The sequence below is a fragment of the Myxine glutinosa genome, chromosome 5 (assembly GCF_964187855.1).
Source record: "Myxine glutinosa chromosome 5, kmMyxGlut1.1, whole genome shotgun sequence".
In the NCBI taxonomy this organism is placed as follows: domain Eukaryota; kingdom Metazoa; phylum Chordata; class Myxini; order Myxiniformes; family Myxinidae; genus Myxine; species Myxine glutinosa.
Genome location: NC_136265.1, coordinates 8344042 through 8488220, shown reverse-complemented (window position 1 = coordinate 8488220; position 144179 = coordinate 8344042). Strand labels below are relative to the sequence as shown.

At 45.4% G+C, this 144179-nt stretch overlaps 4 protein-coding genes across 16 annotated transcripts in view; 2 read left to right on the top strand and 2 right to left on the bottom strand.

Moving 5' to 3' along the window:
- The window catches only part of LOC137427982 (ATP-sensitive inward rectifier potassium channel 11-like), a 54108-nt gene extending 44249 nt beyond the window's left edge, over positions 1-9859 (top strand). The window contains exons 5-7 of the mRNA XM_078777551.1: positions 5195-5277; positions 9130-9170; positions 9304-9859. Of these exons, the coding sequence (XP_078633677.1) occupies positions 5195-5277; positions 9130-9170; positions 9304-9416 (237 nt within the window). The 3' untranslated portion in view covers positions 9417-9859. The remainder of the gene's footprint in view (positions 1-5194; positions 5278-9129; positions 9171-9303) is intronic.
- A 17387-nt stretch (positions 9860-27246) lies between these two features.
- HPS5 (HPS5 biogenesis of lysosomal organelles complex 2 subunit 2) lies at positions 27247-52708 on the bottom strand. 7 transcript variants are annotated; one of them, XM_068117855.2, is made up of 14 exons: positions 52470-52708; positions 50997-51426; positions 50797-50907; positions 50466-50530; positions 46726-46903; positions 46421-46536; positions 40776-40979; positions 31657-31728; positions 31483-31571; positions 31115-31299; positions 30759-30971; positions 28849-28955; positions 28020-28439; positions 27247-27744 (listed from the first exon to the last, which is right to left on the bottom strand). In XM_068117855.2, the coding sequence occupies exons 2-14, from the start codon at positions 51360-51362 to the stop codon at positions 27675-27677; spliced, it is 2196 nt and encodes a 731-aa protein (XP_067973956.2). In that variant the 5' UTR covers positions 51363-51426; positions 52470-52708; the 3' UTR covers positions 27247-27674. The 7 variants fall into 7 exon arrangements, with proteins under 7 accessions (XP_067973956.2, XP_078633683.1, XP_078633685.1 ...); XM_078777557.1 differs by having other exon boundaries at positions 46726-46900; positions 52470-52673; XM_078777559.1 differs by lacking the exon at positions 30759-30971 and having other exon boundaries at positions 46726-46900; positions 52470-52572.
- Positions 52709-52968: 260 nt separating this feature from the next.
- On the top strand, positions 52969-82805 carry GTF2H1 (general transcription factor IIH subunit 1). Of its 6 annotated transcripts, none has more exons than XR_010984623.2 (16): positions 53000-53268; positions 55908-55922; positions 60148-60303; positions 60960-61155; positions 61345-61507; positions 61661-61754; positions 61996-62145; positions 62243-62322; positions 65681-65808; positions 65891-65957; positions 66453-66544; positions 68338-68455; positions 68562-68695; positions 68842-68957; positions 82202-82294; positions 82413-82805. XR_010984623.2 is itself a non-coding variant. In XM_068117860.2 (16 exons), exons 3-16 carry the CDS (start codon positions 60256-60258, stop codon positions 82497-82499), a joined length of 1518 nt encoding a protein of 505 aa, XP_067973961.1. In that variant the 5' UTR covers positions 53000-53268; positions 55908-55922; positions 60148-60255; the 3' UTR covers positions 82500-82805. The 6 variants fall into 6 exon arrangements, 3 of the variants coding, with proteins under 3 accessions (XP_078633686.1, XP_067973961.1, XP_067973960.1); XM_068117860.2 differs by having other exon boundaries at positions 60965-61155; positions 68562-68652; XM_068117859.2 differs by having other exon boundaries at positions 68562-68652.
- On the bottom strand, positions 82708-141626 carry LOC137427977 (anoctamin-9). 2 transcript variants are annotated; one of them, XM_078777556.1, is made up of 25 exons: positions 141524-141626; positions 136660-137033; positions 136498-136571; positions 134089-134124; positions 132615-132701; positions 131533-131591; positions 114196-114248; positions 112702-112781; positions 110878-111012; positions 110416-110512; positions 108939-108999; positions 108616-108698; positions 101929-102114; positions 101628-101789; positions 100842-100878; positions 100433-100538; positions 98752-98809; positions 96831-96928; positions 96605-96705; positions 95071-95223; positions 94467-94599; positions 88928-89047; positions 85239-85344; positions 84821-84977; positions 82708-83320 (listed from the first exon to the last, which is right to left on the bottom strand). In XM_078777556.1, exons 1-25 carry the CDS (start codon positions 141564-141566, stop codon positions 83250-83252), a joined length of 2670 nt encoding a protein of 889 aa, XP_078633682.1. In that variant the 5' UTR covers positions 141567-141626; the 3' UTR covers positions 82708-83249. The 2 variants fall into 2 exon arrangements, with proteins under 2 accessions (XP_078633682.1, XP_078633681.1); XM_078777555.1 differs by having other exon boundaries at positions 132609-132701; positions 141524-141614.
- Between the last annotated feature and the right edge of the window lie 2553 nt (positions 141627-144179).

Genomic DNA, 144179 nt, shown 5'->3' with positions numbered 1-144179 from the left:
GAAGCTATATAAGAAATTGATAGATTTTATGGTGTAGAATGTAGATGATTAAATGTGACAAACAGTTTAAAAACCTGTGAAATGCTGCCAAGGTTTTGGAGACCAGAAAGGTGATTTTACAATTGAAGATTATTGAGACAACTGTGCCGATGTACTCGGGTAGTAGTAGTTTTTTGGGTGTCTGAGATGATCGAGTAGTAGAGATCTTGTAGTTGAAGTCAAGAAAACCATCATGGTACGGACTCGACATTGGGACCCAAAGTAACTTTTCAGAATCCAAGAAGGGAGATGAGAAAATAAGGGGTTTTGTCATTACCAAAGACAGCTATAAACTATTTTGGCGAAACAAAAATATTGGGTTCAATAACACAAAATCCATCGAATGGGTTATACACCGATAGAAAGTCACTGAAGAGTCGCCACAGTATACTTGTAAAGAATAATAAAAAATATTTCTGACATTGACAACGATTCACATATCTTTTTACATTTATACAGTATAGTCGGACCCCACTGTTCACGGGGTCCGCTATTCACGGGGTCCGCTATTCGTGGGTTCCGCTATTCGTGGGGTCACTATTCGCAGGGCCCGCTATTCGCTGGTTTCCACTATTCGCGGGTTCCGCTATTCATGGGGTTCGCTATTCGCGGGGTTCGCTATTCGCGGGGTTCGCTATTCGTGGGGTTCGCTATTCACGGGGTTCGCTATTCACGGGGTTCGCTATTCGCGGGGTTCGCTATTCGCGGGGTTCGCTATTCGCGGGGTTCGCTATTCGCGGGGTTCGCTATTCGCAGTGTTCGCTATTCGCGGGATCCACGTATTTGCGGTTGATAAATACACGGGACACTTTTCCGCGAATAGAGGAGCAGGTCGCTTCTCTATTCGTGGAAAAGTGTCCCGTGTACGGGCACAAAAAAAAAATAATTTCACGAACCGTGAGCATGCCACGTTTATTAAAAACCCCATCTTTCACCAGCCACACACAAAGCAGCTGGACATACGCAAAAACCTTCTTCTACGAGCTTCTATGGAGCTGATTTGTTGATTTGTAATACTCAGTTCCAGAAAGAGGATAATAAGCTTGTTACATACACGTCAGGTGGGTCGACGACAACCGTTGACTACCTGATGGTGCGTAGGCGAGATAGGGGGCACCTCCGAGACACAAAGGTGATCCCGGGGGAGGAGGCTGTTTCACAGCACCACTTGGTTGTCTGCGACGTAAGGGTGAAAGGTACGAGGAGAGCTCGGCGGGTGAAGTACCAACCGAGAATGAAGGTGTGGAGGTTGAAAGAGGTGACAGTAAGGGAGGCATTAAAAGAGAGGCTGAGTCGGGTCGAGGATGATGTGGTTGAGCTTGAAAGTGGTTGGATGTCAATGAAAGCTAGTCTGATGGGAGCCGTTGGTGAGGTATGTGGATGGACAAAAGGACCACCGAGGCACTCGGAAACATGGTGGTGGGATGATGAAGTTGGAAAGAGGATTGACGAGAAGAGGAAGAAGTTCAAGGAGTGGCAGAAGGCGAAGGGTACGGGAGCAGAAACAGCAGAGCATGAAAGTTATAAGGCAGCCAGGAAGGCTGCAAAGAAAGAGGTAGCAAAGGCGCAGGAGGCATGTAGGAAAATGTTCGGAGAACGCTTGGATTCGGAAGAGGGTCAGAAAGCAGTATTCAGGATTGCAAAGCAGATAGCGAAAGAGAGGTGTGATGTGATGGGGGTGAGCTGCTTGAAGGATGAAGTGGGACAAATCGTTGTCGACCCAGATGGAATTAAAGGAAGATGGAAAAGATATATGGAAATGCTGTTGAATACAGAGAATGAATGGGATGGCAACATAGAGAGTAACCCAGTTTTAGGACCGGCAGAGAAGATAACTGAGAAGGAAGTTGAGGAAGCGATAAAAGCAATGAAGGGTAGAAAAGCGGGAAGGCCGACGGGAGTTGTGGGAGATATGTTGAAGGCAGCAGGAAGTTGGGGTGTGAAGAGAATGACAGATCTGTAATCTGGTGGTGAAAGAAGGCCGCATTCCAGTGGATTGGGAACTGAGTACCCTCGTCCCTCTATACAAGGGGAAAGGTGACCCTCTGGAGTGTGGCTCGTACCAAGCGATAAAGTTATTGGAGCATGGAATGAAGGTATTGGAAAGGGTGTTGGAGAGGAGGATAAGGAAGAAAGTGAAGATCGACGAAATCCAGTTTGGATTTATGCCAGGAAGAGGAACGACAGACGCGCTTTTCATTGTGAGGCAGTTGCAGGAGAAGTACATGGAGAAGAGGAAGAAGTTGTTTCTTGGGTTTGTTGATCTGGAGAAAGCATTCGATCGGGTTCCACGCAAAGTATTGACATGGGCATTGAGGAAGTTAGGAGTGGAGGAATGGTTGATCAGAGTAGTGATGGCAATGTACAAAAGAGCGCGCACAGCTGTAAGGACGAAGGACGGGAACAGTGGTGAGTTTGAGGTGAAGGTGGGAATGCATCAGGGGTCGGTACTAAGTCCACTACTATTTGTAGCTGTGATGGAGGTGCTGGCTCAGAACGTAAAGGAGGGTTTACCGTGGGAGTTGTTGTATGCAGATGATCTGGTGTTGATTGCGGAAAGTATGGATGGACTGAAGGAAAAGATGAACACGTGGAAGGAATGTATGGAGACAAAAGGTCTGAAGGTGAATATCGGAAAGACGAAGGTGATGGCAAGTGGTAAAGCATGTGGTGAGGTGGAAAGAACTGGGAAGTGGCCCTGTGCTGTGTGTAGGAAGGGTGTCGGAGTGAACTCCATTCAGTGTACAATGTGCACTGAGTGGGTTCATCAAAAATGTAGTGGTCTGAGAGGGTCATTAACCAGTGTGGCAGCTACATTCAAATGTAAGGTGTGCACAGAGGGAGCTGCAGATGGAGGAAATGTTGAGTTGGATCTTGGAGATGGCGTGAAGCTGGAAGGTGTGAAAACATTTTGCTACCTCGGAGACATGCTGAATGGAGAAGGTGGATCAGACTCGGCAACGGTTGCTCGAGTGAGATGTGCATGGAAGAAGTTTCGGGAATTGAGTGGCGTGCTGATGATGAGGGGAGTGTCGTTGAAGCTGAAGGGAAAGGTGTATGCTGCATGTGTGAGAAGTGTTATGATTTATGGGAGCGAGACATGGGTAATGAACGTAGAGCAGCAACGAAGGTTGGAAAGGGTGGAAATGCGAATGGTTCGACGGATGTGCGGAGTATCGTTGAGAGAGAGGAAGACAAATGATGAATTGCGAAAGATGATGGGAATAGAGCCTGTGATTGATGCTGTGAAGAGGAACAGGTTGAGATGGTTTGGTCATGTGTTGAGGAAGGATGAAAGTGACTGGTTGAGAAGAGTGATGGAAATGAATGCAGAAGGAAGTAGAGGATGGGGAAGACCGAGAAAGACTTGGCTAAAGATGGTGGAAGAAGAAATGCGGGCAAGGGGGTTAACAAGGAGAGATGCAGAAAATAGGGCAAAATGGAGAAGATTGTCATGGGGACCGCGAGGCTAACCCCCGCTCTCGCAGGGAAAATGGCCTTAAAATGCATGTCGTTGTGTTGTTTGTACGAGCAGCGAGCATGACCTGCTTCTACATTTGCAGCGCTGTGCTTTGCGTTTTCACGGCTTTCGTGGGATATCCAGCCGTTCACAATGTGAACAGCTTCATGTGATATTCCACCAGCTGCACAACACGTCATCCCTGCGAGTTACTGTACAGAATGAAAACACTTGATAGTATCTATTAGTGCCATTAGCTGTCTCCTTTTTCCCCATTGAAACAACTAGGGCATGCCCGTACTATATCTATATCTAAAATTATATCCCCCCCTCTATTTACATGAAATGGTTTGGTTCATGAAATGTTTTGGTCCATTCGCAACGCCAAAGCGAACGGCGAACGCTTTACATGAAATGGTTTGGTCCATGAAATGTGTTGGTCCATTCGCAACGCCAAAGCGAACGGCGAACGGCTTGCGAGTACAGTGACAATCCCCCCCCCCCCCCCCCTCTATTTAGATGAAATGGTTTTTATTAGTTTTAAAACATAGTTTAACGCCAACATAGCGGCAACATAGTTTGCAAACGTGAAATAAATGAATACGCTCTCAAATGTGCCATCCGAGGCAGAGTGTGTCCGCCACGTTCGGCACACGCGATAGCTCGCTGCTCTCTGATTGGTTGAATCGTTTTTTGGACATAGCTCGGTAAGTAATTGTCCGATTAATATGAAACCTTGAAAAGGCACATCCTCGGGTCCCCAGCAATATACCTGGCAAGTTTAAAGTATATCGGACCCGTGGTTGTCGAGAAACAGCGGTCACAGACAAACAAACGTACAAACGTACAAACAAACAAACACACAGAGATTACTGGAATTATAGATAGATGGCACGGCATTCATTCGCGGATTTTCATCGACATTCGCGGATTATTGTTGACATCCGCGGGAATCGACTGTCTAGATTTCGCCCTCATTATCGACATCACTGCCTTTGTCTATTTGTGACCATAGAGCTTTAATCTCAGTCTGCAAAGACTTGAGTACCACGCGGATGCCTCCTAGTTTGGAGGTGATGTGTTGGTATAATTGATGCACATGATGTCAGCATCATGTCATTGGGTTAGTATGCTTCCTCAGTTAAATATATATATATATTTTTTGTTCACATTTTTTCCGTTCAGATTTTTTTGTTACATTTTTTAATTACACTTTCTTTTTACTTTTGTTCAGATTTTTAGTTACACTTTTTTCCTATGCACATGTTATATACCATTGAATTAAGTCCTTAAAGACGCTTTTAATTGTCCCCCGTTCCAAAAAGCCTCATGACCACTCATCACAACCTCGCCTTGACTACCCAGGTACCTCATCGTTACCTCCTTCATCACAGTCCGACCTCCTTCACAAACCCACATCACTGTGCCCATTACTGGATAAGTCTGAGGGGAACCGAGGATACCCCCCCTCTTAGTAGACCCGAAACCCGGGGCCGTAACAATATGTATGTTGTGAACCATGGTGTCTGCATGCATTTGTTTGTGTGTCTCCCCTTTATGGCTGCCACTTCCCGCTCTGCGTTTGAAATGCCGCACATGCTGGAAAAGCTCAACATGCACTTATGAGTAGATATATTACAAATCGTCATGGTGTAACACACATTCTATAATAGCTATATTTTGCCCTCTTTTTAGACAAATGAAACCTCTGCTACCCGATGTTGCACCACCATTTTGGGGATAGGTACTTTGTTGCTTTTCCCATCACTGGGGATCAGGTACTTTCTTTATAAATAAATAACTTATCATGGTTAAAAGTATCCTTTGATAAGTAAGATGATGCCCTGAGTGCAAGAAAACAGAGAATGATGGAATATCTTAAGTACGGTAAGAGTGTTTCGCCGAACTGGGGCAGTGTGAGCAGCAGGAACCAGGGATGGAGCAGTTGGCTGGGCAGGAAAGGTCTTGGCATGAAATGACACCTCCCTGTAAGAACCCACAATAAAGATCGGGAATGTCGGTATATACAGGTACTTGCAAGCACACAAGCACCCTTTTCATCCTCCTCATTCCCAACATTCCCACACCACCCAAAACCCCCAACATACCTTGCAGATACATTTTCTACAGTTAGTCGAGTTGAAAGGAGATCCTTCTGGGTAAAAGGATTCCTCAATCCAGCAGCCAGGAGGACCAATGTATGAGGAGGTTGGCATTGCAGGGGATAAGTGCATCGAAGGGGCAAAGACAGCAGAGGGGATCCGATGGGTAGGATGGGGCTGAAGGGAGGGGGCGATGAGGGGGGTTGAGGAAGCTGGTTGTACAAGTGAAGCAAAATAAAGCCCTGAGAATGAGATGGAAGGTGTGTATCAACACAAATGGATGGTTACAAATCGTTAAAAATTAGGTTGGAGGAATTCCATATTACATCCTCCGTCACCCTTCACCGGCAAAGGGCATTGTAATAATTTCTACTATTCATGCAAACATGAGTCGCTTATCAATCCGCACCGCATTCTCTCAGCCAATCAGAATTGTGTGCATGTGTTCCTGCCATCTGCCATCTTCAACCCTCCATGAGCCTTGATGTGGCTGGCTCACCCTGACAAGAAGTGCGGTGTGGTAGGCAGGGACAAATAGAACCTCGACCGCTGGGCAACTGTGAGGTGCACGGTCTGAGGCAGCGTGGGCCGCATGGCATCAATTCTGAAACAGCAATGCACCGCCACTACTGGTTATACACCTCACAAACTAATCCCTTCACCAATTCATTCAACCCACTCAACCATTCATTTACTCACTCAACCACCTCCAACAGCTAACCAACCACCAGGCAACTATCAGGGACGCCTCTTCACGGTGGTTGTACCCTCAACGCAAGTCCCATTGTTATTTGCTCTCCAGATTCACCGAACAGTCCCCATGGACTGGCCATCTTGTCTCTTATCTTCTCTTTTAGTTTTTTATTTTTTATTTCTCTGTCTCTGTCTCTCTCTCTGTCTCTGTCCCTCTCTCTCTGTCTCTGTCTCTCTCTCTCTCGGCCCTGATTTTGTGATGGTGTGGCCTGTGGGGAATCTCTGAGTCACTCCTGGAAGATCGATCAGCTGTCTCTGTGCAGTGGGCTTGTTAAAGAGAACTGTCCGGGGCTATACAACAATAACAACAACAACAACAACAACAAACTACCAGCCTCGGCAGGGTAATGGTGAGAGCATCTGCCCCGAGTCTGAGAGGTCGGTGGTTCGAAATCCAGCCGAATCATACCAAAGACTAACAATGGTATGTGCTGCTTCCTTGCTTGACGCTCAGCACAAATAAATGGCCAAGCATGGACAAACAACCATAAGTTGGTAATAATAGTGCAGGCTTTGATCAGGCTAATGACCTCCTCCTGCATCGAAGTTCCTTGAAAAGAACTCACAGTAAAGAGGGACAGGATAGCCGGAGGGTGCAGGGGGTAGGGGGAGGGGGAGAATCAGGGGGCGGGGGCGGGGGGCGGGGGGGAGGAGCAGGAAAGCCAACGGGCCGGGGGCAGAGGGTTGCAGGTGAGGCTGAGGGGGAGGGGGGGGGCAGGAGAGCCGGCGTGCGGGGGCGGAGGACTGCAGGAGAGACGACGGTCCAGGGGAGGGGCAGGAGAGCCGGCGGGCAGGGCGGAGGGTTGCAGCAGAGCCGGCGTGCGGGGGCGGAGGATTACAGAAGAGACGACGGTCCAGGGGAGGGGCAGGAGAGCCGGCGGTCTGGGGGGGGGGGGGCAGGAAAGCCGGCGTGCGGGGGCGGAGGATTGCAGGAGAGACGACGGTCCGGAGGGGCAGGAGAGCCGGCGGAGGGTTGCAGGAGAGACGACGGTCCAGGGGAGGGGCAGGAGAGCCGGCGGGCGGGGTGGAGGGTTGCAGCAGAGCCGGCGTGCGGGGGCGGAGGATTACAGAAGAGACGACGGTCCAGGGGAGGGGCAGGAGAGCCGGCGGTCCAGGGGGGGGGGCAGGAAAGCCGGCGTGCGGGGGCGGAGGATTGCAGGAGAGACGACGGTCCGGAGGGGCAGGAGAGCCGGCGGAGGGTTGCAGGAGAGACGACGGTCCAGGGGAGGGGCAGGAGAGCCGGCGTGTGGGGGCGGAGGATTGCAGGAGAGACGACGGTCCAGGGGAGGGGCAGGAGAGCCGGCGGGCGGGGGCGGAGGATTGCAGGAGAGACGACAGTCCAGGGGGGGGGGGGCAGGAAAGCCAGCGTGCGGGGGTGGAGGATTGCAGGAGAGACGACGGTCCGGAGTGGCAGGAGAGCCGGCGGGCAGGGGCGGAGGGTTGCAGGAGAGACGACGGTCCATGGGGGGGGCAGGAAAGCCAGCGTGCGGGGGCGGAGGATTGCAGGAGAGACGACGGTCCGGAGGGGCAGGAGAGCCGGCGGGCGGGGGTGGAGGGTTGCAGGAGACACGACGATCCCGGGGGGCAGGAAAGCCAGCGGGCAGGGGCGGGGGATTGCAGGAAAGACGACAGTCCAGGGGGGGGGGGCAGGGGAGCCGGCGGGCGGGGGCGGAGGATTGCAGCAGAGACCACAGTCCGGGTGGGGGGCCGGAGAGCCGGTGGGCGGGGGCGGAGGATTGCAGCAGAGATGACGATCCGGGGGGGGTGGGGGGTGGACAGGAGAGCCGGCGGGTAGGGGCGGAGGATTGCAGGAGAAACGACGGGTCCGGGCGGGGGGGGGGGGCAGGAGAGCCAGCGGGCGGGGGCGGAGGGTTGCAGCAGAGACGACAGTGGGGGCAGGGGAGCCGGCGTGCGGGGGCGGAGGATTGCAGGAGACACGACGGTCCAGGGGAGGGGCAGGAGAGCCGGCGGGCAGGGGCAGAGGATTGCAGGAGAGACGACAGTCCGGGGGGGGAGCAGGGGAGCCGGTGTGCGGGGGCGGAGGATTGCAGGAGAGACGACGGTCCAGGGGATGGGCAGGAGAGCCGGCAGGCAGGGGCGGAGGATTGCAGGAGAGACGACGGTCCGGGAGGGGGCAGGAGAGCCGGCGGGCGGGGGCGGAGGATTGCAGGAGAGACCACGGTCCAGGGGGGGCAGGAGAGCCGGGGGGCGGAGGATTGCAGGAAAGCCGACGGGCTGGCAGGGGGATCAGGAGGACGTCCAGTACACCCCAATGGGCCTTCACAAAATTATCCAAAAAAGGCATCACGCCACCTCCAAAGCATGGTCCAAGTTGGAGGGAAGGGGGGAGGTTAGGGCCACTATCTGCAGAAAATGTTTGAACAAACTCCCCCCCCCCCCCACCCCCCAGAGAATACTAAAGCAGACTCCTCCCTTTATCCAAAACACGGAAACGTGAGGTGGGAGGGGGAAGGAATGGGTGACGTCGAGGCCACACCCACCTGAATATAATTTAGAATTGAATTAGGCAATATAATCATTAGCCATGGTCACAAAAGAAAAAACAAGTGGCCTATGTTCTACAGGAGGTCCAAGTTGGTCTGTGTGTCAAGTTTAGTGTCAATTGGTCCAGTAGTTTTGGCGTGATTGGTGTTTCACACACAGACACAGACGTACAGAAAATGACTTTTATTTATAAGATTATTATTATAACTACGATTATACTGCAATGTTTAATGGTGCATGTATTGTTTGTTTGTACAATTTCTTTTTCAGAGGTATGTTTATTCAACAGGAGGCAACATTACCTGTGAGTGGTGAGTTTAACCTGCCAGTACCTGTCCCTATTAAAATTGTCTTGTCTATGTGTCCCGTCTCTGTTGCAACTACATTGGCTGGAACTATTTTGCAACTCTTCCCCTACCCCACCCCACAAACTCACCAAGGCAGCGAACACCCCCTGGTGCTGGGAGGAGCTGGTAACCAGGAGGACAGACCCTGGCAGCTGGTCTACAACCACCCACATTGCACCTGACTTCACAGCCATACAACCCACAGCCTAAGAACAGAGAAGAGGAGGAAATTGAGGTACATGAAGAGGTATCAAAGGAAAAAGTAGAACTGCACTCGGTTCAGCGCATACCTCCATCAGGCTGAACAGTTCACGTTTTGTATCCCAGGTATAGGGCAGATCAGCATCCAGACCTCAAAATCGAATCGCCATGTTCTTGTCACCTCCTCAAATCATCCACCTCGTTTTCTCATAATCCAACCTCAGATCAAATTCCCAGATCTTCACCAAAATTGAATCAATTCTTCCTTGTTACACACCTTGTTAAATTGAATTAAATATTCCTTGTTACACACCTTGTTAAAATGAATCAATTCTTCCTTGTTAAACACCTTGTTAAATTGAATAAATTCTTCCTTGTTACACACACCTTGTTAAATTGAATCAATTCTTCCTTGTTAAACACCTTTTTTAATTGAATCAATTCTTCCTTGTTAAACACCTTGTTAAATTGAATCAATTCTTCCTTGTTGAACACCTTGTTAATTTGAATCAATTCTTCCTTGTTACACACCTTGTTAAATTGAATCAATTCTTCCTTGTTAAACACCTTGTTAAATTGAATCAATTATTCCTTGTTAAACACCTTGTTAAATTGAATCAATTCTTCCTTGTTAAATTGAATCAATTCTTCCTTGTTACACACCTTGTTAAATTGAATCAATTCTTCCTTGTTAAATTGAATCAATTCTTCCTTGTTACACACCTTGTTAAATTGAATCAATTCTTCCTTGTTACACACCTTGTTAAATTGAATCAATTCTTCCTTGTTACACACCTTGTTAAATTGAATCAATTCTTCCTTGTTACACACCTTGTTAAATTGAATCAATTCTTCCTTGTTAAACACCTTGTTAAATTGAATCAATTCTTCCTTGTGACACACCTTGTTAAATTGAATCAATTATTCCTTGTTACACACCTTGTTAAACTGAATCAATTCTTCCTCGTTACACACCTTGTTAAATTGAATCAATTCTTCCTTGTTACACACCTTTTTTAATTGAATCAATTCTTCCTTGTTAAACACCTTGTTAAATTGAATCAATTCTTCCTTGTTAAATTGAATCAATTCTTCCTTGTTAAACACCTTGTTAAATTGAATCAATTCTTCCTTGTTACACACACCCTGTAAAATTGAATCAATTCTTCCTTGTTACACACCTTGTTAAATTGAATCAATTCTTCCTTGTTACACACCTTGTTAAATTGAATCAATTCTTCCTTGTTAAACACCTTGTTAATTTGAATCAATTCTTCCTTGTTACACACCTTGTTAAATTGAATCAATTCTTCCTTGTTAAACACCTTGTTAAATTGAATCAATTCTTCCTTGTTGAACACCTTGTTAAATTGAATCAATTCTTCCTTGTTACACACACCTTGTTAAATTGAATCAATTATTCCTTGTTACAAACACCTTGTTGAATTGAATCAATTGTTCCTTGTTGCACACACCTTGTTAAATTGAATCAATTCTTCCTTGTTACATACACCTTGTTAAATTGAATCAATTCTTCCTTGTTAAACACCTTGTTAAATTGAATCAATTATTCCTTGTTAAACACCTTGTTAAATTGAATCAATTCTTCCTTGTTAAACACATTGTTAATTTGAATCAATTCTTCCTTGTTACACACCTTGTTAAATTGAATCAATTCTTCCTTGTTAAATTGAATCAATTCTTCCTTGTTAAACACCTTGTTAAATTGAATCAATTCTTCTTTGTTACACACCTTGTTAAATTGAATCAATTCTTCCTTGTTAAACACCTTGTTAAATTCAAATCAATTCTTCCTTGTTAAATTGAATCAATTCTTCCTTGTTAAACACCTTGTTAAATTGAATCAATTCTTCCTTGTTAAACACCTTGTTAAATTGAATCAATTCTTCCTTGCTCTCCACCAAGTTTCATCCGAATCTGTTCACAACTTTTTGAGATATCCTGCTATATATCATTTTTAGCCCGATCTCTCAAAGGTGAAGAATCACTTTTTAAAAATTAAATAATTCTCATATCCGAATCCATATTCAGATTTTCGCCAAAATCGAATCTATTTGTCCTTGTCGGACACCCAAGCTGTCCACCAAGTTTCATCCAAATCCGTTTGAGATATCCTGCTCACAGACAACTTTTTTGAGACATGCTGTTCACAGACAGAGGTAAAAACACAACATCCGTCCATCTTTAGTGGTGGAGATAAACAAGTTGGGATCGGTGTTACCTTGTAATAATGTGTTATGGGAACGAAGCTTACAAAAACACGGGAACTCACCATAATTACCATATACTGTACCACAGCATTTACTATAATGTGCCATAGTCAATAATTATTGACTATAATAGTGCCTATAATTACTATAATTGTGCCTATAATTACTATTATTATTATAATTACTATATAATTGTGCCTATAACTTACCTATAGTGCCTATAATTACTATAATTACTATTATTGACTATAATTACTATAATGTGCCTTTAATTAATTATAATTAAAGCTTTTTTTCTTTTAGGTTCTTTTAAAAGGACTTTGGCTTTGCTTGTTTTTAGCCTCAGAGGGTATTAGAATGAGTTACCACATATGTGGTTTCATTTAACCACCTGAAGACAAAACTCCATACAGATTTCCCACACAAGTATACCATAGTGAAATGAAATTTGGTAAACTTTAGTGCTTGACAAAAACTTTACACGAGTAAACGCTAGTAAACTTTCACAAGTTTGAATGACTTAACGGATTGTTTTATGATGAAAACATCACAAGCATAAAGCTGAATTGCGAATGTACAAGATAAAAACAAGTGTTAATCATAACACCAAAAACATATGAACATAATCACAACAACACAATAACATCGATATATAATGGAGAAATCTATAAATGTCGAGCCTCAAACAGCATATTTTATGATGTAATAAATAAACAGAGTTTATCCCTTTTGTTTGTGTTCATATTAGAACAGAATAAAACCAGAACAACACTCGGTAGAGAGCACACCTCCACCTGGCTGAACAGTTTACGTCTTGTGTCCACTGATAGGTCACATCTGGATTTGGACCTGAACCAAAATCGAATTGGCTTGTTCTTATCGTTTACCCAACTCAACCCCCAAGTTTTGTCATAAGTCGTCCACAACTTTTTCAAATATCATGTTAGTTATCGTTTTTAGCCCAATGACTCAATGGGTGAAGAATAACTTGTACATTTTAAAAATTGTGAACGAGGTGGGTTTGAGATGGGTAATGGTGAACGAGGTGGTTGTGAGATGGGTAATGGTGAACGAGGTGGGTTTGAGATGGGTAATGGTGAACGAGGTGGGTTTGAGATGGGTAATGGTGAACGAGGTGGGTTTGAGATGGATAATGGTGAACGAGGTGGGTTTGAGATGGGTAATGGTGAACGAGGTGGGTTTGAGATGGATAATGGTGAACGAGGTGGGTTTGAGATGGATAATGATGAATGAGGTGGTTGTGAGATGGGTAATGGTGAACGAGGTGGGTTTGAGATGGGTAATGGTGAACGAGGTGGGTTTGAAATGGGTAATGGTGAACGAGGTGGGTTTGAGATGGATAATGGTGAACGAGGTGGGTTTGAGATGGATAATGGTGAACGAGGTGGGTTTGTGATGGATAATGGTGAACGAGGTGGGTTTGAGATGGGTAATGGTGAACGAGGTGGGTTTGAGATGGGTAATGGTGAACGAGGTGGGTTTGAGATGGGTAATGGTGAACGAGGTGGGTTTGAGATGGGTAATGGTGAACGAGGTGGGTTTGAGATGGGTAATGGTGAACGAGGTGGGTTTGAGATGGGTAATGGTGAACGAGGTGGGTTTGAGATGGATAATGGTGAACGAGGTGGGTTTGAGATGGGTAATGGTGAACGAGGTGGGTTTGAGATGGGTAATGGTGAACGAGGTGGGTTTGAGATGGGTAATGGTGAACGAGGTGGGTTTGAGATGGGTAATGGTGAACGAGGTGGTTGTGATTATTATAATATAATGCAAAAATATGATAATGCAGAAAGATCTTAACCATAGTCAGTAAATGAAAAGATGAAGTGGATATCACATTGTAACTAATTTAATTTGAGGTGTGCAGAGTTATGAGGTTTACCTCCATGTGTTGTGCTGCTTACCTGAATCAATGTCGTTTGGAAATCTGAATGCAAGCTTCCCATATCTTTGCACCCTAACAGGCACATGGTGTCAACGCAAGAGGGTCACAAGGATATCAGAAGGAAACATTACAAGGTTGCATTGGGTCACAAGCACATCAGAAGGTTACATTGGGTCACAAGCACATCAGAAGGTTTACATTGGGTCACAAGCACATCAGAAGGTTACATTGGGTCACAAGGACATCAGAAGGGAACATGGGGTCACAAGGACGTCAGAAGGTTACATTGGGTCACAAGGACATCAGAAGGTTACATTGCGTCACAAGCACATCAGAAGGAAACATTGGGTCACAAGGACACCAGAAGGGTATATCATGTTAAAGACACCAGAAGGGTATATCAGGTCACAAAGACACTAGATGGGTATATCGGGTCACAAAGACACCAGAAGGGTATATCGGGTTACAAGGACCCCAGAAGGGTATATCGGGTCACAAGACACCAGAAGGGTATATCGGGTCACAAAGACACCAGAAGGGTATATCGGGTCACAAAGACACCAGAAGCATATATCGGGTCACAAAGACACCAGAAGGGTATATCGGGTCACAAGGATACCAGAAGCATATATCGGGTCACAAGGACACCAGAAGGGTATATCGGGTCACAGGGACACCAGAAGGGTATATCGGGTCACAAAGACACCAGAAGGGTATATCGGGTCACAAGGACACCAGAAGCATATATCGGGTCACAAGGACACCAGAAGGGTATATCGGGTCACAGGGACACCACAAGGGTATATCGGGTCACAAGGATACCAGAAGCATATATCGGGTCACAAGGACACCAGAAGCATATATCGGGTCACAAGGACACCAGAAGGGTATATCGGGTCACAAGGATACCAGAAGCATATATCGGGTCACAAGGACACCAGAAGGGTATATCGGGTCACAAGGACACCAGAAGGGTATATCGGGTCACAGGGACACCACAAGGGTATATCGGGTCACAGGGACACCACAAGGGTATATCGGGTCACAAGGATACCAGAAGGGTATATCGGGTCACAAGGACACCAGAAGGGTATATCGGGTCACAGGGACACCACAAGGGTATATCGGGTCACAGGGACACCACAAGGGTATATCGGGTCACAAGGACACCAGAAGGGTATATCGGGTCACAAGGATACCAGAAGCATATATCGGGTCACAAGGACACCAGAAGCATATATCGGGTCACAAGGACACCAGAAGGGTATATCGGGTCACAGGGACACCACAAGGGTATATCGGGTCACAAGGATACCAGAAGCATATATCGGGTCACAAGGACACCAGAAGGGTATATCGGGTCACAAGGATACCAGAAGGGGACAATTTATATGCTTCACTGATATCAGAACAGCTCATACTTTTCTAGCAGATGGGACTAGTCTAACAGCGAATGGACTTCTCAGCTTGAAACAGGTTTGCAGGTTTACAGTATACTCAATAATTTAGTAAAAGTTCTAGGTTTGCTTGCACCTTTTTGGTTTGCTTACAGTGTATTTTGTTGAGCTGAGAGGTCCATGTGGCTGCCATTTGTGTCCATTTGGCTTATATATATATATATATATATACATTCACGTTTCGTTGGAGTTTGTAACATCGACAATGTGCAAGGTTATTTAAAAGTTAATGACGTGCTCAATGTGTTTCATACGACATTGAGACGACTCCATCTGAATATCAGACACAGAGAGAGTGAGACATCGACATTGTCCAGGATGAACATCAACAAAAAGAACCCCTTCAAGATGTCCTCACGGCACCAATGATTTATTACCTTTACACCTTCAGCCTAAAAATCAATTCTGCCATCCTGCCAATTGTAAATAAAAGAATTCCCTGCACTTATCAGATTATCTTCACTTGTGGAATATTGTAATAATGTTTATTATATAATAAACAAGGCTAATGTACACCATGCACACAATGTATTACCAAGGTACTCGTCCTATATATCCCACATGTGACATGCATGACTTGCTTATCTAGATGTTATCACCGACTGCTTCCTCCAGGATTTGTTACCTGTGCAGGCGTCTATGGAGCACAAGTTCTTGGCTCCATGCAGAGACCGACGTCCCTATTGACAGCATCACCAGCAGGTACAGGGTGCGGACGGACATGATGGTGGGGGACAGACAGAGCGCAAGAGAGTTGGGACGACGCATGGTCTCGAGAAGCAACAAAACAGAAGTGGAAAAGGAAGACTGGAACAGACAGAAAACCTGAAGTGTTTCAACCGGGAGAGAGCAGAGGGGGAGAGAGAGAGAGAGAGAGAGAGAGAGAGAGAGAGAGAGAGAGAGAGAGAGAGAGAGAGAGGGAGAGAGAGAGAGAGAGAGGGGGGGGGGGGGGGAGAACCGGCATAATTGTCGAGGTCACAACCCAAGGGAGATGGAGAAATTAGAGAATGAATTCCATGTGCTTCGCACAACGAGAGGGAAAGAGAGAATGCAAGTTAGAAAAGGACAAAGATTGATGTTTGCTGTAGTGAGAAAACATTCTTCACTGATCGGGGGGGAAAAAAAGCCATAAAACTCAGTGACGAGGGCCAGAAAGAGGGATCGAAGTGCTGAGAATGGTTTTTTGGAGGTGAAAATGCGTGTACTTATTGTACGCCTTCCCAAGAAGAGGACAGGAATTTACACCGACACCAAGAGCCAGGTACCCACAGGAGCTTCCATGAATGCAACGATTGCAACACACGTGGCACCTATGGGAGGAAAACCGAGCAGTTCCAAGGAAATACGACCTTTCTGCAAAACATCCGGAAGCTACTGGGAAATTAGAAACACTTATCATGAGGCAGAATCAGCAAGGCCAGAAAAAAAAGACAATAATTAACAAAACCACGTTAACTTTATGAATGAATCATGTGGTTTCATGGGAAAAAAATGACCAAATCAATGCTTTTAATGAGCTTGCCCAATGAGAAACCCAAATCATGTTACCTGATTATGAAATTACAACATTTAACAGCGGAGATAAAGCTGCTTCAAGTATCACTTCATGTGCAACTTCACTTCCAAAACACGAGTGTTTGTATAGTAGATCGCCTTTGGAGCTGCGATCCAGGCCCAATCCTGAACTTTAACCCTTCGAACTGTGACCTCGTGATTCATGCATTTCCACTCTTGCCTCCACATCGACAGGATTGCTCGAAGTTATCATAATCTCACTTTGTAAATGTAAAAAACAACAGGTATTGTGACACTGGCGACATCACGAAGAAAGTTTTTAAAGTAAGCGAGGACCATTACGCTATCTTTAGCACTCAAGAGAGACTTGTGCAAGAGTGATGTTTGCAACATTAAGTGCATTTCTCTTCTTCTTGGCAATAACCAAATTTTACCATTCCATCTATTTCAAAGTATTACCCGACTCGACCCTGAAAGGCGGTTTTGAGATTTTAAAAAGAGAGCTTGAAATACACATAGTATTATGGATTACATAAAGGCTCCTTCGTTCACCGCTGTTATGTCTGGGAGTGTGGCGTATATAAAGCCTCGTGCCTCTGAAAATGCCATAAACCTAAAAAAGTAGCAGATCCCTCCTTCTCCATATTCAGCGAAGCAATGGGTGGACCATTTCGTTGAAGTGATTGCTCGAGTGCTTAAACCACAAGCTTCGATCTTTACAAGCTTCCAAGGCGATACCGCGGCTCAGAGACATCCCCGGAGTTAGGAAGGCAAAATAAATCTGACAAATATATTTGTTTATATATATATATATTATTTTTTTATTATTATTTAAATACATATATACAGACTTGGCATTTAATATGGAATATTTTTTTTGTGGGGGTGAACTTACTTTTCAAGATGACTTAGAACCAAAAGTTCATTGGAATTATGTTGAAATTATTCTAGATTTTGTTAATGTGACCTTTAAATGAAACAAAGACCACATTTGACATTTCGAAGCAAATAAATTGATCCTTGAAAGTGATGTAAACTGATATCAAACTCAATTCACGGACAGTACTGTGTTAAACTTCTGTACGTTTTCCAGAAGTATCTCTTTATTTTGCACATTAGCCAAAAAAAATTTCAACAAAAACAAAAGCTAAATTATGACTGGGATTACGGACAGTAAAATTACAGTTCAGTACTTCGTGTAACCCCCACGAGCATTCAGGAGAGCACGTACACGTCGAGGCATGCTGTTCACAAGATTTGCCAAGGTTTGGACAGGAATCGCTTGCCATGCAGTGACAATAGTCTGCTGCAATTCACGCACAGAGGCAGGCTGCTGGTCCAAGTTGTTGATTTGACGCGTTAATTCTGCCCACAAGTTCTCTATCGGATTCATATCCGGGGACATGGCAGGCCACTCCATATGCTCTACACCACGGTCAGCAAGAAAGTGTTGGATCATGCGAGCACGATGAGGCCGTGCATTGTCATCTTGGAAAACAAAGTTTCCTCAAAAGGCTGCACGAGCAAATGGAAGCAATGTTTCTTCCAGAATGACCCTGTACTTGAACTGGTTCAGGTTTCCATTCAGAACAACCAGGTCAGTTTTGCCCCCTGCATGAAAAGCAGCCCAAACGGTCACCCCACCACCTCCAGCTTGGACTTTTGGCACTATACAATCTTCGTTGTGGGCTTCATGCACTTGTCTGCGCACTCGGACGCGGCCATCTTGACGATAGACCAGAAATCTAGACTCGTCACTGAAGGTCACGTGATTCCAGTGTCCTGGCTGCCATTGACGGTGCTCTTTGGCCCACTGCAATCGGCGCTGGCTGTGTTGTCTGGTCAGCCGTGGCTTTCTCAGGGGACGCCTGGCACGATAGCATGCTTGAACCAGTCGTTGGTTGACTAGCCTTCTGGATACAGGCACATTTGTCAGTTGCTGCCACTCAGCCAGTAGCCGATTAGCTGACTTGGTATGGCCATTGCAGACTAACCGGTGCAGCTGGCGATCATCTCTCCTTGTGGTTCTGCTTGGACGTCCTGGCCCCGGTATTGGAGTAGGGACACCCCTCTGAGCATTTCGTTTCAGGATCTTTGACACCTGACCTTGAGTGATGCCATACTGCCGAGCAATAGCACGCTGTTTCATGCCAGAATTTCGTAAAGCCACTACTCCATGACAAACAGCATTGTCAAGTTGACGGACCATCTCCAGAGGAAGCGGCAATAACTTTTGTAGACGTGCAGCAGTTGTTTTCCACTAATACAGAACACAACAACCCTTATATACCCGATTGTGAAGCCAATCGTCAAATGTACCTGTCCTTACATTTTGTCACGCCACCTGTGATATAAGCCTGTTATTGACTTATTGCTGCGAAAGACAATCAGTGACATGGTTCTTTCAACAAAGACATCACCGAAGGGTAAAAGAAACTCACCAGATTGATATACTGAGTTCAGAAAGTAAACCCGTCAAGAAAAAAAATATATTCCATCTTAAATGCCAAGTCTGTATATGTATTTATTTTTTTATATATAAACAGGAATTAAATTCCTGTGTGGGGCTCAGTGTGAAAAACTGACAACACGGGACTCGAACCAAGGACCTCCATTGCTTTCACGGCGACAGCCCACTGCACTATTGAGCCAGCCGAAATCTCCTCAGAATTTTCCATACTTAACACTGCGAGCTTAATAATGGCTGATGTAAATATATGTATAAATATATATTTAAATATAAACAGGAATTAAATTCCTGCGTGGCGCTAAGTGTGAAAAACTCTGACTCAAATTTCGTTGAAGTGATTGCTCGAGTGCTTAAACCACAAGCTTCGATCTTTACAAGCTTCCATAGCGATACCGCGGCTTGGAGACATCCCCGGAGTAATTTTTTGTTTGTTTTTGTATACAAGATCGAGGCTCGTGAAAGAGCTAACATTAATCACACAGAAAAATCAAACAGACAGATAAAACATATAATAAGGGGAGTGGTAGACAAAATGGGGAGAGATGGGGAAGCACACAAACATAACATTTGAGAGCAGGGACATGGGAAGATCTGAGGGAGGGAGAGGGCTTGGTGGGCGGGTGGGGGGGGGGGGGGGAAAGGCCTGGGAAGGGGGGGGGGGGGGAGAAGTATAAAACACAAGGACACTGCAAGGATTTCCAGGAAAGAAGTTGGTATTTCAAAAAAGTGGATCTGGGATGAATTAGTGGGGGTAAAAAAGATCAAGGTTTTGGATGGGGGAAGATAAGAGATGGTGGTAAACAGGTGTTTTAAAGACCTGGAGGGTGGAGTGGGATTGAAGAGAGTGAGGGGGTTTGTTCCAGAGGCGGGAGAAAAGAGGAATGAAGGAGTGAAGGTGAGCAGAGAGTCTTGATCTTGGCAGTTTAACCATAAGAGGGTTGCAGGCAGATCTTGTGCGACCTGTAGGAATATTTGCTGGAGAGCCCAGAGAGTGACGGTGTCACTCACCGCAAAGCCAAGAGGAGTCGGTAGAAGACAGAAAGACCACCAACCTGCCTGCGGTGAATGAGTGAAAGGCCCTCGGAGTTAGCTTCATCGCGGGAGATTCCAATGATTCGGAAAGCTTTGGTTTCAACAGCGTGAAGCCGAGCTAGGTGTGAGGCAGGAGCACCAGCCCAGAGGGGAGAGCAGTATTCCATTGAGCTGCGGATGAAAGCCTTGTATGTGGTGAGGAGCTCAGGTGTGCCAATGAAGGACTTCGCACGACGGAGGATGCCCAGTCGGCGACTGGCTTTGGAGGCCAGCTTGGAAATGTGGTTTTCCCAGGAAAGATCATGGCAGATAGTGAGACCAAAAAGGTTGAGTGACAGAACGTCTTGGAGAGGATTGTTCAGAAAGTAGATTGGAGGGTTGTCCAGTCGGTCTTTTCGGAGAGAGTACTTGGCAATGTGCTCAGTTTCAAAGTTTTCCATTCAGCGGTTTCCAAGAAAAAAACATTTAATTATTTGCATTTAATCCAAGATGGCTGCCATGCCACGTGACCTATAATGTCACAATTATAAAAACATTCTGCATGGGTGTTACTCCTACTCTGAAAGTTTCGTCTCAATCAGACATGTGGCTGCTGAGAAAAATAAGGTTTAACCCGTACGGATGGACGGACAACCCAAAAACATAATGGCTTCGGCCACCTTCGGGGGCGAAGGCATTAAAAAAACGTCATCAGTCACGTGATTTGGTGGCCATATTGGATTTTAAAATAACACTTTAAAAATCCACTTCTCTGAAACCGCTTATCCAATCGATACGAAACTTGAAACATGTTTAAATTCCGATTGGGGAAAATATTTGCAAACAATGACATCATCAGTCATGTGGTTTGGCTACCATCTTGAATTTAAGCAAAAAATGGGAAAAAAAAATTCTGGAGTATCTCTTGACGGACCAATGCAAAATGTCACACATATGATCAACTACTGATGTAGGAAAAATATTTGTAAACTATGACATCATCAGTCACGTGATATGGCAGCCATCTTGGATTTTCGGAAAACCTTTAAAATCTCTTTCTCCAGAACTGCTGAACGGATCAATATGAAATTTCATATATATGATCCACTCCCCATGAGGAAAAACGTTTCTGAACTATAACATCATCAGTAATGTGGTATGGTGGCCATATTGGATTTAAGGAAAAAATATTTGAACTCCAGAACTACTCAACAGATCAATCTGAAAGTTCATACTTATGATTGACTAAACATGAGGAATTGTTTTTGCAAACTATGACATCATCAGTCACACGGTATGGCGGCCATCTTGGATATAAGGGAAAAAATTGAAAATCTATATCTCCAGAACCGCTTAACCGATCCCAACCAAAACTTACAGATATGACCAACCACCCATCAGTAAGTATTACTGAAAATGATGTCATCAGTAACATGGTATGGCGGCCATTTTGTCTGGAAGCCTATCATCACTGCTCGCAGTTCTAGTTATTATTATTATTATTATTATTATTATGTGACCAAGCCATCCTAGCAGGTACCGTATTGATTTTCGGCAGATTATTATTATTAAAGGACCAAGCCAAGCCATAGAAAAATTGATTTTCTATGGATTAATTTGCTCTATTATTTGCATTCAATTTTTTTTCTCAAGAACCACTTTCCGATTGCCATGAAACTTTGAAAACAGGACCGATGCCCCCCCCCCCTCCCCAAATGGAGATTTTATTGCCAATTATGACATCATCAGTCACGTGGTATGGCAGCCCTATGGGATTGAAAATAAAAACCTATTAAAATCCTCTTCTCCAGAACCAATTAAGAGATCAATGCAAAACTTCATATATATGATTGACTAGCCTTGAGGAATACAGTTTGGTAATTTAAAAATCACAGGTCACATAATCTGGCAGCCATATTGGATTTAAGCTAATACCTTAAAAAACAAAACACTTCTCCCAAACCGCCCAACCGATCGACGTGAAACTCTATGTGTCATTGACCAGGCATGGGTACAAAATTTGATAACTAAAATGTCATCAGTCACATAATGTGGCAGCCATCTTGGATTGAAGGAAAATCTGAAAAAGATTATTTTTCTCTGAAACCGTTTAACCCATCGATGCGAAACATTACACATGTGATCAAATACCATTGCGGCATATAGTGTGATAACAATGACAATGCAAAGATTCTATAAACCGTTTTCTCCCACACGAAAGAGGCAGAGGGGACGTGCAGTCCCTTCATGGAAGGCCCCATCATGCACAGTCCAATCTTGGGGTGCACGGCCGCATATCCGCGTTGTCCATCACCTCGTTGTCCATCTACGCACTCTTTGTTGACGATTCTTCCTTTGGAGCACTTTGCGGTTAGCCAGTGCAGGAAAGGAACGGTGTGGTGCGGTTGGTTTTTAATCGAGTAAAAAGAGGATTTCATTGAAGACCATTGTTGTGGATCCCAACAGCTGCGTTTTCTTCCGACTTTACAACACCCACTTTCCAGCTGTTGCTTGTCCTGTTTCAGGGTTTTTCAGGGTTTTTCAGGGTTTCTGTATCAGGTTTCAGGAAACCCTTTCAGGTTTTATTCACTGTAGGATGTTCTGGGCATTTTCTCGACGGGAAATCTTTGAACAATGTCGTCATTTTGATTCACTTTGCACAGATAAAAAGCTTGTAACAAGTTGCAATTTGAGTACAAACAAGCATTTTCATGTTTCATACGTATTCTGACCTCGTTCTTTTCCAAAAATCAAGCAAACACGGGTTGATCATTTTATCCTTTTAGAATAAAGTACACCTTATGTTTTAATCATGCAAACGTTTATAACAACGTAAACAAACAAACAATGAAAGAGACAAACAAACAAACTAGAACGGCACTCAGTAGAGAGCGTACCTCCGCCTGGTGAACAGTTTACGTTTTGTATCTCAGAGTAGACCAGAAAATCACAATACAGAATCACATTTCATCAAAATCAATCACCGGAATCACCATAGGTCCAGTCTTTCATACCCTGGTCTACCCCTAGTTTTTGGCCATATCACTCAATGGTGAAGAATCACTAAAAAAATTCTACTAGCTCCTTGTCACACACACAACCTGTCCAACAAGTTTCGTCCAAATCCATCCATAACTTTTCGAGATATCCTGCTATGTATCGTGTTTGGCCCTATCTCCCAATGGTGAATAATCACTTAACAAATTAAATAATTCTCATATCCGAATCCATATTCAGATCTTCACCAAAATTGAATCGATTCTTCCTTGTCAAACACACAACCAGGTTTCGTCCAAATCTGTCCATAACTGTTTGAGATATCGTGCTCTGTATAGTTTTTGGCCATATCCCCCAATGGTGAAGAATCACTTAAAAAATTGTAGTAGCCGGATCCGAATCCAGATCTTCACCAAAATCTAATCATTTCGTCTGTGTCACATATGCTACTTCTCTGCCAAATTTCGTCCGAATCCGTCCACAACTTTTTGAGACATCTTGTTCAAAAACGAAAAGACAGACAAATGAAAAATCACTCATAGAGCAACACTTGGCAAAAGAGAACAAAGTAGAATAGCACTCGGTATAGCATCCTTTTGACTTCACAAATAATTGGTGGTTGAATTATGTGATCTGATATGCAAATCTTCTTCAAATTAAGTTAATCGGATGAAAATTGTCAATTTTAGAAATTTGGCCTATGTTGACCTTTTGGCCTATGTTGACCTCAAAAATAGTTGGTGGTTGGTTTCAGTAAGCTGATATGCAAATCCTATTCAGATTTCAAGTCAATCGGAAGAAAATTGAGGATTTTAAAAATTCGGGAAAAGTGGTTGACCCCAGGCCTATGTTGACCTTTTGGCCTATTTTGATCTCAAAAATAGTTGGTGATTGAATTCAGTTAGCGGATATGAAAATGAAATTCAAATTTAAAGTCAATCGGATGAAAATTGAGGATTTTAGAAATCTGGCCTATGGAGACCTTTTGTCCCATGTTGACCACAAAAATAGTTAGTGGTTGGTTTCAGTAAGCTGATATGCAAATCAAATTCATATTTCAAGTCAATCGGATGAAAATTGAGGATTTTAGAGATATGCAAAAAAGTGGTCGACCTTTGGCCTATGTTTATCTCACAAATAGTTGGTGGTTGAATTCAGTTAGCCAATTTGAAAATCCCATTCAAATTTCAAGTCAATCGGATAAAAATTGAGGATTTCAGAAACTTGAAAAAAAGTGGTTGACCTTTGGCCTATGTTGACCTTTTGGCCAATGTTGACCTCAAAAATAGGTGGGGGTTGAATTCAGTGACCAGATATGCATATCGTCTTCAAATTTTAAGTTAATCGGATGAAAATTGTCAATTTTAGAAATTTGGCCTATGTTGACCTTTTGGCCGATGTTGACCTCAAAAATAGTTAGTGGTTGGTTTCAGTAAGTTGATATGCAAATCCAATTCAGATTTCAAGTCAATCGGATGAAAATTGAGGATTTTAGAGATACTAGCAACGGGTACCCGCCCTACGGGCGGGGTTTCAATTGGGAGGCCCAAATGAAAAGGCAAAATATCAGAAATTGAAGGCTTTTTTTATTTTAAACGATTTATACAAACATCCGTTAAATCATATCACACGCAAGTCATCAAAATCTAAACAGTATTTGTAGAATTTCAATAAAAGCCACATCACTGTTCATATCGGTAAATATTATTCCATCGTGTTTGAAAAAACTGGAGAATTGGAAAATTGGAAAAATTGGAAATTGGAAAATTGGGAAAAATTGGAAAACCAATATAGACTATTTTACTCCAGGGGGTCCCAGGATTACCCACCCAAAATTTCGTTGCGATCGGTTCAGCCGTTTTTGCGGTACCTGTGAACAGACAGATGGACGGACATTTGGTGAATTATAGTAAGATGAGAAAGGTGGTTGACCTTTGTCCTACGTTGACCTTTTGGCCTATGTTGTTCTCAAAAATAGTTGGTAGTTGAATTCAGTTAGCTGATATCAAAATCCCATTCACATATCAAGTCAATCGGATGAAAATTGAGGATTTCAGAAATTAGAAAAAAAGTGGTTGACCTTTGGCGTATGTTGACCTTTGGCCTATGTTGACCTTTTGACCTCGAAAATATATAGGATTTTGTCGAACCACGAACTCTACCATTTGCTGAAGTTTCGTGAAGATCGGTTCAAAATTGTGACCTGTAGGCAAGTATAAGTGAGCGGACAGACAAACACACACACAAACCGGAGTGATCAACATACTTGTCCAAAAAGTTTTTTGTTGCCAAGTATCAAACGGACAGACAGAAAGGGGGGAAAACAACCTCCATCCACCTTTGGTGGCGGAGGTAACAGCGTCTCCAACGTATCCCAGCACGCCTCGAATGTTCACACATTGTTGTTTATGGGGTAAATCCTCTTCGGAATCTATTTTTTAAATTATTAATTGCGTCAATTCACGTACTGTACATTACTGTACTTGCAAATATCAGTGTTTTTCTTTGGTTTGATGGTAACTGTGTAAAAGATATGCCTCTCACGCTGCCTTAGGTGTGTTTGTGTGCTTGGTTCACGTTGTTCGACAAGATAAATAATAAAAAATATACAACATGGGTCTGTCCTGGTATTAAGCAGCTTGCTATTGCTTTCCAAGCCGGTCGTTATGTATGAACTGTTTTGCAAACTGCTCGCCAAGCCTCTCGGCAAGTAGAGCAAGTGATGAAGACAAATCCTTCGTGATAGGTTAGAAAACAAGACCGAAAGTCTAACAGCGGCGTATCCGGGCTTGTAAAATGTTATAAACCACAAACACACATGATTAGCTTTTCAAACATTTGCTAATACTGTTTATAACATTAAACAAAGAAATTTGGAGGAATCTCGGAATCCATGAGGTAAGTTTTACTTGCAGAAAATGAGGGAAGATCTACTGTAATCTATGTACCGCACAAGGGTTGGGTTAATAACATGCTATCAAAAACCGAGGCGAATTCCTTACTTCCGCGGTTGTTAGTACCGTACACCACTTATCATGGAAACATGAACCATACACCGCTTCAATTCATCAACTTTGTATTCACAACATTGGGATTAAAGTGTTATGGTCATATTTGCTATATTATTATTATTATTATTATTATTATTAATATTATTACGAAAACAATACTACTGTAACAATACACTACTGTATTAAGAAACCTGGGTTTAATTTGTCCGAAGCGGCCCAAAGGTTAGGCATGAAGCCTAAGGCCTATACGTACCGTCGATGCTTTCGATATTTGATGATCATTTTAACAATCGCTTTGTTTGTGTTTCACACTGAATGGAAAACGTGAAGGTAGAGCATGGCGATTGTGATATATGACAGGTTCGATGATATGTTCGGCCTGAACAAAATTGGATTTCAAAATGGCGGAGTGTGGAGAGTCAGCCACCATACTGCCATAATGACATCAGACCATCACATCACCCTGTCATGTGACCAGATCCTCAGCTCTGATTGGTATATGTTTGAGGGGGCATACATACATACATACGGATGGACAAACACTGTTCTAGACGGCTTTGCCCTATGAGCTATGCCACAAAAAAGTTAAAATAAAAAGTATTAAAAAATGGCCGCCATAGTTGGATTCAAAACAATACTACAACCAATGAAATATTCAGAGGCATACCCTGCTATGTATACTCAAAATATTATTACCCTGCGCTAGCAAAGTGAAAAGCAGGGTTAAGCATTCGGTTGGGTACATGCATACGTGTCTGCATTTTTAAAACGTCACAGGTCACATGGCCTAGCAGCCATATTGGATTTAAGCTAAACAAAAAAATTTAAAAACAGCTCTCAATCCACCTAACCAATTGATGCGAAACTTTATGTATGTCGACTAGGCATGTGAATTAATCCAATCTGGTATTTTTCTATCCATTATGGCTGTCAAAGCACGTGACTGTTGACGTCATCGTTATCAAAATATACACACCAAGAATAGTGGATCATATATGTAAAGTGTTGCAGAGAGGTTTAGCAGTTTCAAATATATATATATATTTAAAGTATTTTCCTTGAAACCAATGTGGCTGCCACACCACGTGACCGATAACGTTCTAGTTATCAAACTTGTATACCCATGCTTAGTCGATGACATACTTAAAGTTTCACATCAATAGGTTAAGCGCGGGACACCTTTACCGGACCCGTGTACTGACCGACACCTTTAATAGACTATGAAACCAAGAAGGCAGGCCTCGTTTTAATAGATTTACTGAAGCAAAGCTCATGGTGCAAAAGATCTGTAAACAAACAAAATGTGTAAACCTTCCTGGCTCCACGTGGCCGAGTCAATTTTGAGCAGAACAACAGAGAAAAATCATCCCAACTGTATAGGATCATCCTTTAGGAGCGTTGGGCTCCGGTTCATTCGCCAACCCACCTTTTTGCAAGAAAAACGCCAGACACACATCGCTCTCCTTGTCTAATGAGCGCATGCTTTTGTCTTCGATTCACAAACTTCCTCCACAGCCATACAAAAGAGCTGGCAGGCTTCAAATATCGCTGATACTCGGTCACCAGCAATATCCCAAACATCATTTTGCGAACAAAAGTTGTCTTGGCAACAAACGATGGGCAACGCCATGTGGTGCGCCTTAAGGTAGGGAAAAGCCCAATCTCGACCTCAGGTTATATTACTTCCATTTGTTAAAAAGTATCTGTGACAGTCCTCCACCATTTTCCGAAGGAGATGTCTGCAAAGAGAAAGAGTTAGACAAAGTTTGCTGAACTAACTGGTCACTGGAAAATTTAATTTGATAATTTAATTCAATAGGCGGCTTCCATTGTAAAATTCAATAAATCGATGGTTTGGACAGCCACCTGCATTGAGTGACCAAAATTCCACATACGAGGCATCGTCAGCACCATGAGGCACCTTCTTAACTTGGCCTAATACCAATGTGTACAAGAAGAAGAAATTTAATTCTAAATTTTGACTGTCATGTTTGGCCATGGCACGCAAACCTACCTCTGACGACGCTCACAGAGCTCCAGCAGGAAAGATAAACGACGGTCCAAAACTTCCACGCCATCATCAACAGTCTCCGCATCTCCGAAGCGTCCATGGATTTGTGTGCCCGGGTGAGAATCGTACACCGAGCCGTTGTCCAGGTGATGCTGAACTTGTTCTTCTGTGGGACTACATGAAGGCCTGATGCCTCCATTATCACAAGGTCCCATGCAGGGCTCTTTTCTATTTCCGCAGACTTCCCAATCCACTTCAAACTCGTTTCTTCGGCACTCCTCACCTCCATCAGTTTGTTCATTTCCGGTGAGACTTTCCCGTCCATTATTTTCACGCTCACCACCTCGATCTTGATTACTCTCATCCAAAATCGCCCTCTCTTTGTCCTCCACTAGTGGGGTTCGAGCAGTTTGCTGGAAAGGCCTGGATGGGGAAAACGAGTGCCGAGTGATTAAAGAAGGCGAAATGAGGACGTTTTTGGCAAATCGAAGAATTGTGACAAGGATATAATAGTTTGGGTTTGCAGTCATCTTGCACAGTTCAAAATGAATAAAACATGGGATCTCAACTGCAAGCGCGGGGCACTTAATATTCATTGCACACAACATGGCGGTTTCATTACTGTCGCGATCGCCAATCCCTGTGCCATTGTAACCGACTATGAGTGGAGGAAGGAATGACATTGATTACTATATATACACAAGCAGAATCAAAGCCATGTAGCCATCATTTAATCAACCACATGTTCCCCAAACCACACAGCTCTTCATCCCCACCCCGACGCACAACTCTCCTATTCAAATCTTTCCACAGAACCCCTACCGTGACGTACCCAAGCGCAGATTCCTCAATCCATGTGCTGCCAGGGGCCAAGAGTGAAGCTTCCAACTGCTTCATGTCGAGTTGGAAGGTTCCAGGAAATGTGTGAAACAAATTATCCTGTGAAACAGGGAACGTAATCCGTTAAATAGGTAACTCCGAGAAGATGTCACATCGGAACAGTGACCCACCGATCAAATATAACATTCATTCAAACTCTTCCTTCTGAGAAGTTTTGCAATAATAAGAACAACAACCACAATTGTAGTTCAGAGGGTAGTCATTCCAAGTCCAGCAATTAGTGTCGGCCAGGTACCTCTCCCAAAATAAGGTGCGACACCTTAGCACAAAGGTATCCAAAGGACCCAGGGTACCTCTCCCAAAATAGGGTGCTAACCCCCTGGCACATAGGTATCCAAGTGACCCAGGTACCTCTCCCAAAATAGGGTGCTAAACCTTGGCACAAAGGTATCCAAGTGACCCAGGTACCACTCCCAAAATAGGGTGCTAAGCATTGGCACAAAGGTATCCAAGTGACCCAGTTACCACTCCCAAAATAGGGTGCTAAACCCTGGCACAAAGGTATTCAAGTGACCCAGGTACCACTCCCAAAATAGGGTGCTAAGCATTGGCACAAAGGTATCCAAGTGACCCAGTTACCACTCCCAAAATAGGGTGCTAAACCCTGGCACAAAGGTATTCAAGTGACCCAGGTACCTCTCCCAAAATAGTGGGCTAAACCTTGGCACAAAGGTATCCAAGTGACCCAGGTACCTCTCCAAAAATAGGGTGCTAAACCTTGGCACAAAGGTATCCATGTGACCCAGGTACCTCTCCCAAAATAGTGGGCTAAAATTTGGCACAAAGGTATCCAAGTGACCCAGGTACCTCTCCCAAAATATGGTGCTAAACCTTGGCACAAAGGTATCCATGTGACCCAGGTACCTCTCCCAAAATAAGGTGCTAACCCTTGGCACAAAGGGATCCAAGTAATCCCCAGTTAGTCACAGAACCAGTCTCTTATTTCATCCCGTGACATCTTCTTATCGAACAGAGAGGCCGAGACAGCCAAGAAAGTGTAATGCTGGAAACCAAGACACACTATTTTGGAATTTGGCAAGGGTACAGCAACACGATAGCCGACTCTTTTTAAAAAACACCATGACATATTAATTTTTCAAAAGAGAGAGCATTGCCAGATGGGACAATGGGCTTCAACTCCTACCAAAGGAAGGTGTGCTCTTATGATGCAATGATGAACCTGCGGAACACCAGAGTGACAGTTTTTGCTCAGAATCTACTCGTATTTCATTGGGAATCAAACTGGGACAAGAAACTCAAAGGTTGGGACATGGAATGCACGAGGATGCAAAGTAATGATCCGAAGACCTACATCCTTTACTAAATATGAACAAGGATTTGCAGATTGAATGGCGTTTAAAACACGCAACTATCAGCGAAATAGTCCTCCACCTGGACCCGCACGTACAGCAGTTAACGCTTTCCGCCACGTCACTATAGTGTCACAAAGGAACAGATTACAATACAAAATGCTGGTTGTACCTGTTCGTTCATTCAGTCACGTTTCACCGATACTTTTGCCAACATATCATGCTAAAGGTTGCTCTGCAACAAGGTAGTGACCCCTCCCTTCCAAGCCCACCTCTTTCCAAATTTCCAGCTTTTCCTTCCAGAGACTTTGCTTCTGTATCCATCTTGTCCACCCCATGCATACCTCCCTACCCCTCATTCTTCATCACGTCCCTTGTTTGTCCGAGTCTCCCTCTACTTTGTCCCACGATCCTGCTGCTGCTGTTTCCCCCCTCTCTGATGTTCATTTGATCTGTTCTGCGTTCTAGCTCCTCCATGAGCCTCGACCTTGTATACAAAAAAAAGAAAAGGAGAGCGCACACACGCACACACCTCCGAGGACAAGCTGCTTCTGTGACTGCTGCAAACTTTTTCCAAACTCCCCATCATGCGTTGCAACTGACGAGCCAGGTCATCATTTGAGATCCAGCCTGTGGAGTGATTCTCCACCTCTTCACCGTCCTCACAAGCTTGTCGACCACGGTCCAATGCACGTAATTGATCTATCAGCTGGGTCATGCTGGAGGATGGTACGTACTTTCTAGCCTGAGTTGGAGACAAAATCAAAATTTACTGATAAAGTTAAAACTCTCACTCAGCCTGGATAATAATTCTACTTACTCCTCTTACTCCCCTCCCTGGATCCCGCACGTCGTTCTGCAAACTACCAAAATCTTATTTAAGTGTACCTGAGCAGGTGAAAGCCGATGAGGGAAGTTGAGCGCAAGTTGGGCGGCGTGTCGAGGAAGATGAAGTGACATTAACCGGGCAAAAGCCCGCTCGGCAGGTAGGATACACAAGAGTGACAGAGATAAACATGGACCTCGAGACAGCAGCACCAGGTGGTCGTACCATGTAGCCAAAGCCAATAAGCCTAACATACAAGGCAAACATGTCAACATGTCAACATCAACAGTGCTATTGGTCGATACAAGATGGATAATAGAGTTACAAATAGCTAAACAGACTTCCTTATTCGCAGAAGGGACTTCCTTCATGCTCAACGACCTGACATGTGGTTAGATCAAGGGCCAGTCAAGGGCACAGGTAAATATACCTGAGACTCTAGTCCAGAGCAGGAGACGAGAGCTTGCCGGTCGCAGCACAAAGACGTCGCCATCAGACCAAGCGATGACATCGCGCCGTCTGTGGGAACGTGCCCATGATGGGACAAAAATCTTTACAGGCCAGGAACATGGACCAACAGCAGAAAAAGGAAATAGCTGCTTACCCAACAGGAAGCAGCTTTTGAAAAGGTGGCGGAGAAGAGCGACGTACAGATCCGTCAAACTTCGGTTCATGCCTAAGTGCACAGACATACGGCTGGGTTAGTCGGTGGATGCGCTTGGCTTTGATGACGCTGGTCTTTGATGACGGACATCAACGAACAACATCAACGATTACAGGCGTGAAAAACATTCTCAAACCTTGATGTACAGTACCATGATTTGTTTTGGTTATTTTGTCATATTTGTTATTTTCACTCTTGTGGTGATATTCCCCATTAAACATTTGTGTGGGAAGTTAGAAGTGTGCAATATAAGTGGATGATAATAAAAATTCCTATGACATTCAATTTAATATCAGTTATTATATAAAATAAATGGTGTTGTTGGGCTAGCGGCTCGGGTGCCGGCTTGGGATCCTAGGATCCTGGGTTCGAATCCCGGTCGATTGCTGAATTAACGCCAGGGGGGTTGACTCAGCCTGTCATCCTTCCGAGGTCGGCTAATTGAGTACCAGTTCACTGGTAATTCCCTGTTTGTCGTTAAAGGCGGCAAAAAGGGTTGGCGTCAGGAAGGGCATCCGGCCGTAAAACATCGCTTCAAAAAGGGGACCAAAAAACAACAACAACCACGGTGCCCGAAAAAGGCCAACCCCCGCTTGCGGGGAAAAATGGCCTCTAAAGGTGGTTATTTTGTTTATTATATATAAAATAAATCAGGAAATTAAAGTTTTATTTTTGCTATTCATATTATACAGTTACTAGAATATAAGACCCGTCGCTTCGCTGATGGAAATACCAATCTTTGCTGCGTTGGATAATGTATGGGGGAAGAAAAAAAAAGGATTCCTGGGAGATCCTGCTCTCCGTGCAGGGTAAACCAACGTGTTGCCATTTGCAGTTTTGACACGTGTCCATGTACCCATAAAAAAATGAAAATAAAAATGGGATCTTTTTGGGGATCACAAACATTCCCGGGAGTTACCCGAATCCACCGTAGTTCGATTTATTGAAATCCGTTAACCCGTTCTCAAGTTATAACACTACAAACAGACAGACAGACAGACAGACACGGCTGCTTTTATAATATGGATTATCATGTGCTAGTAATATTAACTTATCACAAAGATAATACCGTGGAAACAGTTTGTGGATTTTTGTACAGTAATATAATAAAAATCTAGAAAACATCAGAAAATGCAAACCCCATCCGCATCCGTTTATATTCAGACATCTTCTTCTTCTTCCATATACTCAAAATAACGAAAACAGTTTTAAAAAAAATACAAGATGAAAATTGGTGACTTTAGGCAAATTTGACCTTTTGATCTAAAAACAAAACAATCAGCTTGTAGCTTTTGATTGGTGAACCAATTCTGTGACCCGATATGCAAATTCTTTAAATTTCAGGTCGATCGGAAGAAAATTGGTGATTTTAATGTGATGCTGACCTTCGACCTTTTGACCAAATTATTAATTTGCCTTCTCCGTATTATCATAATAAAGCTTTGGTGAAAATTTGATGGCAATAGCTCAAATTATAAATAAAAAAAGTTACGGCCCAGACGCGCGCGCACACACACACACACACACACACACACACACACACACACACACACACACACACACACACACACACACACACACACACACACACACACACACACACACGATTGAAAAACCCCGTCTTGTGCTGCACAGGGGACGGGCTCATTATTGAAGTAATCTCAACACCAGTTACATTAATTACAAGAAACCACAATGAAAGTTGTAAATCAGTGAATATGTGAAATGAGTTTTCATCAGCTTGTCCCCTTGCTTGAACGTCTGGTTGGGATTGCGATGGCACCAAGGAAGTAGCTTTCAACAGAACATCGTGTGAAGATGCACACCATGAAGGAAACAGCAGAAAAGCTGAAAATCTCCTACATTGGCGTGAGGTACGCTTTTAAATGCCTGAACGAAACTGGCGGTACAAGACCAGAAAAGACTAGGAAGACCCAGCCAGAAGAACCTCCCCAAGGAAAGACAAGCACTTGAAGTTGCTCGGTTTACGTGATAGAATAAATTAAAGTCAGCAGCTGACAACTGAAATTAGAGCAGGCCTGAACGTTAACATCTCATCCAGCAATGTACACAGAAGGCCGATTGCAGCATGTCTTCATGGCAGAGTTGCAGGAAAGAAACCACTGCTGAGACCACAGAATAAGGTGAAAAGACTGAAATTTGCAAAGCCACACCACCATTGCACGACTGAACAATGTAATCTGGTACTTTGGTCTGATGAATCACAAAGATTGATCTTTTTGGATCCAAGACACGCCAGATTGGTGAGCCAAAGACCTGGAGAACGCCACGACACGCAATGTTTGCAGCTTCCTGTTAAACACAGGGAGGCTCTGACTGCCTGGGATTGTATCTCAGCTTTTGGTGAAGGATCGCTTGTTAAAATCAATGGGACGCAAAGAAAGGAGAAGTACAAGCAGATACTGCATCACCAGGCAGTTCCTAATGGAAATCATTTAATTGGAAGAGGATTTGTTTTCTAACAAGATAATGATCCAAATCACACTTCCAATAGAGTAAAACAGCACAAGAAGGCCGTGCCGTTCACAAGTTTCCCCTTCACGGACAGATTCACTCTATTGCGATGAATTTCTCTCGGCAAGGATTGCGGTCAATGCGCTCGAATAATTGCGGGTTGGCGAACTATTTTCCACATTTATTCACCTAATTAACATGTGCCGTCAACACAATAACCCCCTCAAACCCCCAAGATCTTCATCACCATCATCTACCTCCATCAACTCATCTTTATCGTCACCATCATCAACATCACCGTCACATTATTCGATCAAGTTTATCATCATTATTGTAAAAGGTAAGTTCCATTATCTTAATAACTCAAGAAAATTAACTTTATTTTATAAGGAAAGCCCTCCTGTACTTGGAACTCCACGAACAGGTAGGCTCCCCCTGTACTTGGAACTCCACGAACAGCAAGTGTTACGGATTCGTCACTTCCGTCTTTGTGGTTGTGATCCACTTGAAGCATTTTTAGGTTCATGTACTATTATTGTTACAGTTTGAGTGTGAAAGGGAGAAAACTGTCTTCAAAGGTAAAAATTAGTGTTTCAAAAGAAAAACGAAATGGATCGGGAGAAACCGGAGGAGGAGGAAGAAGAGGCTGGGGCCGATCAAGTGAGATCGGGAAAGGAAGGCCGATCTGCTTCGAGGTGTCGAGCGGACGCTGGTCACGAGCGAATATTGGTTTCCCCAGGAAAGGGATTCCTGTGACAGCGTCGGTATTGCTGTGGCAGATAAACCTGCGTGATGGGTTTTGCTTTTGGTTCCGAAAGTGAATCATTGCTGGAGAGCAGGTACGCCTCCATTATGGGCCCGTCCGCCATTTCACCTCACACCAGCCATTTCACCTCGCACCAGCCATTTCACCTCACACCAGCCATTTCACCTCGCACCAGCGATTTGCCTGGTTCTCGTGTGTGTCATGGATTTCACTTGGGAATTTGCGGTTCTCCACTTGGGAACTGCTGCGCGTTCATGTCAGCATCATTGTCTGGTGAACCGAAGGTGGGAATTCCCAGTCGCCTTTTGGGTGAACTTTTACCTGACCGACGTCGGCCCGACCTCACCAAGCGGCTCTTCGGCAGCGTCGACTGTCAGCCGTCCTGGGTTCAGGTCTCAGTACGACCTGTTTTCTTGTGATCACCGGAGCGTGGATCGACTTTGGCCTGGTGTCGTGACAGTGACTTTGGGGGTGTTACAGTTCGCTCACGTGGAGTACCGTGAGTTATTGAGTTAAGAAACTGGTGGTACCATCATAGGAATTATATGGTGTTTGTTGTGCAATTGAGGTTTTATTGCACTTGTGCAAGTTGTTATTATTGTGTGATATTAATACTGTTACAGACGCGGTTTTAGATGTTAGTTTACCAAGCGGTTTGGTATTACCGCGTCCGAACAGTTACTCCCCGATTAGAACCCGATCCCGCCCGACGTTGACCAAATCGCGCTATGCTAAATCAATGAAGGAAAGGACACAACGGCTGGGATTAATGAAACGACACAAGGGGGTACAGTTCTCAAGACCTCCGGAGGAGGATATAATTGGTGATGCAGAAAAGGGGTAGATTACAGGGTAAGAGGTAAAGCACAGAAAAGATGGGCACTTAGACACAGTCTTATCTATCCCCGACAGACCACAGACAAACGGGACAAGACTGACTTACACGGGGATTGATGGCAGGGAAGGACAGGCAGTCGATAGCACAAGGTGCACCTTGGCTCAGGGGCAGAATCAACACGGTCCGGTCCAGAGATGCGGGGAGGTATTTCAGCGCTCGGAGGTGGCGTCTTCTCTCTCCAAGCTGAGGGCGCATCTGACGTCACCTCCCTCTTCCTGCGCATGCTCAGCGGGGAGTGACACGCCCTCGGCTCGTTGTCTCCGCCCCAGATGGAATCGGTCCGCCGCTTCTATTGGGTGCGGGGGGTTACCGGGCTCCGCCCTTGACGAGGAGCTGACAGCGAGCCCCTGCGTGGTAACCCCGTCGGAGCACATGTTCAATGGCGGCTAACCAAGCCGGAGTGAGGACGCACACTCCCCGCGCCGCCGCCGCTGTTGTTGTTGTTGTTGTTGTACCATGAGGAAGAGCTGCAGGGAGGTATTGGGAGGTCCTAAACTTTCTAACGGTGCCATACAATCACATTCTGGTGCAACGAAGAGTCAGAATTAATGGAAACGAGTCCTTAACTGACATAGACTAAGAATAACTAGCAAGATGTCCTATAGTTGTCTACGTGAGATGCGGTGGACCTGGATGCGACATTTAATGGGGGAAATAGGGGGAAGGTCGGGTCTACAGAGTGTTGTTTACAGAAAATGGGACTAGGGAATGGGGGATTGGGGATAGTTGGGAAGTATTGGGGAAATAGGGGAATATTTACAAGCGGATATGGATGGAGGCCAAATCCCATATCCGCAACAATACAATACTTGGTTTTGGTATCGATTGATTGGTGTGGTTTCACCATTGGTCATTGGCACACATAATAGCACATCTTTCTGCCGTGACTCCTTTCGGGGCTCGGAGGTACACCGTGACCGGGGTTTTGGGAGGAGCACGTAACACAAGGCCCTCCTGCACTTGGAGAACAAGGATACAGCTGGTGTCCTCCAAGTGTTGGCCGAATGGCCGCCACATAATCCAGACATGAATACCAGAGGCCATATGGGATTACCTGGAAACAGAGGAACCTATCGAACCTTACAGAATGGTGGAATGTACTGTACAGGATATTTGTCACAATATTCCTGTAGGAGTGATTCAGTAGTACAGTGTACGGGAAGCATGAGTAAAACAGTGATTATGCTCAAAAAGACAAAGGGTTGACAACAAAGCATTGGCTGATACTATAAAACGACACTGTTCTTGTTATTTACTCAAGTAGTTTATTTCACGAACATTTATACAGGATGTTAATGAACAATCATAAACATATGATTGTTATCATTGATAATTTGATGAATTTACTCGAAAGTGTGAATATCCTTGGAATAACCCAAACTTTAGCACAATCTATCTATAATTCCACTAATCTCTGTGTGTATGTTTGTTTGTATGTTTGTATGTTTGTATGTTTGTCTGTGACCGCTGTTTCTCGACAACTACCGGTCCGATATACTTGAAACTTGCCAGGTATATTGCTGGGGACCCGAGGATGTGCCTTTTCAAGGTTTTAAATTAATCGCAGAAGTAGTTACCGAGCTATGTCCAAAAAACGATTCAACCAATCAGAGAGCAGCGAGCTATCACGTGTGCCGAACGTGGCGAACAGACTCTGCCTCGGACGGCACATTTGAGAGCGTATTCATTTATTTCCCGTCGGCAAACTATGTTGGCGCTATGTTGGCGTTAAACGATGTTTTAAAACTAATTAAAACTAATTTGCGATTCATTCGCTTTCCTGCGCATTTGTGCACGCGATGGCGATTTCTTTACCAAACTCCGCAAGCGCCAAGCCGTTAGCTTTGGACCAAACCATTTCATGTAAATAGAGGGGGGGGGATTGTCACCGTACTCGCAAGCCGTTCGCTTTGGACCAAACCATTTCATGTAAATAGAGGGGGGGGATTGTCACCGTACTCGCAAGCCGTTCGCTTTGGACCAAACCATTGCATGTAAATAGAGGGGGGGGGATATACTTTTAGATATATATATAGTACGGGCATGCCCTAGTACTGTACAAATGTCACATCATGTCAGCATTATTGGGTACAAGGAAAAAGGCCACCTGGCCCAGCATACCAGCATTGTTGGGTACAAGGAAAAAGGCCACCGGGCCCAGCATACCAGCATTGTTGGGTACAAGGAAAAAGGCCACCTGGCCCAGCATACCAGCATTGTTGGGTACAAGGAAAAAGGCCACCTGGCCCAGCATACCAGCATTGTTGGGAACAAGGAAAAAGGCCACCTGGCCCAGCATACCAGCATTGTTGGGAACAAGGAAAAAGGCCACCTGGCCCAGCATACCAGCATTGTTGGGTACAAGGAAAAAGGCCACCTGGCCCAGCATACCAACATTGTTGGGTACAAGGAAAAAGGCCACCTGGCCCAGCATACCAGCATTGTTGGGAACAAGGAAAAAGGCCACCTGGCCCAGCATACCAGCATTGTTGGGTACAAGGAAAAAGGCCACCTGGCCCAGCATACCGGCATTGTTGGGTGCAAGGAAAAAGGCCACCTGGCCCAGCATACCAGCATTGTTGGGTGCAAGGAAAAAGGCCACCTGGCCCAGCATACCAACATTGTTGGGTACAAGGAAAAAGGCCACCTGGCCCAGCATACCAGCATTGTTGGGAACAAGGAAAAAGGCCACCTGGCCCAGCATACCAGCATTGTTGGGTACAAGGAAAAAGGCCACCTGGCCCAGCATACCAGCATTGTTGGGTACAAGGAAAAAGGCCACCTGGCCCAGCATACCGGCATTGTTGGGTGCAAGGAAAAAGGCCACCTGGCCCAGCATACCAGCATTGTTGGGTACAAGGAAAAAGGCCACCTGGCCCAGCATACCAGCATTGTTGGGAACAAGGAAAAAGGCCACCTGGCCCAGCATACCAGCATTGTTGGGTACAAGGAAAAAGGCCACCTGGCCCAGCATACCAGCATTGTTGGGTGCAAGGAAAAAGGCCACCTGGCCCAGCATACCAGCATTGTTGGGAACAAGGAAAAAGGCCACCTGGCCCAGCATACCAGCATTGTTGGGTACAAGGAAAAAGGCCACCTGGCCCAGCATACCGGCATTGTTGGGTGCAAGGAAAAAGGCCACCTGGCCCAGCATAACAGCATTGTTGGGTGCAAGGAAAAAGGCCACCTGGCCCAGCATACCGGCATTGTTGGGTGCAAGGAAAAAGGCCACCTGGCCCAGCATACCAGCATTGTTGGGAACAAGGAAAAAGGCCACCTGGCCCAGCATAACAGCATTGTTGGGTACAAGGAAAAAGGCCACCTGGCCCAGCATACCAGCATTGTTGGGAACAAGGAAAAAGGCTACCTGGCCCAGCATACCAGCATTGTTGGGTACAAGGAAAAAGGCCACCTGGCCCAGCATACCAGCATTGTTGGGTGCAAGGAAAAAGGCCACCTGGCCCAGCATACCAGCATTGTTGGGAACAAGGAAAAAGGCCACCTGGCCCAGCATAACAGCATTGTTGGGTGCAAGGAAAAAGGCCACCTGGCCCAGCATACCGGCATTGTTGGGTGCAAGGAAAAAGGCCACCTGGCCCAGCATACCAGCATTGTTGGGAACAAGGAAAAAGGCCACCTGGCCCAGCATAACAGCATTGTTGGGTACAAGGAAAAAGGCCACCTGGCCCAGCATACCAGCATTGTTGGGAACAAGGAAAAAGGCTACCTGGCCCAGCATACCAGCATTGTTGGGTACAAGGAAAAAGGCCACCTGGCCCAGCATACCAGCATTGTTGGGTACAAGGAAAAAGGCCACCTGGCCCAGCATACCAGCATTGTTGGGTACAAGGAAAAAGGCCACCTGGCCCAGCATACCAGCATTGTTGGGAACAAGGAAAAATGCCACTTGGCCCAGCATACCAGCATTGTTGGGAACAAGGAAAAATGCCACCTGGCCCAGCATACCGGCATTGTTGGGAACAAGGAAAAAGGCCACCTGGCCCAGCATACCAGCATTGTTGGGAACAAGGAAAAATGCCACCTGGCCCAGCATACCGGCATTGTTGGGAACAAGGAAAAAGGCCACCTGGCCCAGCATACCAGCATTGTTGGGTACAAGGAAAAAGGCCACCTGGCCCAGCATACCAGCATTGTTGGGTACAAGGAAAAAGGCCACCTGGCCCAGCATACCAGCATTGTTGGGAACAAGGAAAAAGGCCACCTGGCCCAGCATACCAGCATTGTTGGGTACAAGGAAAAAGGCCACCTGGCCCAGCATACCAGCATTGTTGGGTACAAGGAAAAAGGCCACCTGGCCCAGCGTGTTTACGCTGCATTATCAGATTCAAAGTCGCGTGCGTAAATAAACATTATTGGGCAAAAGTACTGATGAACAAATCATACCAACATAAAATGTTTAAAGTACCACCGACACAATCATGATAATGTGTCCATTGTAAACCCATCACTCCCTCTCCACCAGCAAAACAATAATAAAAACTTTCATTGGATCCAAATGAAACAACTCTAAAATGCTGAAAAAGTTCTAATCATTATATTCTGCACTTCTGCTGTGGCCTGAGAATTCACTTTTACCAGTACAGCACTCCAGGAATAATATACATACATTTAACGTTCGTCGAATTCTAAGAGAGGTCTACAGCGCCCTCTACATGACGTTCACAAGTGCACGAACGAACCAAAAATAACCAGGTATGAGAGATCAAATGAATGAGGGAAACAAATGATTGAATAAAAGAAAAACGATCGAATGCGCAAAAGATGAATCGATGAATGAGTGTACAGAAATAAATGAATTAATGAATCAAAAAAAAGAAAAGAATGAATGAATTAAAAGAATGAATGAAAATGAATGAAAAAGGTCCATTTGGTAAAAACCTGCAGAGTTCACATTTTAACCTTTCAGTGAAGATCGGCGTGGCGGGTCCATCGAACAAGCACTTCATCTGATGGGTCCTGAGCACCCGACCCGACTCGTCTGCCTCCCACATACGCGACCCAGGCCGGGAGCACATGGCTCTGACCTCCGCCGCGTTGTTTGACAAGAAGCACCCACCATGATGGCCGTTCCTTGGCTTGCTGCCAATCGCCTGGATTTGGTCACTGAGGGAGGGAGGAGGAGTGAGGAGTTCCGTTTCCATCAATGGACAACTCTCCCAAAATTCCAAAATAAGAGACATTCCAAAAGGTCTCCGAACAGGACAATAATCCAAGAAATAGCAAAGCATACACGTGTAGATAACGAGTAAGGAAATATGTTTCCCCCAATTGTATGAAACTACCTCCTTAACTAATTAAAGTGAACCCTTAGAAATCGAAATTTCAAAAAGATATTTCAGCTTTTAAGATAAAGCCAAAAAATACCTAAAACAAGTACAGATACAAAGTACACCGCCTCCATGCCAAATAAATAAATATCCTCCAGCGCAGCACATAGAGATGGTATTGGGAGGAAGAGGTGTAAAATAATTGATTGATTAATTGAATATATGAATATGAATGAATAAACAATAATCGTAAAATAATTTATTAATCAATTGGCTAATAGCATACCTCAACCACCAGTGTTTCGTCTGAAGCTGCAACTTTTTGAAAATTCATCAACAATTAAATAATTAATTGATTAATCAATAAATCAAAATATCCTTTATAGCCACATCACTTGGTCACTGTCGTGTCCAAATATCAGCTTCCTAACTCAAAAGGTGCCTGAGATAATGCTCAGATGACAAAGTAAATAAATAAGCACTTAATCGATAATAATTAAATAACAAATCAATTAATTGATTAATCAAAAAACAAAAAATACTGTTTTCGCCAAAGCACTTGCTCACCATTGTGCCGAAATTTCAGCTTCCTAGCTCAAAGGGTGGCTGAGATATCGCCCAGACAAACAAACAAGTTCAAGAAATACACGACATGACCAACAGTATGCAGACACCACTTCTAATTCGTGGATTCAGCTGTTTCAGCCACACTCATTGCTGACAGGTATATATAATTATCAAGCACACATCCATGCAATCGCCATAGACAAACATTGGCAGTAGAATGGGCCTTACTGAAGGGCTCAGTGACTTCCAACGTGGCACCGTCATAGGATGCCACTTTTCCAACAAGTCATTTCGTCAAATTTCTGACCTGCTAGAGCTGCCCCGGTCAACTGTAAGTGCTGTTATTGTGAAGTGGAAACGTCTAGGAGCAACAACAGCTCAACCGTGAAGTGGTAGACCACTCAAGCTCACAGAACCGGACCGCCGAGTGCTAAAGTGCGTAGAGCGTAAAAATTGTCTGTCCTCGGTTGCAACACTCACTACCAATTTCCAAACTGCCTCTAGAAGCAACGTCAGCACAACAACTGTTCGTTGGGATCTTCATGAAATGGGTTTCCATGGCCGAGCAGCCGCACACAAGCCTATGATCACCATGCGCAATGCCAAGCGCCGTCTGGAGTGGTGTAAGGCTCGCCGCCATTGAACTCTGGAGCAGTGGAAACGCGTTCTCTGGAGTGATGAATCACGCTTCACCATCTGGCAGTCCGATGGAAAAATCTGGGTTTGGCGGATGCCAGGAGAACGCTACCTGTCGGAATGTATAGTGCCAACTGTAAAGTTTGGTGGAGGAGGAATAATGGTCTGGGACTGTTTTTCATGGTTCAGGCTAGGCCCCTTAGTTCCAGTGAAGGGAAATCTTAACGCTACAGCATACAATGACATTCTACACGATTGTGTGCTTCTAAGTTTGGGGAAGGCCCTTTCCTGTTTCAGCATGACAATGCCCCAGTGCACAAAGCGAGGTCCATACAGAAATGGTTTGTCGAGATCGGTGTGGAAGAACTTGACTGGCCTGCAGAGCACTGACCTCAACCCCATCGAACACCTTTAGGATGAATTTGAACGCCAACTACGAGCCAGGCCTTATCACCCAACATCAGTGCCCGACCTCACAAATGCTCTTGTGGCTGAATGGAAGCAAATCTCCGCAGCAATGTTCCAACATCTAGTGGAAAGCCTTCCCAGAAGAGTGGAGGCAGTTATAGCAGTAATGGGGGGGGGGGGGGGGGGGAGGACCAACTCCATATTAATGCCCATGATTTTGGAATGAGATGTTCGATGTTCGGGTGTCCACATACTTTTGGTCATGTAGTGTATGTCATGCATAGCATAGCACATCAAAACTACTTGGTGATTGAATTAGTTACCAGACATGCAAATCCCCTTAAAATTTCAAGTCAATCGGATGCAAATTGAGGATTTTAGAAATCTGACCTATGTTGACCTTTTGGCCTATGTTGACCTCAAAAATAGTTGGAGGTTGAATTCAGTTAGCTGATATGTAAATCATATTCACATTTCAAGTCAATCGGATGAAAATTGAGGATTTTAGAAATTTGAAAAAAAGTGGTTGACCTTTGGCCTATGTTGACCTTTTGACCTCAAAAATATATAGAACTTTGTCGGACCACAAAATCTACCATTTGGGGTAGTTTCGTGAAGATCAGTTTAAAATTGTGACCTGTAGGGAAGTATAAGTGAGCGGACACACAAACAAACACACAAACAAACACACACACACACATAAACCAGAGTGATCAACATACTTGGTATAAAAAAAAAATGCCAAGTAACAAGAAAGAAAGAAAGAAAATAAGAAACTGGAGTGAAAACTGAGTACTCCCTTACAGAGCGCGTCATCGCTGGGCCCCCTTCGATGCCTGGCGATGACGTCATGCAGTCTGGAGATGCGATAGGAAAGGAGCGGTGTCCAATAGTGATACTTATCGTCCACTAATTTCCATCCAATTAGCCACCCAAAGTTTGGTTCATGTAAAAAAAACATCAGAGAGAAATCTTTGACCCCCACCAACCCATCTCTTCCTGTCTATTTATTATTCTTCAAAAGATAAAACTGAGATTTGAAGGAATTAGATGTATCCCTGGCAGCCATTACGAGGGTTTTTGTCATACGATACTCCCCTCACCTGTAGAGCTCAAAGTTTTGATCACTGGAATTGAAACCCTTCAAATTGGTTTATCTTTTTCTAGAGTGAAAAAAAACCATCTAAAAACACCGGAAATTGAGAAATCTCACAGAGCTGCTCATATTAACCTATGTAGGTATGGACCCTTCAATGGTGAAGTCCCTGGTGTTGGGCTAGCGGCTAGGGTGCCGGCTTATGATCCTCGGATCCTGGGTTCGAATCCCGGTCGATCGCCGAATTAACGCCAGGGGGGTTGACTCAGCCTGTCATCCTTCCGAGGTCGGCTAATTGAGTACCAGTTCACTGGTAATTCCCTGTTTGTCGTTAAAGGCGGCAAAAAGGGTTGGCGTCAGGAAGGGCATCCGGCCGTAAAACATCGCTTCAAAAAGGGGACGGAAAAACAACAACAACCACGGTTCCCGAAAAAGGCCAACCCCCGCTTTGTGGGGAAAAATGGCCTCTAAAGGTGGGGTAGGTATGGACCCTACTCAACTCAAACCGAGTCAACGAGAGGGCATCCCATGGGGGCTCGATACACTTGAAGTAGATAACAGCACCAATGTGCATCCAGACTTGAACCAAAATCGAATCACCTTGTTCATCCACCATGTTTTGTAATAACCCGTCCATAACTTTTTGAAATACCGTTTTTCGCCCTGTTTCTCAATGGTGAAGAATCACTTTTGAAATTATAGTATCCGGGTCCGCACCGGATCTTCACCAAAATCGAATTAATTCTTCCGTTTCACACTCCCAACCTGTCCACCAAATTTCGTCCAAATTCATCCATAACTTTTAGAAACACAGTTTTTCGCCCAGTTTCTCAGTGGTGAAGAATCACTTTTAAAATTATATTATCCAGGTCCGCATCCGGATCTTCACCAAAATCGAATCAATTCTTCCTTTTCACACTCCCAACCTGTCCACCAGGTTTCGTCCAAATTCATCCATAACTTTTAGAAATACCGTTTTTCGCCCTGTTTCTCAATGGTGAAGAATCACTTTTAAAATTATATTATCCGGGTCCGCATCCGGATCTTCACCAAAATCGAATCAATTCTTCCTTTTCACACTCCCAACCTGTCCACCAAGTTTCGTCCAAATTCATCCATAACTTTTTAAAATACCGTTTTTCGCCCTGTTTCTCAATGGTGAAGAATCACTTTTAAAATTATAGTATCCGGGTCCACACCCAGATCTTCACCAAAATCGAATCAATTCTTCCGTTTCACACTCCCAACCTGTCCACCAAGTTTCGTCCAAATTCATCCATAACTTTTAGAAATACCGTTTTTCGCACTGTTTCTCAATGGTGAAGAATCACTTTTAAAATTATAGTATCCGGGTCCACATCCAGATCTTCACCAAAATCGAATCAATTCTTCCTTTTCACACTCCCAACCTGTCCACCAGGTTTCGTCCAAATTCATCCATAACTTTTAGAAATACCGTTTTTCGCCCTGTTTCTCAATGGTGAAGAATCACTTTTAAAATTATATTATCCGGGTCCGCATCCGGATCTTCACCAAAATCGAATCAATTCTTCCTTTTCACACTCCCAACCTGTCCACCAAGTTTCGTCCAAATTCATCCATAACTTTTTAAAATACCGTTTTTCGCCCTGTTTCTCAATGGTGAAGAATCACTTTTAAAATTATAGTATCCGGGTCCACACCCAGATCTTCACCAAAATCGAATCAATTCTTCCGTTTCACACTCCCAACCTGTCCACCAAGTTTCGTCCAAATTCATCCATAACTTTTTAAAATACCGTTTTTCGCCCTGTTTCTCAATGGTGAAGAATCACTTTTAAAATTATAGTATCCGGGTCCGCACCAGATCTTCACCAAAATCGAATCAATTCTTCCTTTTCACACTCCCAACCTGTCCTCCAAGTTTCGTCCAAATTCATCCATAACTTTTAGAATTACCGTTTTTCGCCCTGTTTCTCAATGGTGAAGAATCACTTTTAAATTATAGTATCCGGGTCCACATCCAGATCTTCACCAAAATCGAATCAATTCTTCCGTTTCACACTCCCAACCTGTCCACCAAGTTTCGTCCAAATTCATCCATAACTTTTTAAAATACCGTTTTTCGCCCTGTTTCTCAATGGTGAAGAATCACTTTTAAAATTATAGTATCTGGGTCCGCATCCGGATCTTCACCAAAATCGAATCAATTCTTCCTTTTCACACTCCCAACCTGCCCTCCAAGTTTCGTCCAAATTCATCCATAACTTTTTGAGATATTCTGCTCACAAACAGACAGACAAGCAGGTGTGAAAACATAACCTATGTCCACCTTCGATGGTGGTGGTTATAATCCATGTTTTTCTCCTTAAATCCCGTAGGTCTTCAAAATATTTCTCAATGAGGCTTTGACCCTTCGGTCCAGCTTATTGTTTCCTCCAACAATCCACGTGCTTCACATTACAACTCCCTCTGCTTTCAAACAATGTTTTCTCAGGAGTGGCCGGATGTGAGAGCAATCGGGGCAATGTGCAAAAAGGACAATAAAAGGACAATGTGCCAATCGGACACTGCAACCTCACAGGATGTACCTGTCTGTGTGAAGGAGGTAGGCAGCGTGCAGCGTGCAGGCGAGCAGCAACGAACCGTGATGATCCATCTGCACGACGCGAGAGTCCAGGTACACCGTGGACGTCGCAGTACAACCCTGCACCCCCGTCGGACAAAATTCACACTTTATCCTTCGTTGGATGTGGGTGGTGCCCACCGTCATTGGAAGAACCACCACGTCACTCAATTTCATATTTGTTTAGACCGTTGGCGTTACAACTTGACTTGTACTCTGAGAATTAATTATAGAAAATGAAGAACGAATGCATATCGAGACCGGTTCCACCTTTCCCTGGATTACGAGGCAGCACACAGTTCCGGCGAAGTCGCCAACGAAGAGTCGATGCCTCAGACGGTCCCAAACCAGAGTAGTCACTACCATTCCAGACTTGTCTCCAGCTACCTTAGCTTTCACAGGTGCGCCACCACCGGAGACCCGCCACACGATCACTCCACCGGGCCTGCTTTTCAAACACACCATGCACACCATCAGATCAGCAGGTCATCCCATCAGATCAGCAGGTCATCCCATCAGATCAGCAGGTCATCCTATCAGATCAGCAGGTCATCCCATCAGATCAGCAGGTCATCCCATCAGATCAGCAGGTCATCCATCCCATCAGATCACCAGGTCATCCCATCAGATCAGAGAGTAATCCAGAGCTGTGGCCTACTTCATGTATACAACAACATGCATTTTAAAGGCCATTTTCCCTGCAAGAGCAGGGGTTAGCCTTGCGGTCCCCATGACAATCTTCTCCATTTTGCCCTATTTTCTGCATCTCTCGTTAACCCCCTTGCCCGCATTTCTTCTTCCACCATCTTTAGCCAAGTCTTTCTCGGTCTTCCCCGTCTTCTACTTCCTTCTACATTCATTTCCATCACTCTTCTCAACCAGTCACTTTCATCCTTCCTCAACACATGACCAAACCATCTCAACCTGTTCCTCTTCACAGCATCAATCACAGGCTCTATTCCCATCATCTTTCGCAATTCATCATTTGTCTTCCTCTCTCTCTCAACGATACTCCGCACATCCGTCGAACCATTCGCATTTCCACCCTTTCCAACCTTCGTTGCTGCTCTACGTTCATTACCCATGTCTCGCTCCCATAAATCATAACACTTCTCACACATGCAGCATACACCTTTCCCTTCAGCTTCAACGACAAACCCCTCCTCATCAGCACGCCACTCAGTTCCCGAAACCTCTTCCATGCACATCTCACTCCAGCAACCGTTGCCGAGTCTGATCCACCGTCTCCATTCAGCATGTCTCCGAGGTAGCAAAATGTTTTCACACCTTCCAGCTTCACGCCGTCTCCAAGATCCAACTCAACATTTCCCCCATCTGCAGCTCCCTCTGTGCACACCTTACATTTGAATGTAGCTGCCACACTGGTTAACGACCCTCTCAGACCACTACATTTTTGATGAACCCACTCAGTGCACATTGTACACTGAATGGAGTTCACTCCGACACCCTTCCTACACACAGCACACGGCCACTTCCCAGTTCTTTCCACCTCACCACATGCTTTACCACTTGCCATCACCTTCGTCTTTCCGATATTCACCTTCAGACCTTTTGTCTCCATACATTCCATCCACGTGTTCATCTTTTCCTTCAGTCCATCCATACTTTCCGCAATCAACACCAGATCATCTGCATACAACAACTCCCACGGTAAACCCTCCTTTACGTTCTGAGCCAGCACCTCCATCACAGCTACAAATAGTAGTGGACTTAGTACCGACCCCTGATGCACTCCGACCTTCACCTCAAACTCACCACTGTTCCAGTCCTTCGTCCTTACAGCTGTGCGCGCTCTTTTGTACATTGCCATCACTACTCTGATCAACCATTCCTCCACTCCTAACTTCCTCAATGCCCATGTCAATACTTTGCGTGGAACCCGATCGAATGCTTTCTCCAGATCAACAAACCCAAGAAACAACTTCTTCCTCTTCTCCATGTACTTCTCCTGCAACTGCTTCACAATGAAAAGCGTGTCTGTCGTTCCTCTTCCTGGCATGAATCCAAACTGCATTTCGTTGATCTTCACTTTCTTCCTTATCCTCCTCTCCAACACCCTTTCCAATACCTTCATTCCATGCTCCAATAACATTATCGCTCGGTACGAGCCACACTCCAGAGGGTCATCTTTCCCCTTGTATAGAGGGACGAGGGTACTCAGTTCCCAATCCACTGGAATGCGGCCTTCTTTCACCACCAGATTAAAGATCTCTGTCATTCTCTTCACACCCCAACTTCCTGCTGCCTTCAACATATCTCCCACAACTCCCGTCGGCCCTCCCGCTTTTCTACCCTTCATTGCCTTTATCGCTTCCTCAACTTCCTTCTCAGTTATCTTCTCTGCCGGTCCTAAAACTGGGTTACTCTCTATGTTGCCATCCCATTCATTCTCTGTATTCAACAGCATTTCCATATATCTTTTCCATCTTCCTTTAATTCCATCTGGGTCGACAACGATTTGTCCCACTTCATCCTTCAAGCAACTCACCCCCATCACATCACACCTCTCTTTCGTTATCTGCTTTGCAATCCTGAATACTGCTTTCTGACCCTCTTCCGAATCCAAGCGTTCTCCGAACATTTTCCTACATGCCTCCTGCACCTTTGCTACCTCTTTCTTTGCAGCCTTCCTGGCTGCCTTATAACTTTCATGCTCTGCTGTTTCTGCTCCCGTACCCTTCGCCTTCTGCCACTCCTTGAACTTCTTCCTCTTCTCGTCAATCGCCTTTCCAACTTCATCATCCCACCACCATGTTTCCGAGTGCCTCGTTGGTCCTTTTGTCCATCCACATACCTCACCAACGGCTCCCAACGGACTAGCTTTCATTGACATCCAACCACTTTCAAGCTCAACCACATCATCCTCGACCCTACTCAGCCTCTCTTTTAATGCCTCCCTTACTGTCACCTCTTTCAACCTCCACACCTTCATTCTTGGTTGGTACTTCACCCGCCGAGCTCTCCTCGCACCTTTCATTTTTATGTCGCAGACAACCAAGTGGTGCTGTGAAACAGCCTCCTCCCCCGGGATCACCTTTGTGTCCCGGAGGTGCCCCCTATCTCGCCCACGCACCATCAGGTAGTCAACGGTTGTCGTCGACCCACCTGACGTGTATGTAACAAGCTTATTATCCTCTTTCTGGAACTGAGTATTACAAATCAACAAATCAGCTCCATCAGCAAACTCCAAAATCCTTTCACCTTCTCCATTTCTCACACCATATCCGTAACCCCCATGAACTCCGTCAAAACCATCCATACTCCTTCCCACATGTCCATTTAGGTCTCCTCCTACCACAACAACTTCCTCATCTTTCACGTTTTCCATCAGCTTCTCTATCGCACACCAGAACTTGTCCTTCTCTTCATCGCTTCGACCAACCTGCGGAGCATATCCGGAGATGACGTTCACCAAGAGCTTTCCAATCATCATTTTCACCATCATCAACCTATCACTCACTCTAGTCACACTCACCACACTGTCTACAAACTCCTCAGAAAACAGGACACCAACACCATTCACGCCCTCCGGGCACCCTTGCCACACAAACTTGTATTTCTGTCCCTGCCTACCCTTCACCATTCTCACACCACTTCCCTTCCATTTCGTCTCTTGCACACAACATATGTCCACTCTTCTTCTGACCAATACTTCCAACACTTCTCCTGATCTCCCTGTCATTGTCCCTACATTCCATGTCCCAAACCTCAGAAACCGATCTCCACTTCGGGCTGTACCCTGCCCACATGTAGTTGTAATTGTCATGGTTCTCTTGTGTTTCATGTCATGGTTCATGTATGCAATATACAATTCAATGACGTAGTTTCCTCATCCCATGGGATTGACCAGCCAATTCAAATTCCCAGATCACCGAGAAACGTGAAAGGAAATCCAAGTTGAGCCTCCGATTTGTCATCTAAAGTTGAGAGATCTCCAATAATTCCGACGCAAGGGCCAATGAAAAGAGGAGATTTAGAAGCAGTCTCACCTGGTGGCCGCAGCGATGAAGGTCTCGTCGTGCGGACAAAATGACAGGTGAGTTACTGGTCCAGCCTGGGGGATAACCAAGGGTGGGGCGACAAGAACATGGAGGACGATTCAAGATGAAAGGTAAATGTAAAGGAAGGACATTTTAAAGACCCTAAAGCACAGCATGGTTTTCCGCAACAAGTCACCTGGATACCTCCTTGTGGACACTCCTACAATGATAAATAGAACGGTTAACCCATGAACGCCACATGGTCTTGGGATTCCATGGCCCTCGTGCCAGTAGAAATGGTAACAACATCAAGGGTTAAAGTAAGGAGGTAAGTAAGGACCTGCAGTGAGAAGAACCGATGAGGGTTGCCCGTTTCCCTGGAAACCAGGTGCACGCCACTTGCAGAGGTACCAAGGGCTATCGACTGTCCGCACAATGCCACGGCGGTGCACTGCGGACACGCAGACAATGTACAAAACATTGCTCGGAACACCGGCGATTCCTTTGGACAAATCTGAGGAGAAATTACGTCTCAAATACCTTGAGTCTTCCTGTGTCCAGTCGGAGGGTCTTCAGGAGGCAATTCAGAGACTGTACCTCCAGCAGGACGTGGCTACCTGGCCAAGAACCTACAATTTTCTCACGTTCTACATCAGGGTCGCCAACATCTCCTTGTCCATCCTCACTTTGTTCATCGCTCGCTTGCACTCTCCATTCCTCTACCACTCCACCACCCTCCTTTCCATATTCCGCTTTCTTTCCAGGTCCTGCTGAAACAACTTCTTCATAAACTTCCCAAATGCATTCGGCTGTTCCTTTTATTCCATCAATGCTTGCGGATAATCTGACGACGGAAGATCCTCCAACTCCTGCATCTCCCGCTCCATCAATCCCACTATTTTCCATTCCCTTTGGGTGTGGCAGTTCAGCTCTCAATCCCCATCTTGTGCTTCCATCGTCAAGAACTCTCCTGGAGAGAACATTGTACATCGTGGTGCAGATGCTTTCAACTTTAACATCGTATTCCTGAAACTCTTCCTTCATACAACATGTCACTCATCATGTGCACTCACTCATGCCCTTAACTATTCATGTGCACTCACTCACACCCTGTCACTCATCATGTGCACTCACTCAGGCCCTTCACATTACCTGTGAACTCACTCATGACCTGTTACTCTACCTGTGCACTCACTCACAGCCTTTACTCTTCATGTGCACTCACTCACACCCTGTCACTCATCATGTGCACTCACTCAGGCCCTTCACATTACCTGTGAACTCACTCACGACCTGTTACTCTACCTGTGCATTCACTCACACCCTTTACTCTTCATGTGCACTCACTCAGGCCCTTCACATTACCTGTGAACTCACACACGCCCCATCACTCTTCATGTGCACTCACTCACGCCCTGTCACTCTTCATGTGCACTCACTCACGCCCTGCCACTCTTCATGTGCACTCACACGCCCTGTCACTCTTCATGTGCACTCACTCACGCCCTGCCACTCTTCACGTGCACTCACTCAGGCCCTTCACATTACCTGTGAACTCACTCACGACCTGTTACTCTACCTGTGCATTCACACACACCCTTTACTCTTCATGTGCACTCACTCACACCGTCACTCATCATGTGCACTCACTCAGGCCCTTCACATTAACTGTGAACTCACACAGGCCCCGTCACTCTTCATGTGCACTCACTCACGCCCTGTCACTCTTCGTGTGCACTCACTCACGCCCTGTCACTCCATGTGCACTCACTCACGCCCTGTCACTCATCATGTGCACTCACTCATACCCTGTCACTCATCATGTGCACTCACTCACGCCCTGTCACTCATCATGTGCACTCACTCACTCACACACACACACACACTCTCTCTCTCTCTCTCACTCTCTCACTCTCTCACTCTCTTTCTCTCTCTCTCTCTCTCTCTCTCTCTCTCTCAGCGCACTCATTCACGGATATTTGCTGTCTTACTGAGAAGTTTTTTTAAACTTACAATTCTCACACTTCCTCAAATCTCCCTCTGTTGTCTTTAGTTTAGGTATTTATATCGTTCCTCAAAACTAAAGATAGGCCTATCTCTTTTGTTATTTGTGTTAACAGCTAATGTTTTTGTTTATATTTAAATAAACACGCCAAATATGATTCAATAAACGTTCCAATATGAAAGACCGTGTTTCGTGTTTACAAAATCAAGCGCACCAAGCATAGCCTTGCCTATACACCGTCCAATGTATTTTATTATTACTTGTGCCTTTTTTATTAGTTTTAATGGCGTTACTAACTAATTGCTTTACTAACTACACTACCATTCGTTTTAAAGAAGTTCTACTTCAATAACATGTTATAATTGTACATTGGTTAGTCCGATCATTTTTTTATTGTATTGCATAATTTTAATAAATGACAATATATGTAATTTCCAAGTATTAAACATATTGCAAGACTTACTATCAAAGAGAAAGGAGCTTCGGTCCAACAAAAGGAATTTTATTACAGACATGTATTTGTGACTGGGCGGTGTCGTCTCCACAACGCCACACGGTGCGGCGTAAGTTTCGAGCAGCTTCGCGGAGCGCCAATTGGCCATCAGAAAGCTGACTTCAGGGCGAAATGTGTTTGTAAATGCGAAAAGGCTTTTCGAATCGTCGCACGAACGTCGAGTGAAACAAGTGACCGCTCGAGGACCTCTTGGAGAACCGAACAAACAGCGCGTCCAGTCATGTGTACGACGCAGGCGTGATGCACGGAGATCGACACAGCAAGCCCGGACCTTGTCTGTTGTCGAACGGATAGTGAGTTGTGAGGGGAGAGATCGATTACAAAACGTGTAAACACAACATTTTCATTGTCAAACGGCTCCATCTGTAAACTGCTGTTTGTAGGATGTACAGTGTGGCTCAGCATAGGGGTGCGATTTCCGTATGTACAGTACGATCGAAATGGGGGTGGGGGTGGGGGGGGGGCAGTTCTTATTGCAGTGTGGGGGACAGTTTGTATGTACAGTGCGATTCTGTATGTGGGGGCCAGTTTGCATGTGCAGTGCGATTCAGCGTGTGTGATAGTTTGTATGTACACTACTTACAGTGCGATTCTGTGTATGGGACAGTTTAATGTTTATGCACAGTGCGATTCAGTATGTGGGGGACAGTTTGTATGTACAGTGCGATTCAGTATGTGGGGGCCAGTTTGCATGTACAGTGCGATTCTGTATGTGGGGGCCAGTTTGCATGTACAGTGCGATTCAGCGTGTGTGACAGTTTGTATGTACAGTGCGATTTTGTGTATGGGACAGTTTATGTACAGTGCGATTCAGTATGTGGGGTCGTTTGTATGTACAGTGCGATTCGGCGTTTGGTATAGTTTGCTTATACTGTATATAGTGTGCTTCAGTGTGTGGGACAGTTTGTATGTACAGTGTGATTCAGCCTGTGGGATAGTTTGATTATACTGTATACAGTGCGATTCAGTGTGTGGGATGGTTTGTATATACTGTATATAGTGCAATTCAGTGTGGGATAGTTTGTATGTACAGTATGATTTAGCATGTGGGATAGTTTGTATATACTGTATACAGTGCGATTCAGCTTGTGTGCCAGTTTGTATGTACAGTGCGATTCAGTGTATGGGACAGTTTATGTACAGTGCGATTCAGTATGTTGGGTCGTTTGTATGTACAGTGCGATTCAGCGAGTGGTATAGTTTGCTTATACTGTATATAATGTGATTCAGTGTGTGGGACAGTTTGTATGTACAGTGTGATTCAGCGTGTGGGATAGTTTGATTATACTGTAGGCTATATAGTGTGATTCAGTGTGTGTGACAGTTTGTATGTGCAGTGTGATTCAGCGTGTGGGATAGTTTGTACGTACAGTGTGATTCCGCTTGTGTGGCAGTTTGTATGTACAGTGCGATTCAGTGTATGGGACAGTTTGTATGTGCAGTGCGATTCAGCATGTGGTATAGCTTGATTATACTGTATATAGTGTGATTCAGTGTGTGGGACAGTTTGTATGTACAGTGTGATTCAGCATGTGGGATAGTTTGATTATACTGTGTACAGTGCGATTAAATGTGTGTGATAGCTTGATTATGCTGTATACAGTGCGATTCGGTGTGGGGGACAGTTTGTATGTACAGTGCGATTCAGTATGTGGGGGACAGTTTGTATGTACAGTGCGATTCAGCGTATGGGACAGTTTGTATGTGCAGTGCAATTCAGCATGTGGGATAGTTTGTATGCACAGTGCGATTCAGCATGTGGTATAGCTTGATTATACTGTATATAGTGTGATTCCGTGTGTGGGACAGTTTGTATGTACAGTGTGATTCAGCATGTGGGATAGTTTGATTATACTGTGTACAGTGCGATTCAATGTGTGTGATAGTTTGATTGTGCAGTGTACAGTGCGATTCAGTGTGGGGGACAGTTTGTATGTACAGTGCGATTCGGCATGTGGTATAGCTTGATTATACTGTATATAGTGTGATTCAGTGTGTGGGACAGTTTGTATGTACAGTGCAATTCAATGTATGGGCCAGTTTGTATGTACAGTGCAATTCAGCATGTGGGATAGTTTGTATGTACAGTGCGATTCGGCATGTGGTATAGCTTGATTATACTGTATATAGTGTGATTCAGTGTGTGGGACAGTTTGTATGTACAGTGTGATTCAGCATGTGCGATAGTTTGATTACACTGTATATATTGTGATTCAGTGTGTGGGACAGTTTGTATGTACAGTGTGATTCAGCATGTGGGATAGCTTGCTTATACTGTGTACAGTGCAATTCAATGTGTGGGATAGCTTGTATATACTGTATATAGTGCGATTCAGTGTGCGGGACAGTTTGTATGTACAGTGCGATTCCGCATGTGGGATAGTTTGCATGTACAGTGCGATTCAGTGTGTGCGGCAGTTGTATGTACAGTGTGATTCAGTGTATGGGACAGTTTGTATGTACAGTACAGGCCAGGTTGGTATAGGTAACCCTGCATTTCCTTGTCAGAATTTATTTATTTATTTTACTGTACTGTATCGTAAAGTGTGAGAATATCAGGTGCATTAAAGTGTTTTGTTTTCTGTTCAGTATAACTGTGTAAAGTGTGTTGGGAGTAGTATATATACACCACAGATGTTTGGTGTATGTGGGATACAGTGCATTGTACTGTACATACAGTTGAGTACATTGATGCATGGTTGATGAGCACAGTGTGAGTAGAAGAAAGGTCGAGTTTAAAAGGAAACAGACATTACAGGATTGTTTATTTATTTGTTAAACACCCCATTGTTGTTCGTTTGTACAGTTCGTTTGTACACAGACTGTTGTACAAACTGCATCCACTAACCCATCACTCGTAGTATGTACAGTGTGTTTTGTATAATTTACTAACATGACTCCTATCCTTTCTCATCCTCACCCGATCCTGCAGAGCGTTCACCAAACGGTAAGTTCGAATTCCTTTTTAATGTTCTCTTTGTATTTTCTCTGTACTACTCGTATTATAGTTACTAGCGGAGTACCCTCCCTCCAGGTGGGTTGAGTTTATGCTTTACTTGCTGAAAAGAAGTGTGGTCTTTGTATTGCAAGAAGACTCTTGAAGTTTGCGTGGTATGTGTTTGAAGGTGTCTTGAGGGTCTGAGAGGTTAAAGGGGTCCGAAGGGTCTATAGGGGTCTACAAATAATGGTCCAGCAGGTTCTAAAGCTCTAAAGGGGTATAAGGAGTTTTAAAGGGTCAAAGAGATCAAAGAGAAAAGGGGACCAACAAAAACAACAACAACCACGGTGCCCGAAAAAGGCCAACCCCCGCTTTGCGGGGAAAAAATGGCCTCTAAAGGTGTTTAAAAAAAAAAGAGATCGTGAGGAGTGCAAGGGGTCTAAAGGGGTTAATCCTGACTTAGTGTCTTTCCCTGGTTATTGACTCCTCAGGTTTGATTGAACTGAACTCGTCCTGGCAGTGGAATTGCACTGTATATAAAAAAAACTATATTTCTCACTCTCCATGTACTGCTCTTACACCTCCCAAACCCCAGGAGAACCTCTGGCTGTGACCTACCCTCCTCTCCTAACTCATGTTTGTCTGCGTGTTGTACCGTCCTCCCTGCAGTGACGACTCTACATACATCTCTCCCTCAGACAACATGGGCCAACTTTTAATTACTCACTCATCCCAACTCTTTCTCTCTTCCTCATATGTGGAGATTTCAATTGTCACCATGCTAATTGGCTGGGTGTTGTTACCTCTCTCACCAGACATGGCACTTCAGCAAAGGACTTCTGTGACTCCATGGGACTGATTTGATCTGTGAATTTTCCCACCCAGATTTCTCCCAATGGCAAACCTTCCCTTCTGGATTTGGTGATTACCAACTTCCCCGGCAATGTTTCTAACTCGTCCTCCGCCCCAGTTGGCTCATCTGATCATGTGCTTGTCAAGGTCAACATCCCTCTGATCATTCTCCTCTAACCTCTGATGAAGAACAGCCTCGGCACCGGCGACTCAGGCAAACTGACAAGGACTGCAAGCAGCCATCGCACTTCAGGACTGGTTTCCTATATCTACCACCCCTGAAATAAACTCGGCCTGGGAATTCTTCCCCAGAAACCTGCTCTCTTTTATGCACAGATTGATCCCATCTCATCTTCAGTTATCTTATCCACCCTCTCACTCTTGGTACTCTGGCTGAATCCTGTGGTGAGGCTTTTGCTTTAAACCAATGTGCAGTCTCCTCCGGGAAGGCAAATCCAACTGAAGGCAACCTCAGATCATTCCACAAAGCCTGCAACAAGTTTGTCGGCTCTCAGGAGATCCAGAAAACAACATCTGTTCAGCCCCAAGAATGAGCTTTCAAACTTATCCCACTCCTCTAAAACATGGTGGCATCTTGTCAGGTCGATCACTGGCGTCTGCTCCCCTTCCATGCCTTCCCTCCCTTCAAACGGCACCACAGCTGACTCGTGAGAAGGCCTAAAGCCTCCATTGCGTTTGCTTCAAAATCTTGTGTCCCTAACACCCCTCTCCCTCTCATTCCCAACTGCTCCTGTATTCTGTGTCCTTTTGCACCTGTTTTTGGCAACACTCGACTCTGATTCTGCAACTGGACTCGGACAGCATCAGCTCATGTGTCCTAAAAACCTGCTCTGCTGCTCTTACTCTTCCTCTCTCTGCCCTTTTCCCCCTGTCATTTACACAAGATCATCTTCCATCTGCTTGTAAATCAGCCAACATCACAGTATTACATTAAAAGGTACAAAAACGGATCCCCTTAACTACAGACCAATCAGCTTACTTCCAATCATCAGCAAGGTCATGGAATCCATCATCACAGTTGATATAACATCATTCCTTTTCTCCAACAGCCTCATCTCAGATCATCAATTTGGATTCAGATCAGGTCACTCCACCTGGGACGTGCTGCTTCTACTCGCCCAACAATGAATGTAGGCCTTCAATGTCAGACATGAGATCAGGGACGTCTCTCTTGACATATCTCGAGCTTTCAATGCAATCTTTTCCTTCCCCCCACCCCCTCTAGCTCTCCAAGTATCTGCAGGATGCATGCAGTCTACCAACAACCGCCTCCCCATGAAACTGCCTCAATCCAGGATCACTGCTCACCTCCCCTCATTTATTCCTCTTTTTCCTGCTTCTATTATTTTGGATGGACTGAAGGAGAAGATGAACAAGTGGAAGGAATGTATGGAGGCAAAAGGTCTGAAGGTGAATATCAGAAAGTCAAAGGTGATGGCAAGTGGTAAAGCATGTGGTGAGGTGGAAAGAACTGGGAAGTGGTCGTGTGCTGTGTGCAGGAAGGGTGTCGGAGTGAACTCCATTCAATGTACAATGTGCGCTGAGTGGGTTCATCAAAAATGTAGTGGTCTGAGAGGGTCATTAACCAGTGTGGCAGCTACATTCAAATGTAAGGTGTGCACAGAGGGAGCTGCAGATGGAGGAAATGTTGAGTTGGATCTTGGAGACGGCGTGAAGCTGGAAGGTGTGAAAACATTTTGCTACCTATGAGACATGCTGAATGGAGAAGGTGGATCAGACTTGGAAATGGTTGCTAGAGTGAGTTTTAAAAAAATAACCACCTTTAGAGGCCATTTTTCCCCGCAGAGCAGGGGTTGGCCTTTTTCGGGCACCGTGGCCCCCTTCTTGAAGCAATGTTTTATGGCCGGATGCCCTTTCTGCCGCCAACCCTGGTGGTCGCCTCTTGCGACACACAGGGAATGCTACAGGGAATGTACACAGGGTTGCAAGAGTGAGATGTGCATGGAAGAAGTTTCGGGAACTGAGTGGCGTGCTGACGAGGAGGGGAGTGTCGTTGAAGCTGAAGGGAAAGGTGTATGCTGCATGTGTGAGAAGTGTTATGATTTATGGGAGCGAGACATGGGTAATGAACGTAGAGCAGCAGCGAAGGCTGGAAAGGGTGGAAATGCGAATGGTTCGGTGGATGTGCGGAGTATCGTTGAGAGAGAGGAAGACAAATGAGGAATTGCAAATGAGGAATTGCAAATGAGGAAGACAAAAAGACAAATGAGGAATGAGGAAATGAGGATGTGCGGAGTATCGTTGAGAGAGAGGAAGACAAATGAGGAATTGCGAAATATGATGGGAATAGAGCCTGTGATTGATGCTGTGAAGAGAAACAGGTTGAGATGGTTTGGTCATGTGTTGCGGAAGGATGAAAGTGACTGGTGGAGAAGAGTGATGGAAATGAATGTAGAAGGAAGTCGAGGGCAGGGAAGACCAAGAAAGACTTGGCTAAAGATGGTGGAAGAAGACATGCAGGCAAGGGGGTTAAAAAGGGGAGATGCAGAAAATATGGCAAAATGGAGAAGATTATCATGGGGCCTGCAAGGCTAACTCCCGCTCTAGCAGGGAAAATGGCCTTAAAATTCCAGTTGTTGTTGTGTTGTTTTCCTCCCGTGGAACCACCTTCCACACTCTTTAATGTCATTCTTCCTTCAATACAGGTTTTCACCATCATCTCACGTCGCTGCAACGTGATGTGCAACGCACCCAGAGTAAACCGAGTGTTCATTTCCATCTGTAGGATATCTAATAAAGATATAAGCACACCTGCCACGAGGCCCAGCCTTCAGACTTTGGCATGCTCACGCGGCTGCACCGTCAAATAAACTGTTCCAACCCATCATTTTTGATGGACTTTATACTAGTTATTATGATTCACCACATTTAATTCACAGGCTTATTTAATTATTATTATGATTCACCAAATTCAACTCGCACAGGTTTATTTAATTATTATTATAATTAACCACGTTGAACTCGCACAGGTTTATTATTTATTATGATTAAGGTGATGAGCTAACTTTTATTGTTTTCATCAAACTCACACAGGCCCCTGTTTAATGGAGTCATGTGACCTATTTTACACAAAAATAATGACGTCTGCATAAATCTAAGTTTCTTGATTTCACTGGAGGTCATGGGACGGCATGTTCGCCACCATGGCCCTGCAATGCTCTGATGTTGCATGGAGTAGTATTATGTACTTCAAACCCCTTATGAATCCAGAGGTCGTCGTGCTTGCGTGCATCGTCGCTGTCCTGTTCCGGTTTGTGATTGTGATGAAGTGGCAGCTTTAGCCTGAGTTGCATCATATTTTGTCTATACAATAATACTGTGTGACATCGCTGTGATGCAGACATGGGAACCAGTTCCGAAGAGGTACTGCTTATGGTCGGACATGTCCGCTTCAGAAAGCAGGACGGCTGTTTGTACCTGATGGATAGCCGCCTTGCCTGGGCTCCACATGGACAAGAAAGGTTCCTGCTCAGTCTACCTTATGCAGAAATTAGAGGTTCGTGTTTCTTAATTTGAGGTATGGGAGAGGGTGGAGGCGAGGGTGGAGCATGTAACGGGAGGGGGCAAGGGTAGAGCATGTAACGGGAGGGGGCAAGGGTAGACCATGTAACGGGAGGGGGAAAGGGTGGAGCATGTAACGGGAGTGAGCAAGGGTGGGGCATGGACAGGGAGGGGTGATGTTGGAGTGTGGTGCGGGAGGGGGAGATGGTGGAGATCGGACGATGGTGGAGAGTGGAATGGGAGGGGCTAGGGTGGAGAATGGTATGGGAGGGGCTGGGGTGGAGAATGGTATGGGAGGGGCTAGAGTGGAGAATGGTATGGGAGTGGGCGAGGGTGGAGCGTGGAATGGGAGGGGCTAGGGTGGAGAATGGTATGGGAGTGGGCGAGGGTGGAGCATGGAATTGGAGGGGCTAGGGTGGAGAATGGTATGGGGGTGGGCGAGGGTGGAGCGTGGAATGGGAGGGGCTAGGGTGGAGAATGGTATGGGAGTGGGTGGAGGATGGAGCGTGGAATGGGAGGGGCTAGGGTGGAGAATGGTATGGGAGTGGGTGGAGGATGGAGCGTGGAATGGGAGGGGCTAGGGTGGAGAATGGTATGGGTGGTGGTGGTGGAACAATTTCCCCTGAAACACGTTTTGTTTATGGATGGCAGCACAGAAGATCAGCCCTGATGGAAAAGCCAAGGTGCAGTTGCAGTTGGTACTTCATAGCGGGGAGGCCGTGACACTGCATTTTGCAGGGGATGGCGACTCAGCAAAAAAGGACAGGGATGGTGTGAAAGAGCTCCTCCAGCAGCTGCTCCCACGCTTCCGCAACCAAGCGAATAGGCAGCTGGAGGAGAAGAACCGGTGAGAGTCCAGAGGTCCCTGGGTTGGATGTATTGATTGTTTGATTTTTTTTTTTTTTTTAGATGCACACCTGTTATGAATCCAGTTGTCGTTTTTCAGATTGAGGAATGGATGCTGGATTTGGGAATGTCTCTTCAAATGTATCTGCTTTGCATCGAATGAACCCGTTTACCATTCTCCACCATACAGCATGTTACAAGATGACCCGGTGCTCTTTGACCTCTACAAGGAGCTGGTGGTTGGGAAGGTTATTTCTGCTGATGAATTTTGGAGTAATCGTACGTCAGAGCCAGGCGCAGGAGCCGTGGTGCCGGGAGCCAAACAAAACGTTGGTGTTTCTGCCGCATTTCTGGTAACGGAACCGTTGCACGCTTCTTCCCTCGTGTGCCCTTGTTGTCCTCTGACTTTTGACCTTTGTGCGTGCATCCATTTTCTCGGGCTATCGGAACCGTACCGCTTTTGGAGGAGTTTGCGTTGTTTTGTGCACGGCTCTGTCCGTCTGCAGGCCGACGTGAAGCCCCAGGCAGACGGGTGCAATGGCCTAAGGTACAACCTGACCGCGGACATTATAGAGTCCGTCTTCCGAACGTATCCTGCTGGTACGAACGTTCTATTCAGGTTTTTGAATCTGATAAACTAGTTTTCGTTTGTTGGTTTTTCCAGGAACGGTTTCACGTTAACAGGAGGCTAGACATGTCCACTGGCCTTAGAACCATTATATTTGTACAATAGACATCCCAACAGCCACTATTTGATTGTACTATTATTTAGGATTCTTGGAAGCTTTCGGAAAACCAAAGGTATTAACATGTTATCCTTCATTCTGACCTTTGTCCACAGTGCGGCAGAAGTACACGGAGCACGTACCAGGTTTGCTAAGCGAGGCCGAGTTCTGGACGCAGTTCTTCCAGTCCCACTACTTCCATCGAGACCGAACCGCGACCTCCACGCAGGACATCTTCTCTGAGTGCGCTCAGCAGGATAATAAGGGTCAGGTCATCCTCAAATTAGTTATTTCTCTCATTCTTATCTTCGCCGTCCGTCTCTCACATTCACGTTTTACTTGTGCACAACCCTTGCTGTGCAGAGTTGTTGAACGTGATTGGACAAGATGTCGTGAAGCCCCAGTTGGATCTCAACAACATGGATGATGCAGCATTGGAGGAGGTGTGTTTTCATGGTAGTTATAATTTCAACATGTAAAGCACTTTGAGGTGGCCTACAAGGCCCGAGTGCTTGCGCTGTCCCCTCCTTGATGAGAGTGAGCTTTCCCAGGTTGCAATCGGTGCGAGACTCTTGCCAGGGTAACTACCTCCGCCACCGAAGGCGATCAGATGTTATGGTTTCACCTCTCTGTCTATCTTTCTGTCGTCTGTTTGTGAACAGGAAATCTCAAAAAGTTGTGGACGGATTTGGCTGAAGTTTGGCGGAGAGTTTGGGTGTGACAAGGATGAAATGAATAGATTTTGGTGAAGATCCGGATACGAGAATGGTTTTCAATTTTTAAGTGATTCTTCACCATTGATTGATTATATGAACCACTTTTAGAGGCCATTTTTCCCCACAGAGCAGGGGTTGGCCTTTTTTGGGCACATGGTCCACTTTTTGAAGCAATGTTTTACAGCCGGATGCCCTTCCTGCCACCAGCCCTGTTAGTCGCCTCTTGCGACACACGGGGAAATACCAGTGTCCTGGTACTCAATTTGCCGACCTCGGAAGGATGACAGGCTGAGTCAACCCCCCTGGCGTTAATTCAGCGATCGACCGGGATTCAAACCCAGGATCCTAGGATCCCAAGCTGGCACCCTAACCGCTAACCCAACATCAGGCTTATTGATTGATGATTTATAGCATGGTATTTCAAAACGTTTTGCACGAGTTATGAATAAACTTGGTGAATGACTTGGCTAGATGACGAGAACAAGCCGATTAGATTTTGGTTCAGGTCCAAATCCAGATCCGGCCTATCAGTGGGATAGAAACCATAAACTGTTCACCAGGCGGAGGTATGCGCTCTACCGAGTGCCGTTCTTTTTGTACACTGCTCCTTTCCTATTCCATCCCCAGGCGCTGCATGACGTCAGCCGGGCACCGAAGGCGGTATTTTTTGTTTTTTGATTAATTAATTACTTAATTACTGTAGATTTATTAAGGACTTATTAATTTCCTTTCTCTTCTGGGCATAATCTCAGGAACCTTTTGAGTTACGAAGCTGTTATTTGGACACGACAATGACCAAGTGATTTGGCTGTAACAGGTATTTTTGATTTACTGATTAATCAATTAATCGATTAATTATTTAATTGTTACATTAGTTAGCAAATCTTTTTTTTTTTTTTTTTTTTTTAAGTTACAGATTTGGATGAAACTGGTGGTTTAGGTATGCTATTTGCCAATTGATTGAGAAATTAATTATTTTACGATTATTATTTATTTATTTTAATTATTAATCACTTATTTATTTCCTCTCATTTGGGCATTATCTCAGGCACCTTTTGACTTAGGAAGCTGATATTCGGACACGACAGTGACCAAGTGATTTGGCTGTAAAGAATATTTTGATTTATTGAATAATCCTTTAGACCCTCGTGTTGGGCTAGCGGCTAGCGTGCCGGCTTAGGATCCAAGGATCCTGGGTTCGAATCCCGGTCGATCGCTGAATTAACGCCAGGGGGATTGACTCAGCCTGTCATCCTTCCGAGGTCGGCAAATTGAGTACCAGTTCACTGGTAATTCCCTGTTTGTCGTTAAAGGCGGCAAAAAGGGTTGGCGACTTGGCGTCAGGAAGGGCATCCGGCCGTAAAACATTGCTTCAAAAAGGGGACGGAAAAACAACAACAACCACGGTTCCCGAAAAAGGCCAACCCCCACTTTGCGGGGAAAATGGCCTCTAAAGGTGGTTTTTATTGAATAATCCTTCAGTTATTTATTGATTAATCAATGAATCGATTTTTTAAAATTCCGATTGATTAATTATTTAATTTTCAAAAAGTTAGATTCGGAGGAAACACTGGTGGTTTAGGATTGCTACTAGCCAATTAAGTAATTAATTATTATACGATCATTATTTATTTTAATTATGCAATTAATCAATCAATGTACACCTCTCCCTCCCAATTCCGTCTCGATGTGCTCCACGGCAGCATCGCTGGGTGCCGAAGGCCCCCCCGGCGATGTCCCGTGCTGGGGGATACGATATTAATTTATTTATTTGGCATGGGGGCGGTGTACTTTGAATGTAGCTGTGCTTGTTTAATCATGTTTTTCTCCAGGGTCTAAGGCTCGTGGAGCCGCAATACAAATTGCAAAAATACATGAGACATCACTGGGTTGAACCTTGGGGAGGTGATGTAACTGAGTAATGCGCACTGAAAAGCTCTGCAGGGAGCACTGGGTAATGGCGACACCATCTATGTGACGGCTTTTTTTTTTTCTTTTTTTTCTCTCTCCACACGGTGGAGCAATTAAGAAAAATCCCTCCCTCTGCCAGCATGGGTTGGTGGACGTTATATATCCTATGGTGTCCTTCACAAAGAGTAGGCGAGTATCATCGGCACCATGGCCAAATTCCTGCCTTGTCAGGCGTGGCCAGGCCGGTTCGTGAAAGACTTGGGCCAAGCTTCCCCGACCGACCCCACAAGGTGGGAAAATAGTGGCCATTGAAGAAGAAGTTATGGCTCGTCGTATCCCGGAGTGAGTGACTCCAGGGAAGAGCCTCTGTTCCATGTGGCAGAAGGCCAACAAGCCTAAACCACGAGTCCCTGGATGTTTCCTCTCTGAGGTGGACTGATCTATAAAATTGAGAATTAAATTATTTTCCCAGTATTGGCTGCAGTACAATCCCACGGGGATGTAGGGGCCTGTAGCTCTGCTAGGCCCATGCCCAATAAGCAGAGCCTATGCGACTGCCCAGCCAGAAGAGCCTTTTTTATAATATATTTATTTTTCAAATGCACAAGCGAGTGGGAGTAGATGGGGCTGATGGCCGGCTTCTTGTCCTCTCTGAAAGAGCAGCATACTCGGTGCGTCGCTCTGCTTGCGATCACCAGGATGACGGTTTGTAGTTTAATCTTACTCCACCTGGATTTGAAGTCGAGCCTTCGACCCAGGCCTGTCAAATCGGTAAAATGTTATGAAGACATTTAGAGGCTCGTCATGCAAGTCGTGTCTACGTCGTGAAATGTCTAATTCTGCATCTGAAGGCCCCACAGTGAACCTGAAACCAAGCCTGGTGTTGGCTTGATGGTTATGGTAGCTGGCTTAAGATATTTGGGTGTATGAGCTGCTGCTGTGCTGTTAAATAACACCTGTTTGGTTGACTCAGCCTGTTATCCTTCTGAGGCAGGAAATATGAATACCAGGTTACCGGAAACGGGGCACTGTATCAGCTGCATAGCCGCGCTCATCGATAATGCAACCAGCGGCCATTCGCTGCGTCTGAAATGAGGATGAGTGAACCCGAATCGCATTGAGAAGGTTTAGTGTCGTTTTTAAAGCTACGTTCCTATTGCCGTTGCACCCCCAGGGTTACGGCATTGCAGGTTTACCGGCGTCCGCTGGAAGTCGGGGATCACGGGAATCTAGCAATTCCGCCATAATTCGTCGCTTCAACCACCACAGTGCCATGGTGCTCTCGGCTGGGAGACCGGACAGGTGAGAGAAAGCTGGATAATCGGCCATTGAGAGCTTTTCTTTCACAAGCGTCGCCTAACCGCGTTCTTCCATCCTTGTACAGACAAACTTCTGGAGAGAATGGAGAAGAACCCAACGGGGCTGACGAGACACAAGCCCCTTCAAAAAGGGTGAGGATTGCAGCCCTAAGGTTATTGGCCATATTTAGGCCAGTTTAAATCGGGGGGGGGGGGGGGGGTGTGTATCTGTCACTCAGTTCGTCAAAGTTCCAAAAACGCAACTTCTATTCAAATGGCACCCGGAAGTGGAAATCCGGTAAATCACCGTTCATCAGGAAGAATGTGTCATCATGGCCAAAAACTAGAGAGACGAGGACTAATATGTATGGCATGTTTCACTGGTGCGTAACCCTACTACCGGTTGGGTTGTTTGAGGTGGGGGAAGGGGAATTAATGTTTGGGGCAATGGTGGGGCTGGGGGGGGGGGCGGGGGGGGAGGAGATGTGATTTTGACACCTTACAGCTCCAATCAGTTTTACCTGCTGTGTCCAGGCTTGCTTCTCCCATCATGAATTCCAACGCTCTCTCAATTTACTGTCATTTTTGGGTCTCATGAAGTAACATGCATGTCTGCATGCCACCTCCCCCCTCTGTACGTGGCTGCAGGTGTGCCCGGCCACCTCAGCTGGGGACTATGTAGATCTCGAAGAGACTGTACAGAGCTGCGCTGTCTCCCTGAACCTCATGAAGGCTGATCGGTGCGGTTTGTCCCATCCTCTGCCTTGGTTTACTTTGTGTCGCCGGTATAGTTACATTCTCTCGTTTAACAATTCCCTGTTTCCATCTACTGTAACGACCCCGGTTTATGTCGGGAATGGGTTCCGGAAAAGTGCGATATAGAAACGGCAAAAATCAATGTTTTTTTTCATAAGAAACTCATAATAATTCATGGAATAAGGAGGGAATATGTTCATCACCTTGCCACTTCAGGTATTAGATTTCCCTTTTTATGTTCGTCGACGGAGGTATTATGTTTTTCAGTTGTCCGTCCGTCCATGATAGTTTTTCGTTGCCACGATAACCTGAGAACGACTGAAGTGAGCCAAGTCAAACAACAACAACAACAACAACAACAACAACAACATGCATTTTAAGGCCATTTTCCCTGCTAGAGCGGGGGTTAGGCTTGCGGTCCCCATGACAATCTTCTCCATTTTGCCCTATTTTCTGCATCTCTCCTTGTTAACCCCCTTGCCCACATTTCTTCTTCCACCATCTTTAGCCAAGTCTTTCTCGGTCTTCCCTGTCCTCTACTTCCTTCTACATTAATTTCCATCACTCTTCTCAACCAGTCACTTTCATCCTTCCTCAACACATGACCAAACCGTCTCAAACCTGTTCCTCTTCACAGCATCAATCACAGGCAATATTCCCATCATCTTTCGCAATTCATCATTTGTCTTCCTCTCTCTCAACGATACTCCGCACATCCATCGAACCATTCGCATTTCCACCCTTTCCAGCCTTCGTTGCTGCTCTACGTTCATTAACCATGTCTCGCTCCCATACATCATAACACTTCTCACACATGCAGCATACACCTTTCCCTTCAGCTTCAGCGACACTCTCCTCCTCATCTCATCTCACTCAAACTTGGTGCAAATATGTATAATGAGGTAACGATGAACTGATTCGATTTTGGGGACATTGGTCATGTTGGGTAAAAATCCTGTTTCCACGCTAACTTGTGAACCAGTGGTGGGATTTTGACCAAAGTTAATACAGGTATGTATAATGATGGAAAGATGAACTGATTCGATTTTGGCATCAAGAGGTCAAAGGTCAGATTATATCAGGTAAAAGTAATACTTTAGAGCAGCTGAAGGCATTTAAATCAGACTTTCTACAAGTATCTACGATAATGTGGGCGGAGGCACATCTGTCAACGTCACGACGTCGAAGAGTGCCGTTGTAGTTACCTGTCTTTTTTTTTTTTGTTGTTACCTTTTTTTGAGCCTTTTTTGATTGCCAACTTTGTGACGTAATTCGATCGGGTCGAGTTTTTAGGTCAGATTGGGATAGTTGGATGACGGATATCTTCAAGCACAAATACGTGTACATAAAATGAAAAACAATTACCACACATATTTAAATAAAAATAAACCTCTTCTGGAAGCGGTCGAAGGAGGTGGTACATCTTCTTCCTCCTTCAATGAACGTGGGCATGTTTATCGATCAGAAGCAAACTTCACCAGTTACATCAACGGCACAGCGGCACACTCGTCAGCCTCCATTCCATGATGACATCTAGTTTCGCTTCTCACGTGACACTTTGACGATGCCACTTAGCCAATGTACAGTCCAACACGTTTAGTTGTGAGGCAAAGTACAGTAGCTCTTTTGCGATCACAGATCACGATTTTGTGATGTATTCTGGCATCTTTATTTCTGAGACGTTGTGCAAGTTGGTGTTGCTGCACAAACGTGTATTCTTATGAATTGGTCGAATTTCAAATATCAAAAGTCACCTGTACTCGTTATGTGTCTGCAGTTATCACCATGGTCCGGTCCCTCTGCTGTCCCAGCACTATTGCACAGGAGACGAGATAATGGCTGCCATTTCTGCGCTGCACCAGGAGATGGCCGAATACAGGCCTCGGCTGGCCCAGGTACGGCGTGGGACCTTTGTGGGGGCCGGGAGAGTCGGGGGTAAATGGTGGGCCATTGAAGGGGAAATGATAACGCATTTGTTTTCTTCCATGTGCATCTGTCCAGGCCTTAACCAGCAAAGCTGCTGGACAGGCCATAGCAGCCCTTTCTCCTGGAGGATCCATGATGCAGGAGGTCGGGCAGATACCGGCTGACCGTACGTACCCAACATGGCAGCCAATTGCTTGCTTCATGCCAAGGTCTACCACCATATTACTCATGGGATTTTACTTCAAGGCAATAATGATCACAAATTTACCTTCTTCAAAACAGAAAACCTCTTCCTTTATTTTGTCATCTCCATGGTTAATTCCAACCAACCTATGTTATGATCCACCAACCACAGTGCTCGCTGGTCCTACGGAGAGACAGGAGCTGAGACAGCTGTACCTGGGTCTGTCTGAACTCCTGAGGCATTTCTGGGCTTGTTTTCCCATCAGTTCTCTCGCTTTGCAGGACAAGGTACACGTAGAACTCGGACGGAGTGACCCCATGACCTGGGCTCTGTTACTTGTTTGATGCCTATTCCGGTTTTGCCTTTTCTTCCAATTTTACCTGTACATCTATCTATAATTCCAGTAATCTCTGTGTGTATGTGTGTGTGTGTGTGTGTGTGTGTGTGTTTGTCTGTGACCGCTGTTTCTCGACAACCACGGGTCCGATCTAATTGAAACTTGCCAGATATATTGCTGGGGACCTGAGGATGTGCCTTTTCAAGGTTTGAAATTAATCGGACAAGTGGTTCCCAAGGTATGGTCACCGTACTCGCAAGCCGTTCGCTTTGGCTTTGCGAATGGACCAAACCATTTCATGTAAATAGAGGGGGGGGGGTTCTGTGGTCGTTACTGCCACGTGGTTTCAAAGTTGCCAATGGACCAAACCATTTCATGTAAATAGAGGGGGGGGTTCTGTGGTCGTTACTGCCACGTGGTTTCAAAGTTTTTTTTTTGTTGTTGTTGTTTGCACGCATGTTTTTTTGCACGCACGTACGGGCAAGCACGTACGTGCGGGCACGCCCTAGTATATATAATATGTATACTGTATATACTTTTTTTTTTTTTTTTTTTGCGAAGCCATTATGGCTCCATCTTGCCTCTACTATGTAGTGAGGCAACGAGACTGTGACTCCATGTTGAGCTCATAAGATCGGTCATTTCACCCATCTGAGCAGGATATCTTGTTATGGACCGATTCTGACGAAACTTGGTGGATAGGTTGGGTGTATCACAAGGGCGAATCGATTCGATTTTGGTGGTGAAGATCAGGGTTCGGATACGAGAATGTTTTTTTAAGTGATTATTCACCAAAGCCCTGGTGTTGGGCTAGCGGCTAGGGTGCCAGCTTAGGATCATAGGATCCTGCGTTCGAATCCCGGTCGATCGCTGAATTAACGCCAGGGGGGTTGACTCAGCCTGTCATCCTTCCGAGGTCGGCAAATTGAGTACCAGTTCACTTGTAATTCCCTGTTTGTCGTAAAAAGGCGACAAAAAGGGTTGGCTGCAGGAAGGGCATCCGGCCGTAAAACATTGCTTCAAAAAGGGGACCAAAAAAACAACAACCACGGTCCCCGAAAAAGGCCAACCCCCGCTTGCGGGGAAAAATGGCCTCTAAAGGTGTTTTTTTTTTTATTTTATTTTTTTTTATTCACCATTGAGAGATGGAGCCAACAACTATATATATATATATTGTTACGGTTCTCTACGCCGCCCTTCTTCCCCTTACCAAGGGGAGATTAATCCCCTTGTCTTTACTGGGCTTGGCGGAACCGAGACTTGCAACGTCCCTTCCGGACAGACGCAGAGTAGGGTTTCGGGACCACTTCTCGCTCGTACCTAATTCCCCGCGCTGCCCTGGGAGCGAGGAAACAAGCCTCGCACGAACCACGTGTGATGTGAGTACGCCGAGCGGATTGCGTACACGTGGTCCGCGCAGTTACCTAGAGGTTAGAACCCGATTAGAGCGGTTGTGCTCGTGCCACGCTTAGTCAAATGAGGAAACCACAGGAACGATCGAATCAGGAAGAAAGAACAAGGGTTTAATTATTTCCCACACGTATATACAAGGTTCAAGGACGCAGAGACACAGAGTAGCCTTAAACAGTCTTAACTTATCCCTTGGACAACGGGCCCGTCTCACTCACACAGGGAATTGCAGATGGGTAGATGTTCCCCAACGCGTCGCCGTGGTCGTCCAGAGATGGTCCCCGTCCGGCTCTCCACGGCCCCGGCACGTCCTGCGAAGATGGTGGCAGGCGAAGGCAGGGACTCGTAGCGCGTCTCCCGAACAAGGCAAATGATGAGGTGGAACGGCAAAGGGCGGACTTTAGCACGGCTGGCGGTTACTCAGCCGTTCTCACTCGCGCGTCTCAAATGCACTGTATTCGGTTCAAGCGCGTCTGGCTGCGCCCGCGTATCTGTACCGTTCTCGTGCAAGTGCGTGAAGTTCATCAAGTTCATCAACTGCCGCGAGTCCTCTTGCACGTCCCTCTCTCGCGAGTCCTCTCTCTTTGCTGCAGTCCTTTACATCGAGTCCTTTTACCGATCCTTTTCAACGCGAGTCCTTTTCTCTCGGCTTTCCCGCGCTCGTCCTCCCTCTTTGCTGCAGGCCTTCGCTGTAAGTCCTGTCGAGGGCTTTGCACAGCGGGTCTTATAGCTACCCCCCCCCCCCCCCCGAACCTTCTGGAACACTCTCGATCCTTCTCACCACGCCTGTGACGCAACGCCGCCGTCACCACCTCTGAGCTCTGATTGGCGGCTCGTGCTTACCGTTATCGCTTCTGCCGCTCCGCCTCGGTCCTCCTGACCTTCCGAGCCTGCCTCGTGTTACTCGCCCAAAATGAACCCAACGTTGCCACAAAAGGGCATGAGGCTACAGACGTAGGATTGTCGGTGGAAGTAGGGCCTATTCTCCTGGCTCTACTCAACGCATACTAACAAAGGAAAAGGACTAAGCTTACAAATACTAAGACATAACTATACTATCGCGAGGCTACATGTTGCTTGTGTGACTAACTATGGGGGGAAAATTTAACCTTTTTAGACTCGCTTGACAGACTCAAAACCGCAACACTGCCCTCTCTCTCATCAGACCCGTCCCCGAGTCGAACCTACAAAAACTGGAACGACCGGTTTTGAGAAAGATTTGGGACTAACTTTTAATTACGTGTGACACTTAGATGTGGTTCCCCCTAACATTTATTCTAACCCGTGTATGCGACAGTTTTACAACACTAAATATGTCCCACCTACTGCGTTGAGAAGCTAACTGACAGACACGCCCACAATTAACCGAGTATTACATGGTGTTGTGTCATTGTAGTGCAAAATTTTCTACACTAGTGGAACCAATGTTTTTTGGAATCCTTATACCCTAGGCAACAAGACCTGAGTTGGTTCCATTTTTTTCAATGGCGTCTTTGGCGGCCATTTTGACTTTCAAAATGGCCGCCATTTTTTGCAATTTTGTATGTATCTTTTCACATAAAACACTGATTAACCATTTTTTCTGGCATTTTTGTCATTCCTTGTACAGAAAATCCACCAGAACACTTATATCCAGTTAACAGACGTTTTTTGAGAAATATCGGTCATCTTAAAATTCAAAATGGCCGCCATTTGAACCAATTTTGCCATTATTTTCATTTTGAAAGATGTATCTTTTCACATAAAACACTGACCATTTTTTCTGGCATCTGCTCACGGACCTCCATGTTCAGTATGTCCTTCTCAATGTTCTCAGGCACCAACTGTCTTGTCATCAAATTGTACAACTTAGCTGATTTGTCAGCAAATGGATTACAATCCTTCAATGTTGCCAATAACTGATTTACACTCTGTTCCCGTTGATTGAATTTCGCTGACGTCAGGTGATGATGACGAGCACTGGCTTCTTTTGACATACCAATCATCATCTCAGACTCCATGGCCAGTCTTGCTAACTCTGGGGCACAAAGACAGTATTTCAGGAGAGTTGCAGGCTTATTGGTGATTCCTTTTAGTCCACCATCCCCTTTGAGAACTTTATTCAGGAACTCTGTCCTTGATCTATACCGACACCTGTGAATGGCACATCCCTTTTCTTTAGTGCGAAGTCTCCTGCCAGCAGTCTATTCCAGGTGATTGGATCTATGTCCTTGGTATCACTTACTCTTGCAAGATATTCTGGGATGTTTTGAGCATAATCTAGTCGGTTGTAGCTGAAGAAGTATATGCACAAATTTTCGAGAGATGCCAAGTACAGGAAGAAATCTGGCTGCTTCAGTGAACGTGTGAAGTTAATCAGCGCCAACACTTGCCTCATGTACATTCGTGCCCATTGATACATTGGGAATTTACTGTGGCTCCTGTCAAAATCACTCAGCTGCTTTTCCAAGTTTAGATGTTCAATCTCCATTAGAGGTTGTTTATGGGCTTCCTGAATGGCTACCTCTTTCTTGTTTGCTTCTATCAAGTTATCCATACAGGCAGATAGAGCTTCTACAACTGCAGGCTTCTCTTTCAGAAATTCTGCAAGCCAGAGATCAAAGAATACCTCTAATGTGAGCTCATGAGCTTGAACAGCACGATTGTGGTGATTCCCATTGAGTATCTGATTTACTGTCACAGTGCTGCTGTACAGATCCTTGCTCCAAGCTTCATCAAGCCCGCTGTGCTCAACAGTCCTCCCAAGGCACCTTAGTGCACACAAGACAGTGTGGAAACCACCAGGGCATACCATCCATTTCCCAGCATATTGGTCATGAAGATATTCTAACTTTAGGGCCCTCTTGTAAAGATCCATGTCAAATGTAACTAAGATCTTTCCAGTGTTTTCTGGACACACAACACTACTGAGGTATGAAAGCTTCTCAAGAACTGTCACCAGTGTTGTCCACTCATGAGCTGGTGCCTTAATGATAGGCATTGTGTGATCTTGATCAAGGTTGGGTGTCTTGTTCTCTTCTGGAGTGCACACATGAGAATTGTATGCTGACCAAACTGGTATACCGTCTTATGTCTCTTCATGGTGCCTCTGTGAATACCGTGAAAGTAGCCATGCAAAGTCTTGCTGTGTTGCATTAACAACTTTATCTTGATACTGACCAAGTTTAAAGTTTTCATAGCGTGGACGTCTACTTGGCTTGGGGTTACCAGTAATTGTTCAGTCAGACATTTCAGTCACAGTTGGCAGGATGTTCTCAAGTTTTGTTGAGGTGTTGTCATGCAGCTTCAGTGGTTCAGCTACAGTCTCGTATTCTGATACATCTGGGGGAACTCGTTGATAGACAGCAAGAGCAGTCCCATGGAATGTGTTCCGTCCATCAGCTGTGTCTACCTTGGCATCTATGTTATCAGCTGGGCATCTGATTGGCAGATTTTTCAACAGTCCTGGAGGCACGTAAACGCCATTGAATTCATTCATATTCTCTTGGACTGTGGTGGCAATCTTTGAAGTGATCTCCTTTACACGTTGATATGAAACACCAACGCCACTCTGGTACAACATGTCTTTGTCTCTGCGACTGCGGTGTGCATGATGGCTATGGAGTGAATGTCCAACCCCTAATGGCGTTTCAGTTGTGCACCTGAAGGTTGAAGTTGAGGACTTTGGCTGATATTGCACCTGCCGATCAGATTTGAACTCCTGGATGATGTGCTGTCCAATAAGTGCACATGTTCCATTTATCTTTTCATTGCGTGATTGTGTTTTGGTGGTGGCTGCTCCCTGGATGATCCATCTTATCATACAGAACAGTTGTTCCGGTATTCCAACTTCAATACTGTCCTTTAGCGACCCCTCAAATTTCCAAGGATTTTGCCTCGCCTGTGTTATTGCATTTCTTATGATCTTTCCACTTTGAAAGAGAATTTTGAACTTTGCTTGCATATCCTTTTGTTCAGCAGAAGCTGCCCGAATAGCTGCAGCACCAGCATCACTGGAATGAACTGTTGATAGTTTTCCAGATATGCCTGTGATTTGGACATTATCCAGGTTGTTCTTCAGTTTCTGGTTTAAGTATAGCCTCTTGTTGGGATCAAAACCAGGAACGTTGTGGTTCTGGAAGATATCTTTATACAGAAGGTGCACATCAGGCATGGGGATGAACTCTCCTTCATCAGTATGATGCTTGTAAACTCTACTTCAGCTGCTATGGATTTCAGGTTCTCTTCCTGTTTGGCTTCAAAGGACAACTCACCACCCTTACGATGTGGACGTTGAACATATTTTTCCCAGTTACGAGTGTAACAAAGGTGATGGTACACAATATCTCTAGCAAGTAAATCACCAGAAGTTATCACATCACCTAGGTTTACCTGCCAAGTCTTGTTTCCACTCTTATTGACAATATCTGTGAAATGCGAGCCTCTACTATAACTAGTACAAGGATGGAGAACCTCATTAGTATCTTTCTGGCAAAAGAAACATTTATCTCTGAAGAATGAGTCACTTTTGCTTTGAGATCTTGTAACTGTTGACACAGTTGTTGCTGAAGTTGACGGTGCTGCTCGGTTTTGAGGATTCGACGGTCGTCCCCTCTTGCGGTTCGTCAGATTTGAAATATTCTTTGATTCACAAGATTTACTAAAGTTCACTTCATCACGTTTGATAAGAGCACGATTTGTCACTGCCTTGTAACATTGCTTGTGCCATGTAGCCTTTTTTTCTTTAAGTACTACTGAAGAAACATCACATAGTCTCTTACTAGCTGACGCAAAGCTTAAGTTGCCAAGTTGCACTCTTTTGTGTAAGCTGCTAAGAAATGTTTCATATGAAGCACATTTGAAATTGGCATGAGCAACGTCAACCAAAGGTTCAGGAGTTCTCTCTTGGCAGAATACACAAAGTTCGTAACTTGTGCATTGCTTCTTAGAAGGCGGCTCTTCAAACGATGACATTATGCGGCGGTGAAGCTGAAATCCAACTTGTCTATGAATACCTGTAAGATAAAAAAGAGTAAAGCAAATGTTCATATTTCTTTCATTATTGTAATTATAGTTATCTATGTGTAGTTTAAGACTGTAGAAATTAGAATACATACAAAATTGCAAAAAACTGCGGCCATTTTGAAATTCAAAATGGCCGCCGAAGACGCCATTGAAAAAAATGGAACCAACTCAGGTCTTGTTGCCAAGGGTATATAGATGCAAAAAAACATTGGTTCCACTAGTGTAGCAAATTTTGCACTTACATATAATAATTCTACATAACACCATGTACTAGAGTTGCGGAATTATTTTCAAACTAAACATAAAGCCGGTGGGCAGTATGTTATGTACAAGCACAAAACCTAACCTTATTTACAATTCTATGACCCAGGACCTGTCCTTTTTGGAAAGAAGATTGAAGGGGAGAGAAAAACACAGCAAAGCACAAATACACATTTCAATTCACATTTCACAATTCTGCTGTTGTCTGGCATCTTCTTCTTGCTTCCTGCATCTTCTGTGTGCATAAAACTTACAGTTCTTCTTTCCTAGCACACCAATAATAAAAATGTACAAAACACGTGTTCGTTTTATGTCTTTGCCACGCAGGGCCAATCTTATGTGGTCCGACTGCGTGACCTTAATGCCACTCAAAACAAGTGGTCCGAAGATGCAAGGTGAGTTTGCAGCAAAGTGCTGCACAGCAAAGTGTAAGGCCACAAAACCTGTGGTCCATAATGTGCAATGTGGTAATGTGCAGCAAAGTGTCTGTGGCAGCAAGTGCTGCACATGTGCAGCAAAGTTATAACGAATGAAGGATACGGCAGCAAAGTGCCACGCATTTCATCTGCACAGGTGTGGCAAGGTGCAGCTGCACAGTTCCACCTCCAAAATGGTCCTGGGGTGGGGGAGAGAAAGCACAACCGGCAAAGCAGAAAGGGCACAGAGGTACACAGCAATACAAGGTAATGCAGCGCAGGGGCGCGGAAGAGCGAGCAGAGCAAGCTCGTCCCTAACCGTTCGTACCCCCCAATGTCAGCTTACATTACCCTAGCCCTTCCCTGTATTTACAAATTCAAATCCGTCTCTACGTCCTGGCTCCAATATCCCCCTCTATCTCCAAATTCGTCTCCCAATCCCTCCCTGGAAGGAAGGAATAGAACAAACACATTGTCTCATCACGTCATGATGCGTCTTACTCACTCAAATCGGTTCAATTGGTACTGGTGTGGAGCATCGTCATCCTCGGTGAATGGATGTGGATGGCGTGAAGGGAATGCTCAATTCCTAACTACTCTAATGACATTAACTCTTTAACTACCCGGGGTCATACCCTGCCAATCGGCCATCTTTAAACTATGTGGTTCTAAAAACCGGATTTCCCATTGACCACTCTGCGGTGCCCCACAAATTTGGGTCTCACTCCCCAATTTTTCACACTGTGCCTTTGCACAATTTCGGGGCTGGGTCATGTGGCTCCACTAGCAGGTCTACCTACCTGCGCACCTCCGCCACTGAAGTCGCCACCCGAGCTTACCTGCTCCTGCGACTACCTAAACTGTGGAAGGCCCCTCCTGGCACATTACCCCTCTGATGCCCTCCTTGGCATTGGGCTACCCGGGTCCTTCTCTTGGATCCTCGGGCCCCACTGACACTACTCACACTACTCTGACTGGCTCCCCGAGCCTACCTGCGGCCTCACCTGGCCGACAGACTACCAGTGGCGGAGTGCCCCAATAACCATACTTGCCAATTAAGCCCACACGCCCAGCCATTCACTGACTCATGCACCCAACCAAAGCACTACTTTCCACTTCCCGCACCACAGGTGTTAATATCCAAACAATTTACTTAAGCCCTCTACCTAACTTTACACTACCCTCCCCGGGTATTCGTGAATGGGTCCATCTCCCCTCATTCACTCCTTCGCACCATGCAATCCACACCTTTTACTCCCACACCAAGCATTCCACACCATTTATCTCGCACACACCACATTTCTCGCACACCTTTTGTGCTCCCATACCAAATCTCTTGCACACCTTTTGTGCTTTCACGCCTTTTATTCGCACACCAATTATTTCACACACCTTTCATCTCGCACACCTTTTTCCTTTCTCGCACACCTGTTGAGCTCACACACTACTTCCCATACACTTCAAACACAACTCCATTTTATCTCAGCACAAGTCCTCATACACACAGCATCATATACCTAGCTGCTTTTACCCTAATACTCGTGCTTCCCCATCATCCCATTACACTATGCACTCCCTCGTCGTTATCATCCACCTAACCTCTCTACGTCCCCTCTACAGTACAAATGTCACTACTTAAATCTTCTGTCTTCAACTGTCATCTAATTTCCCTATCAATTATCCTAGCCCGCCCTTGGCTAGCTTCGGTGCCCCATGGAGGTAACCATCGCTGGCACCTCCATGTGCATGTCACTGCCATCCCCCTAATCTAATGCTCATGAGCCCGATGCCCATGTAAAGTTTTGACTTTTTCAACATATTTCAACATACAGCTATTTGATCTTCATTTCAACAATATTGATCGATAAAGGTGATATAATATAACAAATATCATGAAGCATTTACATTTTGTAGTCCATTGTATAATTTAAATAAACATAAATGCAAATTTCGCATGTGGAAAAAGTAAGTACACCCTTGGCTCTAATAGGTGGTATTGCCCCCTTTGGCAGAAACAACCTCAAGTAGGTGTTTCTTATAACTATCTACCAGTCTCTGACATCGACTGGGAGAAATTTTTGCCCACTCCATGCAGAATTCTTTCAACTATGCGATGTTTGAGCGGTTTCTTGCATGCACAGCTCGTTTCAAATCCCCCCACAACATCTCGATGGGATTTAGATCCGCGCTTTGACTTGGCCATTCCAGAACCCTCCATTTCTTTCTTTTCAGCCATTCCTTGGTGGATTTACTGGTATATTTCGGATCATTGTCATGTTGCAAGGTCCACCTTCGGTTGAGCTTCAACACTTCGACAGATGGCCTCACATTATCCTCAAGCACCCTCTGGTACAATGAAGAATTCATAGTGGATTCTATGATGGTGAGCTGCCCAGGCCCTGATGCAGCAAAGTTGCCCCAAACCATAATATTTCCACCACCATGCTTTACAGTTGGTATCAGGTTCTTGTGGTCAAATGCTGTCTTTGGTTTTTTCCAAACATGTCTTCTGGTACTGTGGCCAAATAGCTCTACCTTTGACTCATCTGTGCAGAGCACATTGTTCCAGAAGTGCTGGTCTTTGCCTAGGTGTTCATTGGAAAACTTCAGTCTTGCCCTGATGTTCTTTCTGGACAGCAAAGGTTTCCTCCTGGCACACGTCCCATGTAGATCAAATGTGTGCAGCCTCTTTCTTATGGTAGACTCGTGCACTTTGACATCAACAGTGGCAAGAGCTACCTGGAGGTCCCGTGATGACATTCTGGAGTTCTTAAAGACTTCTTTCAGCATCTTGCGGTCTGCTCTCAGGCTGAACTTGCTGGGGTGGCCTGGCCTGAACAAGTTGGCAGTTGTTTGGAATCTTCTCCACTTATAGATGATCTTCCGGACAGTCAAATGATTGATTTCAAATTGTTTGGAGATCTTTTTAAATCCCTTCCCAGACTCGTAGGCATCTATAACCTTCTTTCTGAAGGCCTCAGAGAGCTCTTTTGATCTCGGCATGGTGACGCTGCACACTTCAACAACAAAGAGCAAACCAAACCAAATGTCTGAGGTTTAAATAAGACAGGTTCCTCCAAGATCCTCTCAAATGATGTTCTCATCATTTGCACCTGAGCTGGTGCACCTGATTCTAATTTTAGGTATTTGAAGTTGTGATAAATGTAGGGGTGTACTTACTTTTTCCACATGCGAAATTTGCATTTATGTTTATTTAAATTATACAATGGACTACAAAATGTAAATGTTTCATGATATTTGTTATATTATATCACCTTTATCTATCAATATTGTTGAAATGAAGATCAAATAGCTGTATGTTGAAAAAGTCAAAACTTTACATGGGGTGTACTTACTTTTTCACGTGACTGTATATATATTTATTTTATATGTGTGGGTGTGTATGTATTGTTAATGTCCGGCTTCCTTCTTGTAACTACAGTGCAGTAATTGGTCTTTATTTTGTATGTGTGTGTGTGTGTGCGTGCGTGCGTGCGTGCGCGCACATATATATATGAGGGGCAGTCAATAAGTAACCTTAGAATATTTTTCAGAACTTGTTTATTGCATGTACGTGTGTAACAACTGTTCTTTTTCAACATAATCTCCATTGAGTTCAATGCATTTTTCCAGCGCTATACTAAGGCCTGGATTCCTTTTGAAAAAAAAAATTTGGCTGCTTGTGTAGCCATTCGTGCACCGCCTCTTGGATCTCTTCGTCGGATTGGAAAGTGGTTCCACCAAGCGCCTCTTTAAGTGCCCCAAAGATGTGGTGATGTGAAGTGGGCCTCTGCTATCCCAGAAGTGTGTCAGCATCACTTTTCCAGCGGATGGCTGTGCCAAATTTTTTGGGCTTCGGTGAAGTTGAATGGCGCCACTCTTTGCTTGCCCTCTTCGTTTCTGGCTGAAAGTAATGGACCCACCTTTCATCCCCAGTCACTACGCGCTGTAAGAAAGCGTCGACTTCTGTTTCGTAAGTCGCAGAAGTTCTTCACATGCGTCCACTCGCCGTTCTTTCAGTTCGGGTGTGAGTTGTCTGGGCACCCACTTTGCGGAACCCCAGCACCTTGTGAATGATGTGGTGTGCTGAACCATGGCTAATGTTCAATTCGGAGACCACTTCATCCAGCGTAATGCGACAGTTATCCCTTATCACGCGCTCAACTCCTGCAACCATTTCTGGTGTGTCGGCTGTGTGAGGCCGGCCCGAGCAAGCAGCGTCTGCCACACTGGACACACCACTTTTAAACTTCCTGTCCTGGGTCGTACACCTGCTGCAGCGATTAGCATGCGTCACCATATTGCATCTTCATTCTGTGATGGATTTCATTAAGATTTACATCCTCACTTCCCAAGAAACAGATGACAGAACGTTGCCCCTCCCTGGTGCATGCTTCTAAGGGAGCCGCCATCTTGGAACTGCTCCACTGACGTCATGCGCTCAATGTTGCCAGATCTAAAACAGGCAAAACATGACTCTAACCCAAAGATATAACATATGTCGTCTACAACTCCACACATGACATTCTCAAATTTATAATCGCCATTTTAAGGTTACTTATTAACTGGCCCTCATGTGTGTGTGTGTGTGTATATATATATATATATATATATATATATATATATATATATATATATTGTTACGGACCGCGGATAAGATGTTGTTTTGCCGAGCGGATGGCACCGCGGCCCTAACAGTTACCCCGACTAACCCGATTCCTGAACGTTGGCCGAATCGCGCCACAGATATTCAATGGGGAAAAGACTAAAGCGAAGGATGTGAAGAAGAAGAAAGACAAAGGGTAAGGAATACAAATATAATTTATTTACTATTTACAGGACCAAAAAAACCAAGGAGAAGGAAAGATAATAAAATAGTATACAGAAGAAAGCAGAGACAGTGCCATGCTAGCTTACCTACAGTCTTAATTAATACCCTGGGACAGAACAAACAAAAGACAGACTCACGCGGGGAATGATGACAGGAATGGCAGGAGGGTGGATGGCTGGAGGGGGAGGAAGGTCCAGCTGGAACCGCAGCACGGTCGGGTCGGGGATGAGCAGCCGCCGCCCTCTCTCGATCGGCGCGTTTAGCAGCCGCCGTTCCTTCGCGGCCCCGCTCGAAACTGCCGTCAAGGCCCCAAAGCTGCTGGGGCTGAAGCTGCGGTGGCTGAAACTGCTGTGGCTGAAGCTGCGGTGGCTGAAGCTGCTCTGTCAGGGATCCCTTACTCAACTCTCTCTCTCTCGGCGTCCGCGCGCGCTTATATAACGCCTCGGGCGATCAAGCCGCCGGCCTTCAGGACACGCCCATCGGTGAGCTCGCTTCGGCCCTGATTGGTGGGCACAGGCCCTCTGACTCCACCCTTGATGACGATGGGCGGGCACGCCCTTCTTCCCCGAGCTGACCACGCCGTAATGGCGGCAATTGCAGTTGGCAGTAGACGTTTTGGGAATGGGAATGAAAGGGGATCTATCTATTTGAATTTGGTGCAATGGAGTATTTCAATTAATGGAAGACACAGCCTTACACTAATACACATAATAAGGATATAACTATTGAACAAGGGGGGAAATCTATGATTGGCTAACGTGTGGTGTTTATGAACTAATTATGGGACGCACTTTGACTTTTATACATAACTGAAGCAAGGAGGGCGATATTTTACAACAATTTACTATACAATAAAAAAACACAATAAAAAAAAAAACACAATCCTCATATCCACAACAATATATATACATATATATATATATATATATATATATATATAGATCGATAGATATTTCATAGCATTTGGACGGATTCAGACGAAATTAAGTGGACGAGTTGGGTAGGTGGCAAGAACAAGTCTATTCGGTTTTGGTTCAGGTCCGGATGCAGATCCAATAGATAAAATGTTCGGCCTAGCGGAGGAATGCGCTCTCCTGCATGTCGTTCTAGGTTTTATATATTTTAATGTTAGTTTGGTTTAAAAACTGACCAATCGACTTTGGTCTTTGGTACAACACGTGGTGTTCACGCCGTGCTCGGCCAACCAATGCTAACCTCTATGCACTCTGGAACATGATGCCATCACCACCTTTTGCCTCAACACCTAAACAGGTGATTCGGATGAAGGGAAACTTGGAGAGGTTCGAGACGACGAAAATCAAGGTTTTTGAGGATAAACTTGCAAAGAGTCAACAAAATGGCAACGTGAGTCCCTCTGTGGGCCGCCGGTGGTTTCACTTGGTTATTCGTAAACTCGATATCGGATCGTTTTCACTCCCTTGGATCGGTGGTGGATTGTCGAAACCTCTCATCCCATTCGCAGCTCACAAACCACCTGCGTGAAATGCTGACGGTGGCCTACCGGAAGTTCCACACGTGGCAAGCGAAGCAGAGTGCCAAGTCTTCCTGAGGTCATCAACAAAACGGCAACGTTTTGTGTGACCCATCATGCGTGTACCTCCCCCAACCCCTACCCCCACCACTCCCACAGTTTTTTTAAAACCTTTTTTCAACTTTGTCACTTTATCTACAGCTGGCTGGCAATATGGACATTTTGGTTTCAGGAGTATTTTGATAACTTTTGTCAGAACGTGCATCGAGGCAAAGATGTCCGAAAGGTGTGTAATAAAACTTTTATTTTGTTAAGTTCATAAAAATTGTCAACACGACAAATGTAAACGAGGAAATAAAAGTTTCCTGTAGTACCTTAACGTAACCCTGTCTGATGAATGGTGGATTCGATGTGGTAAATGAAGAAGAATCTCAAAACTCGGTCAAAACATCCAATGAGCTTGTGCTTTGTACCCATTTGGTTTGAAAGTGGCTAAAAACTTTACATGTGAGGGTAAAAAGTACAGCCATAGTGAATACCACAACCTTTACCGTGCTACACCCAGTGGTGTGGAGCACGAGCATAAAAAAGCTGGAATACGCTTACGGATTAGCTCCAAGGAAAGTCCGAGCACGCCACGGCCCAACACGCAGGTCCATATTCAGAGCACGCCATGGCCCACAGAATTACACCAGGTGTGCCTCATGCGGTGCTTTCCTGTGCTCAGGTGGGCTTCGTATTCCAAGCACGTTCTCTCACAACTGGTAATTGTTGTGGACCATTTACTTGATGAGGTATCTTCATTCGAAATGACAATTTGTTAAAAGTTTAAACTTCTGATTCTCTGTGAAGCCTTTGTTGGGTAGTTGTCTGGTGCTTTGTAGGTCTTCTCTTTGGGCCTGAAAAACATTGGGGTTGGTTCGGGTGAACTTTGATCAAAAGATTTGGTTCAAAGAATTAGATTGTAGGAATTGTCTAATTTCAAAATCTTTTGGAATTCCATCACAATATCCTTCCTCATGAAATAGTCACAGGAAGTGTGGGGATTTGGCCTTTCGTTGTTCCCAGGGAAACAAAATGGCGACACTTTGAGTGATATTTCCACCGATTCTCGACCTCGGTGAAGGAACTTTCATTATCTACCAGTGGTCATAAATGTCTACGGAGATGACCCACAGCCAAATGAAGGATATACGAGATGACACCCTCATTACAACCGCAGTGGTTATTCACTACCTGCAGCGATAAAGGAACACAGGTGTCGAACTGTCGTAGTAAAACCTGCCTCCAGTTCGTCTTCCTGGAAATATCAGTTTGTCATTTGCAAAATCGAAGATTTTTCAATATATTGGTCGGTTGTGTCTGTTTGTCTGTGTCTGTTTGTTTGTAACTTGCCTACAGGTCACAACTCTAAACCCATCGTCATGAAACTTCACTATGTTGTAGAGGTCCTCACAATTGAGAAGCTTATTGATTTTAAGGTCAAAGGTCATCTGGAGGTCAAATGTCTAAAATCGCCATTTTCCATCCGATTGACTTGAAAATTAAACAGAATTTGTATATCGAGTCACTAAATTGGAAAACAACTATTTGAGGTCAAAAGGTCAACTCGGGGCCAAACTTCCAAAATCATCCATTTTCATCTGAAAAATCATCAATTTTCATCTTAACGTAGTTTTTAAACAGAAATTACATAGCGCATCACTGAATTAGGAAACCAACTATTTTTGAGGTCAAAGGTCAACTCCAGGTCAAACTTCTAAAATCATCAATTTTCATCCTATTGACCCGAGCTTTGATCAAGATCGTCAATTTTAATTTTGATGTAATGGACAATTTGATGGATCAATGGCAACCTTTTTTCGGGGGGGGGGGGGGGGGGGGGGATTTTGCAAGTATCGTGCTCTGTATGACGTCTTCTTGTTGTTTGTCACTCGCCTACAGGTCACAATTCCATACCGATCGTCAGGAATTTTCACCAAGTTATAGAGGTCGTCACAGTTGAGAAGCCTATTGATTGAGGTCAAAGGTCATCTGGAGTTCAAGTTTCTATAATCGCCATTTTTCATCCAATTGACTTGAAAATTGAACAGCGTTTGCACATTGAGTCACTAAATTGGGAAACCAACTATTTTTAAGGTCAAAAGTCAATTGAAGGTCAAACTTCTAAAATCATCAATTTTCATCTGAAAAATCATCAATATTCATCCGATTGACCCGAGATCGTCAATTTTAATCTTGATGAAATGTATCCATGGCAACTGTATCCATGGCAACTTTTTATTTTGGGGAGGGGAGGAGTATATTTTGCGAGTATCGTGCTCTGCATGACGCGTCTTCTTGTTCGTTTCCTATTTATTTATCATAACAACCGAGGCCGCTACGAAACCCGTTCTTACCTTCGCTCCTCTCGTCTCCGAGAGCTTCCTCAGCCAATATAGCATCCAGCTGTCTCTTGTAGCGCCGGCGCTTCTTATCCAAAACCTTTCTTTTAATGACCATGGGCACATCAGGGACCAACCAGGCCACCAACAGCTGCACAAATACGTTCACGTGCTAAAGGGAAGCAGGTGGGAGAGAGAGAGAAGACGAGGAATTTTATAAACAAACAAAATTGTATGTTGTCTGTGCTTGGCTCACTTGGAGTCTCAGGGTTGTTTTTCATCTTTAGGTGGGTATGGTATCCACACATGCACTCTTATCTCAAACATGAAAACTGCAATTTCAAAAACAAAAAAAAGTTTCACCAACAGTCAAAGGGCACTCGTGACCATGACGACAAACGGGCGACCGAAACCGATCACCCGTGTAACTCACCACAAATAAAATGATGAAGACGAGGCGTGCAGCCATCATCTTCCAGAAGTCCATCGTGTTGGAATATTGGTCCCGGTGATCTGGAGGCTCTCGGTACGCACGGTAACTGCGGTAAATGGGTCGGAACATGAGGATTTCACCACCAATAGCTCACAAAGCTTCCTTCAGGGATTGGCGATCGATTCCGTTTCGATATCCAAATGATGCTCGATGTCCCATAGAAGGGCATCCTAATACCTCGGAGTGTACACTTATTCAAAGGGAACGTTAAGATGGGAGACGAGTCGGTGCATCATTGGCAAGATCATTGACAGATCCCAAATGGATTGCGTTCCAATTATTTACAACATTTTACCATCGGTTTCCTTCCTGGCCTACTTGAAGAGCTTGATGAATATTGTGATGAATAATAGAACAACCTGAGAAAGAATTACCTCCAACATGATGGAAACGTCACGTGGTTCGTCCAATTGGCTCTACGCACCTCTATATCCATGACTTTGCTAAATAGTTTATCCTTTCCTTTTAGTAACACTCAAATCCCAAACTCAGTGGGTGATTATTCGGGAAAAAGAAGAAATTAAAATTTATTTGCCAATCACAAAGTGCTGAAAAAAGTCTTAGCGTGTCAATTTTTGCCAGTGACGTCACACTCGACACCCACCTTGATCCAAATTGCGGTTTACATAGAGAAATAGTGCATGTCGAGCTCGGATTCCAATACCGATTCCTCCGTCATGAGCAACTCTGAAGGTTCTCGGTTTGGTGAAACTGATCAGTGGGATTGTGAAGAAACTATTGGAGATAAAATTAGTGATGGAAAAGCTTTCGGGGGAATTATGGAGCGGTGTCGTTTTGAACCTTGTAAGAGCGATTTAGACAAAGATGGTGTTTGAAGATGGTGGTGTTAGTCGTGCAGATGAAAACGCTGGTCACATGCTCACTGCAGATTCGTAGGTTTTTCTGTTCCATTGATGGTTTATCAGGGATTTTGTATCAATTGATAATCGAGTTACATTATTAATCCAAAGAAATATGGCACATGACAGCACGGACATGACACGGACTCCACCCAGGCACATTCGGACACCACCTACCAAATGAGCGACGAATGCTTTGTCCCACCACAGCAGGCTGACCAGGTGGCCTGAATGTTACGGGATTGTCCTGTTTCAAACTTTCCTGGGAAGCTGTCTGTGGCCGTGCTATGGCGTGTCCCACTGCCGTGTCCGTGCTGTGCACCACCGTCGTGTCGATGTACCACCCCAGTGGAGAGGGGAAGGAGGAGTGGTGATGAGGTGAGATCGGTCACCAGCATGCCAAGACAGGTGTTTGATTCACCTCTAAAATCGCCAGGGTCCATATGCTGGTAGCTTGGAAGAGAAGGCGCTACAGATTCGTGCGACGGCTGTTTCTTCCGCTTAATCGTGCGGATGGCACCCTCTCTCAATCGTAGTGGATAACCACAATATCTATCCATCTCTGTTGTTTCATAACATTCTTCTTTGTAAAATTTTCCGAACGCAAAACCTAACATTTTTAAAGGCCCCACCCACACTCGGGTATTTCGGACAAACGTCCAATTTCTGGCAACCCTAAGATCTTTTGGTCATTGGCGTAACATTAAACCATCTCGGTTTGTATTACAACAACCACCAAGGCCGTATCGACCCGGCATATTTGTAGAAATTAGAAAATTCTTTGTCGTTTGAGTTAAAATCGTGCCGCAATGTAACCCGTATGTATTACGGATATGGCGGTCATCTTCAGAGTGTGACGTCATGGCTAAATGTGAAGAAGAATTCGAATTTTAATCGCAAAATACTTTATAAATCGGAAAAAGACATCTATTTTGTAGGGTATCCAGGGATAGATTAGCGTCGAGGTGGTCTGAGCGTTTGGGTTCCCCTTCAAAGATCACATGATATCCTTTGTGAAGAGTAGGTTAGTTCGACTTATCACCGGCACTGTCAGCAAATTACAAATTCCTGCCCCAACTACTAAATAAGTGAGTGGCACAACACCACCGCACCCCCAGCAAACTATGCTACCAACTATGCTTCTCTTCCAATGCGCCGCTCACAGAAGGAAAATGAAAATAACATTTTGGCCCTTACCTAGATTGGCTTCATGCTTTGTTTGGGGCGATTTCCATTAAAGAATCTTACTATAATTCACCAAATGTCTGTCTGTCTGTCTGTTCCCAGATACCACAAAAACGGCTGAACCGATCGCAACGAAATTTTGGGTAGGTAATAATGGGACCCCCTGGGAGTAAAATAGGCTATTGTAGCGGTTACCGCTGGGTGTACACAATCGCCTTGCACCTACCAAGGACGCGGCCAGGGAGCAATCACCATGCCGGGCTCGTCCAGGCCGCCCGGATAGGCCCAGACGCGCCTCTCCCGGGCATGCCCGGACTCGCTGTTCCCGGGCTCGCCCGAGCCTCCCGGGCACGCCCGGTCTCGTCTTTCCTGGGCATGCCCAGACTCGTCTTTCCAGGGCTCGCCCAGGACACCCGGGCATGCCCGCTCTCGCCTTTCCAGGGCTCGCCCGGGCATGCCCGCTCTCGCCTTTCCAGGGCTCGCCCAGGACGCCCGGGCATGCCCGCTCTCGCCTTTCCAGGGCTTGCCCAGGACGCCCGGGCATGCCCGCTCTCACCTTTCCAGGGCTCGCCCAGTACGCCCGGGCATGCCCGCTCTCGCCTTTCCAGGGCTCGCCCAGGACGCCCGGGCATGCCTGCTCTCGCCTTTCCAGGGCTCGCCCAGGACGCCCGGGCATGCCCGCTCTCGCCTTTCCAGGGCTCGCCCAGGACGCCCGGGCATGCCCGCTCTCGCCTTTCCAGGGCTCGCCCAGGACACCCGGACATGCCCGCTCTCGCCTTTCCAGGACTCGCCCTTGACGCCCGGGCATGCCCGGTCTCGCTTTTCCCGGGCAAACGCTCCGGCATAATGTGTATATATATTGTTGCCCGATAAATGGGCTTTTCAGAGTACCCGAGTTTGATACGTGCAATAAAGCAACTCGGACGAATTTCCGTCTTTGGTCACGTCAATCCTTCCGACTCGCGTTGGAGCATAGCTCCTTCACTATATTGTTTTTCCAAGTTTTCCAATTTTCCAGTTTTTCCAAACACGATGGAATAATATTTACCGATATGAACAGTGATGTGGCTTTTGTTGAAATTCTACAAATACTGTTTATCCTACGTACCAGGAGAGAGTAGATCGACTCCTGACGAACTCTTCCTATATAAACGTGCGGCTCCGAAGTAACACGGCAGCGTGTGCAAAGCGACTGAGAAACAGGTGTAGCGGCCGCTTCCGTGTTACAGATTCGGCGCGCACTCTTCACACAAAAACGTGCGACTGAGAAAGACGTGTAGCGGCCGCTTCCGTTTTGCAGAATTCAATCTTTTTTTCAAAATTGGCGCCATGTACTGTTTAGATTTTGATGATTTGCGTGTGAAATGATTCAACGGATGTTTATATGAATCGTTTAAAATAAAAAGCCTTAAATTTCTGATATTTTGCCTTTTCATTTGGGCTTCCCAATTGAAGCCCCGCCCGTAGGGCGGGTACCATTGCTAGTATTAATAATGTGCGTGCGTGCATGCGTGTGTGTGGCAAAGAACGCCATTACACCCTTAATATTTTACCGTCACCATAAAGGTCGTCAATGCAAATTACCTGCAAAATTTCAGGGGTTTCTCATTCGGTCTCAAATTGGTTGTGTCCGGTTCAGTCTGGTTTTCGAAATCGGCGACGCTGAAGTTGGACAGACTGAACTGCACGTAGCCCTGGAGGTCCCTGTGGGAGGGGGGCATGGGGGATGAACAGCATCAGGCAGGCCGTCTCCACAGTTTTAATACAGAAGTGTCTGCTGCCCAAAAACCTAGGACTCTCGAGTTTAACACAAACCAACAATCTTATCATTCATAAAAATATGAATTAAATGTACCAGTTTTCATTATTCCATCGGCCTTTTTGAGGGGGGTCTCCAACCCAACCTCGTCCAGACTGTTTATACTTCCTTTTGGAGGGGGTCTCCAACCCAACCTCGTCCAGACTGTTTATACTTCCTTTTGGAGGGGGTCTCAAACCCAACCTCGTCCAGACTGTTTATACTTCCTTTTTGAGGGGGGTCTCCAACCCAACCTCGTCCAGACTGTTTATACTTCCTTTTTGAGGGGGGTCTCCAACCCAACCTCGTCCAGACTGTTTATACTTCCTTTTGGAGGGGGGTCTCCAACCCAACCTCGTCCAGACTGTTTATACTTCCTTTTGGAGGGGGTCTCCAACCCAACCTCGTCCAGACTGTTTATACTTCCTTTTGGAGGGGGTCTCCAACCCAACCTCGTCCAGACTGTTTATACTTCCTTTTGGAGGGGGTCTCCAACCCAACCTCGTCCAGACTGTTTATACTTCCTTTTGGAGGGGGTCTCCAACCCAACCTCGTCCAGACTGTTTATACTTCCTTTTGGAGGGGGTCTCCAACCCAACCTCGTCCGGACTGTTTATACTTCCTTTTGGAGGGGGTCTCCAACCCAACCTCGTCCAGACTGTTTATACTTCCTTTTGGAGGGGGTCTCCAACCCAACCTCGTCCAGACTGTTTATACTTCCTTTTGGAGGGGGTCTCCAACCCAACCTCGCCCGGACTGTTTATACTTCCTTTTGGAGGGGGTCTCAAACCCAACCTCGCCCGGACTGTTTATACTTCCTTTTGGAGGGGGTCTCCAACCCAACCTCGTCCAGACTGTTTATACTTCCTTTTGGAGGGGGTCTCCAACCCAACCTCGTCCAGACTGTTTATACTTCCTTTTGGAGGGGGTCTCAAACCCAACCTCGTCCAGACTGTTTATACTTCCTTTTTGAGGGGGGTCTCCAACCCAACCTCGTCCAGACTGTTTATACTTCCTTTTTGAGGGGGGTCTCCAACCCAACCTCGTCCAGACTGTTTATACTTCCTTTTGGAGGGGGGTCTCCAACCCAACCTCGTCCAGACTGTTTATACTTCCTTTTGGAGGGGGTCTCCAACCCAACCTCGTCCAGACTGTTTATACTTCCTTTTGGAGGGGGTCTCCAACCCAACCTCGTCCAGACTGTTTATACTTCCTTTTGGAGGGGGTCTCCAACCCAACCTCGTCCAGACTGTTTATACTTCCTTTTGGAGGGGTCTCCAACCCAACCTCGTCCAGACTGTTTATACTTCCTTTTGGAGGGGGTCTCCAACCCAACCTCGTCCGGACTGTTTATACTTCCTTTTGGAGGGGGTCTCCAACCCAACCTCGTCCAGACTGTTTATACTTCCTTTTGGAGGGGGTCTCCAACCCAACCTCGTCCGGACTGTTTATACTTCCTTTTGGAGGGGGTCTCCAACCCAACCTCGCCCGGACTGTTTATACTTCCTTTTGGAGGGGGTCTCAAACCCAACCTCGCCCGGACTGTTTATACTTCCTTTTGGAGGGGGTCTCCAACCCAACCTCGTCCAGACTGTTTATACTTCCTTTTGGAGGGGGTCTCCAACCCAACCTCGTCCAGACTGTTTATACTTCCTTTTGGAGGGGGTCTCAAACCCAACCTCGTCCAGACTGTTTATACTTCCTTTTGGAGGGGGTCTCAAACCCAACCTCGCCCGGACTGTTTATACTTCCTTTTGGAGGGGGTCTCAAACCCAACCTCGCCCGGACTGTTTATACTTCCTTTTGGAGGGGGTCTCAAACCCAACCTCGCCCGGACTGTTTATACTTCCTTTTGGAGGGGGTCTCAAACCCAACCTCGTCCAGACTGTTGATACTTCCTTTTGGAGGGGGTCTCAAACCCAACCTCGCCCGGACTGTTTATACTTCCTTTTGGAAGGGGTCTCAAACCCAACCTCGCCCGGACTGTTTATACTTCCTTTTGGAGGGGGTCTCAAACCCAACCTCGTCCGGACTGTTTATACTTCCTTTTGGAGGGGGTCTCAAACCCAACCTCGTCCGGACTGTTTATACTTCCTTTTGGAGGGGGTCTCAAACCCAACCTCACCTGGACTGTTTATACTTCCTTTTGGAGGGGGTCTCAAACCCAACCTCGTCCGGACTGTTTATACTTCCTTTTGGAGGGGGTCTCAAACCCAACCTCGTCCGGACTGTTTATACTTCCTTTGGGAGGGGTTCTCAAACCCAACCTCGTCCAGACTGTTTATACTTCCTTTTGGAGGGGGTCTCAAACCCAACCTCGTCCGGACTGTTTATACTTCCTTTTGGAGGGGGTCTCAAACCCAACCTCACCTGGACTGTTTATACTTCCTTTTGGAGGGGGTCTCAAACCCAACCTCGTCCGGACTGTTTATACTTCCTTTTGGAGGGTGTCTCAAACCCAACCTCGTCCGGACTGTTTATACTTCCTTTTGGAGGGGGTCTCAAACCCAACCTCGCCTGGACTGTTTATACTTCCTTTTGGAGGGGGTCTCAAACCCAACCTCGTCCGGACTGTTTATACTTCCTTTTGGAGGGGGTCTCAAACCCAACCTCGTCCGGACTGTTTATACTTCCTTTTGGAGGGGGTCTTAAACCCAACCTCGTCCGGACTGTTTATACTTCCTTTTGGAGGGGGTCTCAAACCCAACCTCGTTCAGACTGTTTATACTTCCTTTTGGAGGGGGTCTCAAACCCAACCTCGCCTGGACTGTTTATACTTCCTTTTGGAGGGGGTCTCAAACCCAACCTCGCCTGGGCTGTTTATACTTCCTTTTGGAGGGGGTCTCAAACCCAACCTCACCTGGACTGTTTATACTTCCTTTTGGAGGGGGTCTCAAACCCAACCTCACCTGGACTGTTTATACTTCCTTTTGGAGGGGGTCTCAAGCCCAACCTCGTCCAGACTGTTTGTACTTCCTTTTGGAGGGGGTCTCAAACCCAACCTCGCCTGGACTGTTTATACTTCCTTTTGGAGGGGGTCTCAAACCCAACCTCGTCCGGACTGTTTATACTTCCTTTTGGAGGGGGTCTCAAACCCAACCTCGTCCGGACTGTTTATACTTCCTTTTGGAGGGGGTCTCAAACCCAACCTCGTCCAGACTGTTTATACTTCCTTTTGGAGGGGGTCTCAAACCCAACCTCGCCCGGGCTGTTTATACTTCCTTTTGGAGGAGGTCTCAAACCCAACCTCACCTGGACTGTTTATACTTCCTTTTGGAGGGGGTCTCAAACCCAACCTCGTCCAGACTGTTTATACTTCCTTTTGGAGGAGGTCTCAAACCCAACCTCACCTGGACTGTTTATACTTCCTTTTGGAGGGGGTCTCAAACCCAACCTCGTCCGGACTGTTTATACTTCCTTTTGGAGGGGGTCTCAAACCCAACCTCGTCCAGACTGTTTATACTTCCTTTTGGAGGGGGTCTCAAACCCAACCTCGCCTGGGCTGTTTATACTTCCTTTTGGAGGAGGTCTCAAACCCAACCTCACCTGGACTGTTTATACTTCCTTTTGGAGGGGGTCTCAAACCCAACCTCGTCCGGACTGTTTATACTTCCTTTTGGAGGGGGTCTCAAACCCAACCTCGTCCGGACTGTTTATACTTCCTTTTGGAGGGGGTCTCAAACCCAACCTCGTCCAGACTGTTTATACTTCCTTTTGGAGGGGGTCTCCAACCCAACCTCGTCCAGGCTGTTTATACTTCCTTTTGGAGGGGGTCTCAAACCCAACCTCGCCTGGACTGTTTATACTTCCTTTTGGAGGAGGTCTCAAACCCAACCTCACCTGGACTGTTTATACTTCCTTTTGGAGGAGGTCTCAAACCCAACCTCGCCTGGGCTGTTTATACTTCCTTTTGGAGGAGGTCTCAAACCCAACCTCACCTGGACTGTTTATACTTCCTTTTGGAGGGGGTCTCAAACCCAACCTCGTCCAGACTGTTCATACTTCCTTTTGGAGGGGGTCTCAAACCCAACCTCGTCCAGACTGTTTATACTTCCTTTTGGAGGGGGTCTCAAACCCAACCTCGCCCGGACTGTTTATACTTCCTTTTGGAGGGGGTCTCAAACCCAACCTCGTCCAGACTGTTCATACTTCCTTTTGGAGGGGGTCTCAAACCCAACCTCGTCCGGACTGTTTTTACTTCCTTTTGGAGGGGGTCTCAAACCCAACCTCGTCCGGACTGTTTATACTTCCTTTTGGAGGGGGTCTCAAACCCAACCTCGTCCAGACTGTTCATACTTCCTTTTGGAGGGGGTCTCAAACCCAACCTCGTCCGGACTGTTTTTACTTCCTTTTGGAGGGGGTCTCAAACCCAACCTCGCCCGGACTGTTCATACTTCCTTTTGGAGGGGGTCTCAAACCCAACCTCACCTGGACTGTTCATACTTCCTTTTGGAGGGGGTCTCAAACCCAACCTCGCCCGGACTGTTCATACTTCCTTTTGGAGGGGGTCTCAAACCCAACCTCGTCCAGACTGTTTATACTTCCTTTTGGAGGGGGTCTCAAACCCAACCTCGTCCAGACTGTTCATACTTCCTTTTGGAGGGGGTCTCAAACCCAACCTCGTCCGGACTGTTTTTACTTCCTTTTGGAGGGGGTCTCAAACCCAACCTCGTCCAGACTGTTTATACTTCCTTTTGGAGGGGGTCTCAAACCCAACCTCGTCCAGACTGTTCATACTTCCTTTTGGAGGGGGTCTCAAACCCAACCTCGTCCGGACTGTTTGTACTTCCTTTTGGAGGGGGTCTCAAACCCAACCTCGTCCGGACTGTTTTTACTTCCTTTTGGAGGGGGTCTCCACCCCAACCTCGTCCAGACTGTTTTTCCTTCCTTTTGGAGGGGGTCTCAAACCTAACCTCGTCTGGACATTCTACACTTTTGGTTTATAGAAGGTAACACTTCCATCCAAACAAATAATTGGCCGACAAGGACGTAGTAAAGGCCTTGCGGATCGTTCGTATGACCAACCAACTGGAATCTACTAACTCAACACAACCCGACCCTTGGATTTTTCTTATGATTAAAGGACCATGCTCGTCAAGTAGCTCCGCAAATAGGAATCCAAGCAAATGAAGAGAAAGCTGCTTGCAATCCAAATCCCTAATGGCACTGCCTTTGGCCAAATTTGAACCTGTGACATATATGGGACGCCGGGCACATGACCAACAGTGTCTTTCGTGAAAAACTAAATGGCAAACATGGATGAGCTTAATATGTCAAACTTGATTCTTCGTGCAACGGAAGTGTTTTTGCTTTGAGTAAACATACGACTCCGAATGAGGACTCTGCCGGAGGTAGGTGTAGTACAGGCGAGGAATGAAATCGGAGGAGACCGCGATGACCAGGGCGTTGGTGATCACGGAGAGAATGGCGATAAACTTGAGGATGTTGAACCACACACCTGCAGCACATCACAAGATCATGTACGAGGCCTGCCTCCCATCATGGTTATCACCACAGTAATTGTGCTTTCGTTATGTGATGGATTATGGACACAGAGGAGGTTAATGAGAAAAGGAATGGGATGGGAATGTATGGGACATACCGGAGGGTGGAAAAAGAATAATCAAAAACTCCATATTTATGTATGTCATAGTTTTTGCCAGGTGTGGCCTGCTCACAAGGGTCACCTGACTATGGTGGTTTGTCCCACGCAGCTGGAAAATGCCATTTCCTGGTTCTAGCATACTGTGTACGACAATTGCAGCTGAAAAGATCAAGTGGGTTTTCCAGTTCTCCACAAGTTGTCCAATTACTTTTAGCAGTTTTCAAGTGTCCCTATTATTGGATTCGGTCGCATCTCTCCCCCTTAACCCGAAATGAATGTCCAACGGTGACATTGGTTTTGTGGACATTTGTGTTGGGAACGAACCGATGTTTGTGGCCCTGTGTGCCACCGGGCGCCTCACGTTGCTGCACAGCTTCCAGGCGTCCAAGTGGATCTCGAACACGTCGTTGATGAATGCGAGGAGAGGGGCCAGAGGAAACGAGACCACAAAAATGGTCACATATCCAAACTGCAGCACTGGGTCAGAAGGAGGGCAGGGTGGGAATGGGGACAGGGAGGGAGAGAAGAGCGACCAATTGCATTTCTGTAAATACCACTGGACATTATCTGAACTAGAATCACCTGCTCCCAACAGGAGCGGTCAGGAAGGGGTCATGGTAGTCTATCTATGATTATTACTACCACAGCAGAGTACCCGCTCTACAGCATACGATATGTTCTTCTGGTGAATCCCTTTAAATCTTAGATGCAGGTGTCAAAAATCCTACATAAACGCAGCCATTGGGCCTTGGAGGCCCCACTAATGTACTAATGTACGTATTTGTGTAAAAGTTTTTTAATTTTCATGTTTTTGTGACTGAATTATTTGTAACCAAGTTATAGGAGCATATGAGGCTCATATCAAGAAAATAATGATATAACGTAGTAGTACAACAACATTTATGCGGGGCCTCGAAGGCCCCAGGCCTGCATTGGTGTCGGATTTTCGGGTTATAAGTGAAGAATGAAGATTTTCCCACGAGATTTTCCCACATTTTCCCACGAGATTTTCCCACATTTTCCCACGAGCCTGAATGAATTTTTTATTTATTTATGTCACTGAATCTTGTGTAACAACATGAAAGTTGGTGAAAATGAGGCTCATTCCAAAAAAAATTGTACAACATAGTTTTTGCAACAACAAAAAAACCTTGTGGGCCTCCGAGGCCCAATCACTGCATCCAAGGGTTAATTTGGCGGTCTATAGGCAACAGATCGCTTCCTCAATTGCGCATAAAAATATAAATAACACCAGTTTATGTACGTGAACCAAAAACATGCACACTGCTTATGCGCAAAAAAATTCCAATCGCACTTGCCTCTCGCCCTCCATTGCCCCTGCCGTACCACTCCTTCCAAAGGAAGAAAATGCCAAGATGGCAGATTATTTTATTCTTTTTCATTTCTAAATTTTATGCAATCAAACGAAACTTCACGAAACACACCTTCAGGGTGCCTTCATTAATCCCTGAAAGTTTCCGCTTCCTATATCAAATCCTCTCGGAAGAGTAGATGAAACATACAACATACACCACACACACCTTCCCTCCACTATATATGGATTGTTGGTGATGGCCTGCACATCTTACATCTTACAAATAAAACAGCGTACACCAGGGTGATGGGGAGGGTAAAAGGTGTAGAATCCAAAGTCATGCAGAGAAGGTGAGGAAAGGAAATGAAGGTGAACGTGGGAAAAATGGATGGACATTTGTGAAGGAAAAATATGCAGATGGAACATTTAGGAAGAGGGAAATAGAAGTGGAATAAACAAACATGGAGACGATGTAAATCGACCTCGAGAGCTTGTGTTCAGATTAGTTTAGTTCCAGGACGTATTCTTATAATTGGTATTTACCCATATCGAGGTACTCGAAGGTGAGCATGAAGGGGCCCAGGTGTTGCTTGCTGCGATCGACACCCCAGGACCAACTCCTAAGCCAGGACTTGCGCATCACCCTGAGAGTACCAACAACAAAGTCTTCATTAGTTATGAAGAACACTATCGTTACATAAGGAGTGAATGAATGAGGAAAAGACAATGTGAGTGAAGGAATGATTGATGAGCGAGTACCAATACGTACGGAATTGCATATTCCTTAATATTGGTGAAAAGCTGCTTCATTATAAGGACAATGGCCAGTTGGGTACAAAGGTCCACGAGACATCCACTGGGATGGCACTGAGAACATAGACAAATACAACAAGGTGTTTGCTGATCACATAGTTTGAAACATGAGTAAATAACTTCAATGTTTCTGGATCATCAACCAATGCCCATTTAATTAAAGCCTTATGTATGGGCCGACCGGATAGCTCAGATGTGGTGTACTCCCACTTGAGCTATCCAGTCTGGGTTTGATTCCCAACCCACCAACTATAAACTGTTGAATGGGTGCTTCGTGGGCCGGGTCTTCAGAGATGTTAAGCTCTGGACCCCTCCGCCAGCATCAGCTGGTAGACGTGAAATATCTCGTGGTGCCGTTCAAAAGGAGTAAGTGAATGTGTGCCGGTGTCAAAGTTCCAAATTCCCACCCAAACGTAAAGCACCCTGTGAGTGGACACCTGTCTGGGGTCAGTTCTCTTGTTGGTTGAAAGTTCTTCAATTTCGCTTACATAGTATTGTCGCGCGACCGCCTTTGATTAATATCAGGTGGTCACGGATGCCGATCGCGAAGGCCTTAGCCCCCGAGGCGAAAACTCAATGGCGGATTCTAAAAACCAACAGCTACACCAAAGTGCGCGGGATGGAGGGGAAAGGCGAGACCCCTGCAGCCTTACCTGTTAAAATCAACCACACGGAAACTACGTTCAGGTATATGTACAGAAAATAATATAAGGGTTTATTAAAGTAAAAAGGTAAGGACAGGAAAAGTACGCGCCGGTAATGAATATCCTAATCGGGACGTCCCCACATGACAGATCTCAAACACAGACGAGGGAAAGGAATACCAAAAGAAATGTCTTGTCATGCAATTGTGAACGCGCAACTCGGTCTTATCTGTCCGTCGTCTTCAATCTCCGTTGCCCACACGCGGCTCCTTTCGTCCAGCGGCACGCCTCGCTCCAAGCTCCAAAGCACCGAGCACCGAGCACCACGAGGCCGACCCTCGCGCACGGTCGACAAGCCAACTCGGATCTCACCGGGACTGCCAACAAACCGTGAACTGCGAACCGAGCTGGTCAACTGCTCGCAACTGCCAGGGCCAGGATCTCTGAACCGCTTGCCAACTGCTCTGGCTGGGAAAACTTCCACGCTCCTCAACTCTGGCAACTCTCTCACTCACTGCCAAGTCTCTCTCTGTCCTTCCAACTCGCTTCTTCTCATCGTGTTCAGCGCTCGCTACTATCTCCTGGGCGGTGACGTCAGCCTTGGCGTGCTGCCAACCAATCAGTCGCTTCTACCGAACCTCCCAGCTTCGCTCAGGCCCACGCCCACCGCGCCTCCCAACCTCGCTCCCTACTCCGTGGTCATAGCGCGTGCTATTCGAGGTGGATAGGCCCGCCAGAGGTGTAGGTGGCGGCGGCAATTATCGGCGGTGTCCCGGCCTGGTTTCCTTTTGCCGGTTCTCTTCCAGAGTCTCATCAGGGAAGGGAATTACTTAGTGTTGCTCTAAGGACCTGTCGGAATGTCTATGTTGGTCTGCAGTGCCAAAAGGGACAAAGGTTTGGCTAACCAGGTGAGGACACACAGGGGCTTTATTCTTTAATCCCTACTCTATTTAACACACGAACATCCAGGTATGTCCACAGGTATACATCTTAACCGACAAAACGCCTAAACATGAAGCTTATTACAAGTCAGATTCCTTACCACGACAGACGAAGCACGCTACCTATTCATATCTATCTGCTCTACATATCACTACCCCACCAGACATAACAGTATGTTTATGGCTCTCCATCAACATTTTCATCCTTAGGTTTCAGCATCACAAAGGAATGGCGATTCCATACAAACATTCCTGATATGTCCAAGATAATGTAAAATTTCCAACAACCAACCTCCTCCAGACGAAACTTCCCGAAAAGTCGTACGTAGGCACCAGGCCGTCCGTTAAACCTGTAAATGTGGACAAAATTAACTTGGATATTCAAACAAACAATATTTAACAACTAAGGCTTTCGGTTCTACAAACTACTAATCGTTAAATTATATATTGTTGAGGCTGTCGGGTCGGGGAGTTGCCAGGTCCGAAATCCCGACAAACTGCGTCAAATTACATATTGTCCTGTTCCTGGGGATTAAAATCATCCAAGGAAACGGATAGCCAAACGAGCTTAACACTCCGAGGCGTTCAGTCCAAACATAGCGGTGTTCTTTACATGCGAGGGAAAGGAGAGTGACGAACTTACCTTCAATTGTGGTTAACATGGCTGCAAGAGGAGACCCCCCAATATCCCCATGTATAGAACACGTGTGGTTGCCCAATGGTTTGGTAAGCATGACAATGGTGTTATCCACATGTCATGGCCTTCTCAGTCACCAGATCTGCATCCAATCGAGCATTTATGGGATATTCTGGGACGACGCCCGAGATAGCGGGTTTTCCACCTTCATCAAACAGGTGTAAGTCGATTGACTTTCTTGGGGAAGAATGGTGCCGCATCCCTCCTGCAGAATTCCAGACGCTGGTGGACCCCATGCCACGACGTATACAGGCCGTACTGGCTACACGTGGTGGCATAATGTCCTATTAAGTGATTTTACATTGGGGTTTACATTTTTTGTTCGCTACTTGTACACACACACACACACACACACACACACACACACACACACACACACACACACACACACACACACACACACACACGCATACACACACACACACACACACATACAATACATATACACACACACACACACACACACACACACACACACACACACACACACACACATATATACAATACATATAGACATGATGGGCATGTCTATATGTATTGACACCAAAGACATGGGTGACACCGTCACAATTTCGGTCTTTGAGGCCGGCCGATAGGCACAGTGTGACCGGAAGGGACGAGGTTCTCCTGACCACGTGGCCCTTGACTTGGTTTGTAGAAGTAGAAGTAGAAGACGGGGAAGACCGAGAAAGACTTGGCTAAAGATGGTGGAAGAAGAAATGCGGGCAAGGGGGTTAACAAGGAGAGATGCAGAAAATAGGGCAAAATGGAGAAGATTGTCATGGGGCCCGCAAGGCTAACCCCCGCTCTCGCAGGGAAAATGGCCTTAAAATGCATGTTGTTGTTGTTGTATATAGACATACACACACACACACACACACATATATATATATACAATACATATACACATATACACACACATGCACACACATACATACACACACACACACACACGCATACACACACACACACACACACGTACATACACACACACACACACATATACGTACATACATACATACACACACACACACACACACACACACACACACACACACACACACACACACACACACACACACACACCCTCTAAAAAAGCATGTGTTGATAAAGTACAGTATACATGTTCGAGGAATGACGAGTCTAATTCAGAGGTTTTATGTTTTTTAATTACTAAACGATGATGTCTCATAAAGAATCCGAAAAAGTAAGGGGGCACTGCACTAACACGGAGGGAATAACGTGGGGTCACCGTCAGCACGGAAAGTGCGCTCACCTGCCCAAAAAGAAAGCGACGTAGAAAATGGAACTGAAGTTGTTAATGAATTGATAAATGAAGTAAAGAAGAGCAAATGTTCTTTGTTGTTTCTCTCTGCCAATCTCTGTGAACGATACAAAATGACGTGCAATTTCACGATAACAATGGCAGTCAATGTACACAAGGACCTGTCTAACTCTGTTCGTCCAGGTTAACAATCAATAAAAGGTCACCAAAGTCTCTCAAAGGTCATCTGGTTCTGAAAACATTCCACAACTACCTTTTAACCAGGTTACCCTGTGGCAGGTTAACCCAACCAGGTTCGATAACATCAGGTTGGTTTGATGAGGTCAACAAAAGTTTTCTCTTTCAAAGACTCGTTTTCATGTCTGACAAAGCTAAATGTACAAAGGAGGAGCTCAGTTACCTTGTTTTGATAACCACATGGCCAAGCACTTGCAAATCTGAGGGACACAGGAAGTTTGGATTTGTTAACCACAATGGGAATTGGGTCAGCAGCAGTTATAGATCAGGGAGGGTCCGAGGGAAACGAGAAGACCAATCCAACACCATCCATGGGTGGATTAATATATGGATTCCAACAAGGAAAATATATAGTTTCTTTAAATACAACATTGTAGAGAGCAGGCAGACAACCTATGGCATATACAAAGTGGGGAGAGCTGTGCACAAGAGGACAGGAAGTGGCATGGGACAAAATCAAACCATAACAAGCGTTACGCCTAGGTCCCTCGTCGGTGAAGTGATGCGAGTTGACAAAGTGGAAGACGCAAGGCGGCCATCTTGGATTTTGACGTGGCGACCCAATTTTCAATAGCGTTCTCCCTTATGCGTAGATACACCCACACACCAGATTAGAAGTTAGTAGTTCGTTTATTTTTCCAAGATATTTCACTCACAAGGTTCAGACATACATGGCATCAGACATACATGGCGGCGACCATCTTGGATTTTGACGTGGGTTGCACCCACACACCAAATTTGAATGCGCTCCTTCACTTACGCACGCACGTACGCACGCACGCACGCACGCCCGCACAGACGGACGGACGGACACACGGACGGAGGGGAAAACCATAGTCCCCCTTTCGCTCCGCGGTGCAACAGGGGACAATGAACACACGGAGATGCTTACAATGCAGCACCCCCTGCTGCCACCTAAATGAGATACTAAGTCCTGGCATGTACACACCTTTCCAAGCACCTCGATGAAGAAGAAGTGGAGAGCTCCACTGCACCCCATTACCAGGATGGATGAGATCGAGATTCCTCCATTCCCGCTGTGTGCGAAGTACTGTCGAAGCATCACTCGGAATGCCACGAGAAGGTAAGCGGCTCCGAGTTCCATACCTATCTGGACAATCATCAAGTTCACACTTAGTTCGCCATTTTACACAAAATGTGCTGAATGGTATGTTGCGGTGGTGCAGAAGCTAAGAAACGTTGTAAACCAAAAGGTGTGCAACAAGGTGTCCAAATGATGACAAACTTACCATCACCGCACTGCATAGAGACACCCAGAACCACAACCGCAATTTTGTTTTCCAAGACTTTTGTGGACGAGGTGCAACAACTCGTTGGTTCTCCTTTTGCTTTGCATTTCCGCTGTGAGCACGACCTGCGCCCTCGTGCTTCCTGAGAAGCAAGGCATCCGTGAGCAGGCCGAGCACGAGGTCATCCTGCGGAGACAGACGACCAATGAGGTAAAGCTCTTCATCTCGTCAAGTGCACCTGTCACAAAGAGGTGCAAACGCCCGGACAGGAGGAGATGGTTCAGAATGCAAAACCTGCAATCGAATGCCCAATTGTTTTTATTCTAACAAAATGTTCTAAGTCCATATTTACCTGAATTTCCCTCTCGAAACACAAGCCCCAATCACATCCCTCATCCGTAACTGGAAGGAACAGGTAATCGGCTCCAACATAATAAATTATACCAGGTGGCTGGAATGCTGGCTAAGATTTCAATAAATTAACTCTCATGCTCTTTCTGCCAAAGAAAGCTGCAAAAAGCAACAAGAGAAGCTGCACAAGGTAGACCCTTCCCTGTTTGAAACCCTACCTGGGTTCCTCTACAGCTGTAAACATTCACAAGTAGCACATACATGAGAATCCCACTGCTACACCCTTTAGGCCCTCTCCTGTTTGAAACCCTACCTGGGTTCCTCTACAGGTGTAAACATTCACAAATAGCACATTCACTACACCCTTTAGGCCCTTTCCTGTTTGAAACCCCACCTGGGTTCCTCTACAGCTGTAAACATTCACAAGTAGCACATACATGAGAATCCCACTGCTACACCCTTTAGGCCCTCTCCTGTTTGAAACCCTACCTGGGTTCCTCTACAGGTGTAAACATTCACAAATAGCACATTCACTACACCCTTTAGGCCCTTTCCTGTTTGAAACCCCACCTGGGTTCCTCTACAGCTGTAAACATTCACAAGTAGCACATACATGAGAATCCCACTGCTACACCCTTTAGGCCCTCTCCTGTTTGAAACCCTACCTGGGTTCCTCTACAGGTGAAAACATTCACAAATAGCACATTCATGACACCCTTTAGGCCCTTTCCTGTTTGAAACCCTACCTGGGTTCCTCTACGGGTGTAAACATTCACAAATAGCACATACATGAGAATCCCACTGCCACACACCCCTTAGTCCATTTCCTGTTTGAAACCCTACCTGGGTTCCTCTACAGGTGTAAGCATTCACAAGTAGCACATACATGAGAATCCCACTGCTACACCCTTTAGGCCGGCCCTTTCATATTTGAAACCCCACCTGGGTTCCTCTACAGGTGTAAACATTCACAAATAGCACATACATGAGAAACCCACTGCTACACCCCCCGTCAGATGCCGAACTGGTTTCATCACTTGTTTGCGAATCATCAGTGACAGTGTAGACAGACACGCGTACCATGGATGCTCCCATGTATGTACCACGTGCAATGCCAATAATAATCGTCATATGAATATCATTAGGCCCAATCTCTCACCTAATCTGAGCCGCAGCTGGGAGCATCTTGCTCAATGACTCCCTCATCAACAATCATTCTTAACATCCCCAAAAAATCAAACCATTTTCATCAAAGTTAATATTGCATGACGTGTGGAAAAGTAATGAAAACAGTCGGTCTGTTGGCGTTCCCATCTGAATCCCTGGTTCATGATGTGGGTGGGCCCGGGTTCAAGCCCCACGTAACATACGTGCTTGTCCACTGTCTAACATGACCTTGAAATTAATGCAAAAGTATTAATTTATTAATTGCCTCTAAATCTTGTGTCCCAAACCCATCCCTCTCTGTACCCACCGTACCCAGTCGTACCCAGCTGCTCCTAGACTCTGTCCTTTCCTCCTGACAAGGTGGAAAAGTTTCTGTCAACCCTCGACTCTGATTCTGCAACTGGACCTGACGGCATCAGCCCACGGGTCCTAAAATCCTGTTCTTCCACTCTTTCACTCCCTCTCTCTGTTCTCTTCACCCTCTCTTTTGCTCAAGGTCATCTGCCATCTGCTTGGAAATCTGCCCACATCACCGCTTTGCACAAAAAGGTGCAAAAACAGATCCCAGCAACTACAGACCAACCAGCCTTCTCCCAATTATCAGCAAAGTCAAAGTCAAAGTCATTGCTTCAGATATGAAATCTTTCCTCTTCTCCAATGGCTTGATCTCTGATCATCAATTTGGTTTCAGACCAGGTCACTCTACTCTGGACATGCTGCTTCTGCTGCCTTAACAATGGATTGAGGCCCTCAATGCCAAACAGGAAATTAGAGCTGTCTCCCTTGACATCTCCATGCCTTCGATACGGTCTGGCACCCCGCCCTGCTCACCAAACTCTCCTCCTTTGGTATCCATGGAAATCTCCACGCATGGCTGGCGGACTTCCTCTCTAGTCGTAGTCAACGTGTGGCCCTGAATGGGTTTCTCTCAACTCCTCTTCCTGTTCAGGCTGGAGTTCCCCAAGGCAGTGTTCTGGGCCCTGTGCTTTTTCTGGTCTACATAAATGATCTCTCTGACTCTCTTGAAAATCCTCTCTATCTCTTTGCTGATGACTCTACTCTCTGCCGCTCCATTCCACATCCCTCAGATCAGCAGTCTGCAGCCTCCTCACTCTCTGCAGACCTGGACAAAACCACAGACTGGGCAAACAAGTGGAACATGTCTTTCAATCCTGACAAATCTCACACTCTTACGATGTCTCTCCGAAAAGACCGACTGGACAACCCTCCCAGCCACTTTCTGAATAATCCTCTCCAAGAAGTTCTGTCACTCAAGCTTTTGGGTCTCACTATCTGCCACGATCTTTTCTGGGAAAACCACATTTCAAATCTGGCCTCGAAACCCAGTCGCCGACTGGGCATCCTCCGTCATGCGAAATCCTTCCTTGGCACACCTGAGCTCCTCACCACATACAAGGCTTTCATCCGCAGCTCAATGGAATACTGTTCTCCCCTCTGGGCTGGTGCTCCTGCTTCACACCTAGCGCGTCTTCATGCTGTTGAAACCAAAGCATTCAGAATCATTGGAATCTCCCGCGATGAAGCTAACTCCAAGAGCCTTTCACTTACTCACCGCAGGCAGGTTGGTTCTTCTTCTATTTTTTTTTTTTTTTTTTTTTTTTGTAAACTGAATCGAGGCTCGTGAAAGCTAACATTTACTTCTCAAACAAATCAACCAGACAAACAAAATATATAAAAAGAGGGAGCGGAAGACAAGATGGGGAGAGAAGGGGAAGCACACAAAAACAACATTTGAGAGCAGGGAGATGTGTGGAAGGGAGAGGGCTTGGGGGGAGGAGGCGTGGGAAGGGGGGCGGGGAGGGAGAAGTATAAAACACAAGGACACCAAGGACTTCCAGGACAGAAGTTGGTATTTCAAAAAAGTGGAATTGGGGTGAAATTAGCAGGGGTAGAAAAGATCAAGGTTTTGGATGGGGGAAGATAAGAGATGGTGGTGAACAGCTGTTTTAAAGACCTGGAGGGTGGAGTGGGATTGAAGAGAGTGAGGGAGTTTGTTCCAGAGGCGGGAGAAAAGAGGAGTGAAGGTGAGCAGAGAGTCTTGATTTTGGCAGTTTAACCATAAGAGGGTTTCAGGCAGATCTTGTGCGACCTGTAGGAATATTTGCGGGACAGAGCCCAGAGAGAGCTGGGGGGGGCAAGGCCAAAGAGGAGTCGGTAGAAGACGGAAAGACCACCAACCTGCCTGCGGTGAGTGAGTGAGAGGCCCTTGGAGTTAGCTTCATCGCGGGAGATTCCAATGATTCTGAATGCTTTGGTTTCAACAGCGTGAAGACGAGCTAGGTGTGAGGCAGGAGCACCAGCCCAGAGGGGAGAGCAGTATTCCATTGAGCTGCGGATGAAAGCCTTGTATGTGGTGAGGAGCTCAGGTGTGCCAAGGAAGGACTTCGCACGACGGAGGATGCCCAGTCGGCGACTGGCTTTGGAGGCCAGATTTGAAATGTGGTTTTCCCAGGAAAGATCATGGCAAATAGTGAGACCCAAAAGCTTGAGTGACAGAACTTCTTGGAGAGGATTATTCAGAAAGTGGATGGGAGGGTTGTCCAGTCGGTCTTTTCGGAGAGACATCGTAAGAGTGTGAGATTTGTCAGGATTGAAAGACATGTTCCACTTGTTTGCCCAGTCTGTGATATTGTCCAGGTCTGCAGAGAGTGAGGAGGCTGCAGACTGCCGATCTGAGGGATGAAGAATGGAGCGACAGAGAGTAGAGTCATCAGCAAAGAGATAGAGAGGATTTTCCAGAGAGTCAGAGAGATCATTGATGAAGACCAGAAAAAGCACAGGGCCCAGAACACTGCCTTGGGGAACTCCAGCCTGAACAGGAAGAGGAGATGAGAGAAACCCATTCAGGGCCACACGTTGACTACGACTAGAGAGGAAGTCCGCCAGCCATGCGTGGAGATTTCCATGGATACCAAAAGAGGAGAGTTTGGTGGGCAGAGCGGGGTGCCAGACCGTATCGAAGGCACGTTATATGTCAAGGGAGACTGCTCTAATTTCCTGTTTGGCATTGAGGACCTCCATCCATTGTTGAGACAGCAGAAGCAGCATGTCCAGAGTAGAGTGACCAGGTCTGAAACCAAATTGATGATCAGAGATCAAGCCATTGGAGAAGAGGAAAGATTTCATGTCTGAAGCAATGATGGATTCCATGACTTTGCTGATAATTGGGAGAAGGCTGATTGGTCTGTAGTTGCTGGGATCTGTTTTTGCACCTTTTTTGTGCAAAGCGGTGATGTTGGCAGATTTCCAAGCAGATGGAAGATGACCTTGAGCAAAAGAGAGGGTGAAGAGAACAGAGAGAGGGAGTGAAAGAGCGGAAGAACAGGATTTTAGGACCCGTGGGCTGATGCCGTCAGGTCCAGTTGCAGAATCCGAGTCGAGGGTTGACAGAAACTTTTCCACCTTGTCAGGAGGAAAGGACACAGAGTCCAGGAGCAGCTGGGTATGGTGGGTACCGAGAGGGATGGGTTTGGGACACAAGATTTAGAGGCAAACACAGAGTTGAGGCATTCAGCTATTTCACGTGCGGAGTCAGCCGTGTGGCCATTTGAAGTGAGGGAGGGGATGGAGGGGGAACAAACACCAGAAACAGATTTGACCAGACGCCACCAGGATTTGGAAGAGGGAGACAGATAAGAGAGTTCGGTCCTGAGAACGGAGAGATATTGTTTCCTGGCTCTCCTGAGGTTGGACACACACTTGTTTCGGGCTTTGTGAAAGGAAATGAGATTTCCTTCCGTTGGATTTGCTTTCCAGGAGACGAAAGCAAGTTGTTTCTGGGCAATAGCCTCACCACAAGATTCCGTGTGCCATGGACGGGAGGAAGGGTATGACAACTGAAGACGAGATGGGATAAATCTGTGCATGAGAGAGAGCAATTTACTTTGGAAGAATTCCCAGGATGAGTTGATGTCAGAGGCGGTAGAGGTGGCAGACCAGTCCAGATGATTGATGGCTGCTTGAAGACCGTGCCAGTTGGCCTGAGTGAAATGCCAGACTCGTCGACGCTGAGGAGGCTCTCTGAGAACGGTCAGAGAGATGTCCACTTTAACAAGCACATGATCAGAAGAGCCGATTGGAGCCAGAAGCATGAAGCATGAAGTCCAGAAGAGAAGATACTCCGTTGACTGAAATCCGGGTCGGGAAATTGACAGATTGTGTCAGTCCCAGTGAGTCACAGAAGTCCTTTGCTGAAGAGCCATGGCTGGTGAGAGAGGTACCCACCCCCAGCCAACTGGCATGGTGACAGTTGAAATCACCACATATGAGGAAGAGAGAGTTAGGATGGGTAGATAGAAGTTGGTCCATATTCTCAGACAGCGAGATGTAGATGGAGTCATCACTGTTTGGTGGACGGTACAACACACATATGAACAAAAGGTGGGAGCGAAGGGGAAGCCGTTGCCAAAGGTATTCCTGGGGGTGAGGTGGAGAGAGGGCATTGCAGGGCGAGTGAGGAAGAGAGTTTTTTTTATAAAGATAGCGACCCCACCTCCAGGACGAGGCTCAGGTATATCATACCGGAGGAGGGAGTAACCTGGGAGAGATACCAAGTCCTTGTGTTTTATACTTCTCCCACCCCCCCCCCCCCCCCCCCGCTTCCCACTCCTCCTCCCCAAAGCCATCTCCCTCCCACACATCTCCCGATGTCCCTGCTCTCAAATGTTGTGTTTGTGTGCTTCCCCTTTTCTCCCCATCTTGTCTACCACTACCCTTTTCATATACTTTGTTTGTCTGTTTGATTTGTTTGTGTGATAAATGTTAGCTCTTTCACGAGCCTCGATTCTGTATACAAAACAAAACAAAACAAACAAAAAAAAGTACACGGATGTATCCTGAAGTCCTTGTCCTGCATGCGATACATGTACGAGCTCCTCCATTCTCCTTAGAACAACACAAATGCGTGCACGCACGCACACGTACATGAGTTCAAATTATTTTATGGACACGCACATCAAGTGGCATGTATCACGTGTGCACACCCTGCGCAGTATGTTTTGCAATTATCTCGCCTAACGTCACGGTGTAATGCAGTCACGTGACATGTAGTTAGAATCACATGACGTTGGACCGTGGGGGTGTGACGATAAATTGCACACGGATGACAGAACGCACTCACATGCACCACTAGGGGGTGACATTTCTTACCTCTTCACCCCCCCAGGTGTGCAGCTCCCATCGAGCAATGAGAGCCATGTTCCTTCGCTTCCAAAACTCGAGGAATAACGCAGCTAGGTGTGAAAATAAGCCAGCACACCCGTGCACACACACACACACACAAACACAAACACAATCATTGATGGAAACTTTCAGCACAATAAAATAATGTGGAGAGATAACTTCAACATAACTTGCATTCAGGGACAGGTATGCAAATTAATCATTCCAAAAGGAATGAGTGAACCAGCATATTTCATTGATAAAATGATGTGGGGATTGAATAATAAGGGGAATGAATGTGCTAGAATTACCCCAAACCGACATGAAAACAGCAAAGAAGACAGTCGCCATGTTATCAAACATGTGGTTAATCTGCGGGTAACAAAACGCACGTTAATTAATCCATCAGAGTGATTCCGCGATCTGGTCATCATCTACTGATCTACATCATCTAAAGATCTACTGATCTACATCATCTACTGATCTACATCATCTAAAGATCTACATCATCTAATTATCTACATCATCTACGGATCGACATCATCTGCTGATCTACATCATCTACTGATCTACATCATCTACTGATCTACATCATCTACTGATCTACATCATCTACTGATCTACATCATCTACTGATCTACATCATCTAATGATCTACATCATCTAATGATCTACATCATCTACCGATCTACCTCATCAACCGATCTACATCATCTGCTGATCTACATCATCTGCTGATCTACATCATCTGCTGATCTACATCATCTACATCATCTACTGATCTACATCATCTACTGATCTACATCATCTAATGATCTACATCATCTACTGATCTACATCATCTAATTATCTGGTCATCATCTACTGATGTGGTCATCATCTACTGATCTACATCATCTAATGATCTACATCATCTACTGATCTACATCATCTACTAATCTACATCATCTACTGATCTACATCATGTAATGATCTACATCATCTCCTGATCTACATCATGTAATGATCTACATCATGTAATGATCTACATCATCTACTGATCTACATCATCTACTGATCTACATCATCTACTGATCTACATCATGTAATGATCTACATCATCTACTGATCTACATCATCTACTGATCTACATCATGTAATGATCTACATCATCTACTGATCTACATCATCTACTGATCTACATCATCTACTGATCTACATCATGTAATGATCTACATCATCTACTGATCTACATCATCTACTGATCTACATCATCTACTGATCTGGTCATCCACTGATGTGGTCATCATCTACTGATCTACATCATCTACTGATCTGGTCATCCACTGATGTGGTCATCATCTACTGATCTACATCATCTACTGATCTGGTCATCCACTGATGTGGTCATCATCTACTGATCTACATCATCTACACGGTCGTGCTTTAACCAGCGTAGACCAAGGGGCAAGTCACATGACATGCTCTGAAACGACACATTTCATTGTAGAACTACAGCATTCCTCAAAATAAAAATGTTTGGCCTTCTCATTTAGGCTTCAAAAAGTTATCAAGTGCAGGTAAATTAATCAAATGCAGAGTAACTGCATCTTGTGTGCTTCTTCTTCCCTGTAGAGCTGAGATGGAGGTCGGCACACCTGAATGCCCAGCACAACCTGACCATCTCGTGACCTCGAAACCCTAACGGCACGACTGTCAATCAAACAGGTGTAATCTTTCATCAAGTCTCCACCTTATGGAGAGCGGAACCACACGGTGCGTTAACGAGTTCAGACGTGGAACTGTCACCTTTGCAAAGGAGCAGGTGTCCGAGAGGCGCCAGTAGGGACACTGCTTGTCACATTGCGGACACATGACCACTTCTTTGGCCTGACATACCTCCTTGCTGTTCAACACAACAACGCAACAATGACAACAATGACAACATTTATTTAAAATAAAATAAAAACAGCAGGGTACGATGGCAGGAAGAGGTGTCATCCCAAATCCCATATACGGTACCTACAACTCCAACTTCAAATGTTCATTTACCTGTTCTATCAGATGTTCCTTTACCTTTTCTATCTCCATTGTTGCAGTTCCAAAATAAAGGTTTTTTCATTCATAAATTCATTAATTTATTCGTTCTTTTCATATGCGGAGGTCAAAACTCATATAGAGCGGGGTCACACAGGAAGACAATGTGATGATGAGGTGGAGGGAAATGGAGTACGAGGGTCAGACAATAGGCGACAGTTACCAAGACATTACCTGACCGTGTCCGCTCCGGATGTACAGAAACCGTAGATGAATACAATGAGGCCTACTAGAGCAGCAATTCCTAGCATTCTGGTGTACAGACTCATCCAGGCAAAGTACAAGGCCACCTGCTCTCCAAAGTACAGCCTGTGACGACACACACACACACACACACACACACACACACACACACACACACACACACACACACACACACACACACACACACACACACACACACACACACACACACACACACACACACACACACACACACACACACAATTATGGTATGCCAAGGTAAATAGCCCGGAAGTTTTATCAGAAAAGGGTAGCGTAACAGCCACAGGGTACTGGGGGCAAACTACGTGGGTTTATGCGTGACCTCAAGTGTCAGACAAACTACTGTAACTGTGTGGTCTCATGATAAAAAGCATAGTACACCATCTACATTCAATATACACAAAAATGCAGCCATTGAACCCCCACCCTTTTCTCATGTGTCATGTGACCCCCCACCCCCCTCCCTCCCCCTCCCCCCCTTCCCCCACCCCTCCTCCCCTCCCCTCCCCTCCCCCTCCCCTTCCCCCCCCCCCCATACATTGTAGCATCATCTCAAGCCCTTTACAACCTATCTTCCCCCACTAACCCCTCGCTCTCCCCTCAATCGTCCCGCTTTCCCTTCGTGATACTAAATTTACTTCCCACCGCTTACATACGTAATATGTAGATAGCACCCCTGAATAAAGTTGGGTTGCTTGTTAAAAATTATTGCCTTTGCAGACAATTAATTAAACCAATTTTAAAAATAACGGAAAAACGAATTAATGGAAAAATGAAATAATTGAAAATTGAAGAAGAAGAAAAAAAAAGCTAAAATTGTAAATAAAAAAATATATATCTATCTATAATTCCAGTAATCTCTGTGTGTTTGTTTGTACGTTTGTACGTTTGTACGTTTGTTTGTTTGTCTGTGACCGCTGTTTCTCGACAACCACGGGTCCGATATACTTGAAACTTGCCAGGTATATTGCTGGGGACCCGAGGATGTGCCTTTTCAAGGTTTGAAATTAATCGGACAAGTACTTACCGAGCTATGGCGATTTAGCCGTTCGCCGTTCGCTTTGGCGTTGCGAATGGACCAAACCATTGCATGTAAATAGAGGGGGGGGGGGTTCTGTGGTCGTTGCGAATGGACCAAACCATTCATGTAAATAGAGGGGGGGGGGGTTCTGTGGTCGTTACTGCCACGTGGTTTCAAAGTTTTTTTTTGTTGTTGTTGTTTGCACGCATGTTTTTTTGCACCCACGTACGGGCACGCCCTAGGATGTTTACACACACACACCCCTACACAAATTTTTTTTTTTTTTTTTTTTTGGCAAGGAACGGGCACCCACGTACGGGCACGTCCTAGCTTATATATAGTACGGGCATGCCCTAGTATTTGAAAATTGGGTAAAAACTAAATCAAATAATTACAAAAAATAAATAATAAATGGAATTTAAAGACTAAAGAATGCCCTCCAGGAACAATAATTACTGTTTACCACTACCATCTGAGCGCTCCTGATGCTGGGGTCCCATGTTCAAATCTCAAATACCACATTCTTGCTTCTTCGCGTCTAAGGCTGATAAAGGAGCTTCTACAGTCGATCTACAGAGGATGGATCTCTGAAGGACACAAAAGGAATGTTATTCAAGCCGGTAGATCCTTCCTCATAAAGCAAGTGCTAAGATCACTAAATGAAGCAGGACTCTTCATAACTATTCTGAACTATATCCGTCGCGTCTCTCCCATCCCATCTCCTTATCTGTCCATCCTCTCCAAATCCTCACCTGATTGCGCCGAGAGGTTGAGGTCGAAACACATTGCGCCAGCCGGTCCATACGGAATGCAACTTCGACTTGAACTTTTTCTGTCATTGCAACAGAATTGTAATTATGAACCATTGCCGTTTGCAACAAGAGGAAGCAAGTCTGAGTGCGGCGCAATGACAGCGAGAGAGCTCAGATTGTGACGCACGACGGAATGGAGTGACGCGCGACGGATGGAGTGACGCGCGCCGGAATGGAGTGACGCGGGACGGAATGGAGTGACGGGCGACGGAATGGAGTGACGGGCGACGGAATGGAGTGACGCGCGACGGAATGGAGTGACGCGCGACGGAATGGCGCGACACGCGACGGAATGGCGCGACACGCGATGGAATGGCGCGACGCGCGATGGAATGGCGCGACGGAATGGCGCGACGGAATGGCGCGACGGAATGGCGCGACGGAATGGCGCGACGCGCGACGGAATGGCGCGACACGCGATGGAATGACGCGACGCGCGATGGAATGGTGTGACGCGCGACGGAATGGAGTGACGCGCGACGGAATGGCGCGACGCGCGACGGAATAGAGTGATGCGCGACGGAATAGAGTGACGCGCAACGGAATAGAGCGGCGCACAATGGAATAGAGTGACACGCAACGGAATACAGTGACGCGCAACGGAATACAGTGACGCGCAACAGAATAGAGTGACGTGCAATGGAATAGAGTGATGCGCAATGGAATAGAGTGACGTGCAACGGAATAGAGTGACGCGCAACGGAATAGAGTGATGCACAACAGAATAGAGCAACGTGCAACGGAATAGAGCAACGTGCAATGGAATAGAGTGACGCGCAACGGAATAGAGTGACGCACAACGGAATAGAGTGACGCGCAATGGAATAGAGTGATGTGCAACGGAATAGAGTGACGCGCAACGGAATAGAGTGACGCGCAACAGAATAGAGTGATGTGCAACGGAATAGAGTGACGCGCAACGGAATAGAGTGACGTGCAACGGAATAGAGCGACGCGCAACGGAATAGAGCGACGCGCAACGGAATAGAGCGACGCGCAACGGAATAGAGTGATGCACAACGGAATAGAGTGACGCGCAACGGAATAGAGTGATGCGCAATGGAATAGAGCGACGCGCAACGGAATAGAGTGACGCGCAACGGAAAGAGTGACGCGCAACGGAATAGAGTGCCGCAAAAACGGAATAGAGTGACGCGCAACGGAATAGAGTGATGCGCAACGGAATAGAGTGACGCGCAACGGAATAGAGTGACGCGCAATGGAATAAAGTGACGCGCAACCGAATAGAGTGGAGCGCAATGGAATAGAGTGACGCGCAACGGAATAGAGTGATGCACAATGGAATAGAGTGACGCACAACAGAATAGAGTGACATGCAATGGAAAAGAGTGACGTGCAATGGAACAAAGTGATGCACAACGGAATGGCAATTTGTTCTACTCCACACACTCGAGATGCCACGATTGGACTCACATTGTGTAAAGGAAATGACTCCCTGATGTCGATTTTCTGAAAAATTTCAAAATCTGCACAGAGAACAGAATAAAGGATTCATGTCATGTCCTCCTTCTTGCACACGGTCGTGGGAAGCAAGGCGCTATCAGTCATGGGAAGCGGGATGCAAGCAGTCGTGGGAAGCGGGGCGCAAGCGGTCGTGGGAAGCAAGTGGTCATGGGAAGCTGGATGCGCATGGTTATGGGAAGCAAGGTGCATACTTGTCAACATTCAGATAGTTTGCATGAAAAATTTTAAGTTATAAAGGTAAGCAACACATATTCTGCATCTTTTTACTTTTCCTTTTGTGTGTTTTAGTTTTTTTCCTGTTTTGTGAAACTAGATTTCCTGTTTTGTGCAATACTTTCAACATTCAATTCCTAAATTCAAAAGAGTAAATATCATTGGGATCTCCCACCACGAATCTGAGTGTCTCCATCTGGTACTCTCAGATCGCAGCCAGCTTGCTGGCCTCTCTGTATTATACCATCTGCCTTTTTGGTCATGGACCCTTTGGCCCTCCAAGGTTTCTGCAGGACACACACGGTGTGCCTGTAACCTTTTTATTAAACTCCCACAATCTAGACTCACTTTGCACCTCCACTCATGTTCCTCTTTTGTCTCGCATGTGGAACCAACTTCCCCAGACTGTTCAATCACAAGGATACACAAGTAAACACAAGGATACACAAGGAAACATGGATACACGGGTACACAATAGGGTGGTCCACAGAAAAATGTAATATTTAATACTATTAAAAATCCATGCTCCACAAGGCTGCCCTTGTTCCTATGTTGAACCATGAACCATATTCCTATGTTCCTATGTTGAAGATCATATAAACCAAATATGAGGTCAATTGGAACTTATTTAGAGGTTGCTCAAAAAATAACATTTTTAATTTACCCTGTTTTTTTCAGATGGCAGAAACTCGCAGCTCTTCCACAGTTTGGTTGCTGGACAAGTCTGAAAAGGAAATAATATGTGGGGGACTACCAACCAAAGGAAACACATTGCAGGAAATGGTGTACCATCACATACAAGAACACCATACAGTTCGTGAAAGTGCCAAACTTAGTGTACAAGCTGTGTGTGCATACTGGGAGAAAGCACGAATTCCAGTGCAGAGAGTAGATTGCTGTGAGCGCCAACTTTTGAAGTTGTATGATGCCTACAAACTGGTAAAGAAAAATAGAACCAAGACATTCGGAAACTATAGAGTGAAGGAGCAAATGTTCAAAGATGATCTTCAATCCCTCCTCCATATCTCACCAAATGATGCGCTTGAGAAAATGACGAATGAAGAAGACAAAGCTTTCCTTATCATGCAGCGTGAGGATCCCTCAAGTTCACGTATGGGATCTGTGGACAACACTCTGGCAGTGAAGGAGAACAGAAAGCGTATCAGGCTTGAGAATGAAGATAAAAGAAAGAAGAAACATGATGGTGGTGGTGGTGTTCTCCAACAGCAAGACTCCAACAGCAATGCAATCTGTTCCATCAATATCGGCTGTGGTTGATGATGATGATGAGTCTGAGATTGAAAGCTCCGATTCAGGGGACAATGAATTCAAACTCCAAAGTCCATGTTCTGCCAAACAGGCGAAAAAGGCTCTCATGAAGGTGATCACTCCAGCAACAGTGGCAACTCTGGACAGAGTAAATCTCTCAGATCGGCATGCTATGTTTGTGGCCAGTGCTTTTGCACAATCTCTTGGTCATTCCATTGAAGAGATTTCTCTGTCACGCAGTGGAATTCGTCGTGCTCGAATTCGTGGAAGGGAAATAATGGACACTGAAGAAACGGCAAATTTCTCATGTAATAGCGCACTCCTACTACACTGGGATGGGAAACTGCTCCATGATTATACTGGCAATCACAAAGAATCTGTTGATCGGGTAGCGATACTTGTAACTGGTATGAATACCGAGAAGTTGCTTGGAGTCCCAAAAATTCCCCAAGGCACTGGTGAGGCACAAGCAAATGCATGCATACAACTTCTTGAAGAGTGGAATGTCAAACAGTTGGTGAAAGGCACAGTGTTTGACACCACTGCATCCAACACAGGGCTGAGAAACGGAGCATGTACCCTAATTGAAGCAGCTTTAGATGCTAAGCTTGTCTGGATTGCATGTCGTCATCATGTGTTTGAAGTAATGCTCTCTGATGTTGCAACTAAAGTCATAGGAGCCACTAGCGGACCTGAGATCAGACTGTTCAAGAGGTTTCAGAAACAGTGGCCTTCAATTGACAAGAAGAGGTTCCAAGTAGGAGAAGATAAAATATTTTCCGATAACCTTGTTTAACGTCAGAATATGATACATTTTTATGCAGCTGCACTCGAAGAACAACACCCACGTGATGACTATGAAGAACTTCTGAGACTATGCCATACATTTCTGGGTGGATGTGAGGCCAGAGAGGTGAAATTCCGTGCCCCAGGAGCTATGCACAATGCCCGCTGGATTATGAAAGCCATATATGCTCTCAAGATGGTTCTCTTCAAAGACCAAATAAAGCTAACATCACGTGAATTGAAGGGAATCACACAGATTGCTCTTTTTGTTGCACGTGCGTATGCGAGATTCTGGCATGAGGCGCCGCTACCCACAAAGGCACCTCTCAATGATTTGCTTCTTCTTTCAACCCTTGATTCTTACCCAGATATGGTTGTCCGTGAAACTGCTGTCAAAGCATTCACTAGACACCTCTGGTATTTGTCAGAACACCTTGCTGCATTAGCTCTTTTTGATAGCCGGGTGGATGATGAGACAAAGGCAAAGATGGTGAAGAACTTCAAGCGGACTCCAAAGCCAAACAATCTTCATGGGATAGATGCTAAAGCCTTCAGGCTTTGACTCAGTGGACACCTACATCACAAGTCGATCTCTTGAATTATTTGGTGTTGTCATCTCAGAGTCTGACAAAGAAGTATCACTGAGTTTTCTGGAAAAGGAGCCACACCTCTGGAACACAGACAACTCATACCAAGAGCTTGAGAAGAAGATACGCAGCATGAAGGTTATCAATGACTGTGCTGAGCGAGGTGTTGCTCTCATCCAAACTTTCCATGACACTCTGACGAAGAATGAAGAGCAGAAGCAATTTGTGATGAGAGTTGTGAAACTTCATCGTGAAAACTTTCCAGTGTCAACCAAAGCCATCTTGTCAAAGAAGTAGGCAATGTTTTGAAACAAGTTTCTGACAACAATGTTACGTCAAATCATTCAAATTATGTGTATTCTGATGTTTACTTTGTTTTAATAACTTGTTCTGATAGTTTTGTTTTATCGTCTCTGATAGATATTTTATATTTTCTGATGGATGATTTATTTTTTCCGATAATGATTTATTGTCAAATTAATATATGAATGTTTAATCTACTGTTTTGTTTTTAATCTTAATTTGACTATATGAATGAACATTGAACAATGAACAATTGAACATACATGTACATTGTACATAATTATTTATTAGTTTACAAACAAACAACAACAATAACAATAATAAATAATTTAAGTAATTGAAAATAGATAATTATCTATGAATTGATGTATAATGCTAAAAATTCTGTGTCTTATTATTCATTAAACATTTGTCAACATTTTAAGCAACGTCTAAATATTGTCCAATCAAGCTCAAATTTTCACCACAAACTACTTTCTCCAATAGGAATAGGGGCAGGCTTGTGGAGACATGAAAATCCAATCTTCAAATTTTTGGACCACCCTAGTACACAAGGATGAATGAATGAATGAATGAATGAATGATCGTTTTAAGGCCATTTTCCCCGCTAGAGCGGGGGTTAGCCTTGCGGGCCCCATGACAATCATGGTTCCCTGTTTGAGGCAATGTTTTTATGGCCGGATGCCCTTCCTGACGCCAACCCTTGGTCGCCTCTTACGATGCGCAGGGATACGGTGTACCTATTCTAAACCGGGGTACACACCGGGATCATTCATCCCAGCAAGTTGGTACTCAATTTGCCGACCTCGGAAGGATGACAGGCTGAGTCAACCCCCCTGGCGTTAATTCAGCGATCGATCGGGATTTGAACCCAGGATCCGAGGATCCCAAGCCGGCACCCTAACCGCTAAGCCAACACCAAGCACTTGAAATTGATTTGAAAATTTCACAACAAATTAGCAATATGGTAGAAACGTAAACAACACAGGGCAAGCACAGAATGCTAGGTACCTTGATAAACAGGTGTGGCACCAAAGGACTGCGAGCTTGAGAGGTTGGAGCCACCGGTCGCAGGCGTTCCAAATACAGCACTGGTGGTGGTGCTGCTAGTGCTGTATTTGGAACGCCTGCGAGAACGCCTAGTACACAAGGATAGACAAGGAAACTAGAATGGCACTCGGTGGAGCGCACACCTCCGCCAGGCTGAACAGGTTACGTTTTGTATTCACTGATAAGATGCATCTGGATCCGGACCTGAACCAAGGTCGAATCGGCGGCTTGTTCTTGCGTGTTTTACATCATTACCTTCGCAAAAGCGGAAGGTTATGTTTTGATCGCTGTGTATTTATTTGTATGTCTGTGTGTGTGTGTGTATGTTATTCGCATAACTCAAAAAGTATTCAACCGAATTGCATGAAATTTGGTGGGATGATTGGTTATTATACGGGACACATTTGATTAGATTTTGGGAGCAATCGGGTCAAAGGTCAAGGTCAAGGTCACGAAAAGGTCAAAATCGTATTTTTGTTGTTCTGTTCCCTACACTCCCATGCCAAGTACAGAACAGTAGCTGCGGCGAAGGTATGCGCTCTACCGAGTGCCCGTTCTAGTTTTATCGAGATATCGTGCTATACATCATTTTGGCCCCATCACTCAATGGTGAAGAAGCACTTAAAAAATCTTGTATCCGTATCTGGATCCTGATCTTCAACTAAATCAAATCAATTCGTCCGTGTCACATGGCCACCTGTCCACCAAGTTTTGTCCAAATCCGTCAACAACATTTTGGGATATCCTGTTCACAAACAAACAAAAAAAAAAACAGACGGGGGTGAAAATGTAACCCCCATCCACCTTCGGTGGCGGAGGTAACTAGAAGGCGGACAGACAAACAGAGAGACAGTAGTGAAAACAATCTCCTTCTGTGGGTGAAGGTAAAAAAACAGACATACCTGTATTACATTTACAGATCTAAATCTTATCCCACAAATAGCCACCTGTTGTACAACACAACGTCATGAACGTCGAGATGTAAGATATCACAAGCAAGTACCTTCTAAATCTAAAATAAGCGTCCCAAGCTCTTCACGGTAAAGAACCTAAGGTCACCTTAAACATTAAAGAACCAGCTACAACACTTTTGATACGTAGGTAAACAAGTAGATTCCTCAAGGTAGATTCACACACCGAGCTTACTCACACACATACATATATATGTACATATATATATATATATATATATACAGACTTGGCATTTAATATGGAATATTTTTTTTGTGGGGGTGAACTTACTTTTCAAGATGTCTTCGAACCAAAAGTTCATTGGAATTATGTTGAAATTATTCTAGATTTTGTTAATGTGACATTTGAAAGAAACAAAAACCACATTTGACATTTCGAAACAAATAAATTGATCCTTGAAAGTGATGTAAACTGATATCGAACTCAATTCATGGACAGCACTGTGTTAAACTTTTGTACGTTTTCCTGAAGTATCTCTTTATTTTGCACATTAGCCAACAATTTTTTTAACAAAAACAAAAGTTAAATTACGACTGGGATTACGGAGAGTAAAATTACAGTTCAGTACTTCGTGTGACCCCCACGAGCATTCTGGAGAGCACGTACACGTTGGCGCATGCTGTTCACGAGATTTGCCAAGGTTTGGACAGGAATCGCTTGCCATGCAGTGACAATAGCCTGCTGCAATTCACGCACAGAGGTCGGCTGCTGGTCCAAGTGGTCGATTTGACGCGTTAATTCTGCCCACAAATTCTCTATCGGATTCATATCTGGGGACATGGCAGGCCACTCCATATGCTCTACACCACGGTCAGCAAGAAAGTGTTGGATCATGCGAGCACGATCTGGCCGTGCATTGTCATCTTGGAAGACAAAGTTTCCTCGAAAGGCTGCACGAGCAAATGGAAGCAATGTTTCTTCCAGAATGGCCCTGTACTTGAACTGGTTCAGGTTTCCATTCAGAACAACCAGGTCAGTTTTGCCCCCTGCATGAAAAGCAGCCCAAACGGTCACCCCACCACCTCCAGCTTTGACTCTTGGCACTATACAATCTTTGTTGTAGGCTTCATGCACTTGTCTGCACACTCGGACGCGGCCATATTGACGATAGACCAGAAATCTAGACTCGTCACTGAAGATCACGTGATTCCAGTGTCCTGGCTGCCATTGACGGTGCTCTCTGGCCCACTGCAATCGGCGCTGGCGGTGTTGTCTGGTCAGGCGTGGCTTTCTCAGGGGATGCCTGGCAAGATAGCCTGCTTGAACCAGTCGTTGGTTGACTAGCCTTCTGGATACAGGCACATTTGTCAGTTGCTGCCACTCAGCCCTAAGCCGATTAGCTGACTTGGTACGGCCATTGCGGACTAACCGGTGCAGCTGGCGATCATCCCTCCTTGTGGTTCTGCGGGGACGTCCTGGCCTCGGTATTGGAGTAGGGACACCCCTCTGAGCATTTCGTTTCAGGATCTTTGACACCTGACCTTGAGTGATGCCATACTGCCGAGCAATAGCACGCTGTTTCATGCCGGAATTTCGTAAAGCCACCACTAAATGACAAACAGCATTGTCGAGTTGACGGCCCATCTCCAGACGAAGCGGCAATAACTTTTGGAGACGTGCAGCAGTTGTTTTCCACTGATACAGAACGCAACAACCCTTGTATACCCGACTGTGAAGCCAATCATCAAATGCCCCTGTCCATACATTTTGCCACGCCACCTGTGATATAATCCTGTTGTTGACTTCTTGCTGCGACAGACGATCAGTGACATGGTTCTTTTAACAAATAAATCACCAAAGTGTGAAAGAAACTCACCAGATTGATATACTGCGTTAAGAAAGTAAACCAAAGTCAAGAAAAAAAAAATTCCATATTAAATGCCAAGTCTGTGTATATATATATATATATATATATATATATATATATATATATATATATATGTATATATATATATATATATATATATATATATATATATATATTGTTACAGACGCGGCTTTAGATGTTATATTGACCGAGCGGTGGTGTATTTAACCGCATCCGAACAGTTACTCCCCGATTAAAACCCGATTCCACCCGATGTTGACCAGATCGCCCCACAGATATTCAATCGGGAAATCTCTAAAGCGACCGAAAGAGAATGAAAAAGAAGAAGAAGAAGAATACGGAGGAAGAACAGATTTTATTATACACACACAAGCAATGGATGGAAGAAGCAGTAACACAGCGAACCGTTAACTTACACTATTCATTTTTACTTAGCCCCAAGACAACGAGTAGGACAGGACGTTCACACTTACACAGGGGATATTGCAGGCAGGTAGGGCTTGAGATGGATTGCTTGAGAGGGAGGCAAGGTCGGGAGGCCGCAGTTCGCAATTCCTCGCGGTTTTGGCGGGGAAACCCTCCCGTCGTGTATCCGCTGCGGTAGACGTCACGCGCTGGTTCGGCACACCTGCTCCTCTTCTTGGGGTGGAGCCGTCTCCCTCCTTTCAGCGCGTCTCTCCAAAGCTGGTTTCCTTGCCGAGTACCTCTCCTCTTTGGCTTGGAGCGTTTCGCATCTCACCGCTTCTCTTGGTGCAGCCTCTTTGCTCATCTCCCAGGGTCATCTCCCAAGGCCTCTCACAAGTCATCTCCTAAAGCAGTCCCTTACAGTCGCTTTTATTACCTCGGGCGAAATCAAGCCGCCGGCTCCGAGGGCACGCCTACCGGGTCGCTCACCGCGGTGTTGATTGGCTGTTAGGGCTGGTTCACTCCTTCCCTCTTATGACGAGGTGAAGACACGCCTTTCTTCCCCAACCCTACCTCGTGGCCAATGGTGGTTTGAAGAAAACCGCCCAAAATGCGGAAGGCAATTGGAAGGGAGGTTTTGGGGAAATTGCAAGGGCCTACGCTTATTTTGTTTGATACAATGCAAAGTCAATCTAGTGGGAAAACACATATTTAGCCTACATGGAATAAGGAAATACACTATTTAAAAGATATATCGTGACCTGCGTGTAAGTTTCATGGAATTAACTAGGACGACGGTTGCGACCATTATTTACATTACGAGGATGTTACCGTACTTTTTGTAACGTTCACATTGTAACGTTTTTCACATTCGTTACACTTCCTCCAAAATTGTTACACTTTTCAAAAACCGTTACACTTCTCAAATTCGTTACACACTTCTCAAAATCGTTACACTGCACCCTCCTTTCTTCAGGCCCGTCCTCGGGCCTATTAAACTTTAACTTAGTGTGACACGTAGGTGTAATTCCCTCTACAATTAACCTGACCCTGAGTGTGACAATTTTAAAACACAAATAAGTATGTCCCCCTATTGCATTGCATCCTGTCTAACAGACTCAAGCCCACAGCTAACCGAATTACGGAATTATTCTCAAACTATACATTTACGGTGGGGAGCATTATTTACAATGACGTGATTTCTTATTTACAACGCAACCCAGGACCTGTGTTTTTTTTTTTGTTTTTTTTTTAGGGAACAAGAGAAAGAAATTCCTGTTGGGAGGGAGGAGACAGCACGCATTGCATCGATGCACCAGTACCAGTACCACCAAAGCACCCAAAAGCACCAAACACCACAAAGCACCCAAAAGCACCATCCGGTGCGCAGTCACCATGGTTCATAATAAACACAACAAAACAACTGGTGGTGGTCTTCTCTTTCTCTGCTGGGCCGATGTTCTTCCCGACGTCTTCTGGCTTCATGCGGCCTAGTTGGAAATAATAAAAAGCACAACTTGTGTCCATTTTTATTTAGGGCCTCAGGGGCCAACTAAGGGTGGTCCACCTGTTTGGCATAGGTGCCACCTTACCGAGGTCCGCAAGCAAGATTCCCTGGCCACTATGGCCGGTCTCCAACAGAGGTGCCCTGCCCCAGAACCTGGGGTCCATCAAGTGGTACTTGGCCGCAGAACAGCGGTCCATACAGTGGTACATCAACGCAATGCATGCTGGTTCTGGGAATCTCGGGCGCACAATGGCCACCTCACGCACGCTCCCATCGGCACCCAATGGCGCACAGGTCATGTGGGAGACAAAAGAAAGACAATTGAGCGAGGGGTAAGGTCACAAGGGTACACGTCAATAAGGCAATGCAAGGTGAAATGCGTACGGAGGGCGAAGTGAGAAAGCTCGTCCCTACCGTACGTCACCCCCCTGTCACCTACCCTACCCTTACCCCATATGTACAAAAATCTACCCATTTACAAATTCGTCACTACTGTCACGTCTTCCCCATATTTCCCCTATACCAAATTCGTCTCCACAATCCCTTTACTTCAAAATTTGCCATCACCAATTCATCATCAATCCTCATAAGGAGGGAGAGATGGAATTACGCACAATGTCACACCCACGTCATGATGCGTCTCACAATCCAAACATTTGCATCATAAAAAATAATCAAAACATGGCATGGTGTGGAGTACCTGTCACCTCAGGTGAGTGGATGCAGATGGTGCGAGGAGATCCTTCATCCTAACTATCCTCTAAATGACTTTAACACACTTTACACTACCCGGGGTCTTTCCCTGCCAATCCATTGGCCAACTTACACTATGGGTTCTAATAACCAATTCCCATTGACCAAACTGTGGTGCTTCTCAATTTGGGGTCTCACTCCCCCGATTCATCTCCCGGTGCTCTCGCACAATTTCTGGGCTGCGACGTCTAGCCCTCCCAACAGGTCTACCCACCTGCACACCTCCACCACTGTAGTTGCCACCCGAGCTTACCTAGCTCCTCACCCTAACCTAACTAACTGGGGACAGCCCCTCTCCTGGCTCTGTCACCCCATGGTGCCCTCTGGCACTGGGCTACCCGGGTCCGTCCTCCGGATCCTCGGGCCCCATCCACAACAACTACTACCGGCTCCCAGAGCCCACCTGCGGCCTCACCTGGCCGACATCCTCACAGTGGTGGAGTGCCCAAACCAACTACACACACTAACAGGCTACACGCCCAGCCATTTCCACAACACTAATGCACCCATCCACATACCATTCTGCCACCCGCACCACAGATGCCAATATCCAACCACAATTTACCTGTACCCTCTACCTAACACTTACACTACCCGCCCCGGGTATCCGTGATGGGGGTCCACTCTTCCCCCATTCACACCATCCACTCCACCCCACAATTTCCACCACTCTCACTCCACGACCATCCATTCCACTACTCCAGATATTCCACACTACCATTTATTCCACACAGCCACATACACCTGTTGTTGCACACCTGTGCCCTCACACCTGGTGCCACCTGCACCCTCCTTTCTTCCTGGACCATTTGGTCAACACAACACGCAATCACCACTACTCCCTCATACACTGCTCCACACACCTGTTCAGTTGCACACCTGTGCAATCACACCTGTTCCATTCTCACCTGTTCAATCCTCACACCCACGGCATCATCTCAGCTAACTACTCCCCTCTGAAACTTGCGCTTCCCAGTCGTCCCTTTAAACTATTGCGCTCCCACGTCATTATAATCCACACTAATCTACCTGCGTCCCCACTACAGGTATCAGTCACTAACTAAACTTAACGTTACCTAATGTCATCTTCGCTAGATCCCTATCAATATCCTAACCCACCCGGGCTAGTTTTCACTGCCATACACCCCATAAGCTAGTGCGCATTTGCCCCACTGTGAGGGATGGTGGATTTGCCATCCCACCACATCGGGGGTCTTTCACTATCAATTTTGTTCGTCCAGATTCCAACCAATTCAAAAATTTTCCATTTACCGCCAATTCTACTCACTTTTCTAAATTTCGGATCAAAACACTATCACTATCACGATCACCATCATCACAGTCCGCTATATCCTAGCCTCGGTGCGTCATGACATCATTAAACTCGGCTTCGTAAAGCCGAGCAATGAATTCGGGTGGTTTGGTTGCCTGCAGGTTGAATCCGTCCGGCTTTCGGTTCAAGGGAGGTGGTTTGGTTGGACCGAGATTCCACGCACCATCTCGGCGCGGCACCTTGCGGTCCCGGGCCCGATGGCTCAATCTCCCCCGGTCGGAACCCCGTCCCCACGAGGGGCACCGTTCCGCCTCCTCCCACTCGCCCTTGAACCGGACCGGTCGCCTCGCCCGACAAAGCCCGGACTCGACCGTGCGGGGCGGGGCCAAGCCCGAATCGGCAACGACGCTTCGAAGAGAAGCGACGCAGCATCGACCCGCGCCGGGCCTCGCACCCAACAAAGCACCCCCCCTCGCACCGAGCGCTCGCATCGGCTATCCGTCGCCCTAACCGCTAACCTGGTTACCGTTGATGCTTTACTTGCATGCTTACAAGCATACGCTACCCCTTTCACCCTCACAAAACCTGGCGTTCCAACGCCGTCCGTACATTCCACCAACGCTCTCCCTGTTACACACCACACCTCTCGCGCACACTTTGGTCCACACCTCTCCTCCGTTGCGTCCTCCGTAACACTCACCATGGGCGTGCACTCTTGCATCCACCCACTAACGCGCTCACATGGGCTCTCCCACACCCGCGCCATGACCAATTCAGGTGTGCTTTCTCGCACACGTTCCACCACCACCTTACTCTCCGTGTCACACTTCGTACACCCCGACGTGCATTCTCGCTCGCACTCGGTTTCACACTCGCGCTCCGATGTGCCCTCTCGCACCTGCGCCATCACCAACTCACTATTCGTGTCACTCTCCGTACACCCCGACGTGCATTCTCGCTCGCACTCGGTTTCACACTCGCGCTCCGATGTGCCCTCTCGCACCTGCGCCATCACCAACTCACTATTCGTGTCACACTCCGTACACCCCGACGTGCATTCTCGCTCGCACTCGGTTTCACACTCGCGCTCCGATGTGCCCTCTCGCACCTGCGCCATCACCAACTCACTATTCGTGTCACACTCCGTACACCCCGACGTGCATTCTCGCTCGCACTCGGTTTCACACTCGCGCTCCGATGTGCCCTCTCGCACCTGCGCCACCACCAACTCACTATTCGTGTCACACTCCGTACACCCCGACGTGCATTCTCGCTCGCACTCGGTTTCACACTCGCGCTCCGATGTGCCCTCTCGCACCTGCGCCATCACCAACTCACTATTCGTGTCACACTCCGTACACCCCGACATGCATTCTCGCTCGCACTCGGTTTCACACTCGCGCTCCGATGTGCCCTCTCGCACCTGCGCCATCACCAACTCACTATTCGTGTCACACTCCGTACACCCCGACGTGCATTCTCGCTCGCACTCGGTTTCACACTCGCGCTCCGATGTGCCCTCTCGCACCTGCGCCATCACCAACTCACTATTCGTGTCACACTCCGTACACCCCGACGTGCATTCTCGCTCGCACTCGGTTTCACACTCGCGCTCCGATGTGCCCTCTCGCACCTGCGCCATCACCAACTCACTATTCGTGTCACACTCCGTACACCCCGACGTGCATTCTCGCTCGCACTCGGTTTCACTCCCACACTTTATAGCACACCCACTCGCCGACGCACACTTTTTTCTCCCACGCGTGCCATTTCCACTCACACGGGACCCTTCACCAACGCCCGGGTGCCATATCGATCCCAATCGCGCGACAATTCTTTTGTCGCCAAACATCCTCTTACAAAATCTCCCCGCACAATACACAACAGCACGACTCACCTGGGGGATCCTTTTCTCCACGCGAACCTGCAAACTTCCATTCGGGTTAAGCACAGCATCGTGATGTGAGCAGGGACTTTGTACATAATCCATTTCTCCCTGCAATTCCCGGGCTACCTCCGTCATCTCTTCAATTTTAATTCCCGCTACTGCTTTTTCTTTATTAACCTCGGCGACCGTTGGCTTTAATAAAACACCCTCCTCTACCTCAGCGGTCGCCGGCTTTTCCAAACCCCGTGTCGCGATTTCTACCCCCGTCATTGTACCCGCGCTTTTCTCCGCTTCGCTCAACCAGCGCTTTTCGACTCGCGTTACCTCCTCGTGCACCCCTGGGACCCTTTCGCCCAACTTGCGGTCTCTGTCCCTCTGCTCCCTTGCCTCTCTATCGGCCCTCATTCCGTTCGTTGTTGCTTCAATTTTGTTTAACAATCGCTCACTGTTAGCCCTCATTTGCTCACTCTGAGCCCTCATTTCCTCCCTCATTTTCTCGCTATCCTGGGCCATAAGGGCCTTCATTTGTATGAAAAAAAGGTCCAAATCTACCAGCGGCGCTATTACGGTCGCGGGCGTGGACGCCGTGGCCATGTGCGAGGCGCCATTTTGTGCGTCTGATACCCCCTCAACCGCCTCCTCATTGCTCTCCTCCTCCCTTTCTTTCCCTAAGTCCTGGGTTACCCCTAACCCGTCTATTTTCCCCACCGACATCCGATCGCCTTGATTGTCCATGGCGCGATCTCAAAATTCGGGTTTTATATTTTCGTAAAACAAAATCAAATTTCGCCGTCATAATTTTGAGCGCGTGAAACGCGCTCCGGATCGAATTCTACTTCCCAACACCAATTGTTACCCTAATGGTACAATTGGTGTTCCACAATTTGGGCCTAACAAATTTAGTCCCAGGTCCGAATCCAACTCCTCGACACCAAATGTTACAGACGCGGGTTTTAGATGTTATATTGACCGAGCGGTGGTGTATTTAACCGCGTCCGAACAGTTACTCCCCGATTAAAACCCGATTCCACCCGACGTTGATCAGATCGCCCCACAGATATTCAATCGGGAAATCTCTAAAGCGACCGAAAGAGAATGAAAAAGAAGAAGAAGAAGAATACGGAGGAAGAACAGATTTTATTATACACACACAAGCAATGGATGGAAGAAGCAGTAACACAGCGAACCGTTAACTTACACTATTCATTTTTACTTAGACCCAAGACAACGAGTAGGACAGGACGTTCACACTTACACAGGGGATATTGCAGGCAGGTAGGGCTTGAGATGGATTGCTTGAGAGGGAGGCAAGGTCGGGAGGCCGCAGTTCGCAATTCCTCGCGGTTTTGGCGGGAAACCCTCCCGTCGTGTATCCGCTGCGGTAGACGTCACGCGCTGGTTCGGCACACCTGCTCCTCTTCTTGGGGTGGAGCCGTCTCCCTCCTTTCAGCGCGTCTCTCCAAAGCTGGTTTCCTTGCCGAGTACCTCTCCTCTTTGGCTTGGAGCGTTTCGCATCTCACCGCTTCTCTTGGTGCAGCCTCTTTGCTCATCTCCCAGGGTCATCTCCCAAGGCCTCTCACAAGTCATCTCCTAAAGCAGTCCCTTACAGTCGCTTTTATTACCTCGGGCGAAATCAAGCCGCCGGCTCCGAGGGCACGCCTACCGGGTCGCTCACCGCGGTGTTGATTGGCTGTTAGGGCTGGTTCACTCCTTCCCTCTTATGACGAGGTGAAGACACGCCTTTCTTCCCCAACCCTACCTCGTGGCCAATGGTGGTTTGAAGAAAACCGCCCAAAATGCGGAAGGCAATTGGAAGGGAGGTTTTGGGGAAATTGCAAGGGCCTACGCTTATTTTGTTTGATACAATGCAAAGTCAATCTAGTGGGAAAACACATATTTAGCCTACATGGAATAAGGAAATACACTATTTAAAAGATATATCGTGACCTGCGTGTAAGTTTCATGGAATTAACTAGGACGACGGTTGCGACCATTATTTACATTACGAGGATGTTACCGTACTTTTTGTAACGTTCACATTGTAACGTTTTTCACATTCGTTACACTTCCTCCAAAATTGTTACACTTTTCAAAAACCGTTACACTTCTCAAATTCGTTACACACTTCTCAAAATCGTTACAATATATATATATATATTTATATATATATATACACACACACACACACACACACACACACAGTTTATTATTGTTCTTTGGTGCAAAACAAAACTTGATTATTCATTAAACAGTCTAATCAGTCTAATATACATGAAACAGATCAGTTCAAATGTTTAAACTGCTTTCCTTCATTGTCTATGCACAGCTGTAGCCATGACAAAACACTCTGACACACAGTTCTGCATGTTTCAGTCAAAAGGCAGCAGTCTCATTATGGAAGAATTGTTTCAAGTCTCTAAGGGTCGTAGGATTCCTCGCATACACTTTGTGTTTGAGGAAACCCCAAAGGAAGAAATCACAGGGTGTTGTTAAATCACAAGACCGCGGCGGCCTTTCAACCGGACCACGACGGCCAATCCATTTGTCTGTAAAGTTCAAATCAAGGGCCTGGCATACCCTGGCAGCATAATGAGCAGGCGCACCATCATGCCTGAACCACATTTGGCCATCATTGAGTGGAAATACCTGCTGCTCCAACGTTAGAAGGTAATTTGCAACATTCACATTTTCTTTGAAAAAATATTGGTCCAACAATTCCTCCAGAAGAAATACCTGCCCAGACGGACACACCAGCTTGATACTGGACGTTGTGCTCAACAGTAAATCGTGAGTTGTCTACTGCCAATATCACGCTGTAATGATGATTCACAGAACCAGATAAAGTAAACTTGGATTCATCTGACCACAAAATCCTGTTCTGCAAATCATGTCCATATCCATTAACCCAAGTAATGTCTCACATGCCTCAACGCACCTGTCAAAATCATTCTCAGATAGTTGGTGAATTAATCTGGGTATGTCTGGTTTCACATTAAGGTCTTTTAGTATTGTTCAAATCGATGATCGGCTTATGTTGGTGACGTTTGATAAACGACGAGTTGATAATGGTGTGTTACTGTCGAGTTGTTGTTGAATGACCGCTCTGCTTTCCTCAGTTCGAACAGTACGAGGCCGACCTGGTGATTGTTTTGGAAGAATGCTGCCGGTTTCATCAAACTGCTTGTTTATTCTGACGATGGTTCTTCTGTAAATTGCGTTGGCGCCAAATTATTTGACAAGTTGTCTGTGAACTTCAGCCGAATTTCCAGATACAGAATACAAGCGTACAGCGCGAATTTTCTGTCTCACGACATCCTCCGTCATATTAAGGCATCTAATTCACAATGAACTGAACTAATGCAAAGACAAACGCGAGCAGCACAGTGAGTGAAGCTCACCCCGATCCATATCACATGATGCACCTCGCCCTGTTGCGTATCACGTGATGCACCTCGCCCTGTTGCGTATCACGTGATGCCTGTGCGTGTTGAAGCGGTCACATCCATTTACGAGTAATCATGTTTTGTTTTGCACCAAAGAACAATAATAAACTTAGTTGTTTGTTGCAGGTATCGTTCTTCAACATGTGCCCAGGGTTTCTGGACCACACACCCTGTGTATATACACACACACACACACACACACACACACACACACACACACACACACACACACACACACACACACACACACACACACACACACACACACACACACACAATCTTCCTCTCTTCATATACAAATATACATTAATTTATTTATTATAACAAGGCCTTCAGACCCAGCATTTTCCACAAACTCCTCATGTCACTCCTGAAATTTTCTTGCGCCTCTCTTTGTGGGAATCCCCCCCCCCCCCCCCCTAGTTTATGAACCACTGCCCTGGCGACTCTAAAGCTTCAAGACAGGTGGTTAACCACTACCTGAGCAAGTCATGTTCTCTTCTACCCCAAATGACCCCATTCCCAAGCACTCTCTTTTTCTAGGGTTTGTAGAATTTTCCCCTTCCCCGTCTCCCTCACCTCTTTTCCTTTGTTTGTTCTTTTTCTGTTTCTTTCCCACTTTCCGCTTTCTCTTCTTGTGAACAGGTTGTTCACCCCCAAGTGTCCTTCTCCACCTCCCCTTAATCTCACTCTCACTCTCCTGGTGATGTTTCGCTTTTTCCATTTTGTTCCCTTCCATTCTGCTCTAGGGATTCCATGAGCCTCGACCTTGTATACCAAAAGTAAATAAAAAAAAATGGGAAACACAATCCACTCACGGTCACAAATTTGCGCATTAAATGCTTTTCTGAATAAATGAATGGCTCCATGTTCGGAAGTGAACCAAGTTTCATACACCGATTCGCCTGCAAATGTACTCATCTTCCTCCTAAACCTTCCACCTCCTGACATCAATGTGTGTGTATGTGTACACGCATGCACACACACACACCACTTTAAGTTACCTCACCTTCCTTCCTTGCATTCAGGAGATAATCCACAATCCGAGTGTTGATGGTCTCCAATTCACTGAAACAGATGAAATGTCAATTGTTAGATTCATTACCTGGGCCAACTTAAGAGCATCCAATCACCTAATCGCTACACAGGTAAGTGGATGACATGGAATCCCAAAATGCATTTGGTATTACATGAATGAATGAATGAATAAATGAATGAATGAATGAATGAATGAATGAATAAATAAATAAATAAATAAATAAATATATAAAACAAAACAAACAAACAAACAAACAAACTGCTATTTAGGGGAAACTTGAACTTCGGAGAGAGCCCTGAGCCCAATGATGATGCACACATGTCCCATCGGTGGTTATACGCAGATATACGAGGGATCGTCAGAATAGAAAACGAGGGAAATTTAATAACTTAAACGGATTTAAAGGATGATGGGAAGGTTCATAGTTGATTTATTGGGTAATGTGACCCAAGACCTAAAATCATCCGCCTCGGTGCATTTCCTGGTCGTTTGCTGGTGAGGCTAAACTCGGTTTGTGAAAACAGCTCGAGAATGCTGGTTTGGGGAAAAATGTTGAAATCCTAATAAAATTGGGGTTTGCATCATTTGGATTGAAGCAATGGGATTGGGGGAGGTGGGCTGGTGCGGTTGCGCCACCGATGCGGTGCCCCCCTGTAATTTGGAATTTGATCACGGTGTCGGTTCTCCGACTCCGAACGAGACACCGTGGGATGTTGAAGGTTCACCGACTAATGCTGGAAGATGGGACACCTGCTCTGATCCTTGGTGATCCAACGCCTGCCAAGCACGGTTTGCAGTCGGGTCCGGAATCGAACCCAGATGAGACCTGTGGACCCTCATCATCGGACTACTGTAAGTAACATTTGCACGTACAATAACCTTGCAAGATAAAAAAAATAATAATAATAACACGATTAAACTCAAACCTGCTCAACATCAAAACATCCCGTCTAATCCCTGCGATCGAACTCGCCATCATCAAAAGTGCTCTCCTCGTCTCCATCATTTTGCGACCATTACAGATCTCTCCTTTAGATGTACCGTACCTGTACCTGTATTGGCTGCGATTTAGACATTTCATCTTTTTCCAACGTTTCCATATGGCGAAAAGGCAGTGGTCCTCATCGCAATCTGAATCTCTAAAACACACACACACACATGAGTGCACGAATGCACGAACAGCCAATAAGCAACGCCATTGGGATTTCGGCTCAGTATCAAAAGCAGGAAAATACTATAACCGACATCATGTCTCCATTCATCTTCTCAAAATACATCCTAAAGACAGGTGTGTGATGACGTTTGAGTGTTTTTGTCAGAACTCATCTTACTATAATTCACCAAATGTGTCTGTCTGCCTGTCTGCCTGTCCGTCCGTTGCCAGGTAGCACAAAAACGGCTGAACCGATCGCAACGAAATTTTGGGTGGGCAATCCTGGGACTCCCCGGAGTAAAATAGGCTATATTGTTTTTCCAATTTCTTTCCCAATTTCCAATTTTCCAGTTTTTCCAAACCCCCTGGAGTAAAATAGGCTATATTGTTTTTCCAATTTTTCCCCAATTTCCAAATTTTTCCAATTTTCCAGTTTTTCCAAACCCCCTGGAGTAAAATAGGCTATATTGTTTTTCCATTTTTTCCCCAATTTTTTTAATTTTCAAGTTTTTCCAAACCCCCTGGAGTAAAATAGGATATAGTTTTCCATTTTTTTCCCCAATTTTTCCAATTTTCCCAAACCCCTGGAGTAAAATAGGCTATATTGTTTTTCCATTTTTTCCCCAATTTTTCAAATTTTCCAGTTTTTCCAAACCCCCTGGAGTAAAAAGGCTATATTGTTTTTCCAGTTTTTCCAAACCCCCGAAGTAAAATAGGCTATATTGTTTTTCCATTTTTCCCCAATTTTTCAATTTTTCCAATTTTCCAGTTTTTCCAAACACGATGGAACAATATTTTCCAATATGAACAGTGATTTGGCATTTATTGAAATTCTACAAATACTGTTTAGATTTTGATGATTTGCGCGTGATATGATTTAACGGATGTTTCGATAAATCTTTTAAAATAAAATAAAAACCTTCAATTTCTGATATTTTGCCTTTTCATTTGGGCCTCCCAATTGAAGCCCCGCCCGTAGGGTGGGAGCCGTTGCTAGTCTCGTTAAACTACATAAGTCATCGAGAGTAACCTATACACGCCTATTGCGTCGTGTCGCCATACAGCATTCCAATGTAGTGTTGTCGATACACGTGAGAGCAGGCACCTTCCTGAACACGTCCGCAGTCCATGCAGGTAAGAAGCACGGCTGGAGTCGAGTCCAAAAGTATTTACCGTGCGCACGATCCATGGGACACATCAAATGTTAGGGGACACAGCACGTTCGGTCGTGCACCGTGTGGGCCGCGTCCGCACACACGTGGTCGGGGAAGTTGCAGTGTGTATCAACATTCAACAACACTGGTTGTGGGTGTTCTCGCTAATATAATCTCATTTAAGTGGGGACAACATGAGAAAGAGAGAGAAGGACTTACGTGTCATCGCTCGAATCTTCTGTGCCAGAACAGTGACTGAAAAACATTTTCACACATTTAGTAATTCCTTCAATGAGTCATTCTTGAACCGTGACTGAAAAACATTTTCACACATTTAGTAATTCCTTCAATGAGTCATTCTTGAACCGTGACTGAAAAACATTTTCACACATTTAGTAATTCCTTCAATGAGTCATTCTTGAGCCATGACTGAAAAATATTTTCACACATTTAGTAATTCCTTCAATCAGTCATTCTTGAGCCATGACTGAAAAACATTTTCACACATTTAGTAATTCCTTCAATGAGTCATTCTTGAGCCATGACTGAAAAATATTTTCACACATTTAGTAATTCCTTCAATGAGTCATTCTTGAGCCATGACTGAAAAACATTTTCACACATTTAGGAATTCCTTCAATCACTCATTCTTGAACCGTGAATGAAAAACATTTTCACACATTTAGTAATTCCTTCAACGAGACATTCTTGGGCCGTGACTGAAAAACATTTTCACACATTTAGTAATTCCTTCAATCAGTCATTCTTGAGCCGTGACTGAAAAAACATTTTCACACATTTAGGAATTCCTTCAATGAGTCATTCTTGAACCGTGACTGAAAAACATTTTCACACATTTAGTAATTCCTTCAACGAGTCATTCTTGAGCCGTGACTGAAAAACATTTTCACACATTTAGTAATTCCTTCAATCAGTCATTCTTGAGCCGTGACTGAAAAAACATTTTCACACATTTAGGAATTCCTTCAATGAGTCATTCTTGAACCGTGACTGAAAAACATTTTCACACATTTAGGAATTCCTTCAATCAGTCATTCTTGAGCCGTGACTGGAAAACATTTTCACACATTTAGTAATTCCTTCAATGAGTCATTCTTGAACCGTGACGGAAAAACATTTTCACACATTTAGTAATTCCTTCAATGAGTCATTCTTGAACCGTGACTGAAAAACATTTTCACACATTTAGTAATTCCTTCAATGAGTCATTCTTGAGCCGTGACTGAAAAACATTTTCACACATTTAGTAATTCCTTCAATCAGTCATTCTTGAGCCGTGACTGAAAAACATTTTCACACATTTAGTAATTCCTTCAATCAGTCATTCTTGAGCCGTGACTGAAAAAACATTTTCACACATTTAGGAATTCCTTCAATGAGTCATTCTTGAACCGTGACTGAAAAACATTTTCACACATTTAGGAATTCCTTCAATGAGTCATTCTTGAGCCGTGACTGAAACACATTTTCACACATTTAGGAATTCCTTCAATGAGTCATTCTTGAGCCATGACTGAAAAACATTTTCACACATTTAGGAATTCCTTCAATGAGTCATTCTTGAACCGTGACTGAAAAACATTTTCACACATTTAGTAATTCCTTCAATCAGTCATTCTTGAACCGTGACTGAAAAACATTTTCACACATTTAGGAATTCCTTCAATCAGTCATTCTTGAGCCGTGACTGAAAAACATTTTCACACATTTAGGAATTCCTTCAATCAGTCATTCTTGAGCCGTGACTGGAAAACATTTTCACACATTTAGGAATTCCTTCAATCAGTCATTCTTGAGCCGTGACTGGAAAACATTTTCACACATTTAGTAATTCCTTCAATGAGTCATTCTTGAACCGTGACGGAAAAACATTTTCACACATTTAGTAATTCCTTCAATGAGTCATTCTTGAACCGTGACTGAAAAACATTTTCACACATTTAGTAATTCCTTCAATGAGTCATTCTTGAGCCGTGACTGAAAAACATTTTCACACATTTAGCAATTCCTTCAATCAGTCATTCTTGAGCCATGACTGAAAAACATTTTCACACATTTAGTAATTCCTTCAATCAGACATTCTTGAACAGTGACTGAAAAACATTTTCACACATTTAGTAATTCCTTCAATCAGTCATTCTTGAACCGTGACTGAAAAACATTTTCACACATTTAGCAATTCCTTCAATCAGTCATTCTTGAACCGTGACTGAAAAACATTTTCACACATTTAGTAATTCCTTCAATCAGTCATTCTTGAACCGTGACGGAAAAACATTTTCACACATTTAGTAATTCCTTCAATCAGTCATTCTTTACATCGTTCCCTCATTAATTGTGTTTCCTATTCCCCCCTGTACAGATATCACATATGAAGGATGTCTGACTCTACCAGGAATGGACCCCAGACGCAGACAGACAACGAACGAGACTTCGCCATCCTCAAAAACAAGAAACTCAGCAAAAATGTTCCGCTCCTCAATCTCATCCTCCAGTGATGTTCATCGTCTCACGAGATCGGAAGGGTTCTCAGAGCTTCTTGCTGGTGCATTACACACATCATCATCATCATCAAAACACAAACAAAATGGACACATCATCACATACTTGTTGGGATTCTTCATCAGCCTCTTGTAGAGAGTGGCCAGCCGAGTCACCTCCACGAAGCACTCGCTCACCGTCTGAATGGACGAACAGACACACACTCACATGGGTCTCTGGTGGTGGTAAAATATGAACCGGAAGCCGATCTGTACGATGTCGGCGTACCTGCTGGTTTTGTCCCGGACAACAACACTTGCTCGCTCGTCTATCCCAGGCTCCAGGGATTCCCTCTCCTTTGCCGACATTCTCGTGGCTCTTTTGTCCATTTCCGCTCCATCCTTCATCCTTCCTTTCTGCGCTCGTTGCTCCTCCATATTTTATCGCAACGCTTCCCAATTCTGGAGGCCCGATGGACTCACCGACTCGTCCCTTGCTGCAGGCATCTTCTCCCACATTCGGCTCTTCTTTGACGCCTCTTCCCCCAACGCAACTAAAGTTCACGTAGCCATTGATGGTGTCGTTGAAGTCTTCACACGTTGGTTGGAGGAGCAACAGGAAACAGCCACCCGGCTTTGATAGGAGAGCATCGTCTGATGGTGCTGTCAAAGGAAGGGCAGAACGCAACAACGAGAAGGGCACTCAGTGGAGAGCACACCTCCACCTGGTTGGCCATATCACTCAATGGTGAAGAAACACTTAAAAAAATCTACCAGCTGGATCACTAAAATCGAATCGATTCTTCCTTGTCAAACACACAACCTGTCCACCAAGTTTCGTCTAAATCCATTCATAACTTTTTGAGATATCCTGCTGTGTATCGTTTTTAGCCCCGTCTCCCAATCGTGAAGAATCACTTTAAAAAATTAAATAATTCTCATATCCGAATCCATATTCAGATCTTCACCAAAATCGAATCATTTTGTCCTCGTCACATACGCTACATCTCTGCCAAATTTCGTCCAAATATATCCATAACCTTTTGAGATATCCTGCTGTGTATCGTTTTTAGCCCCGTCTCCCAATCGTGAAGAATCACTTTAAAAAATTAAATAATTCTCATATCCGAATCCATATTCAGATCTTCACCAAAATCGAATCATTTTGTCCTCGTCACATACGCTACATCTCTGCCAAATTTCGTCCAAATATATCCATAACCTTTTGAGATATCCTGCTATGTATCGTTTTTAGCCCCGTCTCCCAATGGTGAAGAATCACTTAAAAAAATTAAATAATTTTCAGATCTTCACCAAAATCGAATCTATTCTTCCTTGTCACACACACAAACTGTCCACCAAGTTTCGTCTAAATCCATTCATAACTTTTTGCGATATCCTACAATGTATAGTATTTGGCCCCATCTCCCAATGGTGAAGAATCACTTGAAAAATTTAATAATTCTCATATCCGAATCCATATTCAGATCTTCACCAAAATCGAATCTATTTTTTTTTTTTTCTTTTGTATACAAGATCGAGGCTCGTGAAAGAGCGAAGAGCGATTCTTCCTTGTCACACACATAACCTGTCCACCAAGTTTCGTCTAAATCCATTCATAACTTTTTGAGATATCCCGCAATGTCTAGTTTTTGGCCCCATCTCCCAATGGTGAAGAATCACTTTCAAAAATTAAATAATTCTCATATCCGAATCCATATTCAGATCTTCATCAAAATCGAATCATTTCGTCCTCGTCACATACGCTACATCTCTGCCAAATTTCGTCCGAATCCGTCCACAACTTTTTGAGATACTTTGTTCACAAACAAATAAGCGGACAAACAGACAAACAGACAGGGGTGAAAACATAACCTCCATCCACCTTTGGTGGCGGAGGTAATTGGTTATACTCAGGCGAGCTTAAGGGCACACCTGGAGAGAACGGCAGCAAATACCAAATGGCAGCGATCTTTGTACCAAAAACCCACGACGACATTAATGGTCAAACAGCATTGGCTACGCTCGTGTAAAACCCAGGTACAGCCCAGGTACAGACCAAGCTCACCGAGATGAAGAACCATGATGATAATGATGACGGTTGTCCACAAGATGACTCCATAAGGTGGAATCGGTCTCCAAGGGTTTGGGTTTCCATGATGGACACTCTGGTAGATGTATCAAGTCCAATCTTTACCAGGAATGTTTTAAGGTGGACAGCATCCTGGTGTTTCGTCGATGTGTGTGTGCCGCCCCTTGGATTGGACGTTTAACCGGTGTCCCATTTACTGACTTTCCTTGGTGGACGTGAACGATTCACGGTGTCCTTCACGAAGAGTAATGGAGCTGTTGCCGGCACCATGAACAAATTACTAACTCCTGTTATAACCGACAAAGGACACCGCAACAGCCCTCGGCCTTGTGCTGCATACGAAAGAAGAAGAAGAAGATCAATTGTCTTGGACCAGGTGTCTGGTTGTGCCAAGGTTTGCTTGCATCTTTTTGAGTAGCGTGCGGGATTATTGTTTCTTTACAAGATCGAGGCTCATGAAAGAGCGATGTGACGAAAAGTACGAACTGCCAGTGGGGCGACAGTTTAAATGAATGGACAGGAAAAGAGAAGGAGGAGGAGTTGGGGAATTAACATCGAAACCGGTAAGAGGGTTGGGGTTGGGAAGGGTTGATGGGGGGTAAGAATGGGGGATGATGCGAGGTACCCCATATTTACCTTTCTCTCTTTTCATGTCAAACTCCACCGTACCATCACGCACCACCTGTCTCCATTTATACCTTTCACAGGCAGGTCGTTCCTAACAATGCAACTTGGGAACAAGGTAACAGGTACACCTGTCAAGCACAGGTGTACACATGCGTAGAAGGATTTAAAAAGAATCAAGGGTCAATGATGAATCGTAGACAATAATTACCAGGAAATACTTGGGAGTTGTCGATCAAGTTACCTTTAAAGGTAAAATACCAGGTTGTAGAGGACTACTGTAGAGTTACGTCACGTTGAGGACACAGGACATGTCTCCCACACAATGGCGGATCAGAGATGGTGACACACACACACACATTAGATAATGGTTGGATTAATCTGCCAAGTGGTCCATCGGCGAATACAGACTTGTCCAAACTTCATGATAAAAGCTGCTTTAAATGGTGGTGACGTCATTGATGGACCCTGTGAATCAACAGTGAAAGTTGAAAAAGTTGGAACAATTCACATTGTCTTCCATTGGTCAAAGCTGCAACTTCTCCAACAAACTTCTCACAACGGAACACGTCTTTGGGATGAGGCGCACCTGATCTGGTTTCTTCCTGATACTGGCTTAACGGGCGGAAAATGACGTCATAGTAAAAATGCCAATTTATACCAGGTAATAGTGATTATTAAATATACTAACCACCTCTCAAAATTTATTTAATTAAATATGCGAACACTTCTGAGCTCTCCCTGGAAAATCTCAAAATGCCATGATTGTGACGAGGATATGAAATGCGAGCTCCACCTGGAAACCCGAGATCCACACGAGATCCACCTGAGAACCCGAGATCCACCAGAGATCCACAAGAGATACACAAGAGATCCACCAGAGATCCACAAGAGATACACCAGAGATACACCAGAGATCCACAAGAGATACACCAGAGATCCACAAGAGAGCCACAAGAGAGCCACCAGAGATCCACAAGAGATACACAAGAGATCCACAAGAGATACACAAGAGATACACCAGAGAACCACAAGAGATACACCAGAGATCCGCAAGAGATACACAAGAGATACACCAGAGATACACCAGAGATCCACCAGAGATCCACCAGAGATCCACAAGAGAGCCACAAGAGATACACAATAGATCCACCAGAGATCCACAAGAGATACACAAGAGATCCACAAGAGATACACAAGAGATCCACCAGAGATCCACAAGAGATACACAAGAGATCCACAAGAGATACACAAGAGATCCACCAGAGATCCACAAGAGATACACCAGAAATCCACAAGAGATACACCAGAGATCCACAAGAGAGCCACAAGAGATACACAATAGATCCACCAGAGATCCACAAGAGATACACAAGAGATCCACAAGAGATATACAAGAGAGCCACAAGAGATACACAATAGATCCACAAGAGATACACAAGAGATCCACCAGAGATCCACAAGAGATATACAAGAGATCCACAAGAGAGCCACAAGAGATCCACAAGAGAGCCACAAGAGATCCACAAGAGATACACAAGAGATCCACCAGAGATCCACAAGAAATCCACAAGAGATATACAAGAGATCCACAAGAGATACACAATAGATCCACAAGAGATCCACAAGAGATCCACAAGAGATACCCCAGAGATCCACAAGAGATCCACAAGAGATATACAAGAGCCACAAGAGATACACAATAGATCCACCAGAGATCCACCAGAGATCCACAAGAGATACACCAGAGATCCACCAGAGATCCACAAGAGATATACAAGAGATATACAAGAGATCCACAAGAGAGCCACAAGAGATACACAATAGATCCACCAGAGATCCACAAGAGATCCACCAGAGATCCACAAGAGAGCCACAAGAGATATACAAGAGAGCCACAAGAGATACACAATAGATCCACAAGAGATCCACAAGAGATCCACAAGAGATACACCAGAGATCCACAAGAGATCCACAAGAGATATACAAGAGATACACAATAGATCCACCAGAGATCCACCAGAGATCCACAAGAGATCCACAAGAGATATACAAGAGAGCCACAAGAGATACACAATAGATCCACAAGAGATCCACCAGAGATACACCAGAGATACACCAGAGATCCACAAGAGATTCACAAGAGATCCACAAGAGATCCACCAGAGATCCACCAGAGATCCACAAGAGATCCACTAGAGATCCACAAGAGATCCACCAGAGATCCACCAGAGATACACAAGAGATCCACCAGAGATCCACCAGAGATCCACCAGAGATCCAAATGAGAACCCGAAATCCATTTGAGAACCAATCGGTATAATGTGCTTACAGAACCGTTGATGTTAAACTAAAGGCAAACAGGTATGTTCGAGCGTGTCAACATGCCAATATCCGGAAGGTAGTTCAGGTATACAGGTTACATATTCAGGTTTACCTGCATCTTCATCCTCATCCTCGATCACACCTCGCGCCGACATAACCTGCCGCCTTCTTGCTCACCTTCACTTTTTCAGACTTCTTCCTCCTCCGCCTCCAGCATCTTCCTTTTACTCCGCCCACTCAGATCCACCTTTCACTCCACCCATGTCGATTGCAGTTTCACCCCGCCCACTCGACTTTAATCCCGCCCTCTCAACTTTAATCCCGCCTTCACGACTTCAATCCCGCCTGCACGACTTTAATCCCGCCCATTCGACTTTACTCCCACCCTCTCAACTTTAATCCCGCCTACTCGAGTTTAATCCCGCCTATTCGACTTTAATCCCGCCGACTCGATTCGACTTACGTCCACTCGAGTTTACTCCCATCCTCTCGACTTAAATCCCGCCTACTCGACTTTAATCCCGCCCACTCGATTTTATTCCCGCCCACTCGACTTTATTCACGCCCACTCAACTTTATTCCCGCCCAATCGACTTTATTCCCGCCCACTCGACTTTATTCCCGCCCACTCGACTTTATTCACGCCCACTCGACTTTATTCACGCCCACTCGACTTTAATCCCGCCCACTCGACTTTATTCACGCCCACTCGACTTTATTCACGCCCACTCGACTTTAATCCCGCTTACTCGCCTTAGAACACACCGATTACATTTATTGCCAACATTTCATCAAGACCTAAATAACCTCTCAAAATGGCGTTTAATCGCTCTTTGATCCTATTTCGACATGTGAACACGTCCCACAGCAAGATCCGACCGAGCAAGGTTTGAACTTTGAACTGCGAGAGCTGCTCCAAGATCACGAGGGCTTGTTAGAAATGGTCACGTGATTACAATTGTTTAATACATCACCTCCAAGATCACGAGGGATTGTTAGAAATGGTCACGTGATTACAATTGTTTTATACATGGCCTCCAAGATCACGAGGGATTGTTAGAAATGGTCACGTGATTACAATTGTTTAATACATCACCTCCAAGATCACGGAGGATTGTTAGAAATGGTCACGTGATTACAATTGTTTAATACATGGCCTCCAAGATCACGAGGGATTGTTAGAAATGGTCACGTGATCACAATTGTTTAATACATGGCCTCCAAGATCACGAGGGATTGTTATAAATGGTCACGTGATTACAATTGTTTAATACATGGCCTCCAAGATCACGAGGGATTGTTAGAAATGGTCACGTGATTACAATTGTTTTATACATGGCCTCCAAGATCACGAGGGCTTCTTAGAAATGATCACGTGATTACAATTGTTTAATACATTCCCTCCAAGATCACGGGGGATTGTTAGAAATGGTCACGTGATTACAATTGTTTTATACATGGCCTCCAAGATCACGAGGGATTGTTAGAAATGGTCACGTGCTCACCATTGTTTAATACATGGCCTCCAAGATCACGGGGGATTGTTAGAAATGGTCACGTGATTACAATTGTTTTATACATGGCCTCCAAGATCACGAGGGATTGTTAGAAATGGTCACGTGATCACAATTGTTTTATACATGGCCTCCAAGATCACGAGGGATTGTTAGAAATGGTCACGTGATCACAATTGTTTAATACATGGCCTCCAAGATCACGAGGGATTGTTAGAAATGGTCACGTGATCACAATTGTTTAATACATGGCCTCCAAGATCACGAGGGATTGTTAGAAATGGTCACGTGATCACAATTGTTTTATACATGGCCTCCAAGATCACGAGGGATTGTTAGAAATGGTCACGTGATCACAATTGTTTAATACATGGCCTCCGAGATCACGGATTGTTAGAAATAGTCACGTGATCACAATTGTTTAATACATGGCCTCCGAGATCACGAAGGATTGTTAGAAATGGTCACGTGATCACAATTGTTTAATACATTACCTCCGAGATCACGAGGGATTGTTAGAAATGGTCACGTGATCACAATTGTTTTATACATTACCTCCGAGATCACGAGGGATTGTTAGAAATGGTCACGTGATCACAATTGTTTAATACATGGCCTCCAAGATCACGAGGGATTGTTAGAAATGGTCACGTCATCACAATTGTTTAATACATTCCCTCCGAGATCACGAGGGATTGTTAGAAATGGTCACGTGATCACAATTGTTTAATACATTCCCTCCGAGATCACGAGGGATTGTTAGAAATGGTCACGTGATTACAATTGTTTAATAGATTCCCTCAGAGATCACAAGAGATTGTTAGAAATGGTCACGTGATCACAATTGTTTAATAGATTCCCTCAGAGATCACAAGAGATTGTTAGAAATGGTCACGTGATCACAATTGTTTAATACATTCCCTCCGAGATCACGAGGGATTGTTATAAATGGTCACGTGATCACAATTGTTTAATAGATTCCCTCAGAGATCACAAGAGATTGTTAGAAATGGTCACGTGATTACAATTGTTTAAGACATGGCCTCCAAGATCACGAGGGATTGTTAGAAATGGTCACGTGATCACAATTGTTTAATACATTCCCACCGAGATCACGAGAGATTGTTAGAAATGGTCACGTGATTACAATTGTTTAATACATGGCCTCCGAGATCACGGATTGTTAGAAATAGTCACGTGATCACAATTGTTTAATACATTCCCTCCGAGATCACGAAGGATTGTTAGAAATGG

Bases quoted from the DNA above. Each gene is read 5' to 3' on its own strand.
- LOC137427977 (XM_078777555.1), bottom strand. From the start codon at position 141,566: ATGTCGGCGCGAGGTGTGATCGAGGATGAGGATGAAGATGCAG. The intron at 136,572-136,659 runs GTACGCCGACAT...TCGTCCATTCAG, and splicing joins GTCCGGGACAAAACCAGCAG to ACGGTGAGCGAGTGCTTCGT. The intron at 98,810-100,432 runs GTGAGCGCACTT...CCACATTTACAG, and splicing joins GTCGCTTTCTTTTTGGGCAG to GTTTAACGGACGGCCTGGTG.
- GTF2H1 (XM_078777560.1), top strand. From the start codon at position 60,150: ATGGGAACCAGTTCCGAAGAGGTACTGCTTATGGTCGGACATGTCCGC. The intron at 61,156-61,344 runs GTGAGAGTCCAG...TCCACCATACAG, and splicing joins CAGCTGGAGGAGAAGAACCG to CATGTTACAAGATGACCCGG. The intron at 66,545-68,337 runs GTGCGGTTTGTC...ATGTGTCTGCAG, and splicing joins AACCTCATGAAGGCTGATCG to TTATCACCATGGTCCGGTCC.
- HPS5 (XM_068117853.2), bottom strand. From the start codon at position 51,500: ATGAAGGAAGAGTTTCAGGAATACGATGTTAAAGTTGAAAGCATCTGC. The intron at 30,972-31,114 runs GTACACTTAAAT...TCTCCAACTCAG, and splicing joins ATCGGCTTTCACCTGCTCAG to GCTAGAAAGTACGTACCATC. The intron at 28,440-28,848 runs GTACGTCACGGT...TTCCCCATCCAG, and splicing joins ATTGAGGAATCTGCGCTTGG to GCCTTTCCAGCAAACTGCTC.